Source organism: Drosophila santomea, chromosome 3R, assembly GCF_016746245.2.
Source record: "Drosophila santomea strain STO CAGO 1482 chromosome 3R, Prin_Dsan_1.1, whole genome shotgun sequence".
Taxonomy (NCBI): Eukaryota; Metazoa; Arthropoda; class Insecta; order Diptera; family Drosophilidae; genus Drosophila; species Drosophila santomea.
In genome coordinates, this window is record NC_053019.2 from 1,513,067 (window position 1) to 1,635,000 (window position 121,934).

Consider the following 121,934-nt stretch of genomic DNA (forward strand, 5'->3'; position numbering starts at 1 on the left):
TTTATGCTTAATGCGTTAATTCAAGCTGCTGTCTCTAAAAGACAAATAAGTTTGTTGCGCGGCAATTTAGTTGTTCACTTGGAAGAGTATATTTCGAATGGGTTCTGCTCACGAGCAAGTAGAACTTATCAATTTCGTTCGCTAACCGCAATCAGGGTTCCTGTGTGGTGGACCTCATGTGCAGTTTATCAGACGATGCCTCATCGATCGTTTCTGAGCTCTGCCCCTCTGCAGGCGGGGGATTGCGAAAATAGAATTGCCTAATTGCTTTTCTGCCACTCGACAAGTGGGCAAACAAACCAAAATCTTGCACCGAAGTCAAGAAGTCAGTCACCCATGCAGATTCCAGCTATATATAGGTATACCCAGATCGGCAGAGTCTAAGTTCTCTGCCGACGTCGACGACGGAATCGGAGATCGGCTTGGTTTGCATCTCGTTTCTGCGATCTGCGATCTGCGATCTGCGATCTGTGATCTGCAGCTTTGGGGCTTTAAAATCGGCTATTGACCGGCGAGCAGCTCGCAGTTGAAGTTCTCAGCTTCGCGTTGACGGACGTTCGAGCAAGTGGATATCTTTAGTTTCCGACTCCGTTGCGTGTTGATCCGTTGCAGATTGAGATTCATATTCCGGATATTCTTGCCTGTTCTTGAGTGAAATGAATAAAGCGGTGTGCCTAGTATTTGTGATCCAAGCGCTGATGATAGTGCAGGCTGAGAGCCGTAAGTTGTCTCTATTCTCTATTTCTTAGGGATAGAAAAAGATTTCCAGAAAAATAGTTTGAGTTCGTTTAGCAACGAGTAGTATATTACTTAATAGTGCTGTCATGATAGTCATTTTAATGGAAAGGCAATTTTGACTTATTATTATTAGTTTAAAAATGAATGACCAAGTTTTATCTAACGAAGTGCAGTAAATATTTCGAAATAATTACAAATTATTTAAGGCGAATATTTAAAAATGCAAGTTTTAAGGTTAACTGAAAAACGCTATTCGAAGTAGTTTGTTTTCAGCTTTTTATATATGTATGTAATTCGATAATTTCCCTTAGCTTTATGACCAGTCGGTGACCCTTGTCTCTTGAAAAAATCACCATGGTTAACGTAACAAAAATTTGAAAATACTTTTTCCTCAAATTATCTGGTTAAATTTATGTGCCTACCTAATTACCTACCAACTTTATTGCTTGTGTTATAGCGTATTGAACTCAGCTCCAAGATTTTTGTCGACCTAATATATGGCTAAGAGGGCTAAGCTGTCGGTTTGGCAGTCAGCGCATTCAATAACGCGGAATTAGCACTTTCGTTGTCTTTTCACACTTGCTGTGGTGTGTCTGCGAAATGCAATCACATCTTTTGGAATATGTCAAATGTCAAGTTTACCGCCATTCTTACTAATCAAGGCACTCAACGCTAATTGTGTGAGGCGACACTGTTTTGTGGTTTTGTTAGGCAAATGCAAGAAACAAAACGCAGAAAAACCAAAGGGGGACTACAGCCCGGCAGCTCGGCCGATGAGTCTCAAACAAACTTTGCTTCCGCATCGCACTCGAAATGCTGAATACCCAAATGTAAGCACTCAAAATGCGGACTGTGAACCAAATCCATACTTAATTAACGGCTCGTCGTGGCTGTTGGACAGCCTTCAACTTGAAATCTTAATCGCTCCCGCTGCAGTTCGCCTTGCCATCGAATGGCGCTAATGAAACTGCTCAGGTATAAAGTCAGCGTTAATGATAAACCAGCTACAGATAATAGCCGCTGTGGCCACGAATGTGTGTCATGTGCCACAGAATTGCTGCCCCAACAGGTTCTAGACTTGCACTTCTTGGCAGCCTTGCCATTAAAACTGAGCCGAGTCGAGATCTTGATCTTGATTTAGATCTCAATCGTATTTGGAGGCCACTGTGGCATCGCGTTTGCGCTGAGCCCGTCTGCAAAGTCGATGAACTTTACAGGAATTAAATCGGCAAATGGTGTTGATCTTTAGTTTTGTTGGCACTTCTGAGTGCTGTCTTCCGACTGAACCGTAAAACATTAACAAATTAATCAATATTCAATGTTTTTATTTGTTTTCTATCTTTCACTTGAAAATGTAGTAAACGGACCCCCTCCTTACTTGATTACTAACTTTAAGATTGCTACATATATCCGTAAGAAATTTACTTGTGAGTTTTCTGGGGATATATCAAAAAATAACATTCAGGGGTGACTTAAACCCCATAGACAGAATAATTACACCAGCCGGCTGGCAATTAAAAAATGTTCTCTTTATTTTTTCAGCACCCTATATCAAAAAATGTCAAAGGAACGACCCCAAATTGGTGGACTGCTTCATTGGAGCTATTGAACACCTTAAGCCATATTTGGCCAATGGCATTCCTGATATTCAGGTGAGCTGGAGCTAATGATTGAAAACGTGTTTTAAGTTGCATAAGAGCATAGAGCAACTTGAATGAAAGTCACTGTGACTTTCGCACTTGCATAATGAGTGTTATCGCGGGAAAACCCGACGGAAGTGTTTACTCTCTGCACAGTGGCGCAATGAACACAAAATATACTATGAAGGTCATTCGACACATTCATATTCGCATATATATTTATTTTAATATTATATGGGAAGCTTAAAAACTTATACGAGAATAGAAAGCTTACGACAGTAAGAGTGAATCATACCGAAAGCAATGACCGAATCACAATTCACGTACTGCATAATAATCAAAATTAATGATAAATGCACAAACTAGTCAAAAAGACACACAAATTACAACATTTCCATTACCATTAGCATTAGAAATAATACTTTTTTGTTACCCCTTTTTAGCTGCCCTCTGTGGAGCCCTTCAAGATGGACACCCTGGCCTTGCAGTTAACAGAGGGTCCCCAGGGGTATAAGATCACGTTAAAGAACATGGAGGCCTTCGGGGCGAGCAACTTTAAGGTGACATCCCTAAAACTGAGCGAAGGAAGTGAGCCCTTCAAGGCGAAAATCGTAATGCCCAAGCTAAAGATTGAGGCTAAATACACGAGCTCCGGAGTCCTTTTGATCCTGCCAGCCTCCGGAGGGGGAGACTTCCACGCTGACTTCGAAGGTGTGAGTGCCGATCTCACAGGAAAGACATCCATTCACGCTTCCAAGGGCGCAAACTACCTCCACATCGATGCACTTAGTTTGGTTCTGGATGTAAAGGATGTGAAAATGAGCATCTCGGGTGCCTTCAACAACAACCGAATTCTGTGTAGGTGTCCACTTATTGCCCACCTGCCAAAATATAAGATTACAAATTCGCTTCTTATTTCACAGTGGAGGCCACCAATCTGTTTCTACGGGAAAACTCTCAAGTCGTTTTGGAGGCTATGCAGGCTCAATTGCAAAAAAAATTGGCTAGCGAGTTTGGCAAGCTCGCCAACCAGCTCCTGAAAAACGTTCCTGTAGAGCAATTTTACGTGGATTAAGCCTTAATCCTCTAGATGGTAGTTCGTTAGTCTTAGGAATTTTGTATTTAATTCTAAATTACACTCCAATGCTATGAACCAACTATTAAATTGTATATGGTGTAAACTCTGCGCATTTGTATGGGGTAGTAAGGGCCTAGAATACATGTATGTAGAATTGTTAAAGCGAGAATGCTTTTTACACACAAAATATCGATTGGAGATACTTCAATACTTCCAGAAGTCGTATTGAAAATAAGTCATAGTTTCGTATTTTTTGATCAGAGTATACAAAGACATATACGAATACGCAATTCGTTAGTTAATACCAGAAAAAAAGCTATAATTCTAATAAAAATACAAAGCATATACAAATACGAACTTAATTTTTAAGAATCCTTTTCTCTTTAAGGTGATAAACGTGTATTACTTTTTTATATAATGTTATATCTTATTATTAATAAATAATTAATTTAATGATGCAATATTAGGAAAATAATTCAATAATTTTCACTCATTTGTCCAAGAAGTCAGAAGCAAGAAGTTAAAAAACCAATAGCCGTGCTTTTCGAATTCCTCCTGTTCTTCAAAACATAGGTGGCGCTGTACTCAACCACAGCTAGCTGCGGACTAAAACTTGTCTAAAAATGGGAAAGGTGGTGAGATATTATTTTCAGGCATGCTCGGGTAACGGAATTTGTAAGAATTTTACAATTTCGATTTGAAATCGAAAAATAGGTGCTTCGGTTTTCAAATTCGTAAGTATTTTTCTATTTGTAAAACGGTCACTTTTGTCTAGCCGAAATGAAAAGTGAAGTCTCTATCTATATCAAATCAGATCTTATTTACTAAGGGAAAAAATAGTTTACTCAGTGGTCTATTGAAGTTCATTGCAGATTCAGATATTCCAGTTTATTCAAGATCATTCTGAAACTTGGGTACTGACCCCACCTCAGATTTGACAAACAAAATGTTGCCGTCGGCAACAACAATTTACGATTTGGTTAGGGGTCGAAGTACGTCGCAAAAGATAAAAGTACTTATAAAATATAAAAGAATTCATTAATTAATTAAAAGGAGGGCCACACGTGTTCTGCTATGCTATATATGCTATATAATGCTATATAATTGAATTACTTAAATGGTCAAAGTGCGGTTAAAAAGTAATTGCGAACATCGGAATTAAAACTGTGAAAAAGGTGGCAGCTCAAGATTCTACTCAAGCAAAAATTTTGCGAAAACCAGAGCACCTAAAAACAAAATCGTACGATTTGGCCCAAATCGAAATCGAAAAAATCTTACGATTACCGGAGCATGCCTGAATGTCATTTTTGTTTCTATCATTTTTCAAAAACTGTCGCGCGTTATATTTTAATAGGCGTGAGATAGATGGCGTCAAATACAACATTTATCAGGGCTGCATCAACGAAATACGCCATAGATGGCGTTGAATCGGGCCTGGATAATTATAACTTTTTGTACTTGGAATAATACTGGTTGAGCGTGACAACACTGTTTGGTTTTGATTTTGGTTAAAGACTCGGGTTAACTGCTTTGATAACCATAGATGGCGTGAAGCAAAAAACAAATTATGACTGTAATGTAATTGACATTGTCATCGAAATTTATTTTACATAAATTTTGAACGATCCTGACCGTAAAATTACCATTTAAAGCTGTTTAGATTATCTATCAGTATCTCGGATTAAAAAACGTCTTGCAAAAAGGCACTAACATTTATCTGCTACAAGTGAAAGTATAACTAAACGCCTTATTTGTAAAGTAAGAAGGTACTATATTCGTTTAAATATATTTAGCGAGTAGAAGGAATCACATCCGTATCCTTGATCACGATTACAAGCCCAGCCAATCTGGTTGACTGATTAAAAAAACAGATTCAAATGCTGTGCACGTAGCACATGATTTAGAAATGTAGGGGATAATATGGATAATTAAATAAAAATAATATATTTTCGGCGCGAAACTGCCTTTTCAGTCTACTACAGGAAACAATTCGTCAAAATAGCTAAATACTTAATATAATTATGATAATTTGAAAAGTACATTTTATACCCGCTACTTGAAGAGTCATTTCAACTCGACTAGTATAGTATTACAAGTATATGTATATAGACAGATTTAGATTGCTATCATAACATTAAACAAAAGAAACCGCTTTACCCGATTAGGAAAGGAATACTGGGACACGCCGTTCGATTCCTGTAGACATTACTATCAGGCTTTGCAGGATAATTTTGGTTTGCAGATTTATTTGCCAGCCGACAGGATGTGGCCATGAAACTTAGGCACTGCTGTAAGCTCTAGATTGCAATTGCTGTTGCTAGCACCTCTGATTTTCACCATTGAGCTGAAAGCGGATAAATCCGCTACGCTTAACACTTCCTTATTGTTGATAAATTTTATGAAAATAACAGTGAACGAAACCAAGAGATGTAAGGTACTTAATTTCATAGCATACTTGTCTGCTATTTCGGCAAATGTTTTGAATTTCCCTTGTATATTCATTGCGCCTAAACGTGTACTTCTCCCCACTTTTTTTTAAAGATAGTCGCATTACTCAATCAATGCAGTTCTTTCCTAAGCAGTGGAAAATGGCATCCATTCTTATGATACATAAGCCTGGTAAACCTGAAGAGGATCCCGAATCGTATCGGCCCATAAGTCTCTTGTCTTCGCTATCCAAGATATGGGAAAGGCTGATTGCCAACAGACTAGGTGACTTTATTAAGGAGCGCCGTATCCTCCCAGATCACCAGTTTGGATTTCGACAGGGACACAGCACTGTGGAGCAGGTTCACAGATTGGCTAAGCACATTCTACAGGCGTTTGATGACTTGGAATACTGCAACGCTGTATTCATTGACATGCAGCAAGCATTTGACAGAGTCTGGCATATCGGCCTACTCTACAAAATAAAAAAGCTGCTTCCAGCAGCATACTATGGCGTCCTGAAATCTTACCTGGAAGATAGGAAGTTCATGGTCAGGGTCAGAAGCACCTACTCGACCCCTTGCTACATGAGAGCTGGAGTTCCGCAGGGCAGCGTCCTTGGCCCGCTGCTCCACTCAATTTTCACCGCGGATTTGCCTTGCCCAAATATGCACCATATGGAAGATTCCAGGAAGGCCCTACTCGCCACTTACGCTGACGATATCGCATTATTGTATAACTCCAGTTCTTGCACTGAGGCAGCACGTGGCCTCAAAAGTATCTCAATACTTTGTCTGCATGGTGCAAAAGATGGAACTTAAAGGTGAATCCACATAAGACCATCAGATCTGGGGTATTGCTGCAAAATCCAACTATAAACGCATAGAGGTCTTGCAAAATCGTGCAATGCGTGCCATCACCAACTGCCCATACTACGTACGTGGCTCAACCCTTTATCGGGACCTGAATCTGCATACAGTAGAAGAGCAGATCTCAAGGCACACAAGCAGATACAGTGATAGGCTTAAAACACACCACAGCATGCTGGCAAGACGCCTACTCCCTGCCAGGCCTCTAAGAAGGCTTAAAAGAAAGGGCTTTGCCAAAACAATTGGACAGCCTTAAAGACCCCCTCGATGCTTGAGATTTTGTTGTTAGTCCTCCCGCGATAAGTGAGAGGTTTGGTTATATTATTTATATGTTAAATTGCAATGTTATGGTACTAGTACTGCATGTACGGATTCGGCGCTTTAATAAAACTAAATAAATAAAAAAAACTCAATCAATACGGGTTTTTCGATTTTATATTTGTGTTTAAACTTTACGTATACTCAGGTTTGATTAAATCGATCGAATAAGCCTTTATTTATCTTTGAATACGAGAAAATCGATGATTTCATCCTAATAAAAGGTGATGTGGGAAGCTACGAAGGCATTCGCCTTAAATTGAACTTTTTAAAAGCTCGCGGTGAATTATATTATATTTCCTTTTTGAGAAGAAGAGTGTCCATTACAGGAGACCTTTCGTAGTGGAGTCTTTCGCTTTCACACTTCTTATAGACACTATTTTATGAAAACACAAGTGCAATTGCAATTTGACAAAACCCGAGCCTTTTCTGACTGACAGCTTTTAACGGGGCGCCAAGAAATCAGTGCGAGATGGAAACCAGCTCCTAATGTCCGCTTGCATCTGCCGCTAAAGGGAAAACTGTCTGGCGACGGAAGGAAGTACAGATCTAAGTGAATTTTCGTGTTGACACTTTCAAACACTGAGCGCTGAGCAAAAGTTAATATGCTCGTGTACGGCACTCAAGTATTTAAACATTTGCCTGCTAGTAATTCGAGCCGCATGCAAGTGCAGATACGCGCATCTGAGAAAATGCCTTTGAATCTCCGTATCTGGGCGATGTACAACGTCCTGGGAGATGGCATGTTCGGCATGCGTGCTTGTTTGTATCTTTAAGATACTTTTGCTGTTCGTCCGCAGACGCTGCGCTCCGCACACACTTTATTTATTGTATATACCATTTCGTGACTTTGTTGTTTATTTTTCCTCGCATTTTGATGCACCACTCGTTCGACACACATAATGGATGTCTGCGCCAGTCAGCCGTTAGTTACACAGAAAAATAAAGTCTAGATAAAATATTTATAGTATATTGAAATATCATTGTATACCTGCAATGCCACGATTAGACACAAATTAGAATTTAGCGGAGGTACTTGTATTATACTAGTTTACAGAAATTTGTAAGAAGGCCAGGAAAATATGCAAGAAACTTCAGTTTCCAGCACTTTGTGCCCGGACTGCCTACTACTAATTTGTGTTAGGCACTTGGTTGTATCGCTTTTTGAAGTCTTCGCGCTGTTCATGATAGAGCCAGCCTAAAAAAACACTGAACGCATCTTTGGTTTGTGTAAATACTCCGGTGCAGCAAAAGCCGAATACCGAGGACCGAGGACAAAACCCCTGGGAAGGCAAAAATAAACAAGAAAGATCGCTATTGCTGATTGCCTCGACTATCAGATACCCGTCACCTAGCTAACGGGTGTGCGAGAGAGCCATTTTAATTTTTTGTTGGCATATCGATTGAAATGGGTAAAAGTTCGATAAAAATGTGCAGAAACAAAACGAAACATTTTTCAACAGGGGTTATCACATTTTTCGGCAGGAAACAAATTCAAAACATTTATAAAAGTAATGGTTGTCACAGACGGACGGACATTTCGATATGGCAAGACCTACTTCATGGGGTAGGAAACGATTCCTCCAACTTTTCAACTACATTTTTTCGAATCAAATATACCTTTGTACTCTACGACTAAAGGGTATAAAAAAAGAGCGCGCAATGATGCTCGATTGTTTTCTTTATAAACAGAAAACTTAATGATGTTGATTTAGTAGAACAGACAACCCCGATCGCCTCTCTGTCGCCTGGTATTTTTATAATATGTATGGCACAATATGATTGGGTGTTTGTGCTCTGCGCTCAACACTTTACAAATTTTGCCCGGCCAAAGTAAACTTCAGCGGCACCGAGCTTGGTCTCCAATCCCCAGCACCAATCCCCAGCACCAATCCCCAGCTCCCCACACCCCATCACGATGTTCTTCTTCAGTCAACATGATTTGCAAGATACACAAATCCATTCAGCGCCGACGAAAGCCTAAGCCGAAGCCAAAGCCAATGCCAAGCCGGTGACGAAGACCACGACTTCGTTCTGGCCCGCTTGTCTGCTTCATTAACACGTCTTTAGAGTCAGGCTGCGATTCTCGGATCTCTGTACATGTACATATGTATACCCTGTCTTATCGGTGCTTGCAAAAAATATGCACGACCCTCTTAGAGTTTGTGACAAGCCATTTGGGCTACGTTAAACGAATCTCAATTGGTTCTCTGTGAGAATGCTAGTAATTTCTAACCAGTTTTATGAAGTTCGTCATGATATCCCCATTTTCAGAAAAAGCATTTGGGACTTTAATCAGATCTAGTTATTTCTGTTTATTAGTTTGGCAACTACTTAGTTTTATGTAATATATATGACCCACGATAGAACACGGTATGTGTAAGACGTTCTCCAAGTTCCTGCAATACCTTGTAGATTTCAGATGTAGATTTCAGGTGTAAATTGTTTTCCCCCTCTCCCGCCAGCATCCTTAACCGCACCATTGTTGTCGAGTGACTCTGTATGCGTATCTGTGTATGAGTATCTGTGTCCCTGCTCTTCTTTGGGAGGGTGCACTTGGTGCTCTGCGTGTCCCAACACAAGGGAGAAGCGAGAATTTCGTGCTGCGACCGCAATTAGTTGAACCGCACTAAAAAATGATTAGTACGCACTCGTCCACCTCCTCCCATTAATTCCTACCTCAGATGTCGACATTTTTTGCCAAGCAAAGGCTCGGCAACAATATTGCCCACGTAGACAGATCGCCACTTGAAAAATGCCGTAAAGCCCTTGGAAAAATGGCACTGTGCTAACGACGAAAAGTAGAAAACAGGAACGGGTTTGATGAAAAGGAAAACCCGTTTTCTGCGTTATTGTCGCTTCGAAAATTGTTATTTTGTTCACAAAAAAATAAAATATATTAATATTAAATATCAAATAACAACTGTCATCCGAAGCGTAATTCCTTGTTCATAAATTAAAGATTTACAGTAAATAATAAATTTATTCTTTTCTATTAAATTATATTTATTTCGTATATATTTCCCATCAAAAATATATTGGTTATCGTAAAGACACTTATACTTTATATGTACCGAAGGATTATTAATTAAGGGAACCCTTTTTTTTATGTATTGTTTGTATTGAGCTGTGTACGTTATGTAAACATAAGTTGGCTCATATAGACCCAATGAATAAGGTGCACTGTTAAACAAGCGATCGTCATCTGTTTTTAAAATTGCAAGCGAAATTTTTTCACTGCAAGCATGCAGGCTCAAGACTGAAAACTTCTTGAAAACAATGGCTCGTCCTGTGGCGATCGTCCCTCACCCAGCCACGTCAGGGGCTCGGAAATAATTTCGCACACCCGGGAAGGCCGACAAATTCCAGCACTTGCATTTGCCTGAATTTGCCTGAAATGCCAGTCTTTATGCCAGCAAGTTTGCCTTGGCCACCTTTTGTTGGCAGCCAGAGGCCGCCTGCGAGTGACATTAGTCGTGCAATAAGCAGACAGGCCCCAGTGACACATGTTTCCCAGCCGAGGTCCGTGACTGCTCCTGCTCCTGCCTCTGTTCCTTTTCTTTTCTTTTCTTTTCTTTTCTTTTCTTTTCTTTTCCCGTTCCTTTTCCTTTTCTAGATTGTTTGAGTTTCCCTTACTTTGTGGAAAGCTGCAAGTTTCCCAGCTTGGCATGCCAGACACGTTGACAAAAGACGACAACGTTGCCAGCGACGACATAGACGAACTTATGCTAATCAGCTTCGATGCCCTGGAAGTCAGTCCTTCTGGATTTTGGCCAAGAGGGTTGCTTGGCCGCCAGTGGTAAACTGGGGCATGAAAAATGAATTTGATTGTCGGGCCTGGCGAGATTACACAGACAACCCTGCTCACCTACAACCGAAGGGGTTGGGATTATTTGGCATACAATTTCGGTTCCGGTACAGCGCAATTACCAGTATAGGAGTACATCATGAAGGCAACAAATTAACGGTTTGCCACGCAAGATAAAGATAAACTTGCAATTAAATAGCGAAACATTCTGTCATTTTACTACATAGTTGTGGGACAGGTAAAGGGATATTTTCAGATTTTACTACTATAATTTATAATGTATTATTGAACGTGAATTTCTGATAAACTTGATCAAATCTCTTTTATACCTGTTACTCGTAGAGTAGAAGATGTTGCATCGCCCAAAACGACCACGCCCACAATTAGTAATTTTTTTTTCATTTAATTATTTTTCTTGTCAGTTTCTATCAGTACGAACACTCCAACGCCCTCAAGTCTAAATCTGACACTTTTGCACTTTTGAAAAATGTATACTAGATTTGTTTAACAGTTGGTAACAGGCAGAAAGAAGCGTTTCGGACCATATAATGTATATACATATATTCTTAATCAGGATCAATAGGCGAGCCGATCTGTCCGTATGAACGTCGAGATCTCAGAAACTGTTTTGATGTTTTGATATTATTCAATATGCCAAGCTTTAATATTAGTCGGTGGCTTATTATATCAAATCGTTACAAGATGGTAAGGTAATATACTACGCTGCTTACTCGACTGACACTGCTGTGTGCTTAGAGATGTTACTAATTTGGGCGCGCTACTATGAACATACACAACACAACACTCCGAAGCAGCTGGAGAATATGGCTGGTCAGGGTCAGGTTCTTCGTGGTCCTCGATTATGTTCGCTTTGTCACTGCACTGTAATGCCGTCTTTCGGCTGCGAAGTTGGTCATAATGGCGTTTGATTATGCAATGGTCGAGCAAACGAACATTGTATGAAATGGCTCGCGACCCATCCTTCAAACCACTTGGGACCTGTAGCATAGTTTCTGATCCACACTGGGCTGCCTGCAATATAAATCTTATCATTAACACCGTCTCTGATTTGTGCATATGTTATTTCGGTGGGTTGAATCTTGTCCAAATAGGTTTTTAGTTCTCGATTCAGCAGTAATTCAGACGGTGAATGGTTGGTGGTCGCGTGCGGCGTTTTATGCTGATAGAACAAGTATCTGGCTGAGTTCAGGTTGATGTCTGCACTACGGTCAAACTTCTTTAGAAAGTTTTTGGTGCTCTGGTCCATTTCTTCGGCTTGACAGTTTGTAGTCAGCTCAGGTCTAGTCAGGTTGTTTTCCATGAACAATTTGAATTCCTCCGATGTGAACGACGTGCCATTATCGGAAACAAGTTCGTCGGTAAGCCGTGTGTGTCAAATAGTTGAAGAAGAACCTTAATTGCGCCGTGCGCAGATGTTGAGGGGACTACTGTAACCTCGAGCCATTTAGAGTATGAGTCGACGACCGAAAAGAAATTTCTACCCTGAAAGGGTCCATCAAAGTCCACGTGTAAACGCGACCAGGGACGATTCCCAATGATTCCCAATATTGCCGCCTGTGGTGGCTGATTCCTGTTTTCCTGACATGCTATAAAGTTCTTTACAGATGACGCGATTATAGCATCGATGTTGGGCCACCAAAATTACAATCCCGTGCCAATGTGCGCAGTGCGTAATTGTAATTGTTTGCGTGCTAGAGCCTTCATTTTCTCAATTCCTGGGTGAGCTGAATGTAGCGCTTCTAAGATGGATGACCTCGCTCTTGGATATATAACTGCTGTGTACTCTTCTGTTGGTATATAGTCTTTTACCAAGCTCCTGTTCAGATTTTCCCAAGATCATGATATCATCGAAAAATAAAAATACGCCAGGTATTCCCAGCAGTATGTTTCTCAATGCAGCTTTGAAAAATTCCTGCTGCTGATGCAATACCAAATTGTAGCCTGTTTACCTTAAATGCCCCCATGTGTGTGATGATCGTTTGAAGATTTGCTGAGTGCTCGTCTACAACAACCTGCTGGTTTGCTTGGGCATGGTCGATCGATCAAGCCTCCTTCGATTGATGCTAGCAATGTAATGACAGCTGGAATTTGATGGCAATGCGGCTTAATTGCTTTGTATAGTGTTGATTTGTAATCCCCGCAAATGCGGACAAAACCATCCTTTGGATAACTAGTACAATTGGTGTTGCCCATTCCGAATACTCAACTCAACACCCTATCAAGTTTGAGCCGCCACCTGTGACAGTAAGCAGTGTCAGATTTGCGATATGTTTTTGATTGTAGCAAATAGAAACATCGATGACTCCCTTCACTGGAATTGGATTCTTCTGGAAGTCGTTCAAATCCAAATCGCTTCTATTAAGGTCTGCCCTTCCGTTGGGCCAGATGTAGTGGAAAGTTGTTTCCTTCATAATAGTCACAGGGGACCTTAAATCTACCTCCAAAGAACAGGTGCGGCCGTTGATAATGATGGATATTTGGTTTGTCAACGGCAGTTACCATGAATGCGAATTCCTTAGGAGACGATCTGCGTGGCTTAACCCATTGGCCTGCGCCTGTAGAATGAACCGTACTTACGTTGTCCCTTGGCGATCCCGCACGGCGACAGACGCGTTGTGGATGGCCTTTTATGCCGCATGAGTGGCAAACAGTCTCGAGGTGAGGGCACTCTTTCCTTACGTTTTGACCGCCGCAACTGGCGCTTTCTTGTCGATTAGTCCTGCGACCGTGTCAGTATTGGTTGATATTCCATGTTCTATACGCTTTCGTTATGCTGCGATTCGTCTGATTTCTTCATCGCCGCAGCACTTGCCGCTGCTGCTTCGCTGGCGATGGCACAGTCCAAGACCCTCTTTAGGGTGAGTGTAGATTCTCTGTAGATTTTTATCATTTCACCATTCGGTCCAACGCAGCTCCAAAATTACAATCCCGTGCCCATGTGCGCAGTGCTGCCATGTAATTGATTGCGGACTCGCCTGTCTGCTGATCACGCTTATAAAAATGGTAGAATGCGGTAACTTCGGAGGGGCGTGGGGAGAAATGATCTGTCAGCCATTTTTGAATTTCGCCTAGCTCCAGCTCACTCACTCTAGTTGGTAAACAAGTTATAAGTCATAAATCAACGTGCCGCCTTTTTTCGCTATTCGTCCTTAACGTCGTTTGCCAGCAAGAACAAGTTGAAACGCTCTAATGTCTCTTTGTCTGGACACGCCAAGTCAAAAGTTTCGAAACTTCCAAGTCCAGCCGTTGTGTGTTTTTGATTTCAGCTTACTGTTTTCCCATGTGACAATTGCTCAGAATTGTGAGCGTCTATATTAAATATGCCAATCTTTGATATTAGTCGGTGGTTTATTATATTAAATCGTTACAAAAACTGTCAGTGTTGAAGTCTCTCCTTCACACTTACAATAGCTGAGGAACGGGTATCAGATTGTCGGTGAACTCGACTATAGCGTTGAAACATCTAGGAGCAGCTCTATACCAAATACCAAATTAACAACTCTTCCTGTGCTATATCTTAGACACCCTCGTGACCCTCGACGCCTGTCCCATGTGATGGCCGCATTTGCCTGTTGACTGGCAAATTATAATGAAGGCTGGTGGGTGGATTAGCGGCCGGGAGCGCAGCGGATTTGCAGCCCTACTACAATAGTTGCCTCGCAACTCGGCCGTCAAATCCACTCCGAGCACACTTCACGCACCAATTAAGTTCAATTTTCGATAGAATAACAAAGCGCACTCTGCATTTCCCGATCCATCGCATCGGATTCCATCTGGGAATTTTGCTGCCCCTGGTGCGCATGGAAATTGACATCATTTGCTGTTAAAAATATGTCGAGGGTGCTGCGCTCGCTATTACGTGTGTGCCTATCCGATTCGCATTGGAGTTGGGGTAGGGATCCGGATGGGCGGGCATGGGGTAATCCCGGCAGTGAGGACTGCTTATGACGAAGAGCCAGCGGGCGGCATTATAAGCACATTAAATTCTGAAGGCGCAGTTGGGGCATGTCTGAAATGTTGACGACTCTCGGGCGGCGGGTCGCAAGTGGCTTTTATGCGCATGTATTAATATTGAATACCATTAGGGGCACTCGAACGCACTCCCCACCCTTATCCGTATTCCTGCGAACGTGAGGTTCTGCCCTCGGGTCGATTCCCGAACTGTCAGCCAGCTCAAAGTCAAATCAATCCGGGAGGGGTGGGCAAACTTGAAAGTCTGCGTCTGGACTCAATGCGGTCGCCTTTGGACTGCGTTTAGTGGCATAATTTTTATTTTTATGGTGCAGTATATTGGCAGCCCTTCCAAATGCCCTATACTAGCCCACACTGAGGAAAATTTTAGTGCACTTTAAGGGGTATGTATTATTTAAGATATGTAGTTGCCCAACCGTAGCCGATCGAGAAAATGTTTTTATTATACCCGTTACCCGTAGAGTAAAAGGGTACACTAGATTCGTTGAAGAGTATGTAACAGACACACCCACTCTAACGCCCACAAACCGCCCATTCCCGGAGATGTAGCGGCAGCACAAGTTTGTTTCACAACGTTGCCACGCCCATTATTGGTCAATAACCGCAAAATGTTGAAATTTTTCTGATTGGTTTTTAATTAATGTACTTTTTGCCTTTAGAATTAGAATTGGCTTAGATGGATTTGCGTTTACCTGCAACACATTAAATTACATTTCATATCAAAGTTTTGTCTGATCATTGCTAGTTTCTCTCAGTGAAGGTGTAAGGCGAGCCGGTATGGTAAGAAGTTCCCTTTCAAGTGCGGCCCTGCACAATGTGTTTTTTATGGGCTTCAGGGGCCCCGTTTTATGTTTCATCTTTTCAGGGCACCTCTTAAGCAGCCCGTCCTCATGCGCCGAGTACTTTTCTGGCCTTTGTCATTAATGCCAGTTTTTCCCGTCGCGCCCCATAACTGCTACATTTTGTGTGCTGTTTCTGCTCGGGCTCATTAGTCGCAACTGAAATCTACTCAGTCGAGCCGAACTGAGCTGAGTTGCGATGAAGGCTCAAGGATACGGATGCGAGAGAGTCTGATTTGGGGCTGAATAGATTTGTGTGCGGATTTCATATTCATAAGGCGCATTTGCTCATCGGACTAATTAAACTTTTGCCGCCGTTTCTGGGAACCATCCAACTGTTTAAACATTCCCCAGGCAGACAGACCACACTTCATGAATGGCTAATTAGTTGCTGGGAGACAAAACCGACTCCAGCATCGCATCGGGAAATTGCCTAATCATGATTTTGGCATAATTTTTAAAAGCTTCTCCGCTCGCCAAACGTAGTTGAAAGGCTTTCAACCCTTGTAGGCCTCGAAATGGAAATGGTTTCCGTCCGAGGAAATTCTTTGTCTGCCCATCAAAGTCGTGTGGCATTATTATTATTAATCAGAATCCCTGTTTCGAGCCCAGCTTAAGCTGATTCCGATCCGTAACCGAATCAGACAGGCTGCTGAATTTACAAAAATTAATTTATGACACGCCGCGGCACATTTTCCATTTTTCGAGCGCATACAAAACGTGACATGATTTGTATCTGCACCCAAACTGCTTATCCGCCCTCCCCTCGTACATATTATTTTTAATCCATTAAACAAATGCCACGTTACGAGGCCGTCGCTTCGTTTTCGTTTTCGTTATCGGCAAGGAAATGGAAAATGGGAAACGGGCAGAAGGGTCTATGATTTTCTCGCCCGTGTCATGGGGCTTTCCTGCGAGGGTAGATACACTCGTATCTGTCTGGAGCAACGCCTTCGCTTCGCGTCATGCAGTCGGAGATTGTTTCTAGTTTTCCCTGTATTCCTCTCTTTCCTCACTTCACGCTGATGCAAAGGTAGGAACGGCCTAATGGCATTTGCGGCAAATCATTAATATCAATTGGGACAGATACTCGCACAGTATCGATCCATCTGCCCACATGTAGGATTGTCCAGATGCATTCGGCTGTGACTCCGTCTAGGGCTTCCCTCGTCTCGCACTTATGATATTAGCACAATCCAGGAATGCGGGTCTCTTTTTTCTGCCACCAGTGAAGTAAAGGTATTTACGTACAATGATCTAATCGCCTAACGAATTAGGTTTCATCGGCAATCTGACAATTAGGCCATTGCATGAAGGCATAGACCATTTCGCTGACACAAGTGGTGTCGTCTATGTTGGACTATTTTTCATTTATTACACATCATTCAACTTTTCATTTTATATGCATTATCATATAAGGGATTGAAGATATTCTGAGTTTTCCCCTCTGACATCAACACATTTTCCTCGGATTTAAAGCTTATAACGATTTACAGCTCAGTGACCAAGGAAAGCAGGAGCACAAAGCTAGTCTGCGGCACTTCCTTCCCTTTGCCTGCTCCCCCGCCCCATTAGACCTCAACCCACCCTCCCCGGAGCGAGAAAATTCAGGCGAACAAAGCAATTTTGTGGAATTACAAGAGCGTCTCTAATTGTTAAGTAAGCATAATGTGTGCAACATATGGCCGAGAGACTTGGCCGGACTTTTACAGGGCACCCGACTCCCTCCTCCCTTTCGGTTCTCGGGATGGGATATGCCTGGGAAACTAAGGCAGCCACAGCCTGCAGGGCACCAAAAAACAGATATCCAAACTGAAACGAGGGGCACTAATAATGTGGCAAAGCGGTCGCAAAAAAGGTCTCTGCGCTTGTGTGTGTATTAAGTCACATGTCAGCCGTAAAAAGCGATTGCAAAAATATTTTATTGAGCATGTGGCACGTCAAGATGTGGCAGTTCAGATGGCGTTTTGCGCCCCCCTCGCCAACTGGAGCTCATTAAAGCCAAATAAAAGCATTGAACAAGTGGCCCAGTTCTGTAACAAGATTTAGAGCAGAACAAGCTAGTATAATTGGGTACGTCATCAGGCCGCACTTTTAGATACCTACATATATCTCTGTTTAAACTCCGTTAACTTTTCGATTTTATTGGAACGTAATTTGATACCTCTAGCAGGGATTTTAGTTGTATCTGCTGAAATACTTTGAATATGAATATGATTACTTATAAATAATCTTATGAATAATCAGTGGATTATTTCTCCACAGTTTCTTGCAGGGGGCCTGGTTTCTCGAAAGCAAAGGAAATGTGCTGAATTCTCGGTGTCGTATGCATATCTATAACTATAACTGTATATTGTACACGTCTGTGAATAAAATATTTCTACGGAAGTTCCTCGTACAGCTCACAGCTCTCGTACACGTTGCAATTTCTTGCCGGAAGTGGTAAGGGATAATCGCTGGAGGGCGGAACAGAAGGAGCCCTATCCCTAGGTGGGCTAATATACTTGTTCGACTCCGTGGGGCGGTGATTCGCTTGCTCCAGGTAACGGTGATAGGCAGTGACATATTCGTTATTGTCGATAGTCGCAATCGGACGTCTGGGGAAGAGGGAGAGATGAGTGGTTTAAAAATCAGTTTTGTTTAGTAGAGAGGAGCTATTTTTAAAAGACGTATATATGTGCTGCCACTTATGGGCTCTATTGAATACCTACTCCACTTGCTCATACGGGTCCTTTTCGAATCTTCGTTGAATCAGCCCCATCGTGTTCGACTCACGCCGCTTACTGCCGCGCAACCAGGATGGCTTCAGTCGCAGGGTCCCGAAGACGATGAGCATCCCGAGGAAACTGCCGATGAAGAGAAGACCAACTCCTAATCCAATAACCAGTCCGCTGTGGTCCTCGAACCAGGAGACCTGTGCGGAGATCACACATCTCATTCTCTGGTGAGAACAACAGTTTGATTGGGAGGTAAAATTCTCGCCTAATATCACACAGAAAAATGTGGGTGTGGAGCAATCCGATTCGCAGATCTCCACCAGTAAGCCGTCCTGGCACGACGAACTTTCTGGATCTGCAGTTGCAACCGAATCGGTGGATATTCTTGAGCATACCAGATCCTGGCAAAATTCCTCTTCGCAATTTGACGATGGTGTTGTTGATACCGTTGATTCTGCAGTATATAATTCCTCCGTGGATGTAGTGTATGATGTTACACTTTCTGTTGAGGTGGATGATGGTGGTAAAATTTCTTTGGATGTATGTATAGTTTCTGTTGTGGTGGTGCCTACTACTTCTGGAGCCATTGCCCCTTTAGCCAGGTTAGTATATATATCCAGAGCGTTTTTCGTTGTCTCAGGATAATACCCGAATACGTCCAATTGATATTCATAGTTTTCTGTCTTCCGAGTTACGCCCAAGTCCGAGTGATGCAAAAATTTATGTGTTGGTTTCAGGATTTCCCACTCGATGTGGTCCAACCCACAGTTCTTTAGAATAAGTTGCTCCAAGGAGGGAAGATTGTTGAAATACTCTTTAATAAGGCTTTTGTCTAAGTGTGTCCCACTCAGATCTAAATATTTCAACTGGGTGAAGTTCCGGGATCCCAAAAAGTCGCACACTGAATACGTTATTTTAGCGGCTAATGACTGGTGTATTTCCGCACTGATTAACGATTCAGCCACAGCTGAGAGGAATCCAAGTGGCCTAAAGTTATTATTTTTATTGACTAGAGTAAAGTTCTGAAGCTTTTGAAGACCTTGGAGGGCAGATTCAGTTAAATTTTCCAATTGCACATTTATGAGCTGCAGGCTTGATATGTTTACCGTGCTTTCTTGGTCAAAAGCACCATCGTTGATATGAACTATAGTGGAGTTTTCGATGAAAAGGCTTTGCAATGCAAATCTTCCATAGAAAAAGCTCTGGTAAAGTGTGTTATTTTCGAATCCATAGTTAGATATAAATAGCGATGTGTCACATCCATTTCCCAGATGTTTCGAATCCTCATCGTTATCGGAGAAATCCACATTGACCAGGATCAGCAGAAGCGCAAAGGAGAAAACCGCCGGCAGGATGATATATTTTAGCCATCGCATCCGACGAGGCTGGTACAGCCGTTCCGGTTTCTTTGTCTTTTCCTCAAAGACCAAATCAAAGGACTTGGACTTGAACATACTATTGGTGTATATTTTCAGAGGTGTGGAGTGCTCGCACCTGCCGTGCCGAAATCAAACTGACTGCCATTTGCATAATTTCATTAGGCGAATTAGTTCCCCCTATTATCTGATAATGCTTTATTCCCCAGTGATAAGATTGTCATTGATATAAACTAAAGTCGGATAAGCGCTATGTGCACCGTTTTCCAAACATAGAGTCATAGATGTGGCTTGCTGTCGTAATTCTAGTTGCTAATTAAATCGAATAATTATACATTAAAGTTTTCATAAACGCATTAAATTAAGAAACATAATAATATAATGTTTGATATCGTAAGTCTAGTTAGTTGAGATCCACCAATTAAATCAAAAATAATACATTCTAGTTCAACTATCTGTGTCAATAATAAGACATTAAATTGACATTGACTGAATATTGCCATTATAAAAGGGTTGAACGAAAAGTTACACATTTGAAGATTTTTCTGTTCCTTCTAAATATGGGTTCAATCAGTTCACATGTACTTTTATTTCGAGTGTGAAGCCCATCAAGCCCATCACCTTGACGGCATATTCAGCGACTTGTATTCAAATGTATCCGATGGACTTGAATTGGGAACCCTTCCATTTGAAGCATTTCGTATTCGGCATTTAACTTGTCGTTAGGGTAAATTTATAAGCATCAGAAACGCTAGCGTAAGCAGATGTCTACTTTTCCCCTCATTCCCCGTCAACTCCCATTCCCAGATCCACCCCCATACCAATCTCGGTTTCCCTGTTCCGGCATCGACATCACCATCGTAGTCGACGGAGGACAGAGGACGGAGGGCGGCAGGGTCTGGTTTGGCCACGCTGTATTGTCTCCCCTCGACGGCGTTTGTTGGGCGGCGACGCCGACTGCATTTCATTGAGCGTAATTCCGTTGCTAATGATTTTTGGCACACGTAGCGCTACTTTCGAAATTAATGCGCTATAAAACAGCAGCGTTAGACCGACCAAGACACAAGACTGGCCTGCCAGCCGACGCAGAATTTAATGAAACTCTTGTTTCAATTGCTATTGCACAGTTGGGGTACACGGAAAACAAAGAGTTTAAGACACATTGTTCTGAACAGACTTTTTAGATATACCGGCCAATGATATACTTAAGTATTGCCATATAATTGTACTGTACAAATATAAGTTATGGAGTGACCTAAAATCTTCCCTGATACAGTTGAAATACAACATTATTAGGTCAAGTTACCCGTTTCTCGTAGAATAAAAATATCAGGAAAAATAGTATCCAGGATTCGTTCAAAAACACTGATCAGGTGGAAGAAGGCGTTTCCAACCCTTTAAAATCTATATTTTCTATCTATTATTCTTGATCAGGATCATTGTCATCATCAGTCAATGTATCCGTCTTTCCGCCCGTTTAATTTATCTGAATAAAATACCAAATTTGAGATGTATGTGGTTATATTTTTTCTGTGCATCACTAACATCCCTTTTCAACAGGAACTTTGCCACGTTTTCCCTTACTGATAACGGAACTTACTATACATGCGTTCGAATTTCGTGGGTTGAGTTTGGTGCTCTGCGTTTACTTTCGCGGTTTTGTTTTGCTCTGCATATATTTCCATATTATTATCCCTGATTATGGCATCGTCCTCGTCTGCATTCGGTTCCCTGTAGTTTTATCCAAATCCAAATACAACTACACACTTCGACGATGATGTTTCTGTTTGAGAATAATCTAAATCGGCATTCAGTTATGTATTCAGTTCTAGCTTTCATCACAACTTAACAAAACTTAGCGGTTCCACTTCAACGAACCCACCGATGCATATAATATGCACAGATGATACGTATGCATTAATATGAACCACAATTCCCTCGCCCAAAACGTGCCTCAGATAAAAAATATTAATTTTAAATGCTGATGCAGATCAACTGATGTCAAAGACTTTTTGTAGTAGTTTTCTGTAAATTTGATTAAAATTAATATTTCAAAATTTTGAATGTGAAATAATTGATTCGCTAAGAGTCCTCCACCATGTTTTACTTCTAAACGCCTAAATTCAATTTAGTTCTGGAAGAACACCAACTACGAACTTATCAAAACATTAATTTCAAGGAAAAATAATTAAAAGTAAATAATAAAACTAAAGAAATGACATGTCATTAACTCGACATTACTAGTTGCGGATCCGACCCAAAATCACATCTCCAGGAAGTGGATGTCCAGGGCGTGGTGGTCCACATCCACGGGAGGATGCAGCTGCAGGAACTTGACGTAGGCCAGGAAGGTGGTCCAGCACATGCTGAAGAAGGAGGTAAACACGACCTGGTTTCTTGCCGGCACGAAAGCGAAGTTCACCGTCTGTACGCAGGGCCAATAAATAACGCCCACCTTGTAGGCGTCCAGGAATTTATCGGCGACCTGGAAACAGAGGAGACATCGGGGTGAGTGAGTGAAGTGACATAATGCCCCCGGCAGCGGTCGGAAAATGGAAAATGCCAGCGCGGAATATTGTAATTAAGTGCCGCCGGCTAGGAGACGTTTAAAATTTTATTTATGGCTCAATCCCCCTTCACTTTTGGGAGGCGCTACGCTGGGGCGAGGTATTCCGTTAATGTTGTTCATTTAAAGGCAACGCCCGGCTCTAAATATTATAATCCAGGCTCAAATTGTATTTAAGTTTGCACACGATATCGAATGTAACAAATACCTCTTTTGGAACATTTTTCACTGGCATGGAAAGTGTGAAAAAGCTTTCCAATGGTTTTAGTTTTTTACGTTTTCCGTTGTTTTACTTTAAATAAACTAATTTAATTTATCTATCCTTCTACATAACAGTCATCAAAGTTGCATATCCAATTATTTATTGCTTTAAGGCGTGAATAAATGATAAATTTGAAAGAACTTCGAAATGGATGAAAGCAAAGTTTTCTTTTTCTAGCTAACAGAAACTTAAAGTACTTTTAAGATATGTAGAATTTGAAGTTCTTACCTCTTCTTATGGTACTAACTAATGATTGCGTTTTCAAAGACGATCAATGGCTATATTGAGAACTGTTTTTGGATCTACAGGAAGTCGAATCATACTTCATTCCTAACGCATAGTTGGTCTCAAACCGATCTTGTCACTGGTTCTGCTTTTGACTCGCTCCCAATTTGAAACTATTTGGCTGAGGGACGGGACTCTAACGACTTTATCGGCCATGCACACAACTATTTTACGGCCTAAGCCTGAAATCTCTGGCCTATCTCAACCAAATCGCTCAGAATAGTCGAGCCATATATCTTTGAAGAACGCATGCAAAACAAATGAGACAACGCACTCCTGACACAAATATATGGTAAAACATTTACATTTATCAAGATAAATGGTTTCTAATGATATGGAAGTCAGCCATCGCACCGAGCTTGGCCCTGGAGCACAGTATGCGAAAGTATCTTGCAGTATGGCCGCAGAGCCAACAAATCAATGTTGACAGCTCAAAACGGAGGACCAGACGCAAAAATTGGGAACGGATGGAGGTGAGCGACAGACAGGTGATATTTATGCATGCTTACATTGCAGCCTCTGTCTCCGCCACAGATGCAGATTCATAGATACAGATACAAAGATGGGGAAACTGGCTCGGCGACTGTCTGAATGTGTCGTGAGAAAATGGATTCCAAATCAAAAACAACGGACCGAGACCCGATTTCCAAATAAATAGCAATGCATACCGGGCACACATGTAGTACTAAGCACAACTGGGAGATGGAAGTTATTTGCATGGCTGCCGCATGACCAAATAACAGTCAATATCTAGTCTATATTTAAAAGTAAAGTTAAAGGAAATCGTTAAAAGTTGATGAAGGATTTGGGGTAGCTTTGCCAACATATCCCTACTAGTGTGATTGGGCATGAAAATGAGAGTATAAAATAGTTATAGTTCCGCTTTTTAGATCTCGCTAGCCTTTCAAAATAAAGATCTTTGAAATGAAAGACAGGAATTCGTTGGGCCTAGGACTGGGATGGGAATGGGAAGCCACTGTACCTCCCGCTTGGCCTCCGCGTACGAGTTGCCCTCCATCAAGGTCATGAAGAAGAGAAACGAGCTGATGGCCATCGGATCGTAAGCGGTCTGCTCGGTGATCGCCTTGCAAAGCGATGACTTCATGTCGGTGCGCGGCCACATAACGCCCGCCAGTCTGATCCACACATATATGGTCGGCCCCATGAAAAAGAAGCCGAATAGACTGAACCTGTAATGGAATTAGCCAAACCATATCGCGGCCTATTAGCATTCGAATCGGGCCAAGATGCGCGGCACATCGGTCATCACCTGAGACACTTCATCCAGTCGTACGTTTGGAATGTCTTCTTCTCGATCATGGTCTGTTCGATGAGGGAGCCGCAGGGCCAGAGGGTGCCATACGATATCATACCGCGGAGGACTTTGTATTTGCTTGTAATATTTACGAAGTTACGGAACATTTTCGACGCTCTCGTGTGATAATCTTCCCGAAAGCCAGTGCTATAAACACGCTGAAAGAGAAATGGTTTTAGATCAATACGGTGGCTGAGAAAGGAGAACTTGGGTAAGTTTTCCTTATTCGAACTACAAAGTTATTGCGAACAGTGCAACTCAATGAATTCAAGCTTAAGACAATTGCAAATAATTGTCAGCCATGCACAGCTGGCACTTTTGGACGATCCTCTGAACTGATGGATGGCTGGATGAGTAAAAGGTGGGTTGGTCGGGAAATGGAGAGGGGGTGGTGACCGCCGCCAGTAACACATGTCAAGTATTATTATCGAGCAACTACAAACGAAATACAAACATACATTTAATTGCCAAGAGTGTTTCTACCCAAACAAATGTCGAAATAATGCCGGCCACGGCCAAAGATTTATCATATTCACTCGACTGTCATAAAAAGCAATTAGGCCCAGGCGCAAGATACACGACCGGCAGTCCCGAAATGTAATGAAAAATAACACAATACACCGAAGGGGCAGAGAAAGAAAAAAGAAACGATGTGTGATTTGATGTTGTGTCTGGTTTTCGGTTTCGCTTAATGAGTTTGCCGCACAAAAAGTCGCTCGAGGAAAGCGATTAAAGATCCACTTCCAGCGCGGTACGTCGGGGTTGCTTGCTTTTGTAGCTGATGGCCTTGCACCGAAAAAATAATTTCATTCTATGCTATCATAAAAAAGTGCAGCGGTGTGGTCCAGTGCCTCCAGATACCTGCTTTTGCAACACGTTTTGGATATTGGGCACAACTTCTCAGTTAATTCATGTCAAAGAGTTTTCACAGCTGCTATTGGTTTCTTCCCTTTTGATGATGACTATTTTGAACGACAGAATTATATATTTCAACTGAAACTACTATTGACAAAGTATAATTCAATTCTTTGCCACTTATTATCGAGACCTAATTGCTTGGAAAATAACTCATTTTCATCTTCTTTTAGTGATAATTGAAAGCACCATATCGTTTCATTAATATCACATCATTTATTATTTGGTCGACTTTTAAGATGTTCTAAACGAAAAGTTTGGCTGAATTTGTAATAATCATGAGGGAATAAAAAATATAAAATGTAAGTGAAATAATTTCTTTGAGTGCAACTTAGCCCTTGTAATTAGTATGCCCGCACACACGCCATGCCCTCTAAATTTGAAACGGAAGCGGAGATCCCGGCGAACAGTTGGCCCGTTTGGACGGAGAAAGGCAGGTTCAGTTTGAAGGGCACTCGTCAGCAGAAACTAAAGGAGGAGAGGGGCGATACAATCCACGTTCCGATCAAAAAACAAGCGACCTGCCGATTCGGGTTAGTGTGAAAAGTCCGCCCATGGCAACTGGCCTTGTTGTTGCCGTCTGTTGCATATTTTCACAAGTAATTATAACCATGTACCCGACCGACGTTGTCCTTGTCCGTAGCCAGGGATCCGGTAAGCCTTTCCGGCCTTTTCCAGCGGGGTGACAAAGCGCTGCCTTCACATTAATTTGCATTATTTTCACATTTAACTTTTTAGCGAGTGCAGCCTGCTGAAGTTGCACTCTGCCAGTGAAGAAACAGGTGGGGCAGGTAGAGCAGGTAGAACTGAAGTGCCACTTTGATTGGCGTTAGGTTTCACACAAACATCAAAGGTTTGTACATATGTATATACATAGGTCATTATTGACCAGACGCCGCCTCAGCATTGGATCCCATATCACAATTACAATCACAATTTTAAGCTTTCAGCTCTGAGAATTGGTCATTTGCCGTTGCATCCACGTACTTTATCTCAAAATTTAACATGCAATTTAACTAATGTTAGTTTTATACTTTTAAAAGAAAATGCGAAAGATGGACAGAAGCCCAGACAGGGGAATCCAGAAAAAGGATAAAACGGCTGCACTGGTGTGTAGCAAATGAAAGCAACGATTATTAAAGGACCATTTAATAGAAAATTCCAAAAACCAGAGAACCTTTCTACTTCCATAATAATAGTTTTTTTAACTTAGAATACGTTAATAGTTTTAAATTCATTTTGGCTTACATTAAGATCATTACATTTCGATCGCTTTTCAGTGTTTTTTTAAGGTGTTCGATCACCGAAAAAGTTTTGGGCTTAAGTACACAATATATTTCTCCCATACTAAATGGGTAATGTGCCCGGTTTCATAAATGTACATAGTTCATGGGCGAAAAAGGTATTTGCTGCCGATGATGCTGCCAACATTTGGCCCATTTAGTTTGAAGTTAGCGATCAATGTTTCCCCGGGCGAATGTGCACCAAAATCCACACAATTACAAGCCTCGCAACATAAATTCAGGCGCAAAATGTTTATTTACGCTAAGGCCCTTAGGAGGGAAATCGGATAAAAGAGGCAAACTCGCTGGCGGTTTTTTGCGCAACATTTGCATTTGGACCCCACTTTACACATGATGTGAGGAGCCCCGGCCACTTGGCTTATCAGCCCTGAAAAATCAAACGGCCCAGCAGTCGGAGAAGATAGTGTAGTTGGACGTCCGATGCATCAGCATCTTGCAACATTTTGTTTTAATTTCGCACTCTTTTGAAAAGTGGCAGCCGCCACTCGGACGGCTTTAAAAGTTGGCCAATTTAACTGCCCCGGAGCCACATATTTCCAAAACAGGGAATAAAGCCAGTCGCTGGTCGATTTCACATAGGGAATGGCAACCCATCGTTTCCTTCCCTCTTTTGCTGCAACGCCACTTTCAAATATTGTAATACTGTAATTACGCTCTAAGGTAAAAAGAAATCACAAATCCCTGTCTACGTTAAATCGGAATCTTTATGAAACGACTAGTTGCTGGGTCTTTCAGTCCCTTTATTGGAAATTAATGCAATACTTAACTTCATTTCTTCCCGGTCCAACTAATTTAATTTAATTTAAAACATTTTTTTAAATATATAACATTTATATTATATATTAAATATGATTATGGACTTGTCGCGCAGCTTCGCTTTTCTCTTTTTGAACTGAATTCATGTTTGAGTCCCATACCCCTTGCATTAAAATACTTCACACTCGGCTGTTTTTTCAGTTTATTAATATCAAGGGGCTACATCAAAGGGCATTGCCCAAGAAAGGAAGTCAATTGTTTCTGTATCCCAGTCCCTGCCTACACGTATCTGTATCTGTAGTGTATCAATGGCCGTATCTGAAGGTGCAATTTCTGATTGCGTTCGCTCTGACAAGCAGGCGGACAGAGGGGCGCTTTATTTCATTTCAAGCTATGTAGTCTTCAGTGAGTTCCTCTGGCACTCCCTTCAACTTTTTATACCCGTTACTCGTAGAGTAAAAGGGTATACTAGATTCGTTGAAAAGTATGTAACAGGCAGAAGGAAGCGTTTCCGACCATATAAAGTATATATATTCTTGATCAGGATCAGTAGCCGAGTCGATCTGGCCATGTCCGTCTGTCCGTCCGTCTGTCTGTCCGTCTGTCCGTCTGTCCGTCTGTCCGTATGAACGTCGAGATCTCAGGAACTACAAAAGCTAGAAAGTTGAGATTAAGTATACAGACTCCAGGGACATAGACGCAGCGCAAGTTTGTCGATTCAGGTTGCCACGCCCACTCTAACGCCCACAAACCGCCCAAAGCTGTCACGCCCACACTTTTGAAAAATGTTTTGATATTTTTTCATTTTTGTATTGGTCTTGTAAACTTCTATCGATTTGCCAAAAAACTTTTGGCCACGCCCACTATAACGCCTACAAACCAGCAAAAACTGTGTTTAAGACTCTCCTTCTCCCTTCCACTAGCTGAGTAACGGGTATCAGATAGTCGGGGAACTCGACTATAGCGTTCTCTCTTGTTTGGTTTGTGTATGTTGAACTTTGGCCGACTAATAGCTGGCGGAGGGGGATTTTCAGGGGAGTGGGGCAGTGTTTCGAACATCGGAACACGTGTATTTGTTACCGCCTGATGCGGGCTGTTTTGTTCTCGGCGCCCTGCACCGTGATTTCATTTATTTGTACACAGTTTTATGATCCACTTCTGCAACTGAAGGCTAGAGGATCAGCAAGGGGCAAGAGCTAAGGAGCAGCAAATGCAGTATTTTCAATCTCGCAGATTTTCGGAGCGGAAAGGCTGGAAAATGCTGACCCCCGCCTATAAATCCAAGGCGATGGGTTTAAAAATTGATTAACACCCAGGATTGCTTTTTATACTGTTCTATCATAGATAATTGTGTTTCCAAATTAATGTATGAACTTTATGTCTTAGAAAGAATGTATGTTTGTGTTCTTGCTAAGCTGTACTTTAATTAGATATCATCTCACTTGCAATACTTGGGTAGTCTGGGGGAACACGTTTTCTTCTGTTGTCACCTAAACCTTGCTCGTCCTGTGATTGGAAAGCCAAATATATTAGCTTGTAGTTGCATTCCTTACAAAAAGTATAGATAATTATGGGATAGAGATATTTCAAGTTTAGTTTGATTTGGCGCTTTTTAAGTTTGTGCCTTATGTTAAAGATTCAAAGTAATAGTGCAGTAATTTATAACTTTAGTTTGTATCAGGCTGGTGATTTGCTTCATGTGCCTGATAATTACAAAAGTTACTGAAGGCAATAATAGGAGGCAGTTCCCAGCTGCCTTGTTATTATTTTGTAAAAGGTTCTGCGCCGGACAACTTCCTCTCGATCGAACGTTTTTCAAGCGATTCAAAAACTCCCGTAATTACGCCTCATTTGAGTTGGGCGCCATAAGCCTGACCGACCCCAATTCCAGTCCCGACTCGGATCGGATCCCAGACCCAATTCCGAACGACTCCAAACCCAATCAAGTGCAGTCATTGAGGAAGCCCTCCTCCCGTCCAATGCTTATCTAACGTTGCTCATCGGCAGTTCCTCGGGGGCTGAACTCTGGCCATTATCAATTCATGTCCCGTCATAATTAATAAGGCTCGGGTGGAAATTGGAGGGGAAACCAACACGCAAGACGGCAATCAGTTGGCATTGTGTTTGGTCTTCGGATATGGGATACGGAATATGGAAGTGCAATATGGGATACGGGATACGGGACCTCAGCCTGATGTCTGAAGTCTGGGTGCGACCTTATCGCGCAACAGCTGCCGTTCCTCCAATAAAGCAGCTATTCCCCTCCGAAGCCGGTTACTTTGGCGATGTTTGCTCAAGCGCTCCTGACCAATTACAGCTTCCTGTTGTGCGAATTTCCTTCGTTCCCCATTTCCCCATTCCTTCTTTGTACACTTAGAGAAGCATGCAAGAAGTATGCGAGAAGTGTGCTGCCTTCTAAAATAATCTCTTATTTTTTTCCGTGTTGGACTTTCATATTCCGGCTAAGTCGCGCTTTTTATCCACCTACGCGACCCCTTCCCTTTTGCAAGAATGATAACATAACGCACGCTCATTTTGAAGTATCTAAATGTCCGACAGCTGAAATAATAGAATGGAAATGGGTGCGCATCTCTTTCTTTCGGGTTTTAGCCATCCCTGGGGGCCCAACGGTAACTTAAGTCTCAGAATAAACAACGCCCGCAAACAATTTATGAAATCATTTTCGCATTAAAAATGCGAGGTCGGACAAATAAAAGCTGAAACACATAAAATACAATACCGGACAGCGGCACACATGCGGCCGAGGAGCGAACACAATTGCCATTGGCAGGCAATTGGCTTGATTTTCTTTTTTCGTGTACTGTATTGTTTTTCTTTGGGCAGCAGGAGGGTGAATATTGAGCCCAACAGAGCGTGCCGTACAACAAGAGAATCCAATTCCGTAGAATTTGATTGTCAACTGAAATGACGAGGAAGCCCATGAAAGTGATGCAGGACCATCAGTGTTGCGAGTTTGGCTCTTTTTTAAGGTATCTTCAGACATACAGCATAGATGATTTAAGGGGTCGAGGCGAGAAGGGAAAAGTTATAAATTTTTGGATATGAAGAAGTCTTTTAGAATATCTAGCATTAGGCAACAAAACTGAGAAGCAAAGATTCTATTCAGGATATCCTTTTGAGCCCATCCATTTCGAATCCCTATTTCTCGCTTTGTTTTCATGCCGACATGTGCACTGCGTATACAAAGGAGACAGGCGGTCAGAAAGGGCGACAGATTGCCATTAAGAGACAGAGGCCATTGAAATTAGAGGCAGCGCATCCGAGTTCAGCGGATTCATAAATACTTGAATTGCCATCCGACGCACAAGTGTCAATTGCAGATGACACGACAACGGCTCTGTGTTATTAGTTGGTCATCAAACGTTCATGACACTTTAGTGGGTTTCCGCTCTTGCTTCTCCCTCTATATGTGCCCCCTGTCTCTTTCCTCCCCAGCTACGCATCTCTTTCTAGGCAGTTCGCCCAGCAGTTGTGCCAAATTGACGTTCGGTGTTCTCAGCCACCAGGGAGCAAAGTGAATTGAATACGGGTGGGCAGAATGTGCAACCGTAGATTCGAAAAAAGATTGAAAAATGTAATGCTATGAAATCTAAAAGAAAGAACAAAGTATTTTAGTGCTCAGGTAGTGAGATTCGGTTCACCGACAGCGTGTTATATATATGCATATATGTTTGCCCCTATGATTTTGTACCAAAAAACAAAACAGATCAGAAACACTACGGTTTTTTATTAAAGGGTTTTCTTTTTATACCCGTTACTCGTAGAGTAAAAGGGTATACTAGATTCGTTGAAAAGTATGTAACAGGCAGAAGGAAGCGTTTCCGACCATATAAAGTATATATATTTTTGATCAGGATCAATAGCCGAGTCGATCTGGACATGTCCGTCTGTCTGTCCGTATGAACGTCAAGATCTCAGGAACTACAAAAGCTAGAAATTTGAGATTAAGCATACAGACTCCAGAGACATAGAAGCAGCGCAAGTTTGTCGATTCATGTTGCCACGCCCACTCTAACGCCCACAAACCGCCCAAAACTGCCACGCCCACACTTTTGAAAATGTTTTCAAATTTTTTCATTTTTGTATTAGTCTTGTAATTTTCTATCGATTTACCAAAAAACTTTTTGCCACGCCCACTCTAACGCCCTCAAACCGCCCAAAGCTGCTACGCCCACACTTTTGAAAAATGTTTTGATATTTTTTCATTTTTATATTGGTCTTGTAAATTTCTATCGATATGCCAAAAAACTTTTTGCCACGCCCACTATAACGCCTACAAACCGCCAAAAATTGTGTTTAAGACTCTCCTTCTCCCTTCCACTAGCTGAGTAACGGGTATCAGATAGTCGGGGAACTCGACTATAGCGTTCTCTCTTGTTTTTTTTAGAAGAGGCTGTACCTCTTAGTATTGAAAGTTCGTGGTAGGTATGTAGAATGCTAAATGAGTTATGTGACCTCTGTCTTTGTGATAAGAAAGCATATATACCTTGAATATTGTGGTCCGTTAAGATCTGTGTCAAGTTAATTTAATGTTGCAAGTCCCGGAGGCTTGTCAACAGATTGCTTAAGCAGTTTCAATTACTCTCCATTCCCATTCCCCGATACATTCAGGTTCAGGGCGCCCACTTATGTAGCTATCCTTCACAAGCAAATCGCCCCGCAGCTCCGAGGAACCGAAGAACCACCATGAATTCACGGCAATCTGGTAACCGGCACCATCGATGGGTGGGAGACCGTGGGGTTTCGTTGAACCCAGTAAAACAGTAAAATCGCTGTGCCCGAATTTAGCGACTGGTTCACTGCACGCCTAGAAAGAATGGAAATAAATAAATGCCGGCACAACTGTCAATTATGGTCGTGGTGCTCGTGGGATCGACTCCGGCTGAGGCCATACATACACGACCAACGGCAACAATAGATGCGAGTATGTAGATATTTTATATAAACAGCAGCAGTTCAATTTGTTGATTCGCCGCCCGCTTGGCGGCCGCTTGACTTTCGATTGATGGCAACGTAGGACGCGGACAGGGACAGGGACAGGGACAGGGACACAGACCCGAATCGGACACCCATTGAAAGAGCCATGTGCGGCACACAACTAAGCCCATACACTTGGAGAAAGTGATGAACCGATTCGAGCCGTGGAGGTTACCTTAATCATTGAAATATTAAAAGAGGATAGCGTGAAACCCAGCGATTTTTGCATGGGGCGATATCGAAACAAGCCTTTGGATACTAATGTACATATGTTCTGATCCGATACCTGGGTATAGGATCAGAATCACTTCTTGAGGCATTTCTTAATCATTTGAAAGCAAAACAACAATTAAATTGGCGATGTGTACACTAATAGTTAGTGGACACTTTTAAGAAGCCTCAAAAAAAGGCAGAATGAGACTATTTGTTCTCTATTGTCATACTACATGGTATTATGTTACAAGACTAGTTTTTTTTGACTTCTTAGTTTTCGGGAGTGTATGTAGATACGAATGTATGTGTGGAATGCAACGGCGAAGTCATTTGTCACGCGCCGGGAACGACAACTACCACGGGCGGTTCATTGACGAGCGAACAATGAACCGGGCGGGCAAACAAACCCCTCCAAGCCCCTCCGCCCGAGCAAGTCCCTTAACCGCCGCCGGATCCCCTGGCACCTTTTCAGTGCATCGAGAAATAAAAACCATCGAACCGCACAGATATAAAAAGCGAGAACTAAATCAACAATTACCAGATAAGCGAACGGCCGGCGGCGAGCCCAATTCACCACGAGTATCAGAAGTTCGAACACATCGGCGATTTAAATGTCAGGCTCAACACACTTCCGCATTTATTTACAATGTCCCATGAAGTGCAGTGTTCTATGCCGCATTTCAGATCGTCACCAAACTAGCGCGGCTCTTGAAATTAGTGGAACAAATGGGAGAGCAAAGGGTGCAGCCAGTTTTGAGCACCGAGGCTCGACACGAAAGACCCTGCACCCAGAAAATCCCAACCAGGAACGTAATGCGTTTATTTGAGAGGGATTTTAGAAATTTGGTGTTTAAGAATCTAATAAGTGAAAACATAAGTAAAAACGTCAAATAAAATAAGGTTGCGGTACCGATGTACGAAATACTGATTTTTCGCATAATGCTAGGTATTCTCCCCGTCCAAATGGCTCCTTTACTAAGTTGCAACCTATGATTAAAATTAGTCTGCACACTGCAAGGGCATACAAATACATACCAACATATCAAAGGTTTATTTACAAAAGAGAATAGTTAAAAATTATTAGAACCGGATGAATATGAATAATGTTAAACTATATTGGGCTAAAGTGTAATATTAAACAATAGTTATCTCTTTCTATCAGCTTATATAAGAGTTTGTTTTAAGATCCGCTTCAGTTTCCCCTTTTCAAATACATATTCGTACGCCCCTGATCCCAACGAAACAAGGGCCATGCAGCTTGTAATTTCATGCACTTAAACTCGCTTTTTGTTCCTCCCTCCCAGATATTTTTTCCTTCGTTTTGTTAATTCGGTTGTTTGTCCGATTTTCTTTTTTTCATTTGGGGTAATGGTTTTTTCCAGCTACGAGTCGTTTTCGGTACGTCATCGTTTCCTTGTTTCGTTTTGATATCTCGCTGGAAAAAACCTCGGGCTTAAATTTATATTTTTGAACCCCTGTGCAATTTGAGGTGTAGTGATTACCAGGGAACTGGGCAAAGGAGTGTGATTGGCCGACTGCGTGCCGTTTTCGTAATTATATTGATGGTGCGCAGGGTTTGCCCTTGTCGGCTGGGTCTCTAAAATTACAAACATGATCATTTGGTGCATTTACTGGCGCAGTTACCCAATTCCCGAACCCAGTTTTCCTGTTTTAGTTACTGGACTGCGTTTAGAATTTAGGCGCGGCTATAATATACATATATACATACATAGCCAAATATAATCATTAAAAGCTTTAGAAGCGACATCGGGGTATAACTTCTTATGGGGCAGCGGTGTCCGTAAAATATACTACAGACAAGTTGGCATAGATAACTATTTCTCCCAAATTCTTAACTCGCTTTTTGCAGATCCACTTTGATGTCTTCCCGGGCGCACATTTTTCCCGTCCGTCCGCATTTTCCGCTACACTGTTACTCGTATATCTGTTTGAGGTGACCCATTTTGGTTGCACAGTGCCTGCTATTTAGCATTCACCATTGGCCATTCAGCATTGTGCCAGCTTAACCTTATTTCCAAGGCAAATACTAAAGAATTACATTAAACACACAGAGGCAAGCCGAAATGGAAACGAAAAATCAAAGGAAAGAAAATGAACATGAAGGGAATCTCAAAAAGGGGCAGACGGAAACGGACTAACGGACAGCCGGTAAAAATGCCGGGGGCGGTGGGAAATTTTGGCAAAGAGTCAGGCACGTGTTTATAGCGCAGAAATTTGTAAGCTTTAGTGTTTCCTCAGAGACTCAAAGAGACAGCTGGTCCGTGACGGACCCAGACCGGAAAATGAACAGACGGACTGACAAACGGACGGACGGAACGGCGGACGGTCGACGTAATGATGAGGCAATTTCTTCTGGGCACGACTTGCAACTGCATTTTGTAGTCAGCAGTTTCTTGTCCCGCTTCGCCGAGCCATCTCAACATCAAGCTTACCTTCTGAATTAACCCCGAGCTGGATTGGGACAGCTGATTGGGATTGTTTTTCTACCGGAGATGCTCCAACCCACTTAAGCTGCAAGAATACCAATATTTTCCTTGGCCTTTTTTGGCCAATAAATCTTGTGGCACATTGTGTATCCTCTTTTCTTTTCTTTAAGATTCTTTTGTTTGCCCTCAGTTCCGAGTCGTTGGTTCACATATGCAACTAAAAAAAAAACAAGAGAGAACGCTATAGTCGAGTTCCCCGACTATCTGATACCCGTTACTCAGCTAGTGGTAGTGCGAACGAGAAGTTTCAACTTTTTTTTGGCATGTCGATAGAAATGAGAACCAATAAAAATTTAAAGTGTTTTAAAAAGTTTGTGTATGACATTTTTTGGCCAGTTGTGAGCGTTAAAGTGGGCGTGACAACATTCTTGCGCTGCGTCTATGTCTCTGGAATCTGCATGCTTAATCTCAACTTTTTTCACTTATATATTTCCTTATTTCTCTCACAAACCCTCAAACTACACAATACTGTTAACTTCCATTACTTTTTTCCTTTTTCCACTGATATTCCAGAAAATGTTGATGCTGAATAACGGGAATCTGATAGTCGGGGAAATCGACTATATCGTTCTCTCTTGTTTGTTTTCTTTTTTTAGTTTCCAAATTCTAAATCGCAAGTATGTAATATGAAAATGTGACCCCTTTTTCTTTCCGTGCACTTAGCGAACCCCCATGTGATGTGTAGATTCATTCAATTTATTACTTGGCATATTTTTTGCCGCTGCTTTATTTTTGCTGCTGCCTGAAATAAATAACGCCTGGAGCTGTGCAAGCGGTTCGATAAATATAAATCAACGCATGACGGTGTCGTCCAAGGGAAGTTGAGAGGGAAGGTTGGAGCTTTGGCTGTGAAAGGGGAAGGGGAATGGGAAGTGGGTGACCTGTCCGCTGACTTTTCCTTTGTGACTTTAATGAAAGTAATTTATTAAGTAATTTCTAAGCTTTTAGTCGTGACGCTGGCTGTTGAGAGTTTAATTAATTGGCTTTCATATTAAACGACACGACCAGGCCTCAATGAATTATGTATGAGAAGGTAAGTAGCAATCGATATTGTGATTCCGTAGCCTCGGTCGCCAAAATCCTTATTGCCCTGCCCTTTATGGTCGATACACGGATCGGAAACGGAAGCTGTTGTCCACCGCGAAATGGATCTAATGGATTAATAAACATTCCGCACTGATGAATTCCGACTACTAGTTGAGCCTCCAACATTCTATATATGATTTGGGAATCAATAAATTTTAATGTACATGTAACAATTCAGTGCTCGTAAATTTGGCTTGAAGTAATAACTATAAGGGGTTAACCTTCCATTGCCAAGTTAAGAAATGGCTTTATTAATTTAGTAATAACAAGGTTTTATGGTCACATATTACACTTGACACAAGCAATACATCAGAAATGAATAAAACGGACCCAAAGCTATTATTTATAAATGCCTAAAGTCAGCATACTTCTATCCTCTGTGGGTTAGATACATTTGTAACTTCAAGAGCAACGACTGCAACCGCATCCAAAACTACCAACAAATGGCCATCTGAGCGCGGCGGATGTGCGAGCACTAAACGTGCTTTCCGAATGGCCAAATGGCGAAATTGCCAAAACCCAGCAAACCCGGCAAGACGGGCAGACAATGAAAACTACAGTCAAGAAAATAGACGGGGACAAAAGCGCAGGCAGAAAAACTGCAACCGAAAATAAATAAAAATGTTTCAGAGAAAACTGTCAAGATTTGCATTTATCGTTGTTGGCGTCCTGGGCCAAGAAAATGCACATGCGATAAAAATTGTTGCGATGGCTTTGCTATTGCAACGTCTGGTTTTTGGCTTCTGGTATCTGGTATCTTGTAGTCGCTATTCGCAATTCGCAATTTGGTATCTGGTCTCTTGTGTCTTGTGCATTCGGGTATCTGTATCTGCACTTGACCATAGATAGCTTAGTTGGCATTTGCTTAATTTGCATATTGCACGGGAGCGGCGTCTTAGCAGAAAAAATGTTCAGAATTTGCAGTTTTATTGCACCTAAATCATTAATTGGCTCTGCAGATACGGACTGATTGGTCCGGGTCGCCTGCACTCATTATGCATTTGTTTCCTATTCATTTATTTAGTTGGCATTTTGCGGTTGCTCAATCCGCTCGGCATTTCTAGTTTCCCGCTTCTTTAAAGGCCCTATCACAGCTCAATAAGTTTAAAGACGTGATTAATAGAAATGTTTAATTTCCCTTGGCTTTGGAACAAATATGGGCTTAATTTTGTATTTGTATTTCCGCCTGCTTTGTGTGGGATATTCCATCTGCTAAGTAAATTTCAATTTTATTTAGTTTGACGGACTTGATGTGGTCACAATTGACAACCCGCATTCAGCACACGCAACTCAAATAAAATGGCAATTGTCTTTTATCGCAAAAGTTGATCTCTAATGTGGTTGTGGTTCAAAAAAATGCGAATTTTCAACCACGCTAGGAAAAGCGTAGTTAATTGACTAAAATTTGTCAGCCATGCTCACTTTTGAGAAAAAAAATGATGTTAGGCATTCAGGAAGGTTGTGTTAAAGCTGATAACTTCCTAAATATATATATGAAAAATTATACAGACAGTAGCCCGCAGAAAGAGTTGTATGCCATTTGCATTCTATTGTAATCGTGAATATCTGGCCAATTCAAATGCGAAAACCACTCCGAAAACCCCTCAATTTATTCGGCTTACAATTGAATTTAAATATAATTATCGCTTTACACTCTTAGCATAAATTGCCGAAATAAATCAAGTTTGCGACACGTGATTGGCGACCCAAACAGAAAGGCATAGCCCCTGTGGGGTTAAGAGGAGCTGGAAAAGTGGGCACAGGATTGCACTCCGATTGCACACAGCGAGCACACGAAATCATTATGTCCATGAACTCACTAAGTTCAATTGCCAGGATCTTTAATGACTGCTGCATATCATTTAAAACCTAAAACATCACAGGTTTAAGGAAGTATGTGGATGGTTGACTGTTTTAGTTTTTTAGTAAATTCAGAAATCTGAATGACGAATTATGCATAAGCAAAAAATGAAGGTATGATTTCGTACGAATAATAAAAGCGCAACGTGGCGTATGCGCGATATTTCACTGCCCTCACACTCTTGCATTTCAGCGACTTGTACTTAAAATCCAAAGTGCACCTTTGTTGTTGCGCAAGAAAGCAACAACTTTGTGTAATATTTGTTTTATAATCAAATAATGGTGTAATGCCTTTGACAGTTTGTCCTTTTTCTTCGATAACCGGCTGTTTGGCCAATAAGACAAGCTGCAAAAAAGCCACACCGTCAATGAATGGCGGTCTGCGTCAATTCTTTTTTTGTACGATTGTTTTTTTTTTTTAATTTGCCATCACAAAATCAGCAAATTGCATTTCGATTGTGATTCGGGTTTGACGAATAGCCAGAAACGTCTGTCGCAAATCGAAACCGAGGAGGGGTCAATTATTTTGAGCGGCTCGATTGAATTTCTAATGACTCAAAGGGGTATTAAATGCGCATTAAGCAAAGACACATCGCCGCTTGCCCATGGGGCACACTCACTTATCGATGTTCAACTGACCACATTAGCCTAATGATTTCGCCGAGTTGCCCAGTCCCACTCCCAGTCCCATTCCCAGTTCCATTCCCAGTGCGAGTCCAACTCGAAGTCCCCATCATCATCATCATTGTCAGCACTTAAATGCAGGCTTCATTTGGTTAATTGCATGCCAAATGTTGCCGTGATTAATGTGACAGGGATTGGGAATGGACGGGAAGACGGGCACAAAAGCTTGTGCCTACGCACTGACTCAAAACACTCCAAAGACTCTCAGAAAGCTGCAAAAGATGAAAAAGGAAGGCAGGCAATCAGCATAAACCTGTTAATTATCAGTTGCCTTTTGCATGAACTCGGCTGGAAAACTAAAAAGACGAAGCTCGAAGCATGGAAATAAGTTTAGACCAAGATCTACTCTTTACACCGAAAATAAATGCGACAGCCTGCACGGAATATGTTAAATTTATATGAATTTCTCTACGAAGAGCTCTGGATTTCTAAAGTGTTTACTAACGTAAGGGGAATTGTTTAATTGCTTAAAAGGGCTTACTGCCATTGATTATTGGATATCTCAATGACCTAGGTATTAGCCACGGGCAGACCGCCAGCTACTTATGCAGCATTCATGACCGGTGTGCCCTGCATTTTATATATACATACATATATATGTATGTACATATATATATAAATACATTCGCTTGCCGCAGATTGCCTCGAGATTAGCGGAAGCGAGAACAGTCAGTGGACAATGTGGAGCAAGGCTTCTCTGCGGCGATGACGATATGACCCACTTGTGTGGAGAATGACAGTCGCAGATGCATGAAGGATAGGAGGAGGGAGTCTGTGAACCAGAAACCCATCGGTGGAGAGGGGTATCTAAAGCCTCAACTCGCTCTCGGCCAACGAGAAGCAGGCGCTATTTATAGACGGGCTAAATGGACAAAATACAAATTACTTCCGACGAATGACAAATGTGAACTTTATAAATGCACGCGTTTCAATATTTCACTGGCAACTAGCTGCCTGCAGTTGCAATTTGCACTCTCGAGGTTTGAGAGAGTGGAAAACTTGCTAGGGACTTATGCAAGCTGCCATCGTTTGTCATACCCTATGCTGTCCTCGGAAATTCTTCGCACTCCGATCCTGAACAGAAATTTATTCGAAAATGCTCGCGACGATTCGCGAGGCGTTTGCTTCAGCCAAGAAATAAAAACTAATTGCAAAGATTGCAAATAGCCAGATTTCAATGTCAATGGCGGCCAAAAGAGAGTAAATAGTGGCCGGTGGCCAGGCGGCGTCATCATCATTAGTGAGTGCCGAACGATTCTGCATTTGTGTATCTTCGTATCTTTGTATCTTTAGGTTTCTCGGCGGAATGCATCTCTGCGGTTGCCAATCAATAATTTGCCTGGTGAATGCCTCCGCCGGTTGTAATTGTGATCTGGCCTCTGCCTTTGTTTTTGTGCAATTTTCATTCATTGCACTTGGCAAGAAACTGCCAATAAGTTGCTTCTACAGAGAGAGAAATGCGGATGTATTAAGTAGGGAACTGAAACAATGAAATATTTATTTTTATTTCCCTCGACTGCCGAATACAATGTATAGGTATAATTTTAGTTTATGATTGTATCTTTGAATTTTTCCTAATTAATTGACAGCCATTCAAAAAGTAATTCTCTGTGTACGGACTATGGCTTATAGCAGCGGCAGCTATAGAAGCTATACAGCATTTAATTGCACGTTTTGGCCAGCAAAACAGCCATGACAGCGGCAACATCGCAGCAGCAACATCAGCCGCAATGACAATGCCAGACACAAAATAACCAAAGGCAAGTTTTTGTGGTTTCTGCCAGGTCGCAATTCAGCTGGCTCGGTTTTGTCTCCTCATCGGTTCTTCAACTTGGCCAAGTCGGGGCCGTAGAGAATGTCTATATTATGCGGAATATTCGTCTGTCATTAAAGCGGAAAGAGGAGGAGTAGTGGCTGCAAAGGGGCGGGGCCGGAGAGAATGGGCCGTAATGAGTTTGTGGTTAGACTGAATCTGCCGCAGAGCATAATGTATAAGCCCTCATATTTATATTTGTTCTCGTGCAATTTGTAGGCATACAATGTTGGCTGCTTTCCACTCGGTGAATGCTTTGCGTCACCAGACGTTCATAATCACCATTTATATATGTCACTGACACAAATGTCAGCTGCGATTTAAATGCGGGACATGAAGTTGTGTACTGCATGGCCAAAATAAATATAAAAACTATTTAGTTGTTCATTTAAGCCTTTTTTGAACCAGCTTGCTCGTATAGATGGTTTTTCCCACCTTCCTGACTCCCTTGCTCTTGTTGCTGCAACTAATGTGTGTTCTTGGTCAGCCTCTGAATGGTCCGCTTCACTAAGCACATCTTGGCCAAACATTCTAATTAGTTCGAGACGGGTTTCCGTTGCCACACTGCTTTGCGTCCATCCCATTGAAACGTGCAACCCGACTGCGGGGCGCCCCAATAAGCTCCCATATTGCTGCGTTTGCTTTTGTCGCGGCGACAACATTTCTTTTCACTGCCACTTTTCGTAACACAAAGGCCCAGTTACTTCGAGGTCAAGAAAGCATAGATTTACTGATGTGAGAGCTTACTACACATGTACACTACACTATGTGACTGCGACTGTAAGCATGCACACTTAAGTTTCTTGCCATGCCACGCATTTGCATCTGCCATATTTATTGCATCCACGTCGCGAAGTTCAATCGAACCCTCTGCTTGAGGGGTGAATTGATATCTATAATATTTTCAAAATGAAATGACAGTACAATATCACATTTTCGTCGGAATACAGGGTTTTCTGTTTATATCCGCTAGACCTTTTTTCTTTCGTCGCTGTGGCACATTAAAAGTATTTATCTAATCAAAATATATAGAAATCATAATGCTAATCGAGTAATCTTTAAAAGGTGATAAGTGGGGTTTATCTATTTTCCACCCCCTTGCATACTCTCCACAAGTGGTATCTGCACTCGGCGGAACGATTCTCCACTTCGCTCCCAAGGCGCATGTGCATTTGCATGTCACCGATTGGGGTTTATGAATATAAATTGTTTGTTAATTAAGACCAACAACAATAAGGGCCAGCAGGATCAACAATGGGCACACAACTGTGGGACGGTTGTCGGATTGTATGGCTGGCTGGTCGCTTGGTTTGGCTAGACTTTAATACCGGAAATTGATTAAAAGCCCATTTCATTGCCCGTTGTTGCCACTGCAACTGCAGTTGCGATTGTTTTACATAATTATGGGAGATACACAGTCGGTGGTTGCAACTGGCAATGATGCAGATGTTTGTAGTTATACCAGAAGACATATCCATGCACAATACGCGACATGCATTGCTACGCGACAGTTGTTGTCTAGCTAATTAATCCACGGACTGGCTTCATATGTATAATCAATATGTTCAAAGCTTCAATTGGCCATGAAGTTTATTGGCTCAGTGGTGTTGTGTGGCACCTGTAGCAAGTAGGCTGTCTTATATAGACCACGCTTTACCTAACTTTTCGTGTTCTACTTTTAGGAGCCTAAGTCCTGCTGATATTTATGACAAGTGTCAGTTGTCCACTTTAAGTGGAGCGAGAAGTACAAAACTATAATTCAAAGTGGTGCTTTAAGGAATAGGAATGCCTTAGTCGCTTGTTGTTTGAAATGATTAGTTGATAGAAAGGTGCTGTCTAATTGGAGGATTAGAAAACGCTTTCATATCTGCCTCTTTGCCGGATCGTTGAACTTGCGTATTCCGCTCGGGTTGCTTGGAAAAGTTATCTCATTTATTTTTATCGGCCGAGGACGGTCTGTAGGACAACAACCCCTGAAAACACATTTATGGCAACAGAGAATTATTTATTTTCCAAAACATTTGCCCAGAATATGGCCATGTAATGGCTTTCCACTCCCCTAAAAGGTCCATCCACTTCTCTCTCGCTCTTGCCATAACTTTTCTGCCCGTTTCAGCAGCTGGGAAAGTTGGCCGACTCTCGCACTTACACGTATTTACGTTGCGATTTTATTTCCTGTAATTTTACGATATTACTTACTTTTATGCAGCTCACAGCAGATCGGTGGGGAATACTTATGGGGCCATACTTATGGGCGGAGAGGTCGGGGTCAGCATTTAGCTTTCATTTTGAATTTTATGCCATTTTTATTGCTTGTTGTGCGCCATGTTGCTGTCGACGTAGCCGCTCTTGCTATTCCTGTTGATGTTGCGGATGGCAGCCGCATTATTGGTTTTTGAAACTCGAGCTGGGGCAGGACAGAAATTAAAATAAAATGCGAAGGGGAGTGGCGCCCCGGAGCAGAGTACCAGATGCGGAGAATGGCTAGAACAAAGGAATCCACGGCCAGATCCACGGAAAGCCACCCAAGAACCGAGACACGGCAGCAACTCGTTTCCAAACTCCCAACAGCAACATTAGTCAATGGAGGGGATTGGATTTGGAATGCGACGGCGGCTCATATTTGCCTGTGTTCGCCTTTGTGGCATTATGTATTGTTTTTACAGTTGCTCGCCTTTTTCACTTCTAGCATTTGTTATTATTTTATTTAAATATTTATGCAGCGTGTCTGGCGTGACTATGGCGCATTATAATTACCGCAACAACAGGCCGATAAGCGTCGAACCCGTATACTCGTACATGGTCTCGTTTTCGAGGTTTCGTTGTAATCCAAATGTTCGGCTGGCTGCCCGCCGCATTATATGGCTAATGACTACGTGCCGCTATGGGCCCGACCTCGTTAAGTGGCTTGTGCTCCGATCCGCCGATCCACCGATTCACCGATTCACCGATTCACCGATTCACCGATCCACTGATCCACAACCCACCAGCCATGGCTGTAGCTACATCTGAACCCATGTGGGCAGGCGGTGTAAGCATTAGCATTACGCCGCATTGTCTTTCGCGGTGTGCGCGGTGTCCCAATCCCAGTGCAATTGGCCAATTATCGGGTATTTCATGCTGCAATTGATCGCAGACTTTCGCAGCCATCCTGAGTGCATTTTCAGGTTGCGCCCATGGTGAGGTAAATTTCAGATTAAAATGTGTGCAACTCATATTGTGTAATCAATAAGGCAACTGCGATGTGTAGACATTTTCTCTCTAAATGGGCTTACTGTGCTTTGAGGAATTTTAGGCTGCCAAAAAATATAGCTTTAAGTCCGTAAGCTAGAAGTTGTGTCTCACAAAATAAAAATAAACAACAATAGGCATTTTTCTTTTCATGCTTATGTTGAAAACCACCACTGTGCAGTTGCATTCAGTATTCGGTACTTATCCTAATTTATATTTTCCATGTGCTGAAAAAACTGTAGCCATCAGGTGTTTGACATCAGGTGTAGCCTACTGCATACAAACAATACAAATCAAATTAAGGCTTGATTTGTGCGAAATCAAAGTTTGTTTTAGCCTCTTACGTCAGTTTTAAGCTTTCCTCGTATTTAAGCACAAAAACGGCAATATGGTAGATTCTCTACTTGTCTCTACTGTTAAATTGTAGGCACTTACAAACCCTCGGATCCCTCGCACCGGACATGTTGTGTCTGCAATTAAATACACATCGAGACCTTTGTAAGCCCGATAATCATCTGGATGTCTGCCGTGCCACATGCGTTGTTTGTTAATGTCTGCGCCATTATTTGTTTTATATTTTCCATATAAACACTCGCCTGCTCGTGCTCCTGCTGCCGCCACCGCCGCTTATTCATGTTTGTCCAACTCGCAATCATCATTCAAACACCAAACCAGTTGGTCACTCGACCATTTCCAGCTTACTCAGCCGAGTGGGCAGTGGGCGGTGTGACAGGCACTTGTCAGTGGCCATCGATCAGGCGATGGTTTACGTTTTTCCAATTTATTTCCATCCTTAACTTGTCCTTAACTTGGCCGTCCAGAGACTTGGCTGTTAGTTTCAGTTTGAGCCCCGTTTTCGTGCAGTTACATTGAGCTATTTGCGTTTTGTCTGGTCAAAGTTCTTGCCTCTGTCTGTCTCTTTGCGGACTATTTACACGCAGAAAAATTGGCATAATGTACATAGTGATCTACACAATTAGTTTTGGGCATGCATAACATTGCAGCCATTACTAACCTCCGGTGATGCAATGATATTTATTTGCATGAGCACACAACTTTTCAAGATAGAGTTTAATTTTGGAAGGATTTACAAAGCCGCCTTGACAGTCGTCCTAAGTATGCATCCATTTTGCTAGAGGAGATTGTATTTTGGAACAACGGGAACGGGAATATACTCGTATATAAACATTCTTTAATTTTCGTATATCTTGGTTCATGTGTACCCAGCAGTCCATTGAGTCTGTCTGCGCGCCTGTTTGTGCTTTAAATTGAATTGGCCTTTGTGCGGACACTCAGGCACTCATGTATGGCATACATGTGCCCATTCCCATTCGTCCGCACAATAAAATCCAAACAGAGCGACGCTCATTGAATAAATAATCGAATAAAATATGCTGCTGCTGCTGTGCGACTTCTTCGCATGCTCTCTTTTTTGTTGCAAATATCCAATTTCCAATTTCAAATTCCAATTATATTGCTCTACGCTTTTTATTATTATTATTGCTGTTGTAGTTGTTGTTGCCGCTGCTGCTGTCGCTGGCAAGAGCAATGAAAAATCAATATTGACATGAATGTTGACTGGAGCAGGAGGAATCTGAATTCTGCCACTCACACAGTCGCCCACTTAGGCGAACAGCTCAATGAGGACATGGCTGCCAGGACGAAAGGGGAGTCGAAGTGGAGCTGGAAGTGGAAGTGGAAGTGGCAGCCACGCCAAAGTTACAGCCAAGACTTGGCTCTTGGCAAACAAACCCATGTCGTCATCATGGGAGTGGCCATAAGAAGTTCCCACAAGCGAACACATCCTGACATTTTCCATGTGCAGTCGTGTGAGCCCTGCAAATGCAGCTTCTACCAAGATGAGGAGGAAAAGTTACGCAGCTTGGATATTTGGTGTCTTGGCTGGACAGTCTTGGCTTTCCAGATAGATATCAAATAAATTTATGCTCTGGAGTGGGCGTGGGATACAAACTTTGGGCATACCGATAGAAATTTACAAGGCAATTACATTATCATGCCACTACTTCTACTACGAGTATTTAGCATCGCTATTCATTCCAATGCAAGAAATTGCGCATACGCCCTGTTCACAAGTAGCCCGAGTTCTGTTCTGCTCCCTAATTGCCATGTGACAGAGTCAAAATGGTCACATCCGCTGCACAGCTATTCCCTTCTGCTTCGAGTCGCCCTGCTCTGCGATCAATCGAAAATGTTTTCAGTCTTTTTCCCCTCCACTCGCGCTTAGTGAAGCCGGAAATGTTGGTCGTCCACAGCAGGCGGCGGAAAATAAATTGCTTAATTACAAATATTGGAGGCAGCCATGGCACCCGAGTTGAAAGGAAGTGGTCCCCAGAACTTTGCAGGCGCTGTGAGAGAAAAATATGCGCCAGCGACTTTCATGCAAATTAGCAAGAAAAATTGCATGCCAATTGCTGTTTGGTTGTTTGTGTAGTCACAGCCAAGTCAAATGTCTATAATTTAAGCAGAAAACAAGCGACAGATACATGCAGCAGCGCAACTGCAACTGCAGGCAAATCTCTTGGAGTTTCTTTCCTTTGCTGCTGTTGCGAAATTTATACGCGCGGCTGCCGCAGCAAAAATAAAAGTAAAATAAAGTTAAAAGGAGAAAAACCTCATTCGCTGTTGCTGGCTAATTTGCCGCAGCAGGCAATGGAAATTGTGGATGTGCAAACGTTGTGCAATGTTGTCGTGTAAATGGCATAAATTAGTTTGTGTCAACAGACACAGCGGAGCGAAATTAAAAATTGCATTTTATTTATGTACTTCTTATTTTTATTCTATGCCTTCGGCTTTTTCTCCTGTTTCTGCGATGTTCATTTCTATGCCACTTTTCCCCCCGATTCAATTGAATTTATCACGTTGGCTTGGTCTTGCCCACGGGCTTGGGATTCGGTGTGACTTTTCCCGGATAGTTTGGCCGGTTTTTGCAGATTGCATATTCGGCATTGGCGCACACAAAATTATCGGCCATATTTTTTGGCGCTTATGGTCGCACAAGCTGTGAAGGTCGTGTGGGTGTTTCCGTGTGGGGTGGGTAAATCAGATATGCACCACAGCCAAAATCAGTGGGGCCAACACACACACTCGGTTGTGAAAGCCAGAGATTGAAAATTTTGATAAATGCCTTTTTAAAATGGTTTGTAATGCGCGTACGACAATACAACTAAAATAAAATTGAATAATTTAAACTCGATGCCTATGGAAGTCGCTGCTGGCGCCAGATGCGGTTCTCTGGCATGGCCAACATTAATCTCTTTGGCTCTTTGTGTTACATCCGCCGTTTTAAAATCAGCTTATAAATGCAATCCAATTATTTTATACATCTGAGTGTGCTTCTCATCTCAAATTTTATATATATTCCTCCCAGATTACCTCTACTGTAATAATTTGTTATTTATTTAGGAAACGTTATTTGTTCTGTTCGACCTAAACCATTAATTCGTTTGGATCATCTGCAATAGCTACAACACGATTTTGAGTGTAATAATTGCATAAATAAAAATGAAATGGTGCTACACTTTGTAATTCTGCCAATAAATGGCATTAATTCTGCCGTGGGTACACAGCACTCCTCCTAGAAGCCATTGTGATCCATTCTTTACTTCCTTGGCAAGTTGTCAATTTGTCAAGATTTCCGTTGCGTCATAGTCATCAACTTTTCTGCTCGGCTCACTCGAGCGTATCGCATTCATTCATATATAAGGCTCACTTATATATGTTCGAATATATATCTCAGTCGCTTTTTGGAGGGTGCTGGCAATTGCACAAATTGCCAAGCGTAGAGTACCCCACGCTTTGCGAGCTCGGGCTCATAAATAAAACGCCAGAAATCCTAATTGTAAAAGTTTTCATTTTTATGACAAAATTATACCAATATATTACGGGCGGACTCACCCACAACATAGCTCTTTGGGAGCTCGTTAGGCCAATAAAAAAGACGGAAAAAAACTGAAATAAAATCAATGGCAGGGCAATTCCCATACAGCAGCGACACAAAGAGCTACGAGGAATTTTGAGCAGAATGAAAACCTAGAAGAGTAGAGGAAGTCCCACAATTCACGAACAACAATGGCAAATAAATTAAGTTAATCACAAGCATATTTTAAAATTGTGCATACATAAGAACAGGCTCATCCACAATCTGTATAAATTGTGCCCTCTATTTTCGCAGGGACCAAGGATGCAGGCCAGAAAATAAAACAAGGAGAACTCGGAGCGAGAGACGTTTTTATATATCATTTTATGTATGCCGTGGGCTAGTGTTACATAAAGCTCGTTTATGGCGTTGACCTGCTCGCAAGAGCTGCAACTAACTATCTATATACCTGTCTATATAGGCGGCACCCTGTAGTTCAGTCAAATTGCCTCGTAAACGAGGGGCATACACATAAAAGCAGGTTTTCTTATTCCCGTTTTCTTTCTTTTATTTTCAGGACGCGCCTTTAAAGGACTCCTCTACAGGGACCAACTCCTCAGATACACATACACATACAGATACAGTTACAGATACGACCTCATGGATACTTATAGAGCACCCACACATGCAGACACTTAACTGAACCTAACGACATAATAAAACCGGCATTTTTATGCATGTCTGAGTAACTTCATGAGCCAGACCAGACCGTCAACCCCCGCTCACCTACCTTCCGGCCACGCCGCCCATCGCCACGCCTTGCCGGAGTTTTCCTGATTTTCATTCCATTGCAGACAGTCGGCTTTTCTGTTTCAGGTTCACTGGAAGCCATCGACTGCTCCCGTGGGTTCGCCTCTCCCCGCAGAAGTCTCGCTATGGCCGTAGGGAGCGATTCTGCGCGTTTTCTCCCCATTTTTCCTGATTTCCCGATTTTCTCTCGGCTCTCCGCTGAATGGCGAGCGCCTGCGCAGTAGAAAGGCGTGTCACAGGAGCAGCCGGAAAACAAAGGAAGCCGATGCAGCAACAGCAACAATCGCCGCATTTTGGGAAGGTCGTTTGCCAACCGTTGTAAAACGGCCCAAGCCGCACAGCTGGACGGTCGGGCCGAAAGAGACGGGGCTAATCCGACGAAAGAGAGAAAAGCTCGCCCGCAGAAGAGGGTCACACATTTATGCAACGAGGCGTCGACCGGCGTGTAATTAACTTAAGCCGAGCCATCCCGATGACATCGGTGAGAGGGGGTGGGGTTTCGGCTGTAGGTGTGGGTGTAGGTGTAGGTGTGGGTGCCATGGGTTGAGCACGGTGGGTGGGCTGTGGCATTGTGCGGATAGTTTGAACATCGTTATGCGAATACCGAGACTCTGGCTGAAACACCCAGGGACAAAGACTAAAAATCGGTGAGTCTGGGAAGTAGAATATATGTATGTATGTACAATGGATTCGGCACAAGTGTGCTATGTACAGCTCAAAGTCGTCTGCCGGCACTTGCTCAACAAAATGAGGCAGTGCTACCACCCAAGGTATGAGTATATACCCATAGCTATGTACATATGTACAACCGTCGGGGCCTACATAAAATTCAAAAAGCAGGAGTGAGAATGGTGGCTAGTTCTGCTGGAATTATAAAAGTATATGCTCCATTAATATTAGTTTTAAATTCCTGCATACGCAACTCCTTTACTGTCATATCGACTTGCTCCAACTAAAATGTCAATTTTAGAGTCCTGCTCATGGTTTTACACACTGTATTTCGCCAATATATGTATGTATGTACATATTTAGGATTTTAAATTTGCATGCGTGCCCCTACGTAATAATGTCTCACTGTGGAATGTATTATTTTTGCCACATCTGTGTGAGTTTCCGTACAGAATAAAAAGTGCCAGGCACATTCGCCCTTTGTTGCCGCTGTTTTAGCTGCTTTATTGTTGTAAAATATGCTGCATACGTCGCGCGGATGATTGTGCTTGCACAAGGCGGGGAGTATGAAACACTTGCGACAACAATGTTGGCCAGGAAACAAGGGCCCGGGAAGTTTTCTTGGCCCTGGGCACTGCCTTCCTGTTATTCATCGCCATCGCCACATGTGTGTACATAGCTCGGGAAACTTTGCAAGCCTTTTTCGACACGGACAAAGTGATGGAGTATCGGGAGCATGAATATTTTACGAAAATTATGATGAAACTAAGGAGGAATTCCATTAGCCTTCAACATGACGAAATTTAGACATTGAGGCAAATTAATGGGGTTTCTTTAATATGAAATAAACGAAAAAGCTGGCGCACAACTTCAACTTATAACAAGAGAGGTTTATTCAATTTTCTCATTTTTCTGCCATACTGATAGAAATAGGGGAAAACAAGAATTAAATTTAAAAACAAGAGAGAACGCTATAGTCAAGTTCCCCGACTATCTGATACCCGTTAGTCAGCTAGTGAAAGTGCGAAGGAGAGTCTTCAGCACGACAGTTTTGGCGGTTTGTGGGCGTTAGAGTGGGCGCGGCAAAAAGTTTTTTGGCAAATCGATAGAAATTTACAAGAATAATACAAAAATGAAAACATATCAAAACATTTTTCAAAAGTGCGGGCGTGGCAGTTTTGGGCGGTTTGTGGGCTTTAGAGTGGCCGTGGCAGCATGAATCAACAAAATTAATATATGTCTCTGGAAGCTGTATGATTAATCTCAACTCTCTAGCTTCTATAGTTCCTGAGATCTCGACGTTCATACGGACGCTCAAATAAAAGCCACACATTCTCTCCCTACGACTTTGGCATTTGGAGGGCCTTAATTGAAAATTTGTGTCATGAAAAATACTCGTAAACCACGTTTCTAAGAAGTAGCTCAGACAATCGAATGTATTGTGTGTGTACAATATAAATTTCACATAACAATTGTACAATATGCATAACAATGACGAGTTCCACTTTCAATACACCGAGCCTCATCAAAGTCTGGGCACCACAGTGAACACAAGTGTTCCGGTTGAGACCAACCCGACAGACGCCCAACTGATCCAAGCTCAGCAGAACTGACAAAACCCGTTCTGAAATTATGGCTATTGAAAAAAAACTATTGTCTACAAATAGTTCAGCATGCATAAGTCAAAGCCTATAAGCATTTTTGAGCCAAAGATGAGCTGAGTATCAGCTGCCTCTGTGTTTGCACTGAAGAAAAAACCAGAGAGAGATGCGTAGTTCAATGAAAAAGTAACCAAGAAATCCGCATTTTCCAGGCATATCACTTATATAGGGGTTCATTGGTAAAGGCGATGTAACTGATTGTTTTCCGTGTATATTGGTGTCCGAGGAGGAATGTTAGAGTACCGAAAGGCACTTCAACCAGTTCTCCGGGTCGAGGACTCGCAGTCCGGCTCAAACGCACACTCGAGCGTATTCGAGTAAGACAAACAATATAAACTTCAAAACGCTTCGTTGCATATCAAATTAATTACAGAGCGAGGCCCCCAAAGGAGGGAGAGCGGAGCATACCCGACCAGCCTGTCTGCCGGTCTGTCAGACAACCCTTGAAGATTGTTTTCTTCCGCAGGCCCGAAAACTTTTTGCACAAAAGCGAGTTAAGCTTTTGTGACTGCACAGGGGGGTAACTATCCTTGGTGAAAGGATGAAGAGGGGACAAGGGTACAAGGCGACAGCTGACAGCCAACAGCTCATGCACAGTGAAAACTGAAGGCATAATTTATGCCTTCAAAGTGGATTGTTCAAAGAAAACTTGGAACATTTTTCCCCTGAACAACAACATCACCAGCAGCCAGAGCAACTAAAGCCCGTCCTGTCGTCATCCTCAACCTACTATTCATCCACATTCCCCTTCTCGTCCCCGTTCTCGTTCTCGTCCTCTGTACGTTCTTGTGAACATTGAAAACAATAAAGTCGAAAACAAGATGAATAGCTGCTCACAGGGATGTCATCGAATTGGATATGCTCTTCATTGATTTCCCCCTCGATCAGGCGGCGATCCGCAGAGAATGACAGGAAATCATGTTCTTTGATCGAACCAGAAATAATTCGAGACAACATCTAAGGTAGGTACTTTGGTCTGGTTTTGATTATTAGAAATATCCCGGCGTGTCTAGAAAGTTTATTTCGTTTATAACATTTTAGATAAATGGCCTGAGATCCTGCTGGCCAATCATCAAATGTACTTGAAAATGTATAATAACACAAGAGAAAACGCTATAGTCGAGTTCTCCTATCAAAGACTATCAGATACCCGTTACTCAGCTTGTGGAGGTGAAAACAAGAAGTTTTTACATTTTTCTGGCATATTGATAGAAATAGGAGAACAAGAATTAAATTAAAACAAGAGGGAACGCTATAGTCGAGTTCTCCGACTATCTGATACCCGTTACTCAGCTAGTGGAAGTGCGACAGTTCAACACTGACAGTTTTTGGCGGTTTGTGGGCGTGGCAAAAAGTTTTTTTGCAAATCGATAGAAATTTACAAGAATAATATAAAAATGAAAACATATCAAAACATTTTTCAAAAGTGTGGGCGTGGCAGTTTTGGGCGGTTTGTGGGCTTTAGAGTGGCCGTGGCAGCATGGTCAACAAACTTGCGCTGCGCCTAAGTTTTTGGAGTCTGCATGCTGAATCTCAATTTTCTAGCTATTATAGTTCCTGAGATCTCGACGTTCGTACGGACGGACATGGCCAGATCGACTCGGCTATTGATCCTGATCAAGAATATAAATACTTTATATGAACCAAAATATATAAGTATATATAAATATATATATACACTACGAGTAACGGATATAAATATAAATATAAATAGTACGAGTGAATGAATGAGTTACATTTGAGATAAGCGCACATCATGATATATTTGGAAAGAGCAATACAAGTCCCTAAAAACTCTTTCCAGATACGTACGGTTTTTCTGTGTTTTTCAGTCATGTCAAAACAAAACAAAACAAGAACTAAAGAAAACGTAACTAAAACTAAAAGTTTGAAACAAAGAGATATAGAGATAGAGATATGCGGTGACAGAAGCAACCCTAACCCTGGACGACAAGGAGCGAAAACCCAAAGTAGACCCGAAACTCATTCATTCCCCTGTCGAATCGTCCGGGAAGCCAGAAGATTCTCGGAATGCGCCGGAAAGGGAACGATTTTGGGCTGGGGCCTTGGGACTCAAAGTGAATGGGCTGAGCTCACGCACTGCCACGCCCCCGGCCCAAAAATGTTATTTTAACTACATTTCGGCCTTTTATGGCACTGCTCCCCGCGAGCCCTTGGCAAAAATTGAACATTTATTAATACATAATCATTTTTGTTGTCGAGCAGCGGGAACATGAGAACCGGCCACATGGAGATTGCAGATTGGAGATTGAGGCCCTCGAAGGTCCCAACGGACAACCCTTGTGTTCCGTGCTCGAGTTCCCTTGTGTGTTCTCGCCCATTAAAAAATAAAGCATTCTTGCTTCAATCGTAATAGATATAAGAGCTCCTATCTCGAGGCTGCGGTCTACTGTCTATGTTGTTCGGATGATGTTGTACGTGTTGTTCGGATCGAGTTCTGGGAAATCCAGCCTAGTTAGTAAACTCGAGTTGACCGTCCCGAATATGTGTTTTTTGATATTTTTCCTTGGCTTTGTTTTTACTTGCTTGAGCTGCTTGCTTAGTTGTGCAGAAAGGCGAATCACTCGAATAAGTGTAATTTGTTAACGTTGTAGGGGATGTCGTTGCCTCTAGTTGAGTACCGTTTCCCCGAAATATGTTGTATGTACGAACTGCCGGGTATCGTATGAGCATGCCTGATAAATATTTTCTTTCGAAAGCCATAATCTGGGAATTCGTTATGGAACAAGCTGACACCAGGGGGTGGATCATCTTTTCAAACTTGTCTTGAATATGCAGTAAAATTCATAAATATCTTCCATAATCTCAGGGTCGCTCAGATCGCACAATCAAATCGGAGACCCTCAGAAAGTATTCATTATTGCTAACCTTAATATAGCGAATCAATAGACAGGGTATAGTCTTCGGTACTCGAAGTCTGATATTTCATATATTTTTCTAATTGATTTCTAACATATTTTTTTTAGCACGTTTTTCTCAAAAGGTTCATGTTACAGAAAAAAGTCTTAGTAGCCTTGTACCCTTAAAATCAAGCAGCGGAAGTTTCATTACTATCCTATGGCGTTGTGAGTAAGTTCCATTTATGTTAATTACCCATGGGAGAATGCACTTCACGTTCGGAGCACCTCACCACTAGCCGGCCACCAAAATATATCCAGTCTCGAAGGTAGACTGGAAGGTACACCAATCTCCGCATCACATCTGATTCGATCCGATCCCATTAGCTAAAGCTAGGGACGAGACAAGCGGCTAAAATCTGTCGCCCAAAATTGGCAAAAAAATCAGTTAAGTGGCCCAAAAAAGAAATGCTAATGAGCGGCAAACAAACGAGTCGAAACTAAAAGTGGACGACAGTTGAGTGACTAGTAACTGAAGCGAGGGCACTGAGAGGAAAAGTACTGAATGCAAACTTCTGTCTTTGCAAAAAAGAAAATATTAAGTGCACCAAACAGTTAGTAGGTGCTTTAAGTATTTTATTGAAGTCCAAGCCATGTCCTAAACGGGTGCTTCATCGAATCTTCTACACGTTTTTTTCAGTGTTGCTGACTGCCAACTGAATGCCTGAAAGCCTGGATGACCGACTGAATGAATGAATGAAAGAAGGAGAAAACTTCGCTCCATGGAGCGACGCACAATTCAATTGAAACTGTTGCCCGGAATGGAATTGGGCTTCAAAGTGGGTTTTGGAAGTGGATGTGGAACTGAAAGAACTGCCGGCTTACCTTACATTTCAAATTGATGAACAGCAACAAAGACTGAAGGGACAAAAGAAAACCTGGCATAGAAAAGCGTCTTTCAAAGTTTCCAACGCGACAATGTGAGTGCATTTTATACACATCTTTCCTTTTTTTGCGAAATTAATGAACTATTCAAATGTCAAAGGATCCGAGGGCAAGAAACGCCGAACAGTTGGTAACAACAAAACGGGGCACAATACAAATGTGTCCAGCCAAGTGAAAACCATAAAACGATTTTTCCCGTTTTATGAGTCTGTCGCCGCTACCGTCTCCCCTTTCATCTATTTTCTTTCCCAGTGTGAGTTTGCGATTTTACGAAATTTACGAAATTCGAAAAGCAATTTACCAAGGCATCGTGAAAGGCAATACACGAAGTTTGGCCATCGGGCTCAAAGTGCCTCCAAAGGACGAGGGGGAGTTCGAAGCGTCAAAACTCAGACGCGGATGAGGACGAGCTCTCAGGGACTCACACAAAAGCGAGGTCTTCAGCGCACACATATACTCGTAGTACGTAAATGATTCGTCCATGCTTGGTTTTTATTGTCATCGTTTTTTATAGACAATTTTACGAGCTAACGAAAGTGGTTTTGCTGCGGGGCGAAGTAGAGGCTCCGTTTCGATGCCGGCATATTTGGGGTTTTACGATCCCACCGCCTTCGCTGTCAGCGTGCATTGCAATGTACGAGTATTGGGAAAACTGTAAATCACACTTGCCCATGGACACACGGACCCCAGACAGATATACGGCCAACGGACAGCCATCTGCCCCACATTGGAGCAGAGAGCCGATAAAACGTTGTACATGAGATCTGTATTAGCGTGTCAGTTAAATTATTTTTAGTTTCCGACGCGTCGTCAAATGAGCAATTGTTGAAAGGATGGGGAAAGGCCGTTGGCCCGCGAGTTCGGGGTAACTGGGGGTGCTCGGGAATTGAAGCTCTCTAAACGTTCCTACTTACTCGGGCGAGTGCGAACTCATTCGCTCCCGATGTTCCATTGCATCCACACACACACCGACTCCGCGGATGGGGTGCCAAATGGAGGGGTCTCTGGGCGGTCGGTGGAAAACGCTGCAAGTTGTGGGGTGAACTTATTGTGAATGGCCATTCATCGCAGCAGTAGAGTTTGAAGCTCTTAAGAGCTTCGTATTCAGTAATTTACAATGTGCAAAGTTCCCAATTTGTGAATTTCAGAGAGCGGTGAGGTGAGAACTAATATTCTTCAAGATTGCTAAAGAAACAAAGTAAAAATGGAACAGCTGTTCCTACAGGCACAATCAAAACCTAATGCCAACGTTAGCTCTACCTAAGTTGGAATTGGTTTATTCTGGGGAAATTATAATTATCGAATCACTGTTGTAACAACTGATAAGAATTTGAAAGATAAATATGCGAATGAAAAAGTTTTCAATATATATATATATAGTTTTAGATATATGTGTATATACAAATATAAAGTATAATTTAAATAAATATTTATATAATTGAAGTATGTATGTATATATGTATATATTCTTGATCAGGATCAATAGGGGAGTCTATCTGGCCATGTCTGTCCGTCCGTATGAACATCGGGATCTCAGAAACTACAAAAACTTGAAAGTTTAGATCAAGCATGGCACGCCCACGACCACAGTTTTCAAATTAATCTTTCAAATTTATATCGGTATGCCAACCATTTTTTTTGCAACGCCCACTTTTAAATTTTTTCTATCAATGAACTTCTTTCGATATGGCAGGAAAATGTTGAAATTCCTCGTTCGTACTAGCTAAGTAACAGGTATTTGATAGTCGGGCTACTCGACTATTGAGTTCTATCTTGTTTTGAACTGGCAGCTGGTAACACTAGTTTAAGTGTAAATTAAATCCAGAAATTAAAGAGATTCTGACTTACGCACTAAACTTGTTTCTCCATATTCTGATCATAATACCCGAAATTGAAGTTCTGATAAAATTTCCTTCGAAAAGGATTGCCGGACTTAAGGTCTGACAACACCCTGTTGCAAAAGTACCCTTTCTGTTTCCTGTATTGTATCGCACGCCCAATTACTCCTTACATGTCAATGTAACTCCAACTCCGCCAGCAGTTTACTTCCCATCGTGCAGTTGGCGATTTGCGAGGCTCGAGGGTGAGTTTAAAATGTTTTGTCTTTTAATTGTGTCGCATGCATTATTGATGTAATTTACCTGGCGAGCAGCAGTGGCCCTCTGTTTTTACACCCGTTACTCGTAGAGTAAAAGGGTACACTAGATTCGTTGAAAAGTATGTAACAGGCAGAAGGAAGCGTTTCCGACCATATAAAGTATATAAAGTATATATATACTTTATACTATACTAGCCGAGTCGATATGACCATGTCCGTCTGTCTGTCCGTCCGTATGAACGCTGAGATCTCAGGAACAACAAAAGCTAGAAAGTTGAGATTAAGCATGCAGACTCCAGAGACATAGACGCAGCGCAAGTTTGTCGATTCATGTTGCCACGCCCACTCTAACGCCCACAAACCGCCCAAAACTGCCAAGCCCACACTTTTGAAAAATGTTTTGATATTTTTTCATTTTTGTATTAGTCTTGTTATTTTCTATCGATTTACCAAAAAACTTTTTGCCACGCCCACTCTAACGCCCACAAACCGCCCAAAGCTGCTACGCCCACACTTTTGAAAAATGTTTTGATATTTTTTCATTTTTGTGTTGGTCTTGTAAATTTCTATCGATTTGCCAAAAAACTTTCTGCCACGCCCTGTTTAAGACTCTCCTTCTCCCTTCCACTAGCTGAGTAACGGGTATCAGATAGTCGGGGAACTCGACTATAGCGTTCTCTCTTGTTTCTATTTAAAATGGGGAAGTCAGCATCTTCTACGTTATCAACAAGTTTCAACCTCATCAATGCGACAAAAAATAATTGCTGACTCACGCCACTTGCACCGTCCGGATCTCCTTTTATCTAGCTCTTGAAGACACTCGACACGTTGGCAAAATAAATGTTAAACTCATTACGATAATTTGCAGGGGAAATGGAAAACAGAGGCACAGCGATAATTCAAAGGAAATGCCCCAAAGGCGCTTCATACACAATCCTATTCGCCGTTAGGCTACTCGAAGCCTTGCAGAAAATCAAATTGGATTTTCCTTCGAATTATGAATATATAATTATTTGGAGTTGCCTCCGTAGCTGAGGTGGAACGATTTAAAGGAATCGGGTTGTGTACATCACTTCAGCGGCTTTCAGGGAATCAGGTTTGCAAATATCTTTCGCATGAACGACACATAGATATTCTCCCTCGACGACCTTCCCCGCCGATTACACGAGACCTTTTCATTTCGCTTTGCATAATTTACAATTTATTATTTGGCGTAATTTATTATACGTGCCGCAATTTATGCACAAAATGTTGAATACAACGCTTCATTAATCAGAGTCCGAGCTTTCCCACAGCTCCAGACTACATTGAACGCAATGTGTGAACAAAAACCATTCAAATCAATGAAATAAATATGATTCGGGGATATGTGTGGGTAATATCGATCTGAAAATGATATTGATATAAAATTAGTAATGTAAATATAATAAATTGTGCACCAGAATGTTAACCTTTTGTTTTTCCTGTGTATAAATAATATTTTCTCCGCCAGTCAACTCTCTGAAAGACTAATTAAGCTTAATGTAATGCACATATGCGATAAGTCGGCGGGGTTAGCCTTTCCAAGATTATAACGACTGTGGACTGCGACTGACCTCCCTGGCAGCTCAATATATTTATATTGTATTTAGGTGGCTTGTCAGCCGGTGATTGATGGGGCTGCTGGCTGCCGGCTTTGGATTTTCTGCCATATTCGGCGAACAAAGCCTGCTTCTAATGTGATCCGAGACTCCGGCGGTGATAAATTGTTGCACAAACAATGCGTATGACTTTTGAAAATAAATTCATTAGCTCGTAGTTTGAGAACGGTTCCTGCAGTAGTGAGCTCATTGACTGGGCTGGGTATCCTATCGTATCGGACGTGGAAGATAACTACCAGGCAAGAAGACTTTGGAAACCAATGTGGGCATGGCGTCAGTGAGGAGACTAAATTCGTGCGTGCACTTGAAACGTGTATTACTTACTTCTTCTAGTCCAAAACTACTTTTGACCTAACGATTTATTTAGGAAGTGATTCATGTAGGGAATAGAAACAAAATGTTTCTACAATGGGGCGCTTTACCAGAAATTGGCTTGAAATTGACATTTGAATGTATTATTCAAATTTATATTAATTCAATATTTAACGCATTATATATATTGAAATCCCTTTTAAAGTCGTAAGAACTGGATGCCAAATATTCCCATCACAGTTCTAGCAAACATCTAGCATCATGTTTAATAAATATTTATAAGACTAATTCGAGGAAAATTTTGATTGCAGTTCCCTAAACTGCTTAGAGATTTTAAATGTGACTCGGAGGGATTATTGATTTTAAATGAGCGCACAATGGGCCATCTTTTAATTGAACTCGAAAGCATCTCACAAATGGCCTGTATCTTATTTGGATTTCTCTTCATTTGCCAGCATGCCACGACTTTTCTTAGCGACCCTCATCATAACTTCTGAGTCTTGGTTTATTGTGCTGTCCTCATTGTTTGTTTGTTTCCAAAAAATTAAATCCAAACAGCGAGCTCGCCGACAACTTCGTGTAGCGATGCGATTGAATGTCAAGAAGTTGTACTCCTCTGGTTTCTGGATTGGATTTGGTTTCCGAACAAAATATGGACTGCATTGAAAGTCTTCAAAGCTCTTAGAGATTTCAGAACGCCAGTCAAAGGCGCACTGAGCCAAACTGCAGGCCCCTAGACGAACCCAGCGCGTAATTCAATTAGAGGCAGAACATTGTAAGAGCTTTTGGGCCGAGCCGAGAACGAGAACCAGAACCCAACCGATTTCCGTTGGTCGGATGGGAGGGCGCCCAAAGAATCTCTCCGTTCGGGGCCCACACAAGCGAGCTGACTTTCATCTATTAAAATATACAAATTGCTTTAGCTGCGTGTGGGTGGGTTGGGTGCTTTTGGTGGCTTGGGGGTGTCGCCCTTGTCACTTCAAACGGTCTGTTGCTCTGGACGAGGGGTGGGTAGAAGGGGATTGGGGCTGGGGCTGCTGTCCCATGCGCGTTCGTCTTTGACATTTTAAAATTGATTTTTTCGCCGCTGGCTCCGTCGACAAAAGCCACATCAGCTCAGGTGTATCCGTTCACACGCTATTTAATTAGTTTTGCTGGCAGGTACAGTAGTGGGCGATGGGGAAGCGGACTTTATGCGGGCCTCTGGCCTTCAGCGAGAATGGTTAAATTGGCTCAATCATCGGTCATTTTTCATTTACAAAATAATTGCGTCTAATTCGAGACGCATGCAATTAACCAGCAAAGGATTTTTTCATTGATCGATTCGACTCATATGCATTTTGTCTAAGTACACAAATATCGATGGAGCAATTACCTGCTTGCTTAAATTTTCGAAGAATTTAATCTTAATAGTTCATCCACAGTCGGATAGAAATAAGTTTTAAAGTGCGCAACTCAATGCGATTTAAGTTGGATTGAAGGCACTGTGGACTGGGTGTGACCGACCATCGGTAGGGCGCTGTCTACAAATTGCAAATTGATTTTTATCGATTTTCCATAATCAGAATTATTATGGAGAACGCGAAATATCACTCGACTCGTTATTGCTCACGTCTCGGGTTACGGCAAGTCTCTTGTCTCGAATTGAAAGTAGATTTTACAATTTGATAAGCGTGCGCAAATTACACGAGAGACCTGCCACGGGCTTCGAAGTTCGAACCCACACTCCCTGGCATACGCCTATAAATTTGTTGATTATCGGACTTTTTTAATGAATTTAGAGGGCCGCGCCCGTGCTAGTTGTTACATACCGAATGGTTGTTGCCTCCTGCCCGCGTACACATTTTCACATATTCACATGTACTCCCATATGCAACAATGTCGGCGCTGTGTGGTAGTGATATATCTTTTCTGATGGCCCCAGACACGCACGCGAAGAGCTAAACACCACTCGTAGGAGATGGACAAGGCGGCCTGGGCGGAGCTTTATGTGCAGTTTGCATGTGAAGACCGCGTGCGGATGGTGATGCGCAGGGGAAGCGAAGGGGATGGTGTTGTAGCAGCCGCGAGGAAAGATATAGTCATATAGAAATCAGCCCAGAATCGGGTGGAGTTTTTAGAAGGTCGTGGCATTTAGCTAAAAGCCTCAGCTCTTTAGAATGTTGGATATAAAGTATGGATTGATGTTGATTCCAATTATACCGAAGTTGATACCATATTTTTCAAATAGAACTGGAATCTGCACTCTATGTTCTTCAAACTAGAAGAGGGCAGGTAGCCTTAGGTGCCAGCTCAATTATCAACGCTGCTCCCAGGGAATCCATCTTTTCAAGTGCGAATTAAGTGAGTTTACTTGGCATAGTAGTTATCATCAGCGGACTAAGTTGTTGAGCCTGTGAACATACTTTCCTACTTATTCTAAGAAGGGCCACGTTTTACCATAGGTCGTTAGCCCACTTCGAGGCTTTGGCCGCTTCTGCGACTGCCCTCCAATGCCAGAGGCCTTGTCCTTTGTTCACTTGATTTCTTTGATAGTATCGTGGGTATGGAATCGGGGATCGGTGTTCGGGGTTCGGGGTTGGAGGTACCATCGACGGTAGTCCGGCTTACTTCCTCTTCGGTGCACAGGAGGACCTCTGCGGATGGCCTTTTTTTCGCCTTCATGGCATGAGTGACAACCTTTGCCATGAGTTCGAGTCCCTTCTAATTGCTTGCGTAACCTGAGGCAAAGCGAGGGACGAGCGGCTGGAAAGCGTTCATATTTCAAAATCGTGCTCAATAAATATTTTCCCTGGTCCCGAGCAAATACCCGCTTAAGTACAAAGGAGAGAAAAACAAACGTGCCGAGGCCTCAGACATTTGGCGAACGACTTACACTGAAACAAGCAATTCCTGTGCGAATCGAATGGGAGACTTTGGTCGTGTTTCGTGCCCAGAAATGAATGCATGCCACTTATGGGCACAGTTTGTCGCCATTCATTTCACTTCAGCAGCGGCACAGCCAGTAGAGTAGTGATGGCAAGAAGAGTACAAAATGAAATTGAAGCAAAGGGTGGTTGTGGCAGTTTTGGGCGGGTTGTGGGCGTTAGGGAAGGCAAATCTACCAAAACTGTCACGCACACACATTTTAATTTTTTAATTATAAAAGCTAGAAAGTTGAGATTGGGCATTCAGATTCAAGAGACATGGACACACCGCACTAATGTTACCACGCCCGCTCTAACGCCCACAAGCCTCCCAAAACTGTCACGCCCACTTTTGAAAAAAATGTAAATTGTTTTAATTTTGTTACCCCATTTTCAGCCGATATTTCAGAAAATTTTAAAATATCTCGTTCGCACTGCGACTAGCTTCCCTCTTGCTTAAATTCTGATGTGGTATGGCTCTAGTTAGGGAAGCTCTACTGTGCAGTGTGTGCGCTTCTTTTTGCAATTCTCAGTGGTGCCCATGAATGGCTTCGTTTATTTTGAGCACATTACTCAAACAATGTTCTTGGTTTATTTAAATTTCTTACTTATGGCGAGCAACAAGGAAAGCCATGCAAATGCCGACCGCTTGTATAAGTTTACCGTCCCTTGCGCCCATGCCCGATCCACCCAATGCTCCCCCTTGAACGTTGAGGAAGCCCGCGTCGGGTAAACATTTGAATTTTACATTAAAGGCGGCGAAAAACATTCGCATTTTTTGCCATTTCCCCTCTCATTATTTAAACAAAACGGCGTCACACACTGTGACAGAGCAAACAATTCGCCAGTGGCCCCCACAAGCCAGTGTTTGCTTTTTAAAGCGACAATGCCGCTGAGGGGTCAGGATGATTCGGAGAGGAGGTGGAGGTGGAGGCGGAGGCGGAGGCGGGAGAGTATTCACATCCAACAGATAAAGATAAAAAAATGCAGTGAAGCCAGCTGTTTTGGTTTTCGGCTTTCGGATGCGGATTCCGATTCCGATTGGGGTTCGGATAGGGATTGAGATTGGGATTTGGGTTCGCAGCGGGGTCACATTGTGTGGCAAATGCAAACAAAAGTTCGATTTTTAAAACTTTTTGCGTGTGTGCGGTTTGGCAAACAGGAACTTCAACTTTGCCGTTATTTTAGAGGGGCGCAATGGAATGGAATTTTATTTGCCGACGGTATCGGGCAAACAAAGTGGAAGCAGAAGGCTCCAGCCCATTTCTTGTCTTTTGTCACAGGAACATTTGACAAACAGTCGCCGAGCGGAACTCGGAACTCGGATAGAGTTTCCCAGCCAGGTTCAATTGGGTTGACTTCGACGGCAGCCGATTCCGATTTGTATCTAATTGTATGTAAACAAAAAAAAAATCAAATATGCGGGCGTTTTGTTCGCTTCGCCTTTCAATTTTATGCATGAAGTTGATGGATTACTTATGAATGCCTCCTGGGATTTGTTGCGTGCTTGATGGTGAACCCAGGCGGAAGACCAACAGATTGTAGGGGATAAGCATAATGACCACAGGGAATTTGTTTCCCGATACTGGATCTGAAATTCGGCTTTAGTAAAGGCCTTATGGCCGTTGATCGCTTAACATCCAAGTCCAATTATATTTATCTCCTGTAAAAACTATTGTAAATTCTCAGTGTTAAGTTGAAAATCGTCACAAGGGGTTGGAAAATATAAAAAACCAATGTCAAGGATGGCTCTAAATTTCAACAAGACTTCATCAAGACGTTTCCAACAACATCGGAGTAATGCTGCCCCACTATGAACAATCGTAACCAGTTAAGAGTTTTATTAATACATATTTATTATTGACTTCGTACCCATATATAAGTCATTTAATCGAACGATTTTATGACTTTTGAGAACGTCACACTTAATTAAACAAAAAGATCCACAAATACCCTCATTTATTAATACAAACACTTGGCCTGAACTGAATAAACGAAAGAAACTTTCATACCGGACCTGAAAGCATTGTAATGGAGACTTCTGACCTGCTGCAATTGCCCACTTTATAGCCACTTGCAGTAGTACCACCTCCCGACCACCGATCACCCATCGCCAATGATCGGAAAATAACTATAAGGCTGAATGTGCGGTGGCTTAGTCACAGGTAATCAGGCCAATTATTGCCCAAGCTCCTCTATATACATATGTATATAATTACAGCAGCGGAGCCTATAAATTGTAAGCCCATTGTGCCTATTCCTCCCCCACGCGGCCATTTTCTCATTATTCATCGGGTCGAGCGGCTGACTTTTATATTTGCCATAATTTGCACCATCACGGAGTAACTTTCGTTAACGCTCTGCTCGGCCGAGTATAAAAGTTAAATGAGTTCCTATTTTAACGGGCGCATGAAAATTACAGGGGCCGCCAGGCGGTGTAATTAAGCGCTGTTCTGTCCACGACACGTCAATCTGCCAGTCATATTCTCTATCGGGGGTGAGCTGGAAGGACGAAGGGCGAAGGAGGAACGGCCGCCGTGCCGATTTCCAGGCTCTTATCGCTCGGATTAGCGTTTACGTGGTCATTTGACCGAGACCAGAAGCACAATTTCGAAACGAGGTCATTAAGCAATTTAATATTTTAAGAAACTGATAATATCGACCCGCACCCCTGCGAAGTGGACCCGGCTCAGGTAGGCCGATGTCAGCTTTTGGCCTTACTTTTTAGTATTAGCCGAGCACTCCGCCTGTGCTTGAAAAGCTTTGCAATCAGGCCTGCACTGAAAAAATGTATCACTTGTATCCATGTACATGTTTGTACAGACTGGGCTCACAATAATCAATTATAGGAAATATACTTACTAATCTATTTAGTTCTTAAAAACGCATCTCGACGATACTGTTCTTTTATTCACTTTTATTTACACTATATTTATTATTCTTATATTAAATTATATTATCGCAGTTTTATATACTTTGATTGTACAATTCTTACTATTAAACGCAACATTTTGGTCAAAACCAGTGCACCTTTAATTTTTTGATCGTGTACAACGACCTACGACTCACGACCCACTGACAATTTTTGGAACAGCCATGGGTTAAGTAAACCGACCCAATTACAAAATGTTGTTTTTTAAATTAAGCCGCATTTAAAGTTCCCACTAGCAGAAATTAAGTTTGGAGACCGAAGGTTTACTTACAGTGTATTCAACATCTCGGGATTGGGTTACGTCCTCACTCGCGCTCAGAGTTAAAGTGAATGTTGCATGACACTTGCACGAAATATTAAGGTGTAATGGGAATTAAGCTGCGAACTCGGCGAGGAAAGCTGACAACGCTACTAACCGCAACTAGATGGAGAAATACAAACGGACAAACGTAGAAGTACGACATTGTGACACGTCTTCGACTATCCCAGGGACTTAAAGAGGCACTTGGGGGAAAGTGGTGTCAGCGCGGAGAAGTGTAATCTTACACGGACCAAATAGCAAAGTCATATACATTTGCCAGCATTCCCCAGTCGTATAGCCATTTCCAGCCCCAGACCTCGAAAATGGCAGGCGATGGCTTTCGGTATGGGTTTCTTGCAGTCATAAAGCGCAGCTCTTATTTGGGGTAATGGTCTATTCGGATAGATTACTTCGATAATAAACTTATTAGTTGAAGAATTCGAAATATTGCGGATACCCATAGACTTCATTGATGGATTTTTAATATTTAAGGAAAGTCCCTTATGCACACTCATGAAAGATTGTCCTTCTTTACAATCCATAGGTCTCCTACTTTTTAAAATCTAAAATAAGAACCTTTGACAACTAAAAAGTTTATTTTGGGCATAGGACTTCAAAAATTGACCGCTTGCAGCACTATGCAGATCTATCAGTTTTCAGCGTTGTCATACATTTTCGAAGGTGTTCTCGCGTTACTTTGGGATATCTCACCTTTCGCAGCCCGGTTCTCGGGAACAAAAAGATCAAACCCTAATCAGCTCATTAGGCACTGGCTCATGTCGCACTTTCCGCCGCGCAATCTACGTATTCCGATCTCGGCGAAGAGGGGCCTTTACGGGGTCGCTGGTATTGGGATTTCCACGGGATTTCGATTTATTTGTTTCCCTCCTTGGACGTTTCCCATTTCCATTTCTTATTTCCATGATAATACCGCTCCGTGACCTTAAAATGTTTGTCACTCTCAATACCCCGAAAACCCTGACGGACAGCCCAATCGGACAAAGCCGAAGACAACCACACGGTCGGACGGACGGACGGACGGACACACGGACACACGGACCGCGGACACAAAAATTAATGGCAACACAGCATGTGTGTGCTGGCGGCAGAGGGCCATGCAAGTGACCGTACCTGTGGCCCAGTGAGTTCGTGGTGGTAATTAAACGCAACAAAAACATTAACAGCCGGCACAGTCAACCTGTAATTTCATTTTTATGCGCCAAGACTAAAGCCGGGTCGGGACTCACCCAGTCGAACACATACGCAATTGTATGTATCTCCCTTGATACTCTTTCTCCTTGGACCTAATTACACGGATTAAATATTATATGGCTTTAATGCCCTTGGCAGTAGGTAACCACAGCCAAGCCCAAAGCACTAGAACCTACGACTGTCTCTATCTCCTTTGCAGCTCTACATGGAAAAGCGAGCGCGAGCAGCAGTGAACATTTCCAGAGAATGTATACAGATTGTTTCTCTAAATTGGTTGTACTAATTAACTAATTACGCATTAATTTTACATGAATATTCCTCAGTGCATGATTGACTGCGTTAAGGATTTCTGTCAGCCACAGCTCCCGCATACATAAGTTTGATGACCAGTTTAGTGACGACTAAGTAAGCATTTCAAGCATTTTCTCGTTTAACCGGACTAATAGTGTATTTTCATAGCACATTTAAATATGGTTATTGGTTTGGTATTTTTTTCGCTGTGTATCATGAAACCTCCGTCCACAACATCTGCCTAAAATAGCCTAAGGCGTAAGTTGCAAGTTATAATGATCCGAAAAAGTCCAAAATCGGCAAAACAAAATTTAGCTGCAGTAGTAGTAGATTTCGTTGTAGGGGCTTTTAGATACGCCTCTTAGTATGTTGGTTATTACTAGTCGCATTGTAAGGAAACTAACACTTCATGTTGTGTTCGCCTAGCCAAAAGCGTCATTCGGATAATTGTGTCTTGATTTGTCCGTGGAGTTGAGGTGAAAATAGTCTGGTTGGCGAAGAGCATTAGTCCGTTTATATGGCATGTTGCTCATAAAACAACCGCGTCGCATCGCCGCCCATATGTCGTGTTTGCCTTCAGATAAGGCGCCAAATTCGAATAATTAGAGGCGTCATGTGTTATCGCAAATTGCAATCGCAGTGGTTCAAGAAATGATTTGTGATCAAGTCTGCTCGACTTGAAGTACCCTACAAATATAAAATCAAAAATGTATGACACGCACTATAAATAAACCTTTTAAATCGTATTACTATGTTGAGCTGTATTGATTACACAATGTTACTTGCGAACTTGCACTCCACTTACACGAAATATAGGATTATTTTGAGTCTACGGAGTACTCAGCGGTTCAGCATGGCGGTAAGAAACCCTGGAGGTCGCAATTAATGCCAGTGCACATACCCAGACGTGATTACATTTGGGCATCATTAATCTATAATTTACATAACGAGCTTCAGTCATATCTAACCGAGAAACCCACTCGACCAGCCCACTCCAGAGCTCGTCATGAATATGGAAGATAAAGGGCCCCATCAGCGTATTTTTGGCATTTAATTGGAGTTAATTAATTAAAACAAGAGAGAACGCTATAGTCGAGTTCCCCGACTATCTGATACCCGTTACTCAGCTAGTGGAAGTGCAAAGGAGAGTCTTCAACACTGACAGTTTTTGGCGGTTTGTGGGCGTTAAAGTAGGCGTGGCAAACAGTTTTTTGGCAAATCGATAGAAATTTACAAGACTAATACAAAAATGAAAAAATATCAAAACATTTTTCAAAATTGTGGGCGTGGCAATTTTGGGCGGTTTGTGGGCGTTAGAGTGGGCGTGGCAAAAAGTTTTTGGCAAATTGATAGAAATTTACAAGACTAATACAAAAATTAAAAAATATCAAAACATTTTTCAAAAGTGTGGGCGTGGCAGTTTTGCGCGGTTTGTGGGCGTTAGAGTGGGCGTGGCAACATAAATCGACAAACTTGCGCTGCTTCTATGTCTCTGGGCGTGGCAACATGAATCGACAAACTTGCGCTGCTTCTATGTCTCTGGAGTCTGTATGCTTAATCTCAACTTTCTACTTGTAGTTCCTGAGATCTCGACGTTCATACGGACGGACAGACGGACAGACAGACGGACATGGCCAAATCGACTCGGCTATTGATCCTGATCAAGAATATATATACTTTATATGGTCGGAAGCGCTTCCTTCTGCCTGTTACATACTTTTCAACGAATCTAGTATACCCTTTTACTCTACGAGTAACGGGTATAATAAAGGGGCGATTGGTCGCAGAATGCAGAATCGTTGAACATTTCTAATGATTCAAGGGGGGAGCATGCCATGACGATACACGGCGTTCATTCACTGTCAATAAAAGTTTTTCGCGTTTGTTTTGCGACTGTTTTACGGTTTTTCCGCTGACTCGCTCTCTGGCTTTTCCACGTTGGTCTTATCGCTTTATAACAATCATAAGCTGCCAACCTTATTTATGCCATTATTATGGCAACTTCTCTGACCTCCTCGCTATTTATACCCGTTACTCCTAGAGTAAAAGGGTATACTAGATTCGTTAAAAAGTATGTAACAGGCAGACGGAAGCCATATGAAGTATATATATTCTTGATCAGGATAAATAGACGAGTCGATATGGCCAAGTCCGTCTGTCCGTCCGTTTGTCCGTCTGTCCGTATGAACGTCGAAATCTCAGGAACTACAAAAGCTAGAAAGTTGAGACTAAGCATACAGACTCCAGAGACATACAGGCAGCGCAAGTTTATCGATTAATGTTGCCACGCCCTTTCTAACGCCCACAAACCGCCTAAAACTGCCACAGCCACACTTTTGAAAAATGTTTTGATATTTTTTCATTTTTGTATTAGTCTTGTAAATTTCTATCGATTTGCCAAAAAACTTTTTGCCACGCCTACTTTAACGCCCACAAACCGCCAAAAACTGTCAGTGTTGAAGACTCTCCTTTGCACTTCCACTAGCTGAGTAACGGGTATCAGGTAGTCGGGGAGCTCGACTATTGCGTTCTCTCTTGTTTTTGTTTTTGAAATTCAGGAGTATGAGTTGTGTTTATTAATTGCTCAGCTTGTAATTTCAAGTTCTCTTGCAGCTGAAATGCTACAGCGAACACAATGAAATAAACACAATAAAATGTAATATAAACGTGGTTGTATGAACTATTGAACTATTGCCAACTTTTTTTTTTAGATGTGTTTTAAAAGTCATTCCATGCCGTTAACCTTTTTATCGCACCAGATTTGTTTCATTTTTATTATAAGTTTTTAAATGTTTCTGATTGGAGGGCCAGGTGAGTGAGTTTTTAGATCTCAATAGGATACTAGTCTTGAGTGGCTGTATACTAATTAATGCACTCTTCATACACTTTCTTACTTTGGAAAAGTCATTCAAAATGGAAGACAGCATATTTTCATCAAAATATTCTTTAATGTCAATCTTGCTTGCATAATAAACACACTCTTGCTTGACGTTCCCCTTAAGAGTTTTATCAACTGTAAAACCCACACCGCCAACTCCCCTTTCTCCTACATGACAGTCATGTCCCAGTCTTCTATCTTCTGTTCCCAATGGGCGTTTACCCGCCTGCTGTCCATTAATGTTCGGGAGGAAGGAGAAAGGTGGGGGTCGTGAAAGGCACTTTTGGGGTAGAACGACCTCTCGCTGATTATCAGTCTGGTGTAATCACAGTCGCAGAACGACATTATTGCCACCACTCTGTAGTATTTGCCCCTCGACTCGGCTTGAAGTTCTTGGAAACATGTTTTTGCACTTACATACAAAATTCATCTGCCCCACCGAAACTGAGCGTTTGGTAAATAAAATTAGCTGCATTCACGTTGCATAGACAAGGACATCAGCCAATGCCTTCCTATTTTTTTTCGGTCGCCAGGGACGTCGGTTCTCGTTTCTGAGTCAGCTAACTATCCGAAACAATTTCCCATCATCGTCGGCAGGAATATTGGCATCCGCAACACGTGTCAATGTGGAGGCGTCCTAGTCTGGGGACACTTTTGTCGACGTTGAGACAAAATTAATTGCAAATAAACGCGAAAAACCCCGGCCGCAAACTGCTGAGCGAATCCTACAAGGCGACTTCGGATACTCTTTCGCATACTCAAGATGCCAGCGGCTAGATAAAATTGCGCTTAGCATGGGAAGTAGAAGCATCAAGCGTCGAACCATAAATAGAAATGGATCCGAGTATGAACACACATAAAGCCATTACTTTGCTAAGGCACGGGCACAGAAGACTGGCGAACATTTATTTGAAGCGTCAAACTCGTTTGTCTTATCAGATTATATACCCACTGTCAGATGTTACATTTTTGGATACCCTATCGGCAGGTGGTGTGCGGTGATTCTTTCAGCTCGAAGTGAGCCGAAAAATTCGAATAGTTTAAATTATATATACAATCTAAATTTAAAGTACGATAGTATAACATTGGGAATTATGTACATCAAAATTTTAAAATGAAAATTCAGGCAGTACACTTATTTGTTTTATTTATTACATTGTGGAGTTTTTTATTAAGCCAAAGAAATTCTTTTGTTAAAGTATTTCCCAGAGTATTCTAACTTTGCCTCAGCGACCACCTGATATTTCCTTGAGTTTTTATACCCGTTGCTCGTAGAGTAATACGGTATACTAGATTCGTTAAAAAGTATGTAACAGGCAGAAGGAATCGATTCCGGCCATATAAAGTATATAAATATATTCTTATATATTCTTGATCCGGATCAATAGTTGAGACGATTTGCCCATGTCCGTTCGTCTGTGCGACCTTTGGACGTCAAGATCTCTGGAACTATAAACTATAATGTTGTTGTCCCATGTAGCCACGCCCACAAACCGCCACACCCACACTTTTAAAAAATTTGTTGATTCATTTAATTCTTTTTTTTCCCCTATTTGTTTCATTATGCCAGAAAAATTTGTAAATTTATCTTTCCCACTTTCACTAGCTGACGGGTATCTGATAGTCGGGGAACTCTAATATAGCATTCTTTCTTTTTTTTGCTTATAGTTTCACGACAACAACGTCGCCGATGACACGACAAGCTGCGCTGCGATGTCGTAGTTCTGCATGTTTTTATAGTTCTTGCCGAGTTGTAGAGCCGGCTGAGTTAGTCATGCGCCTAACTTGGCCAAATCGCTGGCCAGAAGAGAGAGGGCTTCGAGGAGGAAGCAGACCAGACCGGCCATTCATTGCAGCCAGTCCCCACAATAAATACTTGTGGGCCCCGGCTGATCCCCCCGGGATGGCCCACAAACCGAACGGCCCATTCATACAGGTAGCTACATCGTCTCCGTCGTTGTGCTTTTGTTGGAGTCATTATCATTTTGTTGTCGTCAGCGACGTCAGCGCACATGAATCACAAAACAGGAGAGAACGCTATCTGATACTATCGCCGACTATCTGATACCCGTTACTCAGCTAGTGGAGGTGTGAACGAAAAATTTTAACATTTTCTAAAATATCGGTATAAATTGGGAAAGAAAATAAAATTAAAAAAAATATGGGCGTGTATCATAACATTTTTCAAATGAGTGGGCGTGACAGATTTGCGCCGCTTGTGTGCATTGGAGTGGCATAAAGCTTTTGTAAAATCGATAGAAATGGACATGACATATAATAAAATATCAAAAGCTTTTCCAAAAGTTTCGGCGTGAAAAAAGATTTTTTGCATATACATAGATACAAATTTACAAGACTAATAAAAAAAAAAGAAATTAAAACAATCAAAAGTTTTTTAAAAAGTGTGGGTGGGTGAGGCGGTTTGTTGGCGTTAGAGTGGGCGTGGCAACATTTGGAAGCAAACTTGCGCTGCGTCTATGTTCCTGAAAGCTGCAAGCTTAAGATTAACATTTTAGATAGTTCCTGAGATCTCGACGTTCATACGGGCGGACATGGCCAGATTGACTCGGCTAATGATCCTGATCAAGAATATATATACTGTGGGAATGGGTCTGGCATCATTGTTCAGCCGAACACACCATAGATGAGTTGTGACGACGATTTTTAATAGTTTTATTACTGAAAGTAGTGCTAAGTATAGCTTGGTTAAGATACTTTAGAATATAATGTAAGTTTGAACAGAATTTAACATCGTACCAATCCCACAATACTTTATATGGTCGGAAAAGCTTCTTTCTGCCTGTTACATATTGTAACGTGTATAATGAAAAGCCCCTTAATAGCTGGCCGGTCGTTCGGCCTTATGCCTAATGCGTATCTTTCGGATACAGATACGGAGCCAAAGATACTTTTGCAAGAGCACCACAGCCACAGGCAGAGCCGTAACCGTAGTCGTATCTGTTTGCTTTTTAGCACAAGATATTTATTTCTTATTTGCCTCTCCTTCTCGTTTCGGATTTAATTTCTGTTAGCACTGCGCCAAAAGACAGAGCGAAACCGCAACTGGCAAGTGCGCTAACGTAATCTTCTCTAGCTACAGATATGACCCATAAGTCCATAGGTTGCGGTGTTTGTATCTGTGCCAGTATCTGTGGCTGTATCCGTATCCGTATCTAAGGCTGTATCTGGCTGCGTGACATTTGTAGCAGTTTTTTTCGGTGCTTGCACAGCAGAGAGTGCGAGTATCTGTCAAATGCAGCTGACTGCGACTAATCCAAGGCACAATGTAGGGTTTTTGCCTTACATTCCACCACTTCATATTTGAATTAAAACGAACCGCGTGTTATTTAAGCCTGGCGTTATAATTTAATGAATACGCCCTAATTAAAACTTAATTAGGTTTTAATTGTATTGTAATGCATATGGCAAAGACAATCAATCCGTCTGAAAATATGTTGCGTTACAGCGCTCTTGGCCTGGCTTTCTGTATTTAATTACGAAGTCTCCACCCCGTATCGTAGGCATTCGGGGGTGGCTCCGAGGACTGCATTGATAATAAATTCTATTATTGCATTTGCTTGTTGCCTTTGTGCCGCAACGATGCGATACACGCAGTCTAGACCCACAGGGCCGACCCTTTGGTCACTGGGGGTGTTTTACCCTCTTTTGCCATCCCCGCGGTGAATGGCACTGCCAATCAGACGACCATAAGTGCTGTTTGCTGTCCACACACTAATTGATTAATATTGGCGGCATAAATTAAACATTGATGCTGTCTGGTGGGTAAGCCATCGTTCCATTGTGGTGAATCATTTTATGGTTGGATTAAAGCCGTTTAATCGGATTATTTGAATCAACAACTGGCCTGGAAACAAATGTCGTTTAATGCGATCCAACTGACAACAATGTTTTAAGTAAAGTAACTATTTTTTAAATCATTCGGATCAAACTTTACATTCAATAACTGTTAACGATGTTGAACAATGGAGTCCTAGTTACCAGATGAACTTTTCCGAAATGTATCTATTAATAGAGCCACTCGAAGTGACCTCTTTCTGCCTGAATGGCTGATACCTAAATGAATCCATTTTTCGGATCATTATTTTCCACTGCTTCTAAGAGGGCCGACGTAAGTATATTCTTATGGGATTACTCTGGTCTAACGGAAGAGCTTAACTTAGCGGCTGCTTCTCTCCAGTCTTCCATCGCATTGGTCCAGATTCTATCACTCTTTAAAAACCAGCGCATCGCAAAATATGGAGCGAATAACTGAGGAGAATCGATTAAAAAGCCGACAGATTGTGCAGCTTATGGAGCAGTTATGAACTGGTCGGCTAAGCGATTCAATTAAGTTACAATAATTAGCCGAGGCCCGGCTCCGAAAGCAATTTTCGGGCGTAAATGCAACTTCATGTGGCTCTCATTGCCTTCGGCCCGATGTGGCGACCAAAACAATGTAATTCCATCATTTATACCAATTTTGCCCATTTATTCGCGAGCAGTCTGCAAAAACGAAGCGGCTGCAGCTGAAACAATGGACACAGTTTGATCTCGGAAATCGCCCCGGTCTGCCTCTGGTTCTAGATGCGGCTGGCTGTGCCACCAATTTGGCGATTTTTTTGTCAACTTACAATCATTTATTATTATTAAAAGAAATACAATGAAGGGATGTATGTATGAAGTCAAACGTTGAGTCGATAGTTCTAAGTTCTACAGAGTTGGGTTTTCTTGGGTCTCAGTTCGACCTCTATTAGTAAGGAGTTTCAAAAGATTAATTTATGGAAACTATAAAATGTATAAAATTATTGATTAAGGTTTTGAAAATATTTAAAATAGGCTTCTCCTCTTATTACCCTTTATCATATCCAATGTGGATTGTCATGTGCATCGGAATGGGTATTGGTATGGGTATGGGTATTGGTCTTCAGCCGGGTATGGAATCCATTGTGTGCAGCTTGTTTCCGCTGCCGGTCCCGCAATTGCTGTTCCTTTTGTGTTGCGTTTGCTTTTTATGCGAACGTGCGTTACGTTCTGCTTACAAAACGGATTAAAAGGTTACACAAGAGCGTGCAGCAGCCGTCAATTCCACCAGCCGATGTATGTCGGTATATGAGTCTGCGTCTGAGTTGAAGTTGGTGCTGGAGTCTGACTCTGGGTTCGAGTCGGGAACGAAAGCCATATCCATGCCATAGATGCAGCCATAGTAAGACCATGACCAAACGCTTTGGGGAGAGAGGTGCACTGGAAACTGAAATAGTTACTCTTGCTTAAAATGGGTTTCATACTGTATTTAATTTGTAGTTATATGTATATCGTTTTAAGCCACATTTTATAAGGCTAAATGACATTATATTTAATATTTAAATATTTAATGATTATATTTATACAATAAGTTTGCGATAGTGAAAAACTGGACAAGAGTTTCAAAGCTCAAACTGCAGGGATACCAACCATAATATAACAAGAGATAACGCTATAGTCGAGTTCCCCGACTATCTGATACCCGTTACTCAGCTATTTGAAGTGCGAAGGAGAGTCTTTAACACTGATAGTTTTTTGCGGTTTGTGGGCGCTGGAGTGGGCGTGGCCAAACAGTTTTTTGGCAAATCGATAGAAATTTACAAGTCTAAAACAAAAATGAAAAAATATCAAATTATTTTTCAAAAGTGTGGGCGTGGCAATTTTGGACGGTTTGTGGGCGTTAGAGTGGGCGTGGCAACATGAATCGACAAACTTGCGCTGCTTCTATATCTCTGGAGTCTGTATGCTTAATCTCAACTTTCTAGCTTTTGTAGTTCCTGAGATCTCGTCGTTCATACGGACGGACAGACGGACATGGCCAGATCGATTCGGCTATTGATCCTGATTAAGAATATATATACTTTATATGGTCGGAAACGCTTTCTTCTGCGTGTTACATACTTTTCAACGAATCTAGTATACCCTTTAACTCTACGAGTAACGGGTATAACAATCTGAAATTATTAAAGAATATTCCAGCTAGAAACAATTTCTTAAGATAGCTCGGATTACAAAAAAACAAAATTCTTTTCAGTGAATCCGTAGTCCCGTAGTCATGGCCTGCCACATACATTTAAACATACATGGGTAGACACAAATGCAGTCACTTTATTTGCAGGCAGTCTGCGACTGGAGCTCTCCGCTTCTTTGCCACGCACATGTTGGTCACGTTATCCACATGAATGGCACCATTGCACCAAGGGGCTAAGGGGTTTTTGTAGGGAACTAGGGGCATAGGAGGCACGGGCAGGAGGCTGAGGACGGAGAATGGGACGACCTGAGACGACACTTCAGTTGTGGCTTGCGGTTTCTTATCTGTCACGAAATTGCCCCAGTTGCCAGATGCCGCAGTCGACGTTAACAATTTCTTTATTACACTCTACTCCCCTCCCCTAAGAAACAATCATAATAAAAACAGTGCATTAAAAACACGCAATGGCCACGTGAAACCCATTTGGACCGACTACAGCCGGTGCATCTCCGGCTGCATAATTAATTCACCTCACTGTATTCCTCAGCCATCTCCGGCTGCAGCACCATCTATTAAGACAGGCCAGAGGTCAATTAAGTGTTTTGTGCGGCAATTACTCCGCACCCAGCTCTCAAAGTTCCTCGAGTGCTCTCCTCATCCGCGATGGCTTTCCTTTCTCGTCCCTTTTTATTTACTTTTATTTCCGAGCAATTACGTGTATTGACATTGCACTCGGCGCTTGTCTCTGGCTGCCACATTTAATTGATAATTCCTGTACGTTTCTACGTTTCTACGTTTCTGTGCCGATGCAGATAAAGAAAATGGGCTCGCCACCCAGAGCATGCCCCTTCCAAAGCCCACCTCCTCCATCGCTTGTGTTGTTTATTTATAGTTTATGACCGCGGCTCTAGGCGTTCTCTGATAGATTTGGCAACAAACACTTCAAATCGTTCGTTCTTATCGCTCACGTCATATGTTTCCAAGTAAAGAGGATTATGGGTTCGGAACATGCAATCTGCGGCTCTTCCATTAACAAATGACTCCGCACGAAGAGCCATTTCTAGGTCCCATTGACCTGGTCATCTTTCGTTCGACTCTTTACATTAGCCATTTTGAATTGAAACTATCTTTTTAACGACCCTTAGAACTACCAAGGGGCACTTTATCCATCTTATCAATTGCATCTATCGCTGGCTTGCCGTTTTCCGTATCATGTTACACTTAGACTGGAATCTCTTTAAGGTGGCCTAAATGAGGAGACATTTTATGCATATGCATGTCGGCTCAAATCACACGATTGAAATCAGTTCGTGTTCTATCCGCAGAGCCAAGGTGTAAATTGCCTTGCTGTTTTGAGCCATTTCTCAGTGGACTGACACTAAGCTCCATAGCAACACGAGACTTGGATTCCTCTGGCTAGGCGGTTTAATTTTCACTCGTTGGAGGCTTTAAGACGGTACTTGTGACCTCCGCCTCCAGGTTCCTCCGGGCAATTGTTGCCACACTCTGGCCATGAAAGACCACACAATGGGGTATCGCTTAAGCAGCGTCATGCACAAATTATTTATGTGCTACTTAATTTTGATGAAATAACTTCTATAGATATAACAACACTTCATTTCGCACATTAAATGTGTCATAACAGAGGGCCAGGGGTGGCGGTGATCCCCCTCAATGTCATGTCATTGCGCAGGCAAAAAAATGAGGCGAAAAAATGTAACAAAATGGGGAAAATGGGGAAAAAACAAAAACGAAACAAAAGAAATAACAGAAAACACATTGAATTTAATGGTTTATGGGAAAAGCTCATTGCACACTGGGCGGTTTAAAAATTTCCATATATATGTACATATACACGGGGAAACAGCCACAACCGAACCTATACAATGATATTTCCATAGTATATCCCCATATCTATTAAAAAAACTTAATATAAAAACTAAAGTTGTAATCGAATTAATAATCCCTGGATATTGTTCATATCGTCAATAAAAATTTGTACAACTTTATTCACTTAAAACATTAAATACTTTTTTCATATTATTTTCCCATTACCTATCAGGAACATACGAATTAACCAAATAAAACATTTTGCAAAGTCAATTTTAACAAACCCACAATAAATGTTTTTCAATTTTGGATCCCCTTGTACCGAATTAAAACCATATAGAAATACAAATTTGTAATAGCGCTGCACCTTTAACTTTGCACAGTAAGAAAACCATTTTTCAACTCGGTGAATTTCCCTGAGCCACGATAGTTTCATTTCACAATCTAAATTTTGTCAATCGGTCCTCTATAATCCCGGGAATTCATTTGAATGGAGCCGACTGTTCCGCAGGCAACTCGAGACAACAACTCGTCGGATGCTCGGCTATTATAATAAATGTGAATCCAAGATAATTATACGTGTAACTAAAATGTGGCATGCGGGCAGCCAGAGACGCAGATACGAAGATCCGAATTTCAGCTGCTTCAAGTTTTAAATATCTTCATTGTATGCGCATAGAGAATGAGCCGGGCCTGATTTGAAGTCCGGAGCTTGTGGACCAGACTGAACAGAATGAAGGCCTGGGAAAGGCCCAGTAGACTGGTGGTCTAGAGCTGAGGGTTCGGGCATTCCAAGTGGAAATAAAGTAATTTAAATATGATGGCAGCACAAAGGGGCCGCAGCTTTGAATAACAGCAATTGCTGACAAGGACTCTTGCACAATGGCCGCAATTGTCGAGGAGTCGTCGAGAAACATGCGGACGGGTCACGGCTTATTGAATGCGGAATGCCGAGTATCGGGTGCTCCTGCTGTTGCGAGTGCTCAGGGTGCTCCAGTGAGCCGGAAAATCAGGTACTTTTCACACGAAGCGCAGTTTTTCGAGCAGCAGTCCAGGTAGCGAAAAAGAGAGTGTCGCGCGTATCTGTCGGATGCAGATAAATGGACGACATGGACGCAAAAAGATAAGCAGATGCGATAGCGGCTTTGTCTCGAGCTTATGCTGCATTATCAATCACCTGTGTGTTCGCCAGGTAGCTGCAGCCTGCAGCTGAAAATAAAATTCGAACCGAAACCAAAACTGAAGCGATGCCTGGCACTCGTGCATTCTTTTGGCCTCGGAACGAAACCTTTGTGGTAAATCTGTAGCGACTGCTGTTGTTTTTGTTCGTCCGAGGGTTTGGATGGCTTTGTCTGTGGCATTTGTATGGCTTTTGAAAATTACTCATGAAAAACTTTAGAGCAAACACACAGGAATAAAACAACTGCCAAGACTGTTTTTCATGGCAAGCCAGCGACGACGAACTATTAAAGTATCTAGCAGATATCCGTTCGTACGGCATGCAGACGTGAGATAAATACATCCGCATTACCCGTAAGTACCTGCCAGAAACACACTGCGAAATGAGCCAAGTAGTTGGGAGGGTTGCCCTGCTAACATCAAACAACGCCAGGACACTGAAAGGAAGACGTCAAAGAAGCTGCGGAACAAAGTGCCTTCCAGATACAACAGACCAGGCCGCAGACAAGCGAAAACTTAAATGACAAAAGATGAATGACTCTGGCTCACTGGCGCTGCCGTCCCCCAACGCTTGCTCTTTGGAGTCGGAGGCCAAAGTCAGAGGCTAATGACAAATTGAGCGAAGTGCAATTAAAACAAAGAAGCCACTCACCCCGTAGCTGGCCGTCTTCTAAAAATCTATCTGCATATGCATTTGCACATAGAGTAAAATATGTTTTAAGAAAGCAGTCCTGAGGTCATCAAGATATAAATAATGGAAACTATCCATCCAAGATATGTGATTGGTGTAATTTATTTACACATCATTTACAAACTGTCAAAACCAATCTTATAAAAGTTCAAACACTTTCAAATTATTTTCACATTTTTTTTCCGTCAGTATTTTTTTTTTTATTTAGGGTGTGTCCGCGCCGACTATCCAACTCATTGGGGGAATTTATTTTCGCACGCATTTGTCGCAGATGGGGCTCCCATAGACAATGACTGACAAGCGGACAAACGGACGGACAGAACGCAGCCCACGTTTCTGTCTCGTCGAAAACGCGGCTACTTGGTTATCAGCAGCGAAGACGAAATGAAATTGTGCTTGAATATAACGAGATCTGCCCGTGTGGGTCGCCGTTTTCGGCCAGGCTAGATACCGCTGATATGTACATACATATGTGACCGTAGCGCCCACACGCTGCCTGCTTTTTTTGTCCGGCATTTTCATTATTGCTACTTGGCTCTTTGGCCCCCGGCAGACGCAACATTTCGTGCAGGCAGCACCATTCGCCGCCGCTACAAATCATTTTCAAGTGCCAAAAGACAGAATCGTGGACAAAAACAAAGCACGACAAGAGGAAAACAGCAAAACGGGCCAAAACCAAACCCCCCCCCAGAGAGCATTAGAATGGTCAAGACTGGGCTGCAAGGGACACGCAATGTTCAGGCGGATAAGGAATATCTGCAGATTGTATAACAAATTGCTCAAATTATGACTGGCAATGTCACATGAAACCCATTTTGGAAATCAATACGTGCCAGAGAGAGCGAAGAATCCCTCTCAAAATAAGTTTTAGTCAGGTGGCTTTACGAAATACTTTCAAAATATTTGCATTTATGCATACATATCGTGAAACAAATTGTATAATTTTACATTTAAATGCGCTTAAGCGTGCTTTTAATGAAATGTAAGCTTTTGATTGCGGCTCGAGTTTAGTGCTGAGCTGGGGCTTGGGGTGGGATCGTATCGGATTCCGATTCGGGTTCGGAATTCGGTTTCACCTTCGCCATGCGTGCGAGACCTCCAAAAATAAGGCAAGTCGAAAATCGAACGTAAATGATTTATAATTAAATAAATATTTTGAGATTATCAAGAAAGAAACGAAGAAATTCAAAACCGCCAAGCTATTAGCAGAAAATATACGAAACACAATCGCATTAAGCGACGTTGAAGAAAATGTATGCTCAGCATAAAATTAATAACTTGCCTTTTTTGCGCCTTGTTTTTCGGTTTCGTTTCTGATTTTATGTTTGCACCTCAATTATAAAACATTTTCAGCGTATAATTAAGGCCTTTGTGCCGCGTACCTAATAAAACTTATCAACACAGTGCAGCACACTTGTTTATTTCATTTAGCGCACACTAAAAGTATATGTATATATTTTTTGAAAATAAATCCCGACTTAAAAGCATGCCCATCGAATTATGAACGTTGAGAGTGATTCCTCCCCAAAATATGTCACAAGTCTGAAAATAATTAAACACGTCGGGTTAAAAAAATAATTCCAGTTCAGGCGAGTTCGTTTTATTAGTTTTCCACCGTTGTTACCTTCGTGCCGCACACAACTGAAAAAGAAGAGGCCGTTTAGATACTACAAAAATACGATTGCTTTCGGAAAGCGAAGTTGTGGTAACGCAAGCTTCATAAGTTTAAATAAATACTTAAACGGGAAAGACTAAATATAATGGGAAATAATTTATTTGGAGCAATTAAAATTCGGATATGAATAAAGAAAACTCAGACTCTGGGTTAAAAGTGATTGGGGCCACTGGCAGTGGACCTATACAATGACTACCTGGAAAAAGTTTTTTCCGCCCCGGTATTTGTGTGTTGATTTTGAAATTTGTATTCAAGCGTTAATTGGCTTTGCTCATTAGCGGGTTTTCTTTAATGCTATTAACTTTATTTGTTGTTTATTTTATTAGTAATGCGGCATTGTGTTTCCTGCGCCCTAAGGCCGCCAAGCGACTAATACGATTGTTATGCCCGATGTGTGTAGATACATGTATATCGCATGATTGATAAGTACGACTGTCCAAATGTCCAAAGGCGAGTTGACTGCCCAAAAACCACTGCCCAAGTGTCCAGAATTTCAAGTAGAGGCGTCCGCCATTAGTCACAGGCTAAAATAATCGAATTGTGTCAACAGCACTGCTCTTCGAGTCATCACTCGAAAAGGCGAATTCAGAGTGAGCTACTTTCCATTTCGTGGACTTCTGCCCCATAAAAATACACTGCATTTCGTTACCACAGCAATCATTGACAGCATCCGAGCAACCTCGGCCGCCTTCAATTGCCGCTTTCAATTATAATCAAGCAGATGTCAAATGCAGCTCTTAGGGTGAATGTGCCTGCTGGCCAGACCTCATTGACTCACGTCAATACTTCAAACTAACTTTATTTGAAAGTACTAGTAAGATTCGGTTCCTAGATACTTTATTTTACTGGATTTATACAAAGCGTACTCATATAAAGGAGCTTTTATTCCAAGAAAATCGATCATTATAATTTATATAGAAGAGAAGTAATTCCTAAAAATTTAAATTCAGGTTAATTAAGTGCTCACCGAGATTAGTTTCCTTCGATTCCCAGAACATTTACTTGTATTCTAAAGGGGAAATTGGCCCCTTAAGGGACTCTTAACATTGAGTAAGTGGGAAATATTTGTCCTTAAATCGTTAACATTAGAATTAATTAACATTTTTTATGATAACTTGATGTTTTGTATAATCAATCGAACACATGGGGTAAACTGGTATACATATAATAGATACACACAGAAATCTTTTTCTGTGTGTGAAAAACAACTCAATGACAAATTATCTGTGTGGCCCCAGAAAATGATCTGAGGATTGTTCACTCGGGCAGGCGGCATCTATCGAATGCAAAGCGGCTCTTCCTGTACAGAATTGCGAGATGTGCGATGTGAGTTAGAAAACCGAGGCACAAGTCGTTCTTTCTGTTGCAGTTGCATGTCGAAAGTTATAATTTTATATATGGCACGACAAACACACTTATCGGCGACATGCGTGCTTGCCTGCCCTCCCCCTGACTCGCGTCACCGCCGCCCTGCTATGAGCGGATGTTCGCGTGTGTGTGTGTGTGTCTGTGTCTGTGTTCCTTTTGAAGTGCACAGCATGTTAAATTCGTAAAATTCATTAAGATTCCGTTGCCGATGCCAACCAGTGACTGGCAACAACAACGACAACGACAACGGCAACGTTGCCGATGTCGAAAAGTGCCAAGAGCAGAGCCAACAAGCGGCAACCGAAACGACCCACACGACCAGAGATGCCAGCAGCACAGCCATATCACCAGCAGCAGCAGATGTACACTGGGAGAAACAAGAACAAGAGAAACAAGAGTTCACACATTGTGTCAACCTGCCTCGGAACTATTAAAAAATCGAAAAATCGTATATGTATATCTGCATTCTTATATCCTAATACATACATTAGATGAAAGCACATGTTGTTGCGCAGTTACTGGGACTAAATAGTTTAAAATAGTTTAGAATATTAAGATGAAACTCATTAAAGGAACGACTAGAAGCATTTTAGAAACATCAGATTCGAGGATTTTTATTTGCAGTGTACATAAAACAACCAACTTACAAATGTCCAGCTTTGGTAAATGGTTTTTCAGTGAGTATTTGCGCTTGCTGGTTGTGCTTCGTAGAAAGCATTTGAAACAAACTCAATTATTCCCGCTGCAGAGCACAAAACCAGCAACCGACATCCAGCATCCAGTTACGGAGGAGTCCTCCGCGAGATGCCTCCTTCCCACCAAGCGCTTCCACTTCCACTTCGGTCTCATTTCGCACTCTTCTCGTCTCGGAAGTCTCTGAATTAAATGTAACGTCTGCCTGCCCGAGTTTGACTGTGACTAAAATGCGGTCAAATTGTTTGTTTACTTCAGATGTTTGAGCTTTAGTGCTCACCCGATATTTGGATATTGATAGAAAATATTATTAGCATAATGTAGATATGTTAATATATGGGTTCAACATTGTGAAAAATAGCCAAAAAAAATAGTCTTCTAAATGTGCGATCTAATGTTATTGTATCGAAATAGTTAATACTCCTTACTTACAATAGAAACAAAAAAGTTATGGTGTATGTAATGTTGTATTTACGAATAAATGAAGGTAAGGGTACCAACTCTAAGTCCGTCCCAATACCTTGCAGCTACTATTACCTCATCTAATCCGAGTGCAAATCATACCAACCAGATGCTAGATGCTGGTATTTACAACCCCTTTGCTGGAGACCCGGTTTCCCAAGCAGTTCCATAGTCCAGGCTTCAACTGCCTACTCAGTAATTCCGTTTGACATTCAATTTTACCTGCTAACAAACATTTCCCGGCCTCATCTGAAAAGGGCGAACAAGTGGGTGGAGGATGGTGGTCCCCAGTGAATGAAGCATCGCATAAATTCCCATTTCTTTGATTTATAAAAATGAACACCGCCCCAAAAAAAGAGGGGCTGCCTAATAAATATTCATGTCCGCTTCGGCATGGACTCCGGAAAACTATTGATTAAAAACCAAATTAAAAAGAAGATCCGATGCCTATTTCCACCCGGCTGCCTTGCTGACTTTCGGGCCAGAATTCAGTGGAAAGAAAATGTACTGGGTTGAGTTCTGGCCAAAACGTGAGGTGAGCTGGGCCCATTGAGTCACTGGAGCGGCGAACGGAGACCGCTCTGCCATAAATTAAAGGTAATTAAAATATTTAAAGGCTCGCAGTCGGGCTTCGCTTTACGACCTTAAACAAACATTGCCAAATATCCGACTCCCCCGTGGGTAACTATAAACCCCTTATCAGCCCCTTGGGAAAATTTGTCATAAAAACCAAACAACAAAAATATAAAACAGGCGACTTAACCCGCTGCCTGATAAGCGCAGCGCCGAGGCGCAGTTCGAATGAAATCTTGATGCAAACAGCTGAAGGGGTCAGTGGAGCGGATAGGGTATAGCCGGGAGCTCGAAGCTGTGCATAAATAAATAGGCCTCCAATTCGGGTCCCAAGCAGAGCTGTCGCCGGGCGGAAACTTTTATTTATGGAGCCGCGACCTTCGGCGGCCAGGCGCTTGGGGCGCAGGGTGTAGGGGGGTTATAGGCAGGGTGCATAAGCCCGAAACTAAGCCGCATTAATTTTCATTAAGAGGGCTTAAATGTCGCGCCAGAGTTACTTGCTTGTTTTATTTTTTAATTAGCAGCCAGCGAAGGAAATCATGATTTATGGAAGGCACCAAAACGCAAACAACAACTGCAGCCCAGCGTCAGAGCCACAGCCATAGAAATAGCGAGTTAAGCACTTTAATTAATAAAACACTTAACACAAAACAAATTGACTACTTGACTGGCAGCAACACAGAAATAAACCAAAGAAGCGGGCCCTAAAATGGAAAAAAGGCGCAGACCTCAAGACGAAGGTACAATGGCTCTCCACAGTCTGAAGTGGACTTTTGCAATCTTTACGATGCCCACCAAATGATATTGACAAAAGTGCTCGAGTGTTAAAAAAAAAACGAAAAACACCAACAATTATAGCTCCTCAAGTGCCTGGTACAATCATCAGTCATGGCGCGAAATAAGACAGACGAAAAAGCATTTATAGATTTCCCCAAACGCGATGCGTAATCATCGGGATAGGGTTCGGATCGGTTCTTTCGCGTTCATGTGGCTGCTATTTCATAAACTATGGCAGCTGGCAAATAATCAGGTCCAACTGGCTTCTGTGAGGCAGTCAACCATTCCTTTATGGCCATGAGACTGCGGAGTGTCAAACTTCTCCCGACTCATTTTATTGGAGTCACACACTTGATCCCCACGCACAACGTACATATATGTATGGCCTTTAAAAGTTCTAAATTAGACGGTTGTTGGGCAGTTCCCCGGGGAAGTGTTGAGAGTGAGAGAGTCTCCAAGTCGAGCGAGGAGCTCTCTAAGTTATCGCAAATTTATTTGGGATTTTGAAACTCCGATTCCGGTATAGAAGTAATCTAAACGGGGAAGGAAGCTTGCTTGGGAAAGTCAAGCTTATATACCCTTGCAGTATATATTTATTTAAATGTGCATGTTAAAAAAGAAGTTCCAATTTATACGATTTTCTCAGTAATTTTTCCATTTTTTTCTAATTAATTTTTCCATTGTACCGATTGAAGAAGCAAGTATTGGAAGAGTTTCATAAAACGGAGAGACTACATTCCGTAAGAACGAGTGGACGGACAGTCAACAATACGGACAGCCGGACATGGCCATACCGAATTGACTTTTGCTACTGACTAAGAACATAATTACTATTTATGGTCACAATCACCTTCTTTGATGCGTTACATGATTCCGATGAAAATCGAAAAATGCAAGGGTAAAGAAAAGTAATAAAACCCTGTTTTTACTTCAGACCTCATACTTAATGCGGTAAAAATTAATAAATCGCCCCTATAATAATTTGCTACACGTTATCAACTGAAAATAGATTGGGAGCAGAGAGAAACATATTTTAAAATATTTGATCAAAATTAAATTTTCTAACCTAACCTCTAAATGGGTCCTCAAATGGAATTTTTGAAGTTCTTTTCCAAAAAAGATGTGAACTTTATCAAAAGACAAAGTTCAATTCAAGCTGTGACAAGTAAAATTGAATTTAAAGTTGAGGCTCCAGTTACCATACAGCCCAGGGAAGGGGAAAGGGGAAGGGGAAGGGGTATGGGTTTGGAACACTTGACCAGTTATCAGCGTCATAAATCCCTAAACAATCCACTTGAAATTGAAATGCCGCAAACGAACGCAACCAAATCGAAACCGAAATGCTGTCGCTGGTAAGTAAAATAAATGAGTTAAAAAGCCCACAAAACGAAAATTGCGATAAGACTCTGGAAATACTTCGGGCTTACTAGGCCCAGTTACAAATGAGATGGGAGGGACGGGGCTGAGCAAGTTCGTTTGCTTAATCAAACTTGAGCGCAATTGCGGCTTTTGACCGATATTACGAACCACCCAACTAAGTCGCCATTCACGTAGACTTCTGCGTCAGCATGTCGAGATAGTGTCAGTTTCCGACTTCCATTGGGAACCAATCAACTTGCATTGATTTTGAGTTTAATGCTTAATCAACTCGTGAAAAACTGTTTTTATAGTTGTGTTCTGTTTGATAAACTTGAAAAACGTTGCTGCTATATACAATATTCTTAGCTCCCAAGGGTGTTTAACCAGTCGAGACCGTAAAAGTGTTATTCAATTGTGGGTCTCGTTTCCGCTTCCTCTGTAATCAGTTATTAATTAAGATACTTTTCATTTGATAGTTTCGACAGGCAGGCGAGCCGATTTAAAAATCACGTTACACGGATGGGAGGCTGAGTAGGTGGGTGGCGAATGGTGGGCGTGGTCGGTTGCCTAGATTTATGGGCCAGCTCATGATGAGATTGTAAACTCAGCTATCATAAAGATATGTACACGCTTTTGGGAAAGAGTCTGGTGCTCGCGCACTCAAAATTGCTCGCCTAATTTATGGACTCCATATTCCTCCATTGCTTTTAATTAGTCGGGAATAAATATAAAAGTCGCCTGCACCAAGCAGCGATCACGTCGAAGATATTGCTATCGAATTCAGCGCTCGGGGCCCCCAGTCCGTGTCCGTACCCAAATCGGGAATCAGGCGGTCAGGTGAAGGGAGGAATGGGGAGCCTTTGTGCTTAATCACCCAGCGGACGGTGGACCTTTGAAGTGGCCTTCGGGGCCGCCGTGGGTTAATTGCGAGCCGCTCATTGGGTGGCAAATCAATTAAAGAACAGCAACAAACAGCGGCGATCGCAATAACACAGCTTTGTTGGCATGATAATGCCGGGAGCAGAGTGGAACCTATTCCTGGAGATTCCCATGTCCCGGCGGTGGGGGTCAAGTGCACGGGCGACCTTCCATTTGCGACCAAACCCCTAATCCCCCCGAATGGAAGTAGGGCCCTGGGGAAACTCGTTTCAATGCGAAATAGCAGAAAAGCAGTTAGTATTAACATGACTTAAATACCTACTTTATATATTGTTAAAAGGCTGTTTCAGGGTTAGCAATTTGGACGTAGCACAGTAAGCTCGACAGAAATTTGCCTAGTACAAGTCACTGGATAATATTGATAGAAATGGAAATATGGAATACTTAGATCGCTTACATCAGAACTAATTGCACTATTAAACCAAATGTTTCACAAATTCACAACTCAAACATGCGCCCTTAAAACGAACCAAGTAAAACAATATCCTCCAAGGCGACTTCATTACGCAGTCGTTATTGCCAACCCAAAAGTGAGCAAATCGAAAAGTCCCGACTTCACAGAAGACCACATTAAATGATTTTTATTAATGATTATGATTTTGCATACATTAAACCCTCTGGCCGCAGTGGCTTTGGACCCAGGCCCAAGGCGGCCCAGTGCCCCACAATGTGAAACTGGCGCGCGCATAATGATTAGTCCAAGAGCAGAGGGGAGAAACAATACCGGAATAAATGACGAAAACTTATTTTTGAAATTCAAATCGAAGCACAGTCGAGGCCTTTGGGTCTTCCTTCGAGTCTGGGCCCAAGTGGATTTCTTTGTATGCCTGGGCACGCCGGCGACAACTGGGAAACTCAATTAAAACAAACGTTTGCGGGCCAAATTAGCATATCAAAAGACCCAACTCAGCCAAGTCAGTCAAGTCATCCACTCAGTTAGTTGAGTCGGGAAAGGTGGCTCAGACTCCTGATGTTTTTACGATTTTGCGCCGGATTTTTGGTCCCGGGATTTACATTATATATACGTTTATTTTCGCCCGGCATGCGTAAGTTTATGCACTGGCCTTCTTTGAGGCAGGGCGAAACTCCAATTAATCGTTAGGAAAATGCCATAAATTAGATTACCAAGCGAAATACGACGCAAGCTTTGCGGCGATTATCGCCAGCTCGAATATATGTATAGGAAAATATAAGCTGCAGCACAAATAAATGTAATCAGGGGTTTGTATAACTGGAGGCGAACAATGAGGCCATAATTTAAGGCATAATGGCCCAATTCCGACTGGGCCTGGACCGCACCGATCAAATCCGAAAACGTTTTTGTAATTTAATAAATTTTTTATGCACTCGATTCATTTGCCGGCCTGGCTGGCCTCAGTTCAACGTATCATTTTTATTTTTATGATTATATTATATTGTTTTCCCCGTACCCAGATAATGTAATGCCTACAAATATTTATTGTTCGTGTATTTTCTTATTCGTTTGCATTCATTAGAGCTTGATTGTTGTGTGTGCGTATGAGTATAGATGGAATTCATGCACTTTGGAATTAAGTCTAAAAGTTGTGTGTTTCGCAGTTGCCCAAACCAGTTTTGTTGGGAGGAGGGGAGGGTCGGATCCGCTCAAGAACACAGCAAACAAAGCCCCTTATTTATGCGAGGCGCGCTATAAAGGCGAACAATAAACTTGCCATATAAAGCATTCATAATTTAATTATATAGACCCCACATACACAAAGGGGCTAATTCTTTAGAAAATATCAGTTTAAATTTGGTGTAATAGGTTTCGAATGGAATATGTATCCGGCCGAGCAAAGTTGCTTCTATGAAGCAGGTGAAACAATGACTCCGAGATGTAGCAATCTTTTTGACGATTGAGCTTCATTTCAGGGTACGGTTAGTCGGAACAATGGGCTACTTGTTAGGCTCAAATTGCCATATTGAGTTTCAAAAGCTCGACTGCGATTGCCCTGTCGACTGTGGGCCTGATATATTCAGTTAATTCCATTAGCTTTAAAGAAAATGTCGTAAGGATCAAACAACTACATGTAGAAATTGCTTATTTAAACTATTATTATGATGTTAAGGGAATCTAAATTATTCTTGTCTTGTTCCTTTGTTTCACTTGGAGGTTTGTAAGTACGAGAAAGGTAGGAATTTTAGAATATGTTTAGTTCTTAGCTTGGGCTATAAATATTAAAAATTTTTCAAATAATGTTGGTACTGCAAGTCGTAAGTCGAAGCCGTAAGCACGTCAATTTGAATACTAACTCGTGACTGGCCAGATACTGTATCTGGTGTCTGTAGCTGGTGTTTCGGAGAACAAATGGGTCTGCAATCGTGTCACAAGGTTCGCTATCGCGGAATTCTTTGGCACCCATCTTTGCATGTGGTCAGCAGCTCGTTCCCACCCACCGCCGACCATAAGTCACGTCAATGGCCAGAATAGTGTCGATAATAACTCACGTGCTCCGGCTAGCGGCTAGCGGGCAGATAAGCTTAGTCCAGCTATCCAGCGGATAGCTTCTTGCAGTGCAGGTAAATATTGTTTATGAATTCATTCACTGCCCCAGCGTTTTTCGATTTTCGTGCGCGGAGCAGTGTGACGTGTGTGCTAATGCCGAGTTATTTATTAGTTTTCGGGGTGCCAAGTGTTGGCCAAACTCATTAGTCTGGGCTCCAATATTTCGGGGAGTGCTGATCGAGCGTCACGCGATTATATTAACGCACAGGCGATACCAACTGATCCAGAGACTTGAGCCACTTCGCTAATTTCGTGAAAGGCGTCGCAAGACGATAAAACTTATCGAACAGCGCTGTAAATAATTAAGTAAGCGTATGAATTGGCCCTAAGTAAGACAGTGAAACAGCGAAACATTTGCATACATTTTCTAAAGAAATTCCATTTGATCTGCGCAAAACGATATAAGCGAATGCGAATAACATCAATACCAGTTGTCTGGGTGGGGAATGGAGCAATATTTGTTCATTGCAAAATCAATTAACGATTTCAGGCAAATTGATATTAACGAGTTCTCGAAATAACAACTCAAATAAAACCCGAGCGTCTTGCGGCCGCTATATGGATATGGCAAACTGGAAAATCACGAGACGGGACGCAATATCAAAATCAGAGCCTGTGGGGAGCCGAGTCACGCAAGTCCACAGCCATAAGCAAATACACATGCCAGGAAATAATGGATACAAAAACAAACGGCGTTAATAATAGCTAAAATGTTTTTAATTAAGTGCAAATGCCAGATTAACGATTACAAGAAAAACACGTTCCATTAAAGCCAACGCAAACAATCTCAGATAATGACACATGGCCAGATTTGACACGAAATTGGCTTGAGCTCCGGACTGGAAGTGTGAGTTTTGCATTCAAGCAAATCGAACCGCAGTCCGAGAGTCGTGACAAGATGATGTTAATCCGATAGCAATCGGAATCGCTCCCCGGATCGTGTTGTAATTGTTGACGCCGCCGAACTTGATTTGATGAAAATGTTGTACTTCTCCAACGCTCCGTTTGCATTCGAAGAAACCGACCCGGTCAGTTCTTTTTACTGGAATAGCAGGTTCAAAAATAACGCACAAAGATAGGTGACGATTAGTTGGAAATGTATATATAGTGTGCTCAAGCAATCAGGGAAGAACTTTGATTATCAAAGTAATGCTATTATATTTTGCGTTTTCTGTGAATTCTTATTGGACACAAATTGCTGAACTAGTATACTTTCCACTAATAAAACATACTATCTGGAATTCTCGCATAGACAGCTCGTTTCGAAGGCGGAAACAAAAAGCAGCAGTCTATAAATAAGAATTGCCCTAAAATAGCTTGACATGAATTTTCTAGGACCCGAGTTTATGTGCGGGCATGGAGAATACCCATAAATCAAGCTATTATTGCTGTCTTAGATAAAATGAAATCATTAAATGCGGATTATCAGCTCGCGATGGGAAAGTTTCTGGAAGCGAAGCACAAGAAATCGGATTTCGAAACCCACGAGATGGTTTCGAGATATTTGGATCATTTGTTGGGCTTGAAATACTCTACACCTAAGCACCATTTGAAGGCCCATTGTCCAGTCAATCAGCAATCGATTCAGCGGAGCTGCTTCGTTCCTTAATTACCAAAATCCGGCGCCGTGGAGCGTTACGCATTCGTACTCGTCAGAAGCATCCGAATAAAAGAAATCTTAATTAACGCATAAACAATTAGTAATTATGTTCTGTTGCGGCAATCTATCTAACTTCTGTCAGTCTCTCAAGCCATTAAGAATGCCCTGTTTTTTCAAAATCATCCTTATAGTTGTTTTTTGGGTCGGGAAACCATAATCATAAATGATTTACGTTGCCGACGTGCAATTAACGTTGCAAACTGGTCCCAGTCCTGAGGAGGCAGAGGAAGAAGGCCTGAGCCCGGACCCCACAGATACTTTTCATATTTCCCCGTTGCCTCTTTATCAGCCGATAATCAAAAACAACACAACAAAAACTGAGACTTCATGCGGCCATTAAAGACATATAATAAGTATAATAACAATACTTGTGCCCACATGGTCCGCTGGTTGTGCGAGTGCGCTTAGTTTCCTTTGGTTTCCCATATTTATACTACTCGTACTCGAATTTGGCCATATACAAATTTTTGTGACGCGCGGTAATTACGCTGAAAAACTCATTTGACGGGTCGCCCATTCAGTCGCCGATGTGTATAATTCGGTCGTAGATACAAGCGATAGCTGGGTGCACTTTTTGGTGTTCACATAAAGAAAAATCCGGAGAGTGTTGTTTGGAAGTTTGGAAGAACAAACCAAAATTTCACATTATAATTTCCATATACATATGTAAAGTCAACTTAGGCCTAAATAAACGTAATAACTATTCAAAGAAAGCAAAGCACAAACATGTGTAGTATCTTCTTACTTGACCAAAGTCTTCGCGTGGTTGTGTTTAAGCGTTATGCACAGTTTTCACTGCCAGTTTTTTGTCGTGTATTCATGGCACAACAGGCGACTCAGCAATAAAGATGACATGGGCATGGGGCGGAGTATTTGGGATGCGGATTGGATCGGTGCGGCTCAGTTGGGATCTGCTGGGTTCCAGGCAGGCCTCTAAGCTGCCCGCAGGCAGTCGGAAAAGGGAGAGGGCCGGCCATTAAGCGGAATGCCTAGCCTGCAGTCATTACTCATCTGAGCCTCTAGGGTTTCCTCGCATTCGACTATTGTCAATGGCAAAACAATGAACAGGCGGCCGGCATACAAATGCAGCCCAGCTAGCGGGGGGCAAACGACATGTGAGAGATAGCAGATACAGCCGAGATACAGATATGGCACAGCCATCAGATACAGACACACATGCAAACTATAGACTACAAACTATATGTATACACACAAGTGGGAAAGTATCCTAAGTATATGCCACAATTTATGGCTTCCTACACAGACACACTGTGGCCCCAAAAAGCAAATATGTATATGACAAGTCATAAATGCCTCAACCTCGCGGACGCAGTTACAGCCAAAGCAACAGAAACACATACTTTTGTTGTTGCGCAGGCCATAAAAAGACACAAAAATCGACTGACACATCGCTCAATAAACATAAATTATAATTTATTTAACTTTTGCACTTTGTTTCATTTAATTCTCAATGCTCGTTTCAATTCGAATGGGATTCGGGATTCGTTTGTTTATTATTTGTCTGCTTTGGTTTCGTCGGACTCATTTCTTTCGGCGGAAATTCAATGAAAAATTCAAGGAAAGGCATTTTTAGCTGGCTGGCTCATTAAAAGACTCGGCACGCACAACTATTTGAAATATTTTAATTATTTTCCACTCGCACACACATGTGCCTTGGCTATTTGCGATTTCGTGGGAGTAGAAGGTTATTTCGAATTATTTTTTAAAGCGATTTTAATTGCCTTGCCTGAGACCAATGGAAGTCTTTTTTTTTGCGAATGGGTCTTATTTTCCGGGGGGCTTTTCGGGCGCCGCAACTTGCCCCATCATCTGGAACCGGATGATTGTGAAAAGCACTTCACTGAAGTATCGAACTCAGGCCGCCTCGCTTGAATTATGAGCTCTGTAAATCCATAATTAAAACATGCGCCCCATGAGTGCTGATAGTGTGGCACAAATAGGCGGAGGTGGGGAAAAGGCGGGCCGAAGGCCTCGGAACAATGGCAAATACGTGAGGTGATATTTCATGCCATCTCCATGGAGGGAAGTACCTGGGTGAAGTCCCTGCTCGAAATTAAAAACCCTCATGCCAGCAAAACGCACTTGAATTTATTCAAGTTGCTCAAATTAATATTCAATTAATTTGCATTTTTATTGTGTTCGGTTCAGTTGTTCTTTGGGGTTTGCTTACGCATGCAGCCCAGTATTATAATTCCTTTATATCCATAATATGCTACAAATTTATTGCTCTTCTACTGCTTTATATATTTCTAATTTATCATATTTCTAAGTTGTTTTTTGGGTTTTCCATTTGTTAGGGGATTTAAATAATTTACATGAAAGTTCTTTGGCTCAATCTGAGCTGAAATGTTAATATATATTAAAGGCTATGTGAGTTGTTTGGATTCCTAAAAAATATCTTAAATAATGCAAATTTTAAGCTAGCGATGTGTGTATTGTGCAACAAAAGTGGCTAGTCATCTTGTATGTAGTTTGATTTTGTACATCGTTCAAAGTACGATGCGCAATATTTATGAATAAAACTACTATCACATTGAAACACACATATGTATGACACCTGCCGGGAAATAGAAACAATAATGGTTGCTAATTAAATATCTACACACGCAAGGCGAAAACTGAGACAATTTATATCCGATCATAATGCCGTGAAATTGTTCTGTAACTAAACAAACCCCGGGCAGCATTTCAGCAGGTTTGCCTGGCCTGGAAAGTCGATGTCTTGGCAGTTTGTCCAGATTATATTCTATGCTAACCATACTTTGCGGCATTTAAAAGCAGCGGAAATGCTGAGCAGATAGTGCGAACTTCCAGTGAATAAAGTGGCAATAGTTGTGTTCACAGCAGAATAAATATAGATCTATATCTGGATGGTTTCATTTTCGATTTTCACGCTCGAAATCATAAAATGTTAAATCAGCACCCAACTGCTGAAAACTGTTTTCGCTTCACATTTAGATGTAATCAGATTTTGCAGTAACGGCTAGCCATCCCCACCAAATATCGGATGGATTGCATATTTATTTCGAAACATATTTAATTTTCTGATGGCCTAGATAGTGGTTACGTAACGGCACAGGCGAATATGGTATGCTATATAGTATGTATATCTTTGTATCAATATGTTTAGCTGGCCAATTTCTCGCTGGCTTTTTGTTTTGGATTTGTTTTGTTTTAAGTCACAATACGGTTGGCTAATGCAAGTTTATGTACTTAGTGTAGTTAAATATATAATGGAATTCGTACGTGTGCGATGGTAGTTCATTCACCATTTATTGAGGTCTGTTCGTGTCTCGTCTGAGACCCAGTTTCGAGTGAAGTTTAACTACCCAGACACGTTGAATGGCTTCTTGCTCCGAACCCCTCTCCCTATATGTACAATCTCAATCTGCGCCAACGAGGCTTGCCATCTAATTCATAGTTTCAACTGTTACATTGTTTTTCGAGTTGGTTTTACCTAATAGTTTTCCTTATGTACCGCTCAAATCAAGGCGGAGCTGTGCGTTTTAAAATGAAAAGAAAACGTATAATTTAATTACAGAGTATATAATATAAAGTATGTATTGTGAGGCTGATTGCTGAAGGTGTGTTTTACTTTAAACTCCGAGAAATTGCCAGCCTTGAAACGCACTGTACCGATTTGGCGCTGCTCTAAGGCTACTCGTATAAGCGTTAATGCTTTTAATTGTTTTCTGTGTGTAAGTGCTTTTTAGTTCTTTGTTATTAGATATTTTGCGCTAGCTAACTAGTTTTACACGTTGTCATGTTTGTTTGTCGCTTGGCCAAGTCTAGAGTTTGTAGTTCAAGTTGGCTTTCGTGTTTCGTAGGCCTTTTAAAAGCCATTTGACCTTCCTCTCCGTTGCCAACTGCCTCCTTCTACTCTCTTGGCAAGTTCCAAGGCGGTCAAGTGTTTTGGCTGCGGCTCGCAATGAGTTTTTAGCTGCTTCTGGGCCACCCAAAAGCTTTCACAATTTCGCTAAAGTGGAGGTTATAGGTGCCTCTATAATATGGAATTAGAGAACTAGAAATCAATGACAAATCGCTTTTGACATCATCCAGTCCGATGACTCAGCGGAATAGAGCTAAAATTTACTTGCTAAGCGGCGATGGAAAAAATTCGAAATTCCCATTTTGGGAGCTTAATTATTTATACTTTAACAAGGTGTTCTTTGGGTTTGGCATTTGCATTTTTCCGCGCAGAACCATTTGTATAATATCGCATTTTGGCTTGTAGTCGTCCTCACACAGGGTGAAGTGAGTTGAGTGGAGAGAGAGGGTTCAATTAAGTGCCATTAATGTGCCTTTTTAATTAATCATTCATTTTTTAATTTATTTAAAGTCGCTGCTCAAATCCCGCCGTCTATCTCACTCCGTGTTGCGCATTCATGCATATAAATTATGATAATTAGTTAGTTACAGCTACCGCCTGACAATTTAATACATATATTTGCATTCGTTTTATTTTCATCTGCTATATTTTTTAATTAAAGCTTATTAATACTGTCGCTGGCGGTCCACCCCAGGTCGTATCCTGCGCCCAATATAGCCCCATTTGGCATACATATGTATTTACTTTTACACTTAAAACTATGGCTGTAGCTATTACCGCCCTGGCAAGCAAGCATGATAATCACGAAAAGCCTAGAAAATTTGTAAATGCCTTTGCTCTGTATTTTTCTGCTCTTTCTGCGTTTGTCCGCTAAAAATGTTTTAATTATATCAGAAATGATGTAGCGCGCTTGGCAGCAGATTGAGTTTAACCCAAAAAAAATCGAGCAAAACGACGAGACATAAAACTACGCGATGACGACAAAACCGGTTGCCTGGGCTTGAAATCGGAGTCGGGGTCTCCGAAGCGAAGCATCCGATGTCTGAAGTCTGGGAGTGGAGTCCCCTCCATTCTATCAGCTTTATGACCAGCCTCAACGAGAGTGTCCTCCGCTCACATTTTTACATTTTCTGCTTTTTTTGTGGCTGCCACTAAGCCCCCTGCCACGCTCGTCACGCCCACCAAGGCCCCCGCCCACAGACAATGTCTGGTTAGACAGCTTCCGACGCTGTGTTTCTGCCTCGAATTATTTTATATTTATTTTCGGCGCTTCAGAACCGTCGACGCCGCTTCCACTTGGTATTTGGTTACCCTGTTTATGCCCGGCGTGGACTTCGTTTGATGCGCTTTGCGTCATTTCAGTTCGAGCAGTACGAGTGGAATTTAAAAATAAACCACTCTTGCAACTGGGTGATTCTGTTTTTTATGCCTTTGCCTTTTATTTGCATGTTTTTCCTCGGCCGCTTCGGTTTATGTATTACTCTGCTATTTGTTTGCATTAAGGGCCGACTTATTGGGTTTATTTATCCGTTAATGACTTTTAAATGGCGCTCGACTGCAAAAAACACTTCCAAATAAAGTCAATTAGAGGGAAAAACCTTTTAGTTAAGCTACCACTCCTGCATTCAGTCTGCATTCAGTTAGACTAAGCTGCTAATCGAATATGGACATCGGAAATCACGTTTGACAGCGACGAAACAATTGAGTCACAGCGACCTGATAACTTCTAGGTGGAATTCATTTGAATTTTTTTCTATAACCATGCATTTGCGAGTCCAAGTGTCCCTATATAATTATTGCATGCAAGGGCAATACAGAAAGGCCGTATTACCAATTTGAATAGACACATATAAATTATGCCAATTTATAAGCTTGCTATAGGTGTCGTCCGCCTTTGTTGAAAACAAAGGGAAATCTAAGCGATTGGCGGGTACCACAATTCCTATAGTAAGATAATCCACAAAAATACCAACCCTCGAAGTAACCACTTGATAAGTAAGCTCATTTTCATTTCAGGGGAAATGTGTCGAGTAACGAAAGCACTCAAGTCTGGCACTCAAGGAACCGGCCATTATCTGCGATGCCCACACATGGAACACTAATTAAATCAGATGCGAGTGCGAAACCAAAGTGCAGCTTAGTAATGCCAGACGAGACGAGAAAAGACGAGACGAGCAGAGCGGTACCTGGCCAACGCGGCAACGGGGCGAATTGGTGACGACAATGGCGATGACCTCGCATTCGAATTGGGTCGGTGGGGTGGAGAGGTTAGAGCGGCCATCACTCTCCCGCATCACAGCCGCATGCAAATGGCCCCAGCAGCTGATAGTTGATTGCTCAAACGAAATGAAAACAAACAACCGACGCTGTCAGCTGGAGAAGCGGTCTCTAATATATTTTAATTACACTTGTGTGAATGCCGCCGGTGGCAATTGAAATATTTTCCGTCTCTAATCTACGACCAATTTAATATGAATTGAATAAACGAATAGATGAATCACGCGGAGAGTGCGGTGCCATTCAGGAAGCGATGCCTTGTTCAGATTACGCGTGCAAACGAGATTACTTTCTACGGAAAGTGCCGATAGACGGGTGATGTCTAAGGTTTCTTGTACCAGATGCTGTTGGATGGGCTTCGAAGAAGGATGGAGAAATTGAAATGTGAGTATTACTAATTGGTAGATGTGCTCAAAATCCGGATTCAGTTATTATTTCAGCAGAAAACTACAAAGTGGTGCGTCCCTATAAAATAAAAAAAAAATAGTCCTAGAAAACCAAAGGAAATGGCTCGTAACTTGGGCGAGGTATGAATTAACATGTGGTCTGGCTATTTATCCAATGGTTTCGTCGTGCTCCGATTGGGTCTGACGTCTCTCTATGTTGAACCTCGAGTGGATTGCAACCGCATGGTCGTGGAGTAGAGTAAGACTTGTTTGGATGTAGGGCAGCCGAAAGCGGTAAGATGAGTCAGTGCTGGTCCCCCGGCAGATGATGTCGTTCGTTTAAGTTGAAAACTCTTTTTCGGCTTAATAAATTCAACGATTGCCGCGCTGACTCCTCAGCGGGTTTCCCTGCCCATGCTTAAATTAATCAGCTTTTTGCTTTCCGGAACCAAGAAACGGAGTGCAATCAATATAGAAATTAAGGTAAAACCAATTCAGCTAATAGCATCTCGCGTTTCCTGGCAACTCGAACCCATTAGAGTTTTTTGGGTTTTTTTGCGTTTTTACCTCGCAACAAAGACATAACGTGGAGCCGTAATCACTGATTTGTGGAGGGAAAGGCGGGGAAATTCAACCAGAGCCACAGCAAAGGCAGTTTGAGTATGCCGCTGTAATAAATGAATCTGGAGAATGGTGGTGGCTGAAGCTAAGTACAGTGGATTTTAAAGGTTCTGCTGATGGCTTAAACAAGAATTTCCCAGCTCATACCGTAGCCTCCTATTGAAGACAAAGGCGATTAAGCGGAATAAACCGGCGTCGTGGAATAACTATAAAGTGGAAAAGATCATTTTCGATTGCGAATCTTGTTGCCAGATTTTGTCCTTCAGCAGCTGCCTTAAATACATTAATATATTGAAAGTTATCACACATATCTCTATTTTGATCAAAGTTCAAGTATTTTTTAAGGGTGAGTACAGCGTTGCGTCCGAATCCATTATTACCCACATACACAGACACAGCAATGTCTGCTGATAGATTTCAAAATTCGTCTCAGCCCAACGGTTTCCCATTAGCAAGGGACCCCTGTGTGCCGAGGTCACCCCAACCCGCTGCCTGGTCCTCCATCAATGACAATAATCAATCACGGCTCACCGCAGAGGAGGAAGCCATGAGGTGGAGCAGAATGAGGGAACAGCGAAGCTGAAAATCAAATCAAGGCGAACACAGAAGAGGAGTAGATGGTGGGAAGTGTGAAAAGTTGGCCACAAAAGCCGACGGAAAGAAGAGTTTTCTTCGCCGCAGCCAAATCACTTGAACTATGCTTATCTCGCTCTCTACTTAATTGAAAACACAATTTTCTTAATTTTTGCATATCTCGCTTCAAATTACGTTGCATAATTTTGAATAATATTTATTCGTATTTTTTCTGTTCCTTTTTTCTGCTTTACTCTCCTCTCTTTATTGTTCGGTAATAATTTTTGCTTTTATATTTTCGTATTCTTTCGGTAAATGGTTGTTATAACATTTTGTTGATTTTTAATTAAATATGCGTATGTTTAACTTTTAGCAATTGTTTGGTTGGATGTTTTTGCCGTTTTTGTTGTTGCAGTTGTTGTTGCAGTTGTTATTGTTTATGTTGTTGGTTTACACAGAGCGGTTGCTGTTGTTTCTTGTTGGTTGTTTAATTTAAATTAAATTAATTACTAAAATTATTTTATAACAAATATCACTACAATAGTTTGCATTTTTTTGTTGTTTGTTTTTGTATCGTTTATCAATTACTACCATTACTAAAAGAAAAAAAGATCGCTCATTTCCTCTTTTCTTACCGTCGGACAACAATTTCTCATAGCAGCTAGACAGAATTTAGTTTCATCTCTTAATATTTTTAGAGTTAATTACTTTTGATTCTAAAAGCTTTGAGGGGTGTGTATATATAGTACTGTTTAGGGGAGGATCTATTGGTTATTCCTTGAGGCGGCTATTTCATCGACGCGTACTTGGTAGGCGCCTGTCTCATGTGTTGCAAGTGGCTTGTTGCTGATGCTTTTGCTGTTGCTGCTGCTGATGTTGCATTGTCCTGGTTGCTGCTGCTGCTGCTGGTGCTGCATCACACGTTGTAGCAGGAGATCTGCGGCAGGTGCTGGAATGTGGGCGTGGCCGCCACCGCCGTGGCCGCCGAGCTGAACGGCACAAACGAGGTCTGTCCGGCGGCAGCGGCGGCGGCTGCCAAGTTGAGCGAGGCGGCCGCCGCGTACGGGTGCATCCGTTGAGACCGTAAGTACTGGCGGTACTTTCCGCTCAACTTGTCGGTGGCCGTGTTCACTGCTCCCGTCGCTCCCGCACCGCTCACCGCTCCGCCTCCGCCCACCGACGCCGACCCCACCGAGGCTCCGGAGGTGGGCGTGGCCGAGTAGAGGCGCATGGGGTTGGTGTCAGGGCCGGCCTGATAATTGCTAGGAACTGTGGCCATCGGCGAGCGGTCCATCAGCATGGACGTCGCGTCCCATGGCGGCGGAGGTAAGCAGTGTTGCTGTTGCTGCTGCACCTGCGACTGCGACTGCTGCAGCTTCCCCGAGGCGACCGCCGTCTGTCCGTAGCTGCCGGAGATCATGGCGTCCCGCTTGCCGCCCCCTGCACCGCCACCACTGCCCTTGGCTGCGTACTGGTTGTGGGGGTGCAGCATGTGGTGGGGCGTGAGGGCGGTGCGGGCGGCCAGCGCAGCCGCCAGCTGATCCCACTGGCCGGCGGCTGCGGCGGCTATCGAGGCCTGGGCCGCAGCAGCCGCCGCTGAGTTGGCTGCATGGCTCTGGCTCTGACTCTGGCTCTGACTTTGGCTTTGGCGTTGGCTTTGGTTGCTGCTGGCACGTTGCTGCTGTTGTTGCTGCTGCTGGTGGTGCTGCTGTTGCTGGCGTACCAGACTAGACTGTTGCTGCGGATAGTGGGCCTGCTGCGACATCTGCGACATCTGCTGGTGCTGCTGTCGCAGTTGCTGCTGTTGCTGTTGGTATCGTTGCTGCTGTTGCTGCTGCTGGGCGCTTGTGGCCGCCCGGGCTCCACGTCGCGCGGCACTACTGCTGGGCGCCGTGGCTACCGCGGTACCGCTTCCGCCTCCGCCCAGGGCCGCTCCGCTGCTCAACGAGCTGCTGCTCACCGCCCGCGCGGTCGCATGCATGTTGTTCACGAACGGACTGCGCCGCTGCGACTCCATCTTGCGGAAGTAGCACGGGTGGATCATCAGCAGAGGCTCCACCCTCTGGCCCGCCGGCGGCTTGGGCTGGTTGGGCAGTTCGTACTCCACGCTACAGTCTACGTGAAGCGGGATGCTGTAGTCCTTCTGCGACGATGGAGCGGGTGCTGCGTTGCTGTTGCTGCTTGCAGTCTGCTGCTGCTGCTGGTGTTGCTGTTGTTGTTGTCTACTGTTGGCAACGGCGGCGGCGACCTGCGTTTGGGTCGCCGCCGCATGGCTGTGGCGCGAGTTGCTGCTGGTGTTGGTGTTGGCGGGCTGGTGGTGATGGCGGTGGTGTTGCTGCTGCTGCTGCTGCTGCAGCAACTGCTGCTGGTGGGCAGCTACAGCGGCGTGGTACATATGTTGCTGCTGCTGCTGGTGATGATGCTGTTGCTGCGTCTGGCTGTGCTGCTGTGGTTGCTGCTGCTGCTGTTGGTGCTGCAGGGCGGACAAGCCCGACATGCCGTGCGACAGGGACGACATGTCGTAGTTGGCATAACAGGCGGCCATCGTCATTGCTGTTTTCAGGGGCTCTTTTAGCTTATGCTCTCGTTTCGGTAACACAGAATTCGCTTTTGGTTTGCTTATTTACTTTGATTTAGATTTTTTAGCATTTTCGTGCGTTTTTCGCTTTCTTCACTTTCGAAAAAATTCACTTTTGTGGTTTTATTGGCACTGGTAATCCAAAAAGAGCGGCTAACGGTAAATTGCCGCAGCAGGTAATCCGTGAGTTGGTTGTTGTTGTTTTTTTTTTTTGTTTTGAGATAGGAGGAACCTTAATCCATATGTGTGTTTGCTTTGCTTTGGAATTCGCTTTAACCCGTATAATATTAGCTGCTGTTCGCGTGTTTAACTTTGTTTCGTTACGTTTATTGTATATTTATTAGCGTTTTAATCAGTCTTTGTTTGGTTTTACATAAATGCAGCGAACAGTTGGAGCTGCTGGGTGAGTGTGAGTGCGAGTGGTTGCGCGTGTCGGGGTGAGTGAACAATCCACGTGTGATTTCAGTCTTTTTGCCCGTTGTCGCTGGCTAACTTAACCGTTGGTTCTTTGCTACTCCTTGTCTTTTCATTCGGTTATGTTCTGTTCTTTTTGTTCTCGCGGGGGGTGAGTTCGCGGAGTAGGTAATTTGTTAGCAATAGAACTGCCGAACGAACGTCTCATCCACTCCGAAGAAAAACGCGATCTGAACTGAATGTGAGTTTTGCTGCTGCCGCTGCCCAGTCTCTGCCTTTGTCTCTGCCGACGTTTGTAAGCGCTGAGAGTTTGCTGAATACGGAGAGCGCAAGAAAAACAGCTGTTGGCCAGACGCCTACGCCCGTGTGTAGGCTTTGCTTTACTTGTCTTTGTTGTTGATGCTTAGTTGTTCTATTACTATTTGCCACCGTTGGGTTTGTATTTGGACTTTTAACTGCGTGTTCACCTTCGACGTCGACGCGACGTTATTTCTTTTTGACTCTCCTCTTGGTTAATTACGTGCTACAGACCACTCTATACCTCTGCCGATGTCCGCACGATTCGAGCTCTTTAAAGCGACTGACTCGAAACGTTCGGCACAGCTGATGTTCCGTCACGTATTCAGCAATCAGACTGTTTCAGAAGCGAGCGCAGGGGCATGGTTTTTGTTGCTTTCCCATATAAATTGCATTCAATGGCCGCTCTCTCTGTGGCTGTTCTCTCTGTGAGTGCGTGTGTGTGTGATACACATTCAGCCATGTTACTACACGGCGGCCATCTTTACAACTGCCATGGGCGAGATAAAGCGAGATAGAGAGGCGAGAAAAAGAGCGAGAGCGCACATTATTTTGTAATACGATTTCTTTAACAGTTTTAGTGCTTTAATTTTTTACGGCAAACATTTTTGGGAGCAGCTTTATGGGCTCGTAAAAGCAGATGGGGTCTAAGGTGGTTAACGGCGAGTTGAGAGCTAATTGAGACTAAAAACGAGGAGTTGAATAAATCTATCAGCGGCACCTGGCTGAAATGGGAATGGTTTCTTTAACTTCTTTTCTAACTCTTTGGTTTCAGAACTGACCAAATAAAATAAACAAAAGCAGTGAACGTATGATCTCCACACAATTGCCACAAAGTTCTCTGCACCTTCGAACACACCTAGTTCCTAAATATAACGATACCACAAATACCCCAAGAACCTCTCTGGTTTTGGAATACGATAAGCATAACTGCGCACTGAGAGACTTTCTGCAACCAAAAACTCAAACAGACAGCGATATTAAACATTTCTGCACTAAAAAATAAGCAATTTAAGTCAGGAAAGAAACCTGTCTCGCTCGCACACACACACTGCCCGACTGAGAGAGAGTGAGAAAGCGGCTGGGAATTACACACATTGTAATAAATAAGGAAGGTCGTTGCCATAGCAGCCGCCGTTGGCGTCGTTTTTTCCCCCAATATTGTTGTTGCTGCGAGAGAGTGTCTCGCTCTGTGGAGCTCATTCAGCAACTGCTGATAACAAATCAGCTGTTTTGTTGTTTGGGGAGGTGTGTCCGTTTGCAAGTGTGTTGGTGAGTCAGGCTGCCTCTCTTGGTACATATTTCTTGTTTTTTTTTTCCGCAAAGCATATGTTGGTTGGAATAGCTGTTGCAGCTGTTGTTGTTGTGGGTCTGGAAGTTGTTGCTGTCAAGTAGCCATTGCATTTGAGTGTTGTTCCTATGCAATGTGGAAGCAAAGTGGAAACTCATGTGGCGGTTTTAATCTTCAATCATCTTTTAATTTAAAAAATTAAACTAATACTTTTTAATTTCAACTTTAAAAATGCCATATATCTATGACCTCGATTTCGTAGATTCATTTGGTGGAAAGTTAACAGTGTATGAGTCGTGGAGACAAGTAAACGCATACATGTATGTACATATATACTATTGTTGAAAAGCATGCATGTTTTGCAGCTTTCCTAATTTCGTTGCAATGGTTCTGCTAATGAATAGTGTTCCATGCATCTGGAATTGCGGATGCTCTCGGTAGTCTGGTTGTGTGCCACACTAGTGTTGTTGCTTTCTTGCCAGTTTTATGAAACTGTTGCTGCTTTTAAGCCTTTTTTTATTGGTGCCTTCCACTGTTTTATTTGTATGGCTTTTGGGTCTGATGTTACTGCTGTCGCTGGTTTTTGCTGTTGCTACCAGCTTTGGTAGCACTCGTGTCTCTCTTTGTCTGCTTATGTTTGCTCTAGGGTATCCTGTGCTGCTTTTTTGCTGTCTTTAGTTGCTTTCGGGCTTGATGTTGCTGCCGTGGTAGTGCTGCTTGCGTGCTTAATGACGAGTCGGCCGTATTACAGTTTGATTACGGGCCGCCAATTTGGAAATGACCGAAATGCTCGAATTAGCGGGCATGCTCGCTCTGCTGTTGAGCCCATGGCTCAACCGCAACCCAGGCGAACGGAAAGAACGAACAAATACGGGCAGCAGAAACAACAAATTGGCCAAGAGGGTCACCAGACAAAACACTAACTGCCAACTGCCACGACGAAGACAATTCCAGAAGTGGCATAGAAAACTACGAAATTAGAAATTCCAGACATAATTTAGATAATGATTTACTCAAGTCGGGTTGGTTGAATTGCAGATTGAAAAAGACGTTTAATCAACTCTCAAAACTGCTCAAAATACTTTTAATTTCTGTTACATTGCAGAAGTCAACTTGCAACTTGTATGTATAATACTTCTTAGAGATGAGTATGAACGCAAGTCAGTTGTAGTGATGGGTTGATCAGGTTGTAGTTATTATAGTAATCACAGTTCCTTACTGTGAACCATAGTCAAAGTAAATTGGTGTTTACGATCGAGTGTCGCAATCTTCAGAAGTGAAATGTATTATTTTGTACTATTTTAGGACAGCTCTATGATAAAATTCAGCATGCTTGTTTGTCCCTAGGTTTTTCTTTTGATTGCCGCCAGTTTTGGGATCTGGCATTCACTCATTAAATCGGTCCAGCAAACATTTATTGTTCCTCTAGTCTCTGGCATCCTCTCTTTTTCTTGGTGCCTGGTGCTATCGCCCTGCTCTTCGGACTACCTCCTGTTCTTCCCTTCTGGCATATCGAAGCCGTAACTCAACCGCCTTTCTCCTGCTGAAGCCGAAGTCACGGTCCTCCGGATCCGTTCTCCCTGGCCCAGTCGGCCGGTCTGTATGGTGAAACCTGTTTGCATTATTAAGTAACCGCTAGGCGGCAACTGATCCCAAGTGCGACCGGTTGCGCTGCATGGCTTCTTCCTAAGAAAAGATTGTGTACTGTGTTTCGTCGTTTCTATTCCCCGACGTCTGCACGAAACTTTCGTTTTTTATACCCGGTACACGGTAGGGGTACGGGTATATGCTATCTAAAAATTACACACCGTCGACCATTTTTTTTACACTTTTCCACCGGACCATGAACTTTCTTGAAACTGTGCATTATACAGATGGTTTTTCTAAAAAGTATAAATATCTCATTAAAATCCTAGTTTAGGTGCACTTTTCGGAAAAAATCTGTGATGTAAAAGGTGAGATTGTTTTGTCATTATATCACTTTATTCACTATTTAATCAATGCTCCTATATAAATGTGGAGTAAAACAAGTGTTGCACATTAATAAATTACTGAAAGAAAAAGGGCATGGAAAGGGGATTACTTATAACGTGGTAGTGGGTCTGATAAAATCCTTTCAAAGACACAATGATGAGGCTTTTTAAGGCGACTGTGTGTAGGGTATCTGTTGATCGAGCGGAGCGATTAGGCAGCCCATTTTTGTGCGCCGCTGCAGTTGGCTGTCCGTTTGTCTGGCCCGCTTGTTAATTCGAAATAAAAACAGGAAAATTTACTTTACAATCTGTGCTAAAATCGTAAAATTGTACCCGGCCCAGGGGAGCGGCAGTTGCTGTGACGTGGCTGTTCCACGTTCAGTTCCGCAGGTAAGACGAGGCTGCCGACGAGGCAGGCTAAGAGGCACGGTGCAGCCCGGCGAGGTAGGCTAATCCGCTTGGGCATGACAACGCCGACTATTTGTTCTGGGGCCGGATCTCTTGCCTCCTGCCTCCTGCCCCTGCTTTCCTTCTGACCCGCCGTCTATCCTGTTCTGTTTGCGGTTCCACGTTCTCTCGTACTCTTGAATTCTCGGGCCGTGCCTAGTTGTTATCTCTTCTTATTTAATTTTGGTTGCCATTGCCGGAGTTGCTGTGCTGTCGCCGTCTAATCTCCTCGGCTGTATCATCACGAACTTTGTATACCCGGCTCACCAGTTCATCAGCTTCTCGGTGCGAGAGCAAGCCCGTTGATTGATGCGTTTCCCATTCGGAATTTATGCCCTGGACCATTTGGGACAAGCGTTGAGCAATTCATTTTTTTTTCTGGCCAACGGTCCTTGCTGGCCTTCTCTGCTGTATGCACCTCAATCCGTTTAGAGATGTCCACTCGGCCACTTTACCGCTAAAAAAGCTAGTTGTTGAAGGACAACGCATTTCAATGGTTGCAAACATTTGTCAATAGGATTAATGTGGTCAAGTGGCAGCCGCTAGTTTTAATCATATTGTATGTCTATTGGATTTTGAAAAATAATATTTGAGAAATAATTGCATGAGGTATGCTTGATGGCAGGTAGTTTCAGATGGCAATTAAACTGTATTGTATACTTTGGTGGAACATTTGCTTCATATGTTGTTCTTAGATCTATCTTCTTTTGAGCTAATTATCTTCTGTAGAGCTTTCATCAAAATCTGCTGAGATGACAATAATCAAACTATATACCTAGAGCTGACAGCCGCAACTCCTTTTCGCTTCATGGTTCATATCGTATTAATAGATGTCAGTGGCCATCACTGATCGGATCCCCTCCAGCTGTAATCAGCTTGATCAGAAGAGCGATACTCTGCCCGAAACATCAACCGCAGCAACATCCACTGCGCAACAGCAGCAGCACCATCAGAAGCGTCTTGAGACATAGACTTCGGCTGCCTTGGCGATGGCGATGCGGACGGCGTGCACGTCGGAGGGAATCTAAATTGCTAAATACCTTTTTATGGTTGCTGGCAGTCCCACTGTAGCGGGGCTCCTGCTGCGGAGCTTTGGTTTAACATTTTAAAATGTATCTTGATATCGCCGGCTTTCGCAGCAGCGATCCATAGTTGCTTCATAATGTATTGTATGCATTTTGATTTTCCCTGAAAGCGAACTACTCATTCCTGTGATTCATCATGGGGCTATTGCCGTTTTTGGAAGTTACTCCTTTTGGCATGTTTTTAATAGCCCTGAGGGATTTATTCATTTCCATTGTCCTCTGCCGTCCAATTTCGATTGCCATCCAGTTATAAACAATTTCAATTATTTTTTCCGTCTCCTTTTCCTCGCTCGAAATTATGCAACTAATTGCCGGGAATGCAGAGCATTTGACTCCCGAAACGATGTGTTCCCTTTCTCATCTCCAGTTGGTAGTCAGCTGGCAAATGCATAATTAACCTGACCTTTGTTCACCGAAAATAATGGCCAAGAAAGGAACTAAAAGAGGGTTGGCCCAGGGGTATTTTAGGTCTAGGTATTTTTTATTTTCTGCGAGGATGGATTTCACCACCATTTAGTTCTCGCATCATGTTTTTATTGGAAAAGCTATTAAACGGATTCCGCTGCAATACTTTTGATGAACTGGACCCCGGAATGTCGTTCAAGCTTGGGATCTCAAGAACAAAGCAAAATAATGTGAGGCAAAAACCTAAGGCGTCCACTTGGGCAAGCAAGTATATTTAAGTCCCTTGGCATTTCAGGAACTTCACGTATAGATACCATATATTCAATCCAGTTGCCTTTTGTGCCAGCCAAAAATGATCTTTAAATTGGAGGTTTTGGTTTCGATAATGGGCTTCAGTATTTTACGAATCATTTTATGTTTTTAATGTTTAAGTTTAAGTCTTATCAAGAAGTCAAGAAACTGAATTAGAGCCCTTTTGTGGTAAAAACAACTAAGCTGGTTTCCATTTTTCAGTCTCAAATTCCTGAATCGCCCCTTTGATGTCTGTCCCAAATAAATTCACGATGCCAATGGTGTATGTTAGTCGTGATAAGACTACAAAGCCCATTTAATCCCAGCCACTCCCCAAATTAATAGAAGTGCAACGATTTCGGAGCCCGAAGCGCTGTTCTAAGTTAGGGCCTTTTTAGAGCACATATCTTAATTAACTCGAAAATAATAACAGATCCACTCGAAAGACTCCATAGTCTGTTGCCCTTACTCACATAATATAGCCAGCATTTTTCAACAATTATGATATTCTTACGTCGAGGCGATAAAAATATATAAAAAAACAAGAGAGAACGCTATAGTCGAGTTCCCCGACTATCTGATACCCGTTACCCAGCTGGTGGATGTGCGAAGGAGAGTCTTAAACACTGGCAGTTTTTAGCAATTTGTGGGCGTTAGGGTGGGCGTGGTAAAAATTTTGTTTGCAAATCGATAGAAATTTACAAGACTAATACAAAAATGAAAAAATATCAAAACATTTTTCAAAAGTGTGGGCGTGGCAGCTTTGGGCGGTTTGTGGGCGTTAGAGTGGGCGTTGCAACATGAATCGACAAACTTGCGCTGCTTCTATGTCTTGGGAGTCTGTATGCTTAATCTCAACTTTCTAGCTTTTGTAGTTCCTGAGATCTCGACGTTCATACGGACGGACAGACGGTCAGACGGACGGACAGACGGACATGGCCAGATCTACTCGGCTATTGATGCTGATCAAGAATATATATATGTACTTTATATGGTCGGAAACGCTTCCTTCTGCCTGTTGCATACTTTTCAACGAATCTAGTATACCCTTTTACTTTACGAGTAACGGGTATAACTACTGAACTTTACTTTAATTATCTAGCATTTATTTTAAAGAGCATAGACAGTGGTTCTATATAGACTAAAGATTTTAAAAACAAACAATTACCACACATTTTTTTGTAAAAATCACGAATTTTGATTTTCGGAGTCTGTTTATTCGGCCTCTAAAGGTAGTTCCCCTCTTAAGTTCTGTAAGAGCATTCCCTTTTCCCCTATGCATTTTTCCCCTTTTTGAACCTTGTTATTGTTTCCACTTGGAAAACACATTTTTAAGACATTTAATTAGCTGCGACCCAAAGTTTCCCCGTTGAGCTGCATTTGGCCAATTCGATTGGAGTCTCGAATTCCAGTTATTGAATACTCGCGGGCGGAAGCGGTAGGGGTTGGAAAGCGGGTGGTGGGCTCAGGTAACCCTGCATCCCGGTTGACATTTGGGGGTTGTTTGGCAGCCCTTGCCCTCATGTCCTTATCCATATTTAGTTGCCGATGCGGGCGTAATATACTTAAACAAATTGTTATACCCGTTACTCGTAGAGTAATAGGGTATACTAGATTCGTTTCTAGAAGCGTTTCAGACCATACAAAGTATTTATATTCTTGATCAGGATCTGCTTTGGCCATGTCCGTCTGTCCGTCCGTATAAGCGTCGAGATCTCAGGAACTATAAAAGCTATAAAAATAAGATTTGGAATGTAAACTCCAGAGATATAGACCCATGGTGCCACTTTAACGCCACCCAACAAACCGCCAAAAACTGTCAGTGTTGAAGTCTCTCCTTCGCACTTCCACTAGCTAAGTAACAGGAATCAGATAGTCGGGAAACTCGACTATAGCCTTCTCTCTTGTTTTCGTTCTTGATTTGCTTGGATATCGGTATTAGGGTAGCACCTGTCGATCAAACCACACTCGCAAAAACTAGTAACATGCTTATGTCTAATTTCAGGTACATATAACATTTTGGGCTCAAGCACTACGAACCAAACGCTTAGTGAACATTCAAAACTTAGTGATTTTTCTATAACAATTATTTTAAGTTGTACGGGCATATTTAGTGTGCGTATAAATTTTTGTTTTGCCTTTTCTTATGGCCCACACAGTGCCAGTTTAAAATGTACTATAACTTATATGTACGAGGCCCTTGGGTAATTATTCTCCGTTCTAGATTTACAATTTCTTTGCGTGCACCACCAATGCAAACGTACAAAATGTTCTTTACAGATGGTGCGCTCGTTGGGTATCCAAGGGATACAGGCTGTGGATGAAATGTATTTGGCAGCGCCTGCGTCTCGCATGGCACGCTATAATTTAGCATAAATTGTCCATGCTGTCGAGATTAATGTATCTAATGACCTGATTTGCTGACTTACAGTAATTTCCAGCTTACGGCGCGCCAGAGAATCGCCGACACAAACAAACCGAGTGGTTTTTACATGTTGGTTCTTAACGTACCCTAGCTACCTGCAGTTAAATTTTGTTCGCGACCGGTTTCCAGGAAGTGTACGCCAGATACACGAAAGAGGATACATATCTCTGCGAAAATACAAATATCCCTTAGCTTGGCCTCTCCTACGGAAATGAATTTCCAGCCATTAATCATGCGTCCAATAGAAGTTTTTCTGGCTAGCTCCTCCGATAGCCAAGCACTTTTTCAGCCTTTTTTGGCCAAATTATGGGTTTGCTAATGTAATGAGCACCAGGTTTCTGGGTCTGTATGATGGAATGGTGGGGATTTAGGATTATGTGGTTGCTAACCCACTTTAAGTGCGCGTTTTTCGCTAAGATTTTATTTGAAAGCAGTTGGGGGTTGTTAAAATAGCGAAATTATCTTGAGGTGTCCTAGCTTAATCTGCTTGAATTACTAAAAATTGATTAAATCAAAATCACGATATATTCGATGAATACCAATGTACAATGAACAATGTAGATAAATTTAGAAATTTACCCTCAATTTATTCCCAATCTTTACTTGTGACGAATACCTTTCAGGGAAAGGGAGTGCTGGGTAAAAAAGCATACTCTTAATGAGCAGTATATGAAGAAAGAGGTATGATTTCAACGTAATTGTGGCATATCGAACTGGATAAGTGGATTTCTTTAACCATTTCTTAGGCTTTGCCAACGCATCAACCACAATTTGGCGCTCAATCATTTGGCTTCATTCGCATTCCCGCTGCACATTCAAGCGGCAAAGGGGAAAAAGGGGGCAGGACGAGGCTAGATCTCCGCTTACAGAGACCCCAATCCCAAGTGAACCAAATCGAATCGAATCGCATTGAGTGGAAACGAAGCGAATGGAAATCAAATGAAAACGGGAATAAAACTCATTGCACGGCCACTTGAGATGCCTTTGACGGCTGTCGGTCGACAGCTCAGCTCGAAATAATGCACTAAAAATAACTCTTGGGAATGAATCGGATTGGATTTGAGTTTAAATTTCAATTACATGTCCTTTTTTTTTCTTCTTAGTTTGGTTAGTTGTTTATTCATTTCTTTCAATTGAAAATGTTAAGCTTATGGCTTGGGCAGACGTTATAGAGCCGCCTAATTCAACGGTTGCAAAGCACGGAATGAATTCGCAGTGTAACAATCCGAATTTAATTTTATCTTTTGCACACCCCTACTCCCCATCACTTCCTGTTGTGATCCAATAACAAATCGATGGCGGCGATAATTTCCACACGCAGCTGCTGCCGCTGAGCTGCATCTATTTATCTTGCTACCCTTTCCTTACCCAGGTCCGGATTCCCCTGTATGCGAACATGTTTCTCCCTTTTCTTGCCATTTATGTATTAAGCCCTGAAGTGCGATATTGCAGCTCAAGTGCGACGGCGGGGAAGGTTGAGCTTTTCATTTTGCGAGCGGAAATAAAACATAAACATAAAAGTATCTCTTGGATATTTAATGATAAAGTTCGCCCCTCTTTCCATTATTAACCCCCCCAACACCATGCCCGCAGTCGAGTGTGTGGTTGGCATTGTTCATCGCTGCCACGCCCCTAGCACTGCCGCCCTCGAGCCCGGGATTGTGAGTTTTGCACGCTCAGCGAAAAAACAGGAATGAGCAACAAAGAAAATAAGGAGCGAAAGACAAAACGGGAATTGTTGAAAGGAAAAACGCATTAATTACGCTTTTTCAGCATAAAAAGCAGAAATCGAATCGAACGGATGTGCCCGGGGTGGTTTGGGCCGGGTATTACTTTTATTGCCTCTACTGTTCCCAAAGGATACTCCCAGGACACCCAGTACCGACCCATTCGGCCTGGTTTACCGCTTGATTATGCGCACTCCATGGATAATTTCTGGGCGGTTCTAGAAACTATCTCAGGAACTTTGGCCAACTGTCACGCTCCATTAGCTGTTGTGTATAGGCACGGCGACGAGGGAGGGGAAGGACGGACCGGAAGTAAGTAAATGAAAGTCGACAGTTTTCAAATTAACCGATGCAATGACAAACGCCAGGGCAACAAAACTCAACAAACTATCCAGCACAAGCCGTCGTAAAAGAAATGGAAACAGAGCGAGTGCAAGAAACCCAGGTCGGGCAGCCCGACAACCGTAAATACTCGAAAAGGACGACGTGGTAAGGTAAAATTGTTACCGCCACACCTGTTACATAGTGCGGAATATAATTATAGTTCCTGAGATCTCGACGTTCATACGGACAGATAGACAGACGGACAGACGGACAGACGGACATGACCAGATCGACTCAACTATTGATCCTGATCAAGAATATATATACTTTATATTGTCGGAAACGCTTCTTTCTGCCTGTTAAGTACTCTTTAACGAATCTAGTATACCCTTTTACTCTATGAGTAACGGGTTTTTAGTCATCATATCAAACAGTCTAGTATTTTCGCGTAAGCTTGCTAGCTATGTTTAGTACTAATATTAATATTTTGGCGGTAGCTGTCGCAAAGTACTGCCGCTGCAACTGTTGCGAAGGGTCGACTGTGGGGAGGGTGGGTTAAGTAATGTTGGCAGGAAGTTGTTGAAAATCAAGCACATCAAAGTGACTTGGACGCTGTTGTCGTCCCACCCCTCACGCCGTTGCAATATCTCCGACTTCAGACCGCAGGCCATCGGCAAAAGGAGAGATAGGGGTGGGAGGCGGGGTGCTCAAACAGTTGCCCCGGGTGGCGGGAGGAGTTGCAAGACTCATTAGCATTTTTTGCTGGCGGTTGGCTTTATTATGTGCATGTTTTCCCCGGCCTCTGTTTTTTATTGATTATTTATGCAGTCTCACTTGCGGGCTGTAAATCGTTTGATAACACGCAAAACTGGCTAACTGAAAGTCCCAAAAAATGTGCCTAGAAGGTTAACATGGCGACGTACACGTATAGTGACTATCGTAATGGAATTTGTTTTTGGCCCAAAATTCGAGTTTTAGTTTAACGATGGGTCTCGGATGTTACATACAAAGGGATAACTTGAACTTGGAGTGAGAACTACTTGGTTTATGTACATATGCACCTTTGAGATGGGAAAGCCCAGGGGTATGTGCCGTTTTGTAGCTCTAATTGTAGCCGTTACTTGTAGGCTATAACTAAATTCGTTGATAGTACGTAAGAGGCAGAAGAAAGCGTTTTCGACCATATAAAGTCTATAAATTCTTAATCAATAGCCGAGTAGATGCCTAAACTTAAAATTTTCATTCAACCTCCGTCACCGGAAACTCTTCAAATTTCAATTATGAAATTTAGAGTTAAATTGTTTTTATAGTCACGAAGGGCTTCAATAGTCTCAATTAAAATCAACAATGCGAGATAACTAGAAGTGTCACTCGAATGACCTATATTTAAATCGTGGACCTCTTTTTTATCTTCCTGCCTTTAAGTTCTTAAAAGAAGTCTGTCAAATTTTTCATGGTGCATAGTGAGTATCTACCAAATACCGAGGGAGGCTATCTGTACAACTCCCGAGCAGAGATCCATCACATTATTCTTAAGTTTATCACCTTGTTTTCCTTGAACTCGATTCGATCATATCGTTTTCTTTTCCCACCATTTGGCAAACTGCGTTTGCCATTGTGAGTTTCTGTCTTTAATGTTATTGTATTTCCATATCTATTCAATACCATCACTACTTAAGTTCTATTGTGCGCTGCCTTGGTCACATGTTGGTCTATCCCCTCTTGCAATCTTTCCCTACACGCAAAGTAGAACTGACTTTAATACAAATAATTTTTTGTCGACCTTTGTACGACACAGACAATGGATTTCATAAACAAAAATTTATATTATTAATTAATATTATTATTATACCTCTTGGATATTGCTGTGTACATCAGCATTTTAATTCATTCTCATTTATTTTGAAATAACATATCACATCCTTGAATCCCTGCCCCACTTTCTTGGCCCCTTTGAGCCCGTTTGAACGGGGCTGAATAGACAGAGCCGTCGCTCAAACAGTATACGGGGAATAAAGAGCCGCTTTAACAGAAGCCTAAGAAATTGCGAAACATGTCACTGGCAAACAGCAAAGTCTGTCACCAAGGGACCACAAAGGGATACATTTGAGATAAATAGAGGCTGAAAAAAAAGTGAGTCTGGGGCGCTGCGAACAAACAAAAATGAAAAGTTGCTGGGCTGAGCGCAACTAAGTGAAATACATCACACAGTGCCCCCATTTCCACTTTGTTCTTCAAATCTTCGATTTTACATACAATACAATTGCAGTAAAGAGCGCACAGTTGAATCGGGAAGTGAATTGGTAAATATGTTTCGTAAAATCTTATTGCATTTGCACCATCTATGGGAAGAACCAGAGAAGTTCCGCGTATTTGACGGTTGAGAAAAGATAAGGGCGTACTCTAACAAATGGACGAAATGATTGAAGCAGTAGGGAAAGTATTCCCGCCCACCTATTACTTAGGCCAGAGCTAGTTGCTCATTAAAGTCCTGGCCAACGCCCCTTGGGGCGCACTTGGATGGCAACTGGCACGTGCCATAAATTCGGGTGTAAATGGAGCATGCCCAGAACGGTATCCTGTATCCAAGCGGCATTTGGCGTTATTCCACAATAAGTTGCTGTCTTAATTTTGTGGACAAAACCACCCTTCAGTGAGCTTTTGGGCTCCCCTGTCCTGCTGAAAAATTATATTAATTTGGAGCGTGTATTGTTATATTGCACGGCAGCAGCGGCGAAGGAAACGAAACTTTGACATGGCCTCCTGACATCTTATTAAATATGCGCGAAGCCAAATAAAAGTTTTTAGTGAGCGCTGGAGGGAGTGAACTTGAATGGCCTGACATCAAATAAACTTTGAATGCATCCTCTCGGCTTGGTGGGGTTTTTGGCCCTGACTCCGCCTCTTGGTAATAAAAAGTAATTAAATTTCTGGCTTTGCCTCTCTGTTGCCATTGGCAATATGCATTTCCATTGCTGCAGTTTCGGGACTTACATAAAACGGAAGACAACCCGGGGAGAGGAGGCAGCTTTTAAAAGCAATAAGGTTTCTAAACTCAACGCTGTTTTTACGCAGCGCCATTTATAGTTACGGGATAAATGATCCACGGGCTCTTCGGTCCACTGTATATAAATAATATAAATACGTGGTTTAAGTTTTAGAAGAGTTAGTAAAATAAATAAGCCCAAATGCAAACAAAATTTATTTGGTAAATAAATAATTAATCAACATTTGTTCGTTTTACTATTTTGATTGGGTAATTTTAAACGTTCTATCGAACGGTAAATAGAAGTTTTTAAATAATTCCATAATTGGATTTCACCATACAAAATCCTTAAGGTATCCAAACTTAATTAAGACCTGTCTACGAAATCAGATTTGTACATTAATGACCATGGCTGGCAGTCTTGCCTTGCCCTTTCCTTCCCAACCAAAGTACATTGAGATTGAGCAAACCCCTCTGACGGCACGGACAGGAAATTGAAAATATTTGATTTTCGAAAACTCCCCTCAAGAATTTCAGTCGATAAGTCTTTGATCTGGGGCTGCACCCGCGGCGCGTCCTCCTTCCCTTCCCTGCCCCTTCCGCCCCACTCTGCCCATTCTCATTCATCTCGATTTTTTTGAATCTTTCCTTAGACGCACCTAAGAAATTTTATCCCTAATCGTGGCAGTTTGGCAAGAACAGCAGAAGTACTATGCCATGACCCTATGCCATCGAAAAAAAACACAAAAATAAAATAAATAAAAATTTAATTATTTATGCTACAGAAACCAGAGTCATATAGTGGCTTTAAATAAATAAGTAGATTAACTTTTGTAAACGTTTTTAAAGAGTTTTTAAAAAGTTTAAAATGTACTATTTAAAGACCGAGAGGATCTATTTTTGCCAGTGTACTACTGTGATATCATGGTGCCTTGCTCAGTGCTCTTGTGGCTAATTGCCATGGCATTTTGGGCGCAGCCTGAGCATCGGGATCCATACTTTTGGGGCTCGGCTACTGGAGCCAAGAAGGGCCGAATTACGAATTTTGCCTCAAGGCAATGCTCCGACAAGGTGTTTACACCAAGGGAACGGCGGTCCAATCAGCTCATCCAGAACCCGATACAAACTACACTCGCAACTGAAACCGAACGAGAATGGCAATTACGTTAGCGAAAGATGGCTTAGGTCCCACCCCTCCCCTCCTGAGGAGCCTAGCCATTGGCAGGCGTTTAAAATATTTGAACAGACGGCAGACAATCGAACATGGCCCGGACAACGAGGGACATATGGACAAGCGGAAAGGACAAGATTCCGGAAGGACGGGAAGCGGCGGGGCAGGTGCAACACACTAGGCACATCTAACACTATGGGAACTATCGGCCAGCGTGGCAGCACATAAAAATTTATACAATATTTACGTGTGGCAGCAGTCTTTTACCCATGTCTTTCAGCCATGCCTCGACTCCTGGTTGGCCACTTCTTAGAAGTTTCAATCAGGGAGTGCCAGGCACTCGAGTTTTCAAAAAAGGGATCAACTTAAAATGGAAATGCTCGAGCGGTAGCTATTTTGCAGGACTTTTGAGACTAACTACTACTAATAAATAAATATGACTTTAACATTTTTTACCGGTACACTAAGTATAGCAAATTATTAAAAAAAATGTATTTACTAAGAAGCTATGCAAATTTCAGTTAAAGCTCAGATTTGCAACCTTGCAACAAGCAAGTGAGAAATGTATCGATTCCCCTGCTCCCATTGCAAATTTAATTTAAAACAAGAGAGAACGCAATAGTCGAGTTCCCCGACTATCTGATACCCGTTACTCAGCTAGTGGAAGGGAGAAGGAGAGTCTTAAACACAATTTTTGGCGGTTTGTAGGCGTTATAGTGGGCGTGGCAGAAAGTTTTTTGGCAAATCGATAGAAATTTACAAGACCAATACAAAAATGAAAAAATTTCAGAACATTTTTCAAAAGTGTGGGCGTGGCAGCTTTGGGCGGTTTGTGGGCGTTATAGTGGGCGTGGCCAAAAGTTTTTTGGCAAATCGATAGAATTTAACAAGACTAATACAAAAATTAAAAAATATCAAAATATTTTTCAACATGAGGGTGGGCGTCAGTTTTAGATGGTTTGTGGGCGTTATAGTGGGCGTGGCAACATGAATCTTGCGCTGCGTCTATGTCCCTGGAGTCTGTATGCTTAATCTCAACTTTGTAGCTTTTGTAGTTCCTGAGATCTTAGCGTTCATACGGACGGACAAACAGACGGACGGACAGACGGACATGGCCAAATCGACTTGGCTATTGATCCTGATCAAGAAACGCTTCCTTCTGCCTGTTACATACTTTTCAACGAATCTAGTATACCCTTTCAATCTACGAGTAACGGGTATAACTAGTTCGCAGCTGTCTGCTTAGATCTATCAAGCATGTGCACAACTCCGCCCGGAAACGCTGCCTCTAATTAAGGGAATTCACTTCGGCAAGTCAGCCGAAACTTTATGCAGATGTACCAAGAACCGCTGCCGTTCAGAAACCCTCAAAGATCGAGCAGCAACCAACCAACCCACCACGGGGAGGCAAGTAAACAGGAAAATCAGAACGGGCTGACAGCAGGTGGCTGGCTGACGAGCTGACTGACTGGAGACTTCTCCCGGGGCCGAACTCATCCGGAATTGAAGTTATCTGTCTGCAGCGCACCACCCTCCGTTCGTCTGAGTGGCTAAATTCATTTGGCAGGCAAATGCAAATTATTACAACTTACGCTTCCTTTTTATTTTCTTCGGGCGAGGACTGGCTCTGGAAATTATTTACTCGAATGGAGAATGGAGACGGATATTCCGGAAGCCAGGCAGAAGCCGGAGTTCCACCGCCGTCCGAAGGGGTGCTCGCAAGTTTTGGACCCAAATTTTGACGTGCAAGGGAAAAAAGCGCTAAGCCACTTCGTCTTCCGTATGTAGTCGCTTATGATTTGCCTTTAGCAGCCCTGGATATAGAGATATCGGTCTGCTTCCTGTGCTTCGAGCAGACCCGCCTTATAAATCATGCAAAGGGGTTGTCCCTGGCGATAAGGAATCTCCCCACCTCGAATTTGAGTCCCGTGTGCATTTTCTCATGCCCTCGGCCCCGCAATTGTCATGTAAATCAATGCAACACGCGCGCATCGCCTCCCAAAACCATTTCCATTTCTTGGCACTCAGAGGAGCTGAGATGGTTTCCAGCTTGTCCGGAGGCCTGCCTTTTGCGCTTAAATAAAACCAATTCAAGCGTAAATCTTTCACGTCGTTCCTGTAGCCGGTAACGGCTCGAATAAAGAGTGGGAGCGATTGGTGGCGGAAAGTGGGAAAACGATTTGAAAACAGCTCTGTTCAACTGGATTTGGGTGAATGAGAATATTCTTAGATAGGTGTGAACTTAGCAAAATAACATGGTGGGATATTCGTATTGCAGGAAAAATAAAGGTGATATAAGTTAACACCAACTAAAGCGAGAATTATTATGGCGGCATAACACTCCAAAACAAAACTTAAGACTCACAAGCTGTTTTTATTTATCAGCCCATGTTTAACAGTCGTTTTTCTTGATATTTACGGAATTTCCACAATCCAGAGATCCATCTGGTGGTGTTAATCGAAGCCAGCAGAAAAGGGACTACCACAAAGCCTGCCTTTCCCCAGCCAGCTTAAGCTGCATTTCCAGTGATAACAGGGGATCGACTAAAGTCCGCGCCGAAAGAGCATCGTAGTCGTCGTATTGATTTCCATGTGGTCGCCGTCTAGTCTTACGGCTTAGGTGTGAAGCGAAAAAGGCGCCCTGACCCCTTGGTTTTTACTGTGCGTCTGTCCAGCTTGTATTTCAATTTAATCACCTCAGAAAACGAAAACAACGAAACTTGAAACGCGGCGCATTTTATTGATATGCCTGCAAGGGGTAACGTGCCAGACGAGTGCAATTGATAAGCGACTAGAGTGCGGACCTGAATTGCAGATTGGATCGGGCTGACGTATAAATGAAGCTCTGTTTCGATGTTCGCCCAGCCTTTTTTCCCGGGTTTCCCTTTAAGAAGTCAGCCACTGTAGCTAATTAAAGCGAAGTCTGAGCAGAACTCGAATCAAATTCGGCGTATATCAAATTATGAACACAGCTGGCAGCAATTGCCGTCGGAGCCACAACCTGACGCATATGGATTGGCCACTACCCAAGCCCACATATCCAGGCAGACAGTGAACCCTCAAAAGGGGAGACTTATTATCCCGAGAAACAATCAAAGTCGAGGAAAACAGCAAAACGGCAGGGTCATAACACTGTGTTATTTATACACATTGCAGCCATTTAAGGTATTAATTTCCTGAGAACTTGTTTTTAAATTAAAACAAGAAATAACGCTATAGTCGAGCTTCCCGACTATCTGATACCCGTTACTCAGCTAGTGGAAAGGAGAAGGAGAGTCTAAAACACTGACAGTTTTTGGCTGTTTGCAGGCGTTAGAGTGGGCATGGCAGAACGTGTTTTGGTAAATCGATAGAAATTTACAAGACTAATACAAAAATGAAAAAATATCAAAACATTTTTCAAAAGTGTGGGCGTGGCAGTTTTGGGCGGTTAGAGTGGGCGTGGCAACATGAATCAACAAACTTGCGCTGCGTCTATGTCTCTGGAGTGTGTATGCATAATCTCTTTGTAGCTTTTGTAGTTCCTTAGATCTCACCGTTCATACGGACGGACAGACAGACGGACATGGTCACATCGACTCGGCTATTGATCCTGATCAAGAATATATATACCTTATATGGTTGGAAACGCTTCCTTCTGACTGTTACATACTTTTCAACGAATCTAGTATACTCTTTTACTCTACGAGTAACGGGTATAAATACAAATAATTTCGATACATTTGGAACTGAAAATTGATAAACAAATAAAAAATCGAACAGAAATACCAGAAATACGAAGATTACTTCCTACAAATGAAGTTACAAATGTATATACAGCGATAAGACCCATTCGCTGTATATAAATTTATATACCAAGATTCCACATTCTAGTGCTCACGAATGAAAGTGGTTTTTGCCAATGGAAAAATGAGTTGTTGCAAAAATTAGTAACGTCGAGGGAATAATCAGCAGGACGTTTCACTGAAACCCCTTCATTTTTCGTACTGTTGCATTGTGGGATTTCCGCTCTTTGCCTAATTTCCAAGCACTTCCGCTTAATTAGAAACCCGCCTAAGAATCTTTATAAACAATCCTATCGACCACTTTGCTTGCCCAAGTCTAATACATTTCCATACGCCCGTATTTGCTCCAAAAATTCTGTTTTCCTACGAAAAAATGTATCCCCTCTCCCTGATTTCCAGCCAACTTAAGTGGACTTCGTTTGCTCTTGGCGATGTTTGTCTAGTCTATGTGCCGCGTTTGTGTTGTATTTTATCTTTGTTCTCGTGATTTGTTTGTCTGCAACACGTAGGGCCAAAAGAGGAAAAACAATAGAGCAGAAGGACCTCAAGCTGAGCTCAGAAAACCAAATGCGACATGAACACGACTCAAATTTCCTTCGACAATCACCGTGGTGCAAGACCCATAAAGTCGAGCCCGAAAGAAATGGCATACCGAAAGAGATATGATAACTGTAATCCGAGAGAGGAATGGTGTACTTAAAGCCTCGGTGTTTGATTGCAGCTTAAATCGAGACGCAAATGGAACTAAGAAGGTATGTGAGACAGCTGCGTGTCGCTAAACTGGTAGGGGATGTCAGGGTTAATAATTCTCTGCCTTTACTACTGCTCTCTCTATACATAATCGTCTGTTACTTTATCAACTCCATGTAATACCAAAAGAACTGAAAAGATGGATCGCCCGAACTCTAATTCTTAGGGTCCATAGTTCGCGTTGGCCAGAAACATTCCTGGAACATTTTTTTTAATGGTCACTAAAGCAAGCCAAAACTATGCAGCCAACTAAATGTGGTAAGCACCATTACGGATCTTATCTGCTGGCCCTTAGCAAAAACATGAAACATTCCCGAGTGCTCTTATCGTGCTTCTTGACTCCGCAACTTTGGCCATTCCACTGTGCGGCAAATGAAAAGTTTTTGGGGTGGAAGGGGTCGGAAAAGCCGGGAAGGAGGGAGGAAAACTTCCAGCAAAGCCTAATAGACATTAGCCCAATACCTCATTGCATGTGCCGCTCTGTTTTTGAACTTTGCATTTATACTCAACTTTTCGAATTGGTAGGTGTTTCAAAATGCTGATTAATTAGAAGCCTTATACTAAGGGGAAATATTCTTGATATGATTACACATTAAATTAGGTTAGTGTCTGTATCTATATTTATCTCAATAACATATGAAATGTATCGACTAATTCAGGTTACAAACATGCTTTTTGATAAAAAGGAATATACAACGTGCATAACATTATTAATGATTCAATATAAAACTGGAATAGGTAAACAAAACCTTTTGAACCTGTGCCTTTGTAATATACCTAAACATGTAACTATATATACCCTATATATACCCTTAATATATAGCCACGACATCAGACGAAAACCTTACTCCCTCGACTTAACATCGGTGTTCCTTAAGTTGCATTACAAGTGGAAATTTTCAGTTTTGCAGCAATTTGGTTTAATTTCTTTTCGACTGCCGCACGCCTGGAACATAACGAGCGTGGTTAATTGTAGCAATATACAAGGGGTCGGGCTTGGAGTCAGAGTCATTATCCTGACAAGAGGGAGACACGCAGAGTCTGCCCCTGGGCATGCGAGCTGCGACCTTCCCGCCCCTCAACCCCTCCAATCCACCCCCTCGCAGTGTTGTTGCTGTGGTGGCAGGCCGCGTTTTGTTCCAGACTGTGGCAAATGTGTCATTAGGCATGTTTCATGACCCTATGTCATGCACAAATAATTATAATTTAATACACTTGCGGCAGGTCGTACAACGTAGAGGGATGAGGTTGCACAGGCGGTTAGTTGAGATTTCAAGATAGCATTTCTCCCGCACACCCTTTAAGCAATATTAATATTCGGTTTTCAACGGTAAAAAAGGGGCATTATTTAAATTAATTATAATAGCAATAATCAACAAAGGAATTAGTCTATACTCCAACAAAAACTGGATATTCATCCGTGGCTTTTAAATTTTAACGAAACTATAAGGTTTTTAAATTTCAAGTTCCCATTCCAAGTCCCATAATTTGTATGAAATACTTTTTCTATGAATAGTATGAAACCTCTGATTATGGAAATGCTGATGAAGCAAAAGCTTGTACTACCA

General features: G+C 42.3%; 4 protein-coding genes and 1 long non-coding RNA gene across 5 annotated transcripts; 1 reads left to right on the forward strand and 4 right to left on the reverse strand.

Moving 5' to 3' along the window:
- Positions 1-507: 507 nt before the first annotated feature.
- On the forward strand, positions 508-3,559 carry LOC120453540. Its single transcript, XM_039638290.2, has 4 exons — positions 508-720; positions 2,281-2,390; positions 2,822-3,236; positions 3,302-3,559. Exons 1-4 carry the CDS (start codon positions 657-659, stop codon positions 3,451-3,453), a joined length of 741 nt encoding a protein of 246 aa, XP_039494224.1. The 5' UTR covers positions 508-656; the 3' UTR covers positions 3,454-3,559.
- Positions 3,560-17,888: 14,329 nt separating this feature from the next.
- On the reverse strand, positions 17,889-21,788 carry LOC120451948. Its single transcript, XM_039635969.1, has 2 exons — positions 18,422-21,788; positions 17,889-18,307 (listed from the first exon to the last, which is right to left on the reverse strand). The coding sequence occupies exons 1-2, from the start codon at positions 19,879-19,881 to the stop codon at positions 18,091-18,093; spliced, it is 1,677 nt and encodes a 558-aa protein (XP_039491903.1). The 5' UTR covers positions 19,882-21,788; the 3' UTR covers positions 17,889-18,090.
- A 147-nt stretch (positions 21,789-21,935) lies between these two features.
- Positions 21,936-39,693, reverse strand: LOC120451949 (mpv17-like protein). The gene is made up of 4 exons (XM_039635970.1): positions 39,593-39,693; positions 24,187-24,389; positions 23,899-24,106; positions 21,936-22,288 (listed from the first exon to the last, which is right to left on the reverse strand). Exons 2-4 carry the CDS (start codon positions 24,336-24,338, stop codon positions 22,067-22,069), a joined length of 582 nt encoding a protein of 193 aa, XP_039491904.1. The 5' UTR covers positions 24,339-24,389; positions 39,593-39,693; the 3' UTR covers positions 21,936-22,066.
- A 33,947-nt stretch (positions 39,694-73,640) lies between these two features.
- LOC120454080 lies at positions 73,641-79,862 on the reverse strand. Its single transcript, XR_005616588.2, has 3 exons — positions 78,642-79,862; positions 73,842-74,236; positions 73,641-73,773 (listed from the first exon to the last, which is right to left on the reverse strand). It is a non-coding gene; the product is annotated as an uncharacterized LOC120454080 (long non-coding RNA).
- A 12,956-nt stretch (positions 79,863-92,818) lies between these two features.
- On the reverse strand, positions 92,819-101,997 carry LOC120451375 (centrosomal and chromosomal factor). Its single transcript, XM_039635026.2, has one exon. It carries the CDS (start codon positions 100,966-100,968, stop codon positions 99,334-99,336), a length of 1,635 nt encoding a protein of 544 aa, XP_039490960.1. The 5' UTR covers positions 100,969-101,997; the 3' UTR covers positions 92,819-99,333.
- Positions 101,998-121,934: the final 19,937 nt, after the last annotated feature.

Coding starts and splice junctions, on each gene's coding strand:
- LOC120453540 (XM_039638290.2), top strand. CDS start 657: ATGAATAAAGCGGTGTGCCTAGTATTTGTGATCCAAGCGCTGATGATA. Junction 721..2,280: donor GATAGTGCAGGCTGAGAGCC/GTAAGTTGTCTC, acceptor TTATTTTTTCAG/CACCCTATATCAAAAAATGT. Junction 2,391..2,821: donor ATGGCATTCCTGATATTCAG/GTGAGCTGGAGC, acceptor ACCCCTTTTTAG/CTGCCCTCTGTGGAGCCCTT.
- LOC120451948 (XM_039635969.1), bottom strand. CDS start 19,881: ATGTTCAAGTCCAAGTCCTTTGATTTGGTCTTTGAGGAAAAGACAAAG. Junction 18,308..18,421: donor GACCCGTATGAGCAAGTGGA/GTAGGTATTCAA, acceptor CCTCTTCCCCAG/ACGTCCGATTGCGACTATCG.
- LOC120451949 (XM_039635970.1), bottom strand. CDS start 24,338: ATGTTCCGTAACTTCGTAAATATTACAAGCAAATACAAAGTCCTCCGC. Junction 24,107..24,186: donor GACTGGATGAAGTGTCTCAG/GTGATGACCGAT, acceptor ATTCCATTACAG/GTTCAGTCTATTCGGCTTCT. Junction 22,289..23,898: donor ACGCGGAGGCCAAGCGGGAG/GTACAGTGGCTT, acceptor CTCTGTTTCCAG/GTCGCCGATAAATTCCTGGA.
- LOC120451375 (XM_039635026.2), bottom strand. CDS start 100,968: ATGACGATGGCCGCCTGTTATGCCAACTACGACATGTCGTCCCTGTCG.